Below are 144,179 nucleotides of genomic sequence, written 5' to 3'. Positions count from 1 at the left end.
ACAAAGCACACCTGCTGCATGTGCCTCCAGTCATCATCGGGGACGATGGACGGGATGTTGCTGGTCTTGTCCCTTCTCTGAGCTGCGGAAACAGTGGCCAGGGCAAGGTACTGTTTGACAGCGTGCCTCTGTTCAACCAGACGCTCCAACATCGCCAGGGTGGAGTTCCAGCGAGTCGGAACGTCAAGGATCAGCCGATGGCGTGGCAGATCCAGCTCCTTTTGCACGTCTTCCAGGCTCGCACAGGCTGCAGCCGAGCGCCGGAAGTGACGCACAACATTCCTTGCCGTTTCCAGCAGTTCGCCCATCCCCTGGTAGGTGCGCAGGAACTTCTGCACCACCAGGTTCAGCACGTGGGCAAGACAGGGGATGTGGGTCAGGTTTCCCCTGTCTATTGCGGCAACCAGATTGGCCCCATTGTCGGCCACCACCTCTCCGACTCTGAGGCCTCTGGGGGTCAGCCAAATCCTCTCCTGCTCCTGGAGTTTGGCCAACACATGGGTTGCCGTCAGCTTGGTCTTCCCAAGGCTGACCAAGTGCAGCAGCGCTTGGCAGTGGCGGGCCTTCACGCTGCTGCTGAGGCGGGGGGTTTGGCCAGGTGTGCCGGAGGATGGCAGAGGATCGGAGGAACCTGCTGCAGTTCCCCTGACCCTGCGGGGTGGCACCACCCACTGTGTTGCTGCTGCTGCTGTGCCCGCTGCTGCTCTCCCATCCTCACCCCCTTCCACCAAGCTGACCCAGTGGACAGTGAAGGACAGGTAGCGGCCTGTCCCGAAGCGGCTGCTCCAGGAGTCCATGGTGACGTGGACCCTTTCACCAACCGCGTGCTCCAGCCCTCGCTCCACATTGGCCATCACAAAGCGGTGCAGTGCAGGAATGGCCTTGCGGGCAAAGAAGTGTCTGCTGGGGAGCTGCCAGTCTGGGGCTGCGCAAGCAAGCAGCGCACGAATGTCGCTCCCCTCCTGCACGAGCGTGTACGGCAGGAGTTGGGAGCACATGGCCCGTGCCAGCAAGCCGTTCAGCTGCCGCACGCGACGGCTGCTGGGAGGCAGAGCCCTAACCACCCCCTGGAAGGACTCGCTCAAAAGGCTCTGGCGTGGCCTTTTGCTGACACGGGAATCAGCAGACACAGCAGAGGAGGCCACTGAGGACTGGCTGCCAGAACAGGCCTCAGTGTCGGCGGCAGGAGTTGCAGAGGGGGGAGGAGCAGTGCGTTTCCGCACTCCTGCTGGTGCTGCTGGAGGAGCAGGAGGGCGGGTGGCTGCTGTTGCTGCTGCTGCTGCTGAAGGCTGTGCAGTGATGGGTGTGGTGCCACTGCCAGCACCAGATGCCTTCAGCCTCTGGAACTCCTCATGCTGGTGGAAATGTTTAGCCGCAAGGTGGTTGATGAGCGAGCTGGTGCAGAACTTTAAGGGGTCTGCACCTCTGCTCAACTTCCGCTGACAGTGGTTGCAAGTGGCGTACTTGCTGTACACAGTGGGCATGGTGAAATATCGCCAGATTGGTGACTTAAACATCCCCCTACGGCATGGAAGCGCTGCTGCCTGTCTCCCTGTGGTGGTTGGGGGGGGGGCTTGGGTGCGGCTGGTGGTGGTACTGGCAGATGCTGCTGCTGCTGCTGCTGAGCCTGAGACACCAGCAGGCTGTGACACCTGCCTACTGCTGCTGCCAATGCTTGCAATGATGCGCCTCCTTGCAAGGCCCACAAGAGCATCCTCCTCCTCCTCCTCAGAGCTGCTGAGGACGACATCCCCTGGAGGTGGTGGCACCCAGTCTCTGTCTGTCACCGGGTCATCATCATCCTCCCCCTCCTGAAACATGTCCTGCTGGGATGAGGACCCCCCAAACTCCTCTCCTGATGCATGGATGGGCTGCTTGACTGTCGCCACAGTCTTGCTGTCCAATCCCTCATCCCCCAAAGTGCCCATCAGCATCTCCTCCTCAAAATCGCCAACAACAGCAGACAATTGACTCATGATGCCTGGGGTCAAAAGACTGCTGAATGACAGGTCGCCAACTGACGGTGAACTGGCCTCCTCCCCAGGCCCTGCTGGGCGGCTGCTGCGAACAGGGGTGGTGGTGGTGGTGGTGGTGGTGGTGAGGGTGGAGGCCTCGGATGCAGAGCTGATGGCGGGCTGCTCATCCTCCATCATGAGTTGCACCACAGTGTCTGCATCCTTTTCCTCAATGGGACGTTTCCGACCCGGCTGGAGGAAAATGGGAGCAGGTGCTACACGCTGCTGCTGCTGTGTCTCTGCAGCGTGAGTTGCAGATGCTCCTGCTGGGCGGCGCCCAAGGCGTCCACGGCCAGTGGCTATGGGAGGAATGTTAGCCACTGACGCTGCTGCTGCTGCTGCGGAACTGTGCATGGTGGCGCGCCCGCGGCCGCGGCTTGCCACAATGCTGCTCCCTCTCCTCCTGATTCCCTTGCTGCCCTTGCCCTTGCCCAAACCGCGCTGGCTGCCACTTCCAGACATCTTCAATGTTTTGGGCGTATAGACAAAAGTTTTTTAAAAGGGCGGGTGAAAAGTGGGGTACTTTAATGGAGTGGGTTGGTTGGTGAGGTGACTGAGTGAGTGTCCCCTAGTACAGTAAGTAAGTAGTAACAGTCAGGAAGTACAACTAGCAGTTACAATAATCAGTAGTAATCACAAGTAAATTTAGTGTGTGTACACTCAGACAGTGAGTGCACGCACGCAGGAGCTAGTAGCCTATGAACACAGTGACTGAGTGTCCTAGACTCCTAGTACAGTAAGAGTAAGTAGTAACAGTAAGTAGAACTAACTAATTACAATAATCAATCAGCGATCAGAAGGAAATAGAGTGTGGGTGGTGTGTGTACACTCAGACAGTAAGTGCACGCACGCACGCAGGAGCTAGTAGCCTATGGACAGTGACTGAGTGTCCTAGACTCCTAGTACAGTAAGAGTAAGTAGTAACAGTAAGTACAACTAACTAATTACGATAATCAATCAGCGATCAGAAGGAAATGGAGTGTGGGTGTGTGTACACTCAGACAGTGAGTGCACGCACGCAGGAGCTAGTAGCCTATGAACACAGTGACTGAGTGTCCTAGACTCCTAGTACAGTAAGAGTAAGTAGTAACAGTAAGTAGAACTAACTAATTACAATAATCAATCAGCGATCAGAAGGAAATGGAGTGTGGGTGTGTGTACACTCAGACAGTGAGTGCACGCACGCAGGAGCTAGTAGCCTATGAACACAGTGACTGAGTGTCCTAGACTCCTAGTACAGTAAGAGTAAGTAGTAACAGTAAGTAGAACTAACTAATTACAATAATCAATCAGCGATCAGAAGGAAATAGAGTGTGGGTGGTGTGTGTACACTCAGACAGTGAGTGCACGCACGCAGGAGCTAGTAGCCTATAGACAGTGACTGAGTGTCCTAGACTCCTAGTACAGTAAGAGTAAGTAGTAACAGTAAGTAGAACTAACTAATTACAATAATCAATCAGCGATCAGAAGGAAATGGAGTGTGGGTGTGTGTACACTCAGACAGTGAGTGCACGCACGCAGGAGCTAGTAGCCTATGGACAGTGACTGAGTGTCCTAGACTCCTAGTACAGTAAGAGTAAGTAGTAACAGTAAGTACAACTAACTAATTACGATAATCAATCAGCGATCAGAAGGAAATGGAGTGTGGGTGTGTGTACACTCAGACAGTGAGTGCACGCACGCAGGAGCTAGTAGCCTATGAACACAGTGACTGAGTGTCCTAGACTCCTAGTACAGTAAGAGTAAGTAGTAACAGTAAGTAGAACTAACTAATTACAATAATCAATCAGCGATCAGAAGGAAATGGAGTGTGGGTGTGTGTACACTCAGACAGTGAGTGCACGCACGCAGGAGCTAGTAGCCTATGAACACAGTGACTGAGTGTCCTAGACTCCTAGTACAGTAAGAGTAAGTAGTAACAGTAAGTAGAACTAACTAATTACAATAATCAATCAGCGATCAGAAGGAAATAGAGTGTGGGTGGTGTGTGTACACTCAGACAGTGAGTGCACGCACGCAGGAGCTAGTAGCCTATGAACACAGTGACTGAGTGTCCTAGACTCCTAGTACAGTAAGAGTAAGTAGTAACAGTAAGTAGAACTAACTAATTACAATAATCAATCAGCGATCAGAAGGAAATGGAGTGTGGGTGTGTGTACACTCAGACAGTGAGTGCATGCACGCAGGAGCTAGTAGCCTATGAACACAGTGACTGAGTGTCCTAGACTCCTAGTACAGTAAGAGTAAGTAGTAACAGTAAGTAGAACTAACTAATTACAATAATCAATCAGCGATCAGAAGGAAATAGAGTGTGGGTGGTGTGTGTACACTCAGACAGTGAGTGCACGCACGCAGGAGCTAGTAGCCTATGAACACAGTGACTGAGTGTCCTAGACTCCTAGTACAGTAAGAGTAAGTAATAACAGTAAGTAGAACTAACTAATTACAATAATCAATCAGCGATCAGAAGGAAATAGAGTGTGGGTGGTGTGTGTACACTCAGACAGTGAGTGCACGCACGCAGGAGCTAGTAGCCTATGGACAGTGACTGAGTGTCCTAGACTCCTAGTACAGTAAGAGTAAGTAGTAACAGTAAGTACAACTAACTAATTACGATAATCAATCAGCGATCAGAAGGAAATAGAGTGTGTGTTGTGTGTGTACACTCAGACAGTGAGTGCACGCACGCAGGAGCTAGTAGCCTATGGACAGTGACTGAGTGTCCTAGACTCCTAGTACAGTAAGAGTAAGTAGTAACAGTAAGTACAACTAACTAATTACAATAATCAATCAGCGATCAGAAGGAAATAGAGTGTGTGTTGTGTGTGTACACTCAGACAGTGAGTGCACGCACGCAGGAGCTAGTAGCCTATGAACACAGTGACTGAGTGTCCTAGACTCCTAGTACAGTAAGAGTAAGTAGTAACAGTAAGTAAGTAGAACTAACTATTTACGATAATCAATCAGCGATCAGAAGGAAATAGAGTGTGTGTTGTGTGTGTACACTCAGACAGTGAGTGCACGCACGCAGGAGCTAGTAGCCTATGGACAGTGACTGAGTGTCCTAGACTCCTAGTACAGTAAGAGTAAGTAGTAACAGTAAGTAGAACTAACTAATTACGATAATCAATCAGCGATCAGAAGGAAATAGAGTGTGTGTTGTGTGTGTACACTCAGACAGTGAGTGCAGTGCGCACACGCAGGAGCTAGTAGCCTATATGAACAGTGACAGTGAGTGTCCCTACGGGTACAGTAAGAGTAAGTAGTAAGTAAGTACAACTAACAATAATCTATCAGTAATCAGAAGGAAATAGAGTGTGTGTACACACAGACAGTGAGTGAGTGCACACACGCAGGAGCTAGCTAGTAGCCTATAAACAGTGACAGTCAGTGAGTGTCCTACTCCTAGTACAGTATAACTACAATACTATTAGTAAAGGACAGCAGAAATACTGGTATAGATGAGAGAAATAAACAGAGGACAGCTGCCCACAGAGGCAAGGCCCCCCTGAGGCCTAAACCTGTAAGCTTGCAGCAGCTGCCTGTCTCTAATGTAACACACAAGCTACTAACTAAAATACAATGTCTAACTAACTAACAACAATATAGGTGTGTATAGGAGGTGTATGTGAGCAAAAACGCTAGGTAAATGACCACAATAGAGCTCTTGCTAAGCCAAAGCACAAAGGAGCAACTCTCTCTCTGTACAAGTCTCAGGCAAGCACGGAGAAACGTAACATGGCGGCCGCTATTTATAGGGTAGGGGCTGGCCAGGGTCCCCCTCTGTGATTAGCTGCCGTCAGAGGGCCTGGGAGCCCTCTGATTGGCTCTAAGGACATCAATCTGGGCTATAACGCTATTCGAGCTCGGTACCGAGCTCGAATAGCGCCGGGTTGCTCGAATAGCTCGAATAGTGAATGGGCTATTCGAGTGTACTCGGATAGCCCATTCGAATAGCTCCAGCTATTCGGAGCTCGAATACCGAGCTCGAATAGCTGAAAAAGAGCTCGAATATTCGAGCTACTCGAATATTCGAGCTCTGCTGAGCACCACTACTGCTGACAAGCAGGGAGTACGTGGCTGTGCAGCGGACCAACTTGTGACACCTCCACGGCTTGCAGGCAGGCCTCCTGCCACCTCCTCTCCTCCTGCTGCATCCCCTTCGCTGTTGTCATCCTCCTCCTCCTTGGCTGAGTGGCAGTTTAACTCTACTGCGATCTCCTCTCCAGCTACACAGACTCAGCTCCCCAGGGCCTATGCTTCATGCCAGGTACGACTGTGTCACTCCATCTTAGACATGTCTTGCCTCAAAGCGGAGAGTCACACTGGAGCAGCTCTCCTGGCTGCTCTTAACAGCTGGAGATTGGCAATGTGGTGTGTGATAACGGCAGCAATCTCATTTCTGCTTTGAATTTGGGAAAGCTGGCACATGTACCCTGCATGGCACATGTGCTGAATCTAGTAATTCAAAGATTTGTGTCAAAGTACCCCGTATAAAAAAAACTCAAGGGGAATGAGCTGTACTGGGTGGCCACGCTACTAGACGCTCGGTATAGGTACAAAGTGGCGGAGATGTTTCCAAATCACCAGAAGGCAGAAAGGATGCAGTACTTGCAGAAAAAGATGGCAACTATGCTTTACAAATGCGTTTAGGGGTGATGTCACAGCACAACGCAATAAAGGTACCACTGCCAGTAATCCTTCTCCCATGTCCACGCAGGCAAGGACAGGAAGCTCCAGCAATCTCATGGTGATGTTGGACATTCTTTAGTTCAACGCCTCACCTTAGCCCTTCTGGATACACCCTCCACCAATGCCTGGACCGGCAGGTAGCCGACTACCTGGCCTTAAGTGTGGATGTAGACACTGTGAGCAGCAATGAACCATTGGACTACTGGGTGCGCAGGCTTGTCCTGTGGCCAGAGCTGTCCCAATTTGCCATACAACTTCTGTCTTGCCCTGCCTCAAGTGTCCTGTCAGAAAGGACCTTCAGCGCAGCTGGAGGCATTGTCACTAAGAAGAGAAGTCGCCTAAGTCACAAAAGTGTTCAGTACCTCACCTTTATCAAAATGAATGAGGCATGGATCCCGAAGGGCTACTGCCTGCCCGAAGACTAAGTCCGTCCCCACACACAGCATATCTGCCTGCACGCCGTGTGACTGCCTGCCCCAAGACTAAGTCGCTCCCCACACAGCACCTCTGCCCACAGGCCGCTTGACTGCCTTCTCTGCCACCACCAACAGGGTCCAGGACTCCAGGTGGATTCCTGAATTTTTAAGGCCGCGGCTGCTATACTAATTTTTCTGGTGCGTGTACATGCCTGCCTAATTTTTCTGGCTGCAGTGCAGCTGCAACAACGAAACAAAAGGCATGTACATGTGCCAATTCCCCTTCGTGATCATTACCTTGCCCCGGTGAAGGGGCCTGCGTATTACAATGAAGCAATGACCGACGGCTATATGAGTGTCTCGGGAGGGGGGGGCACACCCAAGATAATAAGGTCATTGCTTCATTGTGGACAGACCAAATTTGATCAGCTGGACAGTCACTGTTGTTCTATCATTGAGCTACCACGGCCCCGCTACCATATGGGCTTGAAAACCGCCACGGCCTGCACTCTCGCCATGGTGCGCACTAGTCCAGCATGGCCGTCACCACACAAACAGCTGTTTGTGGTGCGTTACACACTGAGTTTAGTGTGTCAGTGTGAAGCAGTACTCTAATTACACTCCCTGATTGATGTATACACATGCAAGATGTTTTAAAGCACTTTAGGCCTGCAATTTAGCATTCAATGTGATTTCTGCCCTTAAAACGCTGTTTTGCGTCAAACCCAAATTTTCCCCCGGGACTTTTGGTGTTTATCCCACTCATCCATGCAAAAACTCAGATGTTAGACCCCTTGAAACATCTTTTCCATCACTTTTGTGGCCAGCATAACTGTTTCTAGTTTTCAAAGTTTGCCTCCCCATTGAAGTCTATTGGGGTTGCAGAAGTTTGCGTTCGCGGCTCGCGAAACGAAAATCGAAGGTTCGGTCCATCCCTACATGTGATTGGGACTCGACAGATGATGTCAGTGTACAGCGCTGCTCTGTGGTGGAAGAGGAGACCTGATCCAGTGTCCGGATCAGGTACATATCAATGCTCTCCCTGCACTGCTCTGCATTTGGGGCTTGGCATGCTGCCCCCCGCAGGACAGTACACAGGGCAGGACAGTACACAGGGCAGGACAGTACACAGCGCCACAGCATAGGGTAAATAAAAGTAAAGGGGCGTGAAAAGATTATATGACTAAAGGATGGAAAACGTACAGTAGCAAAAAATGTCCCCTAAGGAGTCAAAGAATACAATGGTTTAATCCACTATGTGGTGACTAAAGGAAGCTCTCCATGGCACTGTGAACCAAACAGCATGCAGTGCCTTTCTCTTTATTTAATGTACATTAGGGTACTTGCCTGTGTTCATATTGATTAGGGATAGTCAGAAATACCCATTTCCGATTCCATGGAAATTCCGATTTCCCTCAATGCCAATTTTCCATTTCCAATTTTCTGATTTCTGAGGAGTATTTTATCTGTCAATTTTTTTTGCATCAGGTTCGTTGTCAGATACTCCGGATGGGAAGGAGGGATTGGTACGGTCGGTCTTTGCTGGTACCCCAAAAAACGGGGGGGACCAGCGTGGACAGACACGGGCTGTGGTCCCTGCCGTTCCCATATCTTATTATCAGAATCCCAAGAAGAAACGCGGGAAATTCAAACACAACAAAAAAGGAGGTGCAGAAGGGCGGGCCGAAAACATAAGAAACTAGGACTTAGCCATGTTCATTCCAATGTTATTAATCTCTCCAGTATACAGCTTTCAGACACCCAACTCTCCCTACTCTCTAGGGGTCTTTCTTTCTCGCCATCATGCCACTTTGATGTGTTTGGCACTATGCTAGACATCAATAAATTTGTAAGGAACCTGATGGTAAGGAAGCATTTTCTGGAGATTGGGGAGGCGGGGGGTGTGGAGGAGGAGGATTTGGGGGCAGGTGCGGGGCCCTGGGTTTCTGCCGCCCCGGCGCCTGGGGAGGTACCTCCCTTCCGGGAGGCCTCTACCGCCCTCGCCCTGGAACTAGCGTCCAGTGCGACGGGCGGCCCAGTCGCCGGGACGGCCGTGGGCCCCGTAGCCGTTTCCAATCCTTTCTTCTACCCTGTCCAGGCCAGAACCACAGCAGTGGACACGTTCCAGGATTTGGTGGAAAGTGAATTGGTTCAATTGCAGAAAACTTCCAGAGCAAGCCCAAACCTTACTAAACGAGAACATGACGCACTCCAGTCCCTCCAGAACAATGACTCAATTGTCATTCGAAATGCCGACAAAGGAGGGGCTGTGGTCGTCTTGGACTCAGAAATGTATAGGGCAGAGGCTTTGCGCCAGCTGGATGATAAGGAGACTTATCAGATCCTACCAGGAGACCCCACGGCTCGATTTCAGGTTGAACTTAAAAAACTTTTTAATCTGGGGGTTTCCTTGGGAGTGTTCTCGGAAAAAGAGAGGGACTATCTTATGGTGGAGACACCAATAGTCCCCATTTTCCATCACCTCCCCAAGGTTCACAAACCGGACGTTCCCCCTAGGGGCCGCCCTATTGTTGCGGGCATCGGCTCCTTGGGGGAGCGTTTAGGCCAGTGGGTTGATAGTTGTCTTCAACTGCTGGTCCGACGGTTACCAGGTTTTCTGCGTGATACCACCCACTTACTAAACAGCCTTGAATCCCTGGAGTGGTCCAATCACTACACATGGGTTACCATGGACGTTACTGCCCTCTACTCTTCCATTCCCCATGGTCTTGCCCTCAAGGCACTGGACTTCCACATCCAGAAATATGGTTCTTATCCTGCGGGTGTTAAGGACCTCCTCATGTTGGCGGTGGATCATCTATTGGCCCACAATTATTTTTTGTTTGATGGGGTTTTTTATCTCCAGAGGTGCGGAGCTTCGATGGGAGCAAAATTCTCCCCATCCCTGGCGAATTTGTTCATGGGATGGTGGGAGGAGCTCTGCATCTTTGGAGAGATGAACTCCTTTTTTGAAAGCATATTTTGGTATGGGAGGTACATAGATGATCTGCTGCTGATATGGGGGGGTCCCCATGACTCCCTGCCCGATTTCCTTGCATACTGTAATGACAATGAATTTAATTTGTCTTTTACGATGTGCAGCGACCCCACCCAGATTGATTACCTGTATTTGACTTTGTGTGGGTCACAGGCTTTGGGCAGGGTGGTCACAAAGACCTACAGAAAGGCTTGTGCTGGCAACTCCCTTTTGTTGGCCTCTAGTTGCCATCCGAACCATACACTGAGGGCAATTCCCTATGGGGAAATAGTAAGAGTGGCTCGTAACTGCTCTGATTCTGATGCTTTGGAGCAGGAACTGGATCTGGTGGAGAGGAGGCTTCAGGAACGGGGATATGACAATAAATTGATTGATAAGGCGAGACAGCAGGTTGTGCGCAGGAACCGCCGGGATCTGCTGGGCGTGGGTGCTGGGAGGAGGACGGGACAAAGACGAAATTTGACCTTTACAACTCCTTATAGTTTGGAGTACAATAAGGTGGTCGGCATTGTGAAGAAATATTTGCCGGTCCTCCATGCAGACCCCAGGCTCCGTAAGATTCTGGAGGGGGGCTGTGCCTTTTCTGCACGCCATGCCCCTACTTTGGGAACCCGTCTTTCCCCGAGCCTTTTCTCCAGCTCTCCCAGGCCGGTCCCAACGTGGCTAACCTGTAAAGGCTCATTTAGGTGCGGGTATAGCACCTGCAGGTATTGCCCGGTTCATAACCAGACACGGGAAGTTGTCTCGGTCTCCAATGGAGAGAGATTCGATATGAAGCTGTATATAAACTGCAATTCTAGCAATACCGTTTATCTCATCACCTGCACTAGTTGTAGGCTACAATATGTGGGATGTACCACCCGCCCTTTAAGACAACGTATTTCCGAACATTATAATGGGGCGGGCAGGTGCATCAGGAATGAGGCTTATGTTACCCAAGTTTCCAGTGTTTCTAAACATTTTTTGAGGGAGCATTAGGGGGACATGACTAATTTTTCATTTCAGGGTGTAGACAGAGTTGTACGCCCACCTAGAGGGGGCGACGTACACAGATGTCTTTTGAAATGTGAGGCCCTATGGATATGGAGATTGGGCACACGCATGCCTTTGGGCTTAAACTCCAGATTGGATATCAATTTGACATATGATGTAAGATGGTAATTCTTCCCTCTTCCCTCCCCCTGTCTTCTTTCCCCTCCCCCCCCCCCCTTTTTCCATTTCTCTTTTTCCATTCCCTTTTTCCCATCTCTTATTTATGCTCCAGTGTATATTATATACCTTATTTACTATACAAAGATAACACCATATATGGAATTGTAGTTTGAGTATATGTCTGTCATTCAACTGTATATCTTGATGCTTAACCATGTCATCATTGGTTTTTTAATGTTTGTACTTTGACCTGGCCATTTTATATGCATTTTTGTATTTGTTGCTTTAAGAGGCTAGCCACACCTGTGGAGGGTGGGTGCCTGAGTATTTAAACCTGTGAAGTATTTGTACATGTTAGCTATGATTAAGGGGCCTTCCTGAGCTCCGATACGCGTTAGCTTTTTGTGTGTCTACTGATGTGCTAATAAAGGAAGAAAACGTTTTTACATCCACCCATGATGTAGCGGGATATCCTTTCCTTTTGAGAGAATGCAAAAAATGACAACAAAAAATGGAAAATGGGAAAAAAGGAGAATTAGTGTTCTGAATGGTCTAAAATTATTGTGGCAATCCAATTTTTGCGTAAAAATTTGGTTTTCTCTGATTGGTCCAATGCTTCTGATTTCTGTGATTGGGCTAAAATTACCGGTTGTGGTATTCCGATATCCAAGTTTCGAGTTGTTGATTTCAGATCGGAAATGTGGAAATTTAAATTTTGCAGAATTGGAATGATCATCACTAATATTGATAACTCCTCTCCTATTCATATATAAACTATTGTATATCTGTACCGAGAAATGAGCTCTCAGATACCTGCACATTCACACAGAATTACAATAAATCTGTAACAAGAAGCTGTGATGAAAAAAAAAATACATATATAACAAAAAATACATATATAACAAATTATTTATAGTTATAGTTATAAGTTTTTATATATATTTTATTTGTTTTATATAATTAATGACGGTATGACTACACATGGGTTACGAGCCAATTATCTCTGTTTACAGCTATTGCTCCGTTGTTATTGCCTGATGAAGCGGGATCAAACCTGCGAAACGCGTTGCATATTTGAAGTTCATAAATAAAATATATTGACTGTCTTTACTACAGTTGTTGTGTGTCTACTTGGAGGAGGTAAGTCCACCACTACCTCCTATATTTACCAAGAATTTGTTTTTTTATGCTCATTTAGCTTCCTTTTATCCTTTTGGCTCCTCTGTTCTCCTGCATTATATAACAAATTCGTGTATCTCATCCTTTCCTCATTGCATAGACGTAACCTAGGAAATTGGCAAGTCTCGTCTTACACGCCACTAATGGGACAACTCCGTGGTGGCTGCGAGAGTTTGACTAGCGTTCCATGCTCAAGGCTAAAATGCCATTAATTAGCATCTGAGAAGTTAACAATTAGCTTTCTTTTACCCAGCTTTATAATTAACAAGATTCAAGAGAATGTTGTTAATTTAAAAGTGTCTCATCACTGCAGTACTTAAACTTTCCTGTTGATAAATGATTGCACTCCAGAAATGCACAGCTTCATCCTGTAGGAATATATTATTTCACGAGTTTGTCAATTTATCAGTTAGAAAATGGGGAAAAAACACACTTATTCATTATAATGATTCCACTTAATAATGAGTTGTTATAATAATGCATAGAAGATGAAAATCACAACCTGAGACCTGAAATTGTCTATTTCTAGTGATTCATTTTTTTTTATGGTAACTGAGGGACAGTTAACAGATATGTCCGAGATAATGTAAAAAACAAGATCTACTTACCTGGGGGTACCTCCAGCCCCTGGCAGCTGATATGTCCCTCGCTGCAGCTCCGGTGTCCCGGGATCCCCTCCGTTGCAGGAGCTGACCTCGCCAATGTTTGCCTGCGCAGAACGCTCCAGACCATGTGAGCATGATCACAAGCAGCGTAGATCTGCACTGGAGGTGACACTGGAGCTGCAGCGAGGGTCAGACAGGCTGCCAGGGGCTGGAGGAAGCCCCAGGTAAGTAAATTTCATTTTTTTATTTTAGCTCGGATGTATCCTTTAAGTGACAAGACATTATACTCTGTACAGCACTGCTCTATATATGGTAAATACTAAACAATAATATAAATTCATTGTAACGTTTGCGGAATCGTTTTCGTGGTCAGCGCACAAGATGCGCGCTGACACAGCGGAAACCCTCCACAAGCGTATAATTCAGTGAACCCAGGCTAGGTGCAATGCACCAGCAGAGGGCAATTCCCACCGGCAGATGGTGCTGTGGAGTGCAGAAGAGCACAGCCTCTGCACGGCCACAGATGCCAGCTGGGAATTGTACAGATCTAAGGCAATGCAGGGCTGAGCAGCCCTTAAAGAGAAAGAGCACAGATACAGGATGAATGTGTGTCCACCAATCTAGTCGCCACCCAGCGACGGTAAACGCACATCAGCAGAAACAAAAGCAAGAACGCAATCGCAGAGAATGGCGATTGCCACGAGACACCAGACAGAAAAGGACAGAGCACGAGAGGAGCAACGGCACAGCAAACAACAATGAGAAAATAACAAAAACAAAAAACGCTAGCTAAACGCGAACACCGCACTCATTCGCAACAGCGAATGCGTTTACGGCGCGGTCTCCGCACGAAAAGCGCAACGGAGACAAGCACACCACCCTGACTAACCAATAACAGACAAACATGAAAAGAGAGAACGTGAACGCTTGCTAAACAGTTACCTCACCGAGCCTACAGCAAGCGTTCGTATCAGACAAGATAGACAAACGGAAAACAGGAATATGAGAGAAACGATCCACCGCTCTTCCGCCAGAGCGAGTGCGATCCGGGTTCAGGGACAGGACAGGAAAAATCCACTGCTCTTTCCGCCAGAGCGAGTACGATCCGGGATCAGGAACAGGATAGGAAAGATCCACTGCTCTTTCCGCCAGAGTGAGTGCGATCCGGGTTCAAGCAGGAAGACAGATCAGAAGGATCCACAGCCACTACCGCTAGTGGCTAGTGCGATCCAAACAAACAGACAGATGAGGTAGCCAGTAGCAACCGCTGCTCCAGCTTACACTCCAGGAACATAGATCAGAAGGATCCACAGCCGCTACCGCTAGAGGCTAGTGCGATCCAAACAAGATAGACAGATGAACAGAAGGGGCTACCAGTAGCAACCGCTGCTCTGGTTAGCACCCCCAGACAGACAGAACGATTTCCTGATGACCACCGCTGGCGACAGGACAATCGCAGCAGAGAGGCAACACAGACAAAACAGATAAGCAACCTAACTGCACTAGAGAAGCTGCCTAGTGCAGTCCCAAGAATTACTCTAAGATAACTTTACCAAAACAACAGGGAAGGCTGACACTCAAGGAGTGTTTCTCAGTAACAAACCATGAAAGGATTACCAGCAAAGGATTCTGGGAAAAACATGGCTTTTATACTGCCAGCCTTCAAATGAGGCAGCTAGGGGATTTGCATAACAAATGTATGCAAATTCCTCAGCAGCAGAACAGGTCAGAAACTTGCAAAGGAAAGACAGGTCTCTCTTCCAGAGACCTGCAGCCCACAGACTAGAGGAATGGTCAAACAGCTGTCTGCCTGTGCAGCCAGCTGAGCGGATCATTACATTCATGTATATGGACAAAATCACACATCCTTTATTGTATTGTCATCCTGAAAAACAGAAAGCAGAGATGCCTTCCAGAAAAGACAAAAAAAAAAAGAACACAGAGACTCCAGAGGCCTCGTATAGTAATATTGTGATATCGGATAAGGCAATAGGGTGTAGAAGAGTGGTACTCTCGGATCATCTATGGATCATTACAGTACCCCCCCAGGGACAGATTCCAGACATCTCTCAAAACTGGCGTTTCCAAAAAACTCTAACTGAAGACTCATGAAGGTTGGGACAGCCCGACAAGGTCCAATTCCAGAGTCAGTCCACCGAAACCGACCTCATCGGAAGCAGAAGCCACCGAAACATGCCCATCAGTACTACAAGTCTCAGTGTAACACCCATCAGGACTGTGAATGCCAGAGAAGAAGCCATCGACACCCTCCAGACAATGCCCACCACCTTCCAGGGAGCGTCCGAAAATACCAAACCTGCCACAATACCTGTTCGAAGTGTCCCTTTCAACACAAAAGCCACTGTTGATCCTATCCAGGGTACCAAGCAAAATTTCTCCCAGAATCTCCCAGAACCCTTTGAAGCTCCGCAGAGATCCCAAGAGGCCAGAACGCTCACTAGGCTCACATGGAGAACTACCAAGAATGGAATCTATGGAACCTATGATTATTCTGGATTCAGAATTACTAGGACACCCATCAAGATCAGGACTTTCAGGGACCACTTCTGGGCATGCAAGTAGGCAGGCAATATCAGAACATGTCTCTACCGAGGAAGCATCTGAGCATGCTGGTAACCGAGGCACACTTGGGCTTTCTGGATCACAGAGCACATCGGAGTACACCAGCACAGGAGAAACCTCAGGACATGTCGGGAACTGCCAACCTCAGAGTCCGACACGACAAGACCAAAACCAGGACCGGGCAGAAAATCATCACAGGTAGAGGTCACAGATACTGGTATTTCAAAAGAAGACTCGGACTTAAATTCAGAAATTTCTGTGACTGTAATATCATCATTGACTACACATGAGTGAAGCTCCACAAGAGCTGCAAAGGCGCTGTGGAGTGCAGACGAGCACAGCCTCTGCACGGCCACAGATGCCAGATGGGAATTGTACAGATATAAGGCAATGCAGGGCTGAACAGCCCTTAAAGAGAAAGAGCACAGAACACACATCAGCAGAAACAAAAGCAAGAACACAATCGCAGAGAATGGCGATTGCCAAGAGACACCAGACAGAAAAGGACAGAGCACGAGAGGAGCAAAGGCACAGCAAACAACAATGAGAAAATAACGAAAACAACAAACGTTAGCTAAACGCGAACACCGCACTCATTCGCAACAGCGAACGCGTTTACGGCGCAGTCAACGCACAAAAAGCACAACAGAGACAAGCACGCCAGCCTGACTAACCAATAACAGACAAACACGAAAAGAGAGAACGCGAACGCTTGCTAAACAGTTACCTTACCGAGCCTACAGTAAGCATTCGTATCAGACAAGACAGACAAACGGAAAACAGGAATATGAGAGAAACGCTCCACCGCTCCACCGCTCTTCTGCCAGAGCGAGTGCGATCCGGGTTCAGGGACAGGACAGGAAAAATCCACTGCTCTTTCCGCCAGAGCGAGTGCGATCCGGGATCAAGAACAGGATAGGAAAGATCCACTGCTTTTTCCGCCAGAGCGAGTGCGATCCGGGTTCAAGCAGGAAGACAGATCAGAAGGATCCACAGCCGCTACCGCTAGAGGCTAGTGCGATCCAAACAAACAGACAGATGAGGTAGCCAGTAGCCAGGGCCAGTTCAAGTAACAATGGGGCCCTAGGGCAAGATTAGCCTGGGGGCCCCCCAACAGACACCACCCTGACCAAAAAGCGTCATTAGAGGCCCTTTCTTGCAGCCAACTTTCCCTCCTGGGCCCCTGAGCTGGCTGCTGACCCTCCCCAATCATCCCCTAACTTAACAGACTCTGCAGTGTCCCTGGGGAGCAACAGCTAAGATGGGGAGGGACAACTTGGGGGCCCCTACAGGCTTTGGGGCCCTGGGGCAACTGCCTATTTTTTCCTATGGTAGCTCCGGCCCTGCCAGTAGCAACCGCTGCTCCAGCTTACACTCCAGGAACATAGATCAGAAGGATCCACAGCCGCTACCGCTAGAGGCTAGTGCGATCCAAACAAGACAGACAGATGAACAGAAGGGGCTACCAGTAGCAACCACTGCTCTGGTTAGCACCCCCAGACAGACAGAACGATTTCCTGACGACCACCGCTGGCGACAGGACAATCGCAGCAGAGAAGCAAGACAGACAAAACAGATAAGCAACCTAACTGCACTAGAGAAGCTGCCTAGTGCAGTCCCAAGAATTACTCTAAGATAACTTTAACAAACCAACAGGGAAGGCTGACACTCAAGGAGTGTTTCTCAGTAATGAACCATGAAAGGATGACCAGCAAAGGATTCTGGGAAAAACATGGCTTTTATACTAACTACACCGCACCATATTGCCCTGTGGGGGTTAGACCATGCAAAACATTTTGCACAAAAAACAGGATGTCACAAGTAGCCCCCCCCCCCCCCGTACCCCAGTGAAAAGGGAGCAGCATGATCAGAGCTGAGAGCACCAAGCCCTCTCATTGCACCTCGGCTTTCAGGGTGGGGGAGGAGTTTTCCTAATATCAACAAAAGAAGCTTGTTCACTATTCACTATTGTCTTCTGTCTGGCATCCAAAACTTCAGCAGGAAGTGGCTCTAGCACAGGGCAACAGTCCAAACCCACTTAAAGCCTAGTATTCCTGCAGGGAGGGGCCTTTGATTTCAACTGAATGTTTTGTGTTGCAAAATGGGCTTGATGAAGGGTTAAAGGGGGAGACCAAATCTGCCATAACTATATTAACCCTACTCCCAGTTGGAAAGCAGCTTCTTACTATGAATATATTTTCTTCTTTTGCTAAAGCCCCTCCAAAACTAAGTAGCACAAACCATGTGATAACTGTTCGCCCCTTCATTCCTGATGACTCGCCACCTGTCCTCTACCAGAGCTGACACATGAGTCACCAGAAGGTAGGAATGGGGCGTGATCATATGGGAGACAGCAGCAGTCAAGTTAGACTGCGCTACATTAGACTGCTGCTATTATCCAGTTGCAGTCGGGGTAGACTGAGTTGTATTAAACTATTGCTGTAGTTAAATCTCTCTGCACTTTTGAAGGGATTGACTGTATGACAGGCGAGTCTATCAGAAACAGCTTCTGTGTTGCTGTTAAACACTTGCATTTCAGTATATAACAGTGGATTCATATGCTCGGTGTCGCTACTGGCTCACTTTAAACTATAGTACAAGAAGTCAGCGTTAGGCAACCATCTGCATATTAGATTCATACTGAAAGGCTTTGCAGAAATAAAGGTTTGAAATGCTACAACCCAAAGCATCTGATGCCAGATCATCTTTCACTGATCTCATGTGTTATTGTGGATTACCGCACCTCACACATTACGCGTTTTGCACAGCTGTCTCAGAGGTGCTTGTATGTCAGTTATGCAAAACCTCAGCAATCCTTGGGGTCTGATTGTTCAAGAGCTCTGGATAGCATTCCGTGCCAGGATGCGGCAGATAATTGATGAACTATATCCACGCCCAGAGCGATCTTAGTATTACATTGTAACCTTAAACCAGACAATGACAGATTCAGCAGAAACTTGTTACTTAAATTATTGAACTGCCCTTTTCCTGGTGACAGATTCCCTTTGCAGGAGGCTAAAGTGCAACTTTAATATAGGTGCTTATGGATCTTTAGGTTGACGAGGAAGTGGCACCTGAACCGCAGTCTGGTAACTTGTTTTTTTCTGCCTTTGCTGCCGTTCATTGTGGCTGGTAACAGTCTGTGCTCTTCTCATCCTCTTTTGAACGTCATGCTCCTATCTCAGCATTAAATGTATTTATAAAAGCACAGTCGGGAGATGCCAGAAATAAAATAATCCCAGATATTAAATCCCTCTCTGCGGTATTGGATGGAACGATGAACACAAGTCACCTGTGTACGCTTCGCTTAGCAGAGATTTAAATCACTGTGTTTTCCTGCGACCGTCCCGCATTGGGAGATGTCATATCAGGTTTGATTAAATGACGAAGAGGAACATGTTACACTTCATTACACAGCAGCTTTTCTTCGGGGGGCTTGTGGGCTGAAATTAAAACGAGCTGCAGCACTCAGAAAAACAACTAATCCCCATCGTAAGATTCAGGCATTCTAGACCACTGGGCCAGCATGGCGTTTCAGTAGGGGGCGGTGTAGAGCGATGCTAGGTGTCCTGCTGTTTGTTTTTGTTCCAGAGTTTTCAAAATGCGTAAAGGTTACGGCAATAAAAATGTTTTATGCTTAGACAGGATCCGTTCATTTCAGCCCCGGGCGGTTGTGGTGTCAGCCTTAGATTATTAAATAGTCAAATACTGCTATTCGGAATAGGAGGTTATTTTTGGCATTGGGGCTGATAGAGTGATATTTATTCTAAGTGGTCAATGAAATGCAAATAATTGCAACTTGCATACATATTTAACCTGTTAACAGCCACAAACAAGTTAACTTACTTTAAAATAATGCACTGCTTATGTCTTCAGCTGTCAAAACTCGTGCTGTAAATTCTTGTTTTGATCTCTTTCTCCAAGCAGAAAACATAGAAACTGAAAGCAGAAGTCCTCTTTTATTGTCTCACACTGCTCCCTAGTGAAAAGTGGCCATAAATACACATTGCAGCAGTACTAACTAGAAGCTAGGAAATCTAATAAAGAAGAATACAAGTGCTAAAATAAATTTTGGCCTGGAGCATTTGCAAGCCTCTAAATAAATTGGCTGCTAAAGGGTTAAAACATATTTCCCTTGGCACAACAAGGGGACGGAGGTGGCCAGGAAGAATAAAATAAAATAATTTAAAAAAAGACATTAAAATCCTTAAAATTAGAAATAGGCGGTGGCTGACTTCAAGGATGATGGATATAGGGTAAGAAAATAAGTTTATTTGCACTAGTGCAATATTTTTCATGAGCACATACTGCTCACTTCATCAGGGCAAATATTAGTGACAGTATGTAAAAAAAGCCTGGCATTTACCTTCCAGAAGAGGGTGGCTTCCTGACAGCTGACAGGTTCCAGCATGTTTTTTCCCTGTGAAAGCGGCCAAAGTACAGAGGTGGTTCCTGTACCCGAGTGAAGACGGTTATTCTCCAAAAGGCTATATTGGTTGGTTGCCTTTCACAGCAACCCTATATTGTGTGAGTACCGTCCTATACTAGTTGATTCTCCCATTGAAAAGAAAATACTTCAACATTGGGGCTCCTGTTCTTTGAGTTTTTCTTCTTAAGGAAGCCATTTCTTATGTGTCAAGTCATATGTAGCTTGGAACAGGGCCAATAAAATGACCTTCCTGTTGAATTTGATAGGCCCAAGTCCAAGCTGCATAAAACTTGCATGCAATGCCAAAATGATTAGCATCTCATTGATAATCCACACTGCTCACATGTATAAGAACTCTGGCAAGGCTCATATTTGCTGTTATTACTTCCTGCTTGATGACCAGCAAATCAGGGAGCTATAAATCTGACGCCCAATGAAACTCTGATGGGTTGTTAGTTAGGGTTAGGTATTAGTTTTAGCTTTGTTACAATAAGAAATTTAGAAGGCATCCAGAAAGAAATAACATGAGGAGGGTAGGGTTAGGCACTAACAATAACCTAAAGGGAAGACTAGAGTTGTGCATTCAGAAGAGATTAACAACATTAGGGGTTGGTGAAGATTAGGCAATCAGTGGGTGGAGAGAGGAAAAGCTTTGCCGTAATAAGTAACAAAAGCAGCTGCATGGATGTTTTAACAGAGCAATATGTATTTTATCAGTACTCTATACATTGTGTCTCGCTCCTAATTTGTTGACCACAAAATCAAATGTACCCCCTTCAACTGATTTAGGATCACTGCAGATTAAAACTATGCCCCGCTTGTGGCTGCCTAGGCCTGATGTGCAGTAGTTTTAATGCCGACAACTTCCACGCACAGGACGCAATTGCGCGCCCCTGCTGGCACAGAACTCAGCTGTCTAAAGAGTTTTGTGCATCGGTCAGGAGCCGATCAGTGTGATCAGGAAGTACTGAATTGAAAAAAAGGCTCTCGCCCTTAAAGGGGCCAGAGCCTGCAAGCCCAAACGAGTTAAATATTCTAACGTGATTCTCCGTTTTTACCAAGAAGGGTAAACTGTGCTGGTGGACGAAAGCCACTAACTGCTGTTCATTTGTCATTTAAATGATTTGTTTTTCTTAGATTCCATTTGTTACCAAGACTTCCACTTCAAAATGATCATAGGTCAGCATTTTGTAGGAGAATTTATCACTGTAAACTTCTTCTTCCTCAATCAATTTCTTGATAAAAATAGTTCTCTTGAATCACTGACGAAGGTTAGAAATTTAAGATTTCAGACAGCAGAAAGGTAAAGGCTTGACTTGCGATGATGTAATCTACCGGATTTTAGCTAAAAGGCACCCGGGTTAGCCAGACCTTGTACCACCTTTGAGAGTGATGGTTAACATATGGTCAAGTGCGACTCTCATGGGTCAAGTTGCCCAATGAAGGAATGATTCAAGATTCTGAATTTTTGGTGAAAATATAATAGAATTTCTGCACACAGTTTTGGAAAAACAGGAACTTTCTTGAAATTGCCCACATCACTCATCACTATTCGGGATAAAGAGGTCTCATACTACCCCCTGCCAAGTCTGGTGTAGTAAGTCTAGAAATATAACTGTTTGTGTTCACCCTGATGGTAGCTATTTCCCCCAACAAGGAGGAGACCAAAGTACTAGTTACCCTGAAATGAAGAACAATTAAAGTCTAAAAGATATGGGGAGGAAGGCTTCCCTCTTCAATGAAAAAGACAGAAATGGTACCAAACAGACTCTATTCACAACACAAACTGGGAGGAGACACCCCGAAGGTTGTATGCAATTAATTTTCAGTGGATAATGAAACAGTCTTACCTTAAACTGAAAGTATAGAAATTAATTTTATTTTTATTGCAACCAGAAAAGATGACACATTTTGCAGGACCTGCTGGCTTTTTCAGGTCCATAGTACAGTGTCTTAATGCAGCTGCATGCACGGGCTTGGAGAAGCTATGAGTGCTATGAGGGCTTTGAACTTCCAGTCTCTCGCCTAGTGGATGGGACATGACCCATTAGGCAGGGGAACTTGAGGATCGGAAAGTGAGAATGCAAATACCAACTAGTTTTGTCCGGTATTATCCAGTCTTCATCAGGACGTGGCATAGAGGAGCAGGCCTTCCTTTTTAAAGGGACTCAGAGCTGAGCAATTAAAAAGATTTTATACATACCTGGGGCTTCCTCCAGCCCATCCATTCCGATCGCTCCCACATCGCCGTCCTACGCTGCCCGCAGCTTCGGGAACCGCGTCCCGTCCCTGACATCAGTCGTGGCCAGCTATGCAGAAGAAGTGCGCCTCTTTACGTATCTCTCCAGCGGCTGCTGGAGAGATACGCAAACAGCAAACTTCTCTTACGTTAGACTGGCTCCGACTGACTTTATCTCGATACAATATCTACAGCCAACAACAGAACTGGTCAACTCTTCCACACAGTGGAATCACTCTGCAACCCTTCCTGCCTAAAAGCCCCAACCACATTCTCCAGGGAAAGGTGTGAAGAATTCTCTGCCTTCTTCACAAACAAGGTGTCTACCATCCGTGCCAGAATTACACCAACAACAACAATTGACCACTTGGCTTTGCAGCTGCCTACTTCCGTACCACCATGGCAAGTCTTTGACACTCTGAGTGAAGAAGATTTTGGAATTCTCATTCAAAGTCTCTGCCCCACTACCTGCGGCCTGGATCCTGGCCCAACTGGATCCTTAATGCAGTGCCCAGAGCTGATCAGGCCAGCACTTCAAAAAATCACTCAGTGCTCCTTGCAAAGTGGACTTTTCCGAGAAGAACTAAAGAAAGCAATCATAAAACCTCTCTTGAAGAAACCATCACTAGATCCTGATTCTGTAACCAACTATAGACCTGTGGCGAACTTACCATTCCTATCAAAAGTTATCAAGAAAGCAGTCGCTGGAAGCCAGGCTTACAGATAACAACATTTTTGATACCTTTCAGTCAGGATTCAGGAAAAGGCACAGCACTGAAACGGCATTAGTCCGAGTAATGAATGATCTACTTACTGCAAGGGACAAGGGTGATTGCTCAATTCTGATTCTTCTTGACTTGTCTGCAGCATTTGATACTGTGGATCATGAAATACTAATCCAGCAACTGATGAATTATTATGGCCTAAGGGGTACTGTTCTTAGCTGGTTTCAGACCTTCCTATCTGGCAGGACACAGCAAGTATGTCTGGGCACACACTACTCAAATCCAGTGCCACTTCCCTATGGAGTTCCACAGGGTTCTGTACTATCATCATTACTCTTTGCAGTCTACATGCTCCCACTGGGCAAAATAATCCAGAACTATGGCCTAGGATACCATTGTTATGCAGATGACACACAGCTGTATCTGTCCTACAAGCCTGGCACCCAAGACCCATCAGCATCCATAAATGCGTGTCTAGTGGATTTACAAAATTGGATGAACTCCAGCTGGCTGAGGCTGAACTCTGACAAAACAGAGGTGTTGGTGGTAGGTGGCCCACACATGATGGATAAAGTTCAAAACACTCACCACCTCAAACTAGCAATTGGGGGAGATACTGTACAGTATAAAGACTCTGTGCGAAACCTTGGGGTGATCCTGGATGGAAATCTAAAACTCAAACAGCAGATATCAGCTGACATCAAGTCTTCCTTCTTCCATCTAAGAAATATAGCGAAAATCAAACACCTTATCCCAGCTGAAGACCTACCTGTCCTGAACCATGCATTTGTATCCTCCCGCCTAGACCTTGCAACGCCCTGTTCAGCGGATCTACAGATAAGGTTCTGCGCCCCTTACAGCTAGTACAGAATGCTGCAGCCAGACTCCTAGCCAATGCCCCCCGCAGCTCACACATCACCCCAGTACTGCAAACTCTTCACTGGTTGCCAGTAAAATAGAGAATCAATTTTAAGATCTGCCTGCTGACATTCAAGGCTCTACACCACATGGGACCCAAATACATTGTGGATCTATTGGAACTTTATGCCCCTCCACGCACCCTCCGCTCTGCCAACAAGATGAAGCTGGTTATTCCCAGGATACACTTAACATTTGGTGCTTGGGCCTTTTCCTATGCAGCCCCTACTCTATGGAACTCACTTCCACAATCAGTACGAGAGGCTCCTTCTCTGGACAGCTTTAAAAAAAGGCTAAAAACTCACCTCTTTTCCCGAGCCTTTGAGACTGCATAATGCAGGGTCACAGCGCTTTGAGTCCCCAGGGAGAAAAGCGCTATATAAATATTATTGTTATTGTTATTGTTGTTACCTTTGTGTTAACTCAGCTCAAATCAGACATCTCACTCAAAAGTGATTATCACACACTCAATCCTGCAGTGGGAACTACTCCTACACTTAATAGTAAAGTTCAGAAGCAACAATTCTAAAGAATTCTAAAAGGTTGGGTCAATTTTATCATTAACCAACCCTTGCAACCCAGCTGTTGAACCATTGTGGAACTATTGGAAGTGTTCAGCTACAGAGGATCTTGGTTCACCACCACAAATTATATTACACACACGTTCCATTTATCTGGTGTTAAAAAGTTATCTTCCACTTACCTGATGTCACAAACTCACCTATCTCTCACACCCGCGATGCTCCTGGCACTTCTGAGTTCCAGCTTCAGTGGGCCGACTCAATCGATCTTGCGCCTGCCTGTGCCAGGGGTCCTGTGGGTGTACACGATCTGGCGGCAGAAATGGGGAGGCACATGTTGCCATGCATCCCTCCTATAGCCTCAGGTGCTGGCAAACGCAATGTCAGCTCACATATTTAGCGTCAGCTGATTTCCAGGCAGCTTAAACACTGTCGATTGTTTAAGCTGTCGATTGTTTAAGCTTAAGCACTGTCGATTGGTGGATTGAGCATGTTACTGGCCACTGATTGGTTTGTGCACTTTTTAAAAACCTTGCTCTGCTCTTTTCCAATTGCCCATGATAGCGTTAGCTTCTGCGAGTTTCTGGGTGTGCCCTTTTGCTCTTGTGTGGTTTATACCTGTTACTAATCCCTTGCTTGGACCTGACTACTCGCTGAATTGCCGCCTGGACTGACCTTCTGCTTGGAAGTTGGAACTTGATTTATCTTTAGATTGCTGCCTGGATTGAACTTTGCCTGTATTTGATTACCCTGTGATTTGCTGCCTGGGCCGACCCTTGCTTAGTTGACTACTGTTATTCTAAACACTATGCTGAAAACACACCAAACACTGTTTATGCTTGTTGTAGAGAGTATACAAAACTTAACTTTTAATAAAAATAGTTAAAAACTACAGGTACATCCTGTATTGTGCCTAAATGATTATTTGGCATGTGAAGTAAGAGGTAAAATTGTGTGCAAACACACTGTTATGGTCAAAGTAACTTCAATATTAGCATGAATTTTACCCCTTTAAGTCACAGAAAATGAAACCACCCTCCACCTAGTTCAGCATGTTTCACCCCATACCTTTTGGGGCCTTCATCAGGGGACAATCGAAGTGCAGTAGTGCACAAGGTACTGGTGCTATGACCGATAAGTATCTCATGTGTATAACCTTGGCTTGTCTTGATTACGCTACCTGTACTTTGTTAGCCAGTATTACCTTTTAGACTTGGCTTTACTCTGGTCTTCCTGGCCTTACATGCTGAAGACCTGCTGGGTATCCGTAGTTGGGTAGCCATTACTTGTCTCCCGTTCATGCGCAGGCTTGTTGTTTAGGTAAAGGCTGTGATATTAGTTCATCACACAAATATCATCCCCCAGATACCCTTTATTCACAACACTTTTCATCAGACTCAGCTAGCTTCCTGGGGGAAAGGCTTCTATAATGTCTGTGCATAAGCCAGGTTCTCACACACAAGTCCTCATTTACACAAAGGCATTATAGACGTAAGACTTTCACCTGCAACTGAAGAACAGCGTTGTGAATGTACCTTTTTCATTAGGAATAGAAGATCTCCTTCCTGTCCTGTGTGTGTGTGTGTGTGTGTGTGTGTGTGTGTGTGCGTGCGTGCGTGCGTGCGTGCGTGCGTGCGTGTGTGTGTGTGTGTGTGTGCGTGTGTGTGCGTGTGTGTTTTATAGTATATTTGTTTGTGTGTGTGTGTGTGTGTGTTATACAGTATATTTGTGTGTGTGTGTGTGTGTGTGTGTGTGTGTGTGTGTGTGTGTGTGTGTGTGTGTGTGTGTGTGTGTGTGTGTGTGTGTGTGTGTGTGTGTGTGTGTGTGTGTGTGTGTGTGTGTGTGGAGAGGTGTGCATAGGCTTACCACATCTCCCGTGGCCCGGCGTCTACCTCCGTTTCCCCGCTATCACTCCCCTCATACTACAGTGCGCATGCGCAGTATGTCAAGTGCCGTTACAAACTGCCTGAGCGGACATACTGGGCATACAGTATAGTATGTACGGGTCAGAGGGCGTCGACCAAGACCCATATAATGGGAGCGATAGTAGGAAAACAGTGGCGAATGCCGGGCAACAGGCGGTGCAGTAAGCCTATGCACACCTCCCTCCACACACACAGGGCGTCAATTTGTGGATTTATTAAGGACTAAGGTATCCTTTAAGATCTTCTCAATTTCATGCAACAATTTATGCAGTTTAATTATGGCCGGGTGCAACTATTTTGTCTCAAGGTGGTATTTTGGCACGTTAACTGACTTTCGATTTAACTTTGACTCTGACTTGAGTTTATAAAAATTGGTTGCACAGCTGGGCAAATCTATCCAATTAAATAATTAGTTCAGTTTGTTTGTCTCGCAGTGCAATGCAGAGCACACTACCCAGGATTATTTATATTCTGCCTTGATTTATTAGCTCAATAAATTCGGAATCGGTTATTTCCACAAACCCATTTGCTGTAAACGGAGCAACGGAGGCCCACAGCAATTACTGACATATCCTGAACCCCGGCCGGGCTTTATCTCATATAAGGTTCCCTTCATGTATCGTAACAGTTACATTAAATGCTTTTATAACTGACAGAGCGGGTGCCCACCTTACCGCCCTGCCCTGAGCAGAAATGTGGATCTTCACCTTCCTATTGTGCCAGACACCAGATCATCCGGCCCCGCTCCTCATTAAATCCTGACAGCCAGCAGTAATAGGCTTTAAAAGCCATAAAGAGGCAATAAATAGGAACAAGTCTCATTATTTAGTAAGGAAGAAGGTTATGAAGAGTTATAGTTATTGATATTCTCATCTCTCATCTCAGGGAATTCGAACGCATCACGCAGCGAGGAATGATAGGAACGCAGTCATTAATGTATTGATATAGAGCTGTCAGGTGCATCTGCTGAATCACTTGAAAGTCTTTGCTGGGACTTCCAGAAATGTGCCATGGGGTCAGCTGTATGGCACAATTACCTACGGCATGCAGGAAATTCTTACCTATTTCTTGTATGGCTTAATGGTGTGTTGTCTGGAAATGTGCCATAGGGTCAGCTGTATGGCACAATTACCTGTGGCATGCAGGGCCGTATTTGTACCCTTTACTGCCCAAGGCTGATGTCGCCAGCTGCCCCCTTCAATATAGGTAGCATGATGACTCCTCCCCCTTTCCTCCAGTATAGGTAGCCTGATAACCCCCCAGTATCAGTAGCCAGATGACCTCTCCCCCCTTTCCCTCCAGTTTAGGTAGCCAGATGACTCCCTTTATTCCCATCCCCACCTTTCAGTATAGGTAGCCAGCTCACCTTCACACCGCAGCAGCCATCAGTGTCATTCATTTCTCCACTCGTCTCCAGTGCAGAAGCTCATTTCCCCTCTGTCTCCAATGCTGCCCAAGTCCATAGCCACCCTCCACAATGCAAATGTGAGAGCAAGGTGGCCACTGCACAGGCCGCTGGCAGCAGAGTATCGTAGTCAGGCGCCTGATCTCCCTGCATTGCATCATTTGCAAGTTTGCAAATGCTGCATAAGGTCAGCCTGCTGCTTTGGTGCCCTTGCTCCTGTGGTGCCCTAGGCCACGGCCTAGGTGGCCTTGGCCTAAATCCGGCCCTGGTGGCATGCAGGAAATCCTTACCTATCGCTTGTATGGCATAATGATGTGTTGTCCGGAAATGTGCCATAAGGTCAGCTGTATGGCACAATTACCTACAGCATGCAGGAAATTCTTACCTATTTCTTGTATGGCATAATGGTGTGTTGTAGTTCAGGGAAAGTCTAGAGCAGTGGTTCCCAACCTTTTATGAGGTATCGCCCCTTAGGGGAAGACGACTCACCCCTGTCGCCCCCCTTCTCTTAGTACGGTATACCCTTACGCCAGGTGGTGGTGCCAGTGGAGGGGGTAGCGCTGTGACCTTGCCAGCTAAAAATGGCCGGTGACTCAACTACTTTGCACCAATTCCCTTACCGGTGTAATGTCAGCTATTGCAGCCACGCACGTTGTGCAGCCCCGCATGCGCAGTAGGAGCCTGCGTCCCATTAAATTGTGCAGCCACGTAAAATGTCCTAAATATCTCCGCTTCCGCAGCACGTACACTCCCGAAATTTTCAGGGGAGGGAGGGGACCCCCAGATCTAGCTCTGTGCCGAATTGCAGCCCCCGAGCCCCGCTGGTTCCCGAGACTGATTGCAGCAAACCTATCTCGGGAACTAGTGGGCTGCAATTTGATACAGAGCTAGATCTGGGGGTCCCCTCCCTCCCCTGAAAATTTCGGGAGTGTACGTGGTGCGGAAGTGGAGATATTTAGGACATTTTACGTGGCTGCACAATTTAGATATTTCAGGTAAATATTATCTAACTTCCCACTGAGCATGCGCGATACTCAGTGAGGAAGGCTGCTTCCGGGCTGCAATATCTGACATTACACCGGCGCGTGACCAACGAGCCCTGAGGAATTACGCAACTCTATCATGCACACTTGCATATTTTATACAGATCATATTTTTGGCCCATAATTTTCTTAAAAACGAGTGACACTGCGACACTTTATTTTTTCTGCCTTTTCATACTGATCGCCACCCTGTCGCCCTCCACAAATTTACCGCCCCCTTTAGAACCCAAATCGCCCACCTGGGGGTGATCGCCCCCCCGGTTGGGAACCACTGGTCTAGAGTGTCCTCTTGCTGAGCAAAAAATGTTGTGTCTGCAATAATGCAATAACTTGTTTTTTCAGTTCAGTTCTTCACTCTAGACCTCTTAATCTATTACTCGTTGTTTGTCCCAGTCCTCCGCAGGGCTGCCTATTTTTTATTTCAGTCATCTATACAATAGAGTTGGGCCGAACGGTTCGCCGGCGAACGTGGTTCGCGCGAACTTAGGTGGTTCGCGTGCGGGTACCGCACGCGAACGTTTTGCGGAAGAAGTTCGGTTCGCCCCATAATGCACCTGAGGGTCAACTTTGACCCTCTACATCACAGTCAGCAGGCCCAGTGTAGCCAATTAGGCTACACTAGCCCCTGGAGCCCCACCCCCCTTATATAAGGCAGGCAGCGGCGGCCATTACGGCCACTCGTGTGCCTGCATTAGTGAGAGTAGGGCGAGCTGCTGCAGTCTCTCATATAGGGAAAGATTAGTTAGGCTTAACTTCTTCCTGGCTGCATACCTGTTCTGTTCAGTGAGCCCTCAGCCCACTGCATACCTGTACTGTGATCCTGCCACTGCATACCTGTTCAGTGATCCTGCCACTGCATACCTGTTCTGTGAACCCACCCACCACCACTGCATACCTGTTCAGTGATCCTGCCACTGCATACCTGTTCTGTGAACCCACCCACCACTGCATACCTGTTCAGTGATCCTGCTGCCACTGCATACCTGTTCTGTGAACCCACCCACCACTGCATACCTGTTCAGTGATCCTGCCACTGCATACTTGTTCTGTGAACCCACCCACCACCACTGCATACCTGTTCAGTGATCCTGCCACTGCATACCTGTTCTGTGAACCCACCACTGCATACCTGTTCTGTGAACCCACCCACCACTGCATACCTGTTCAGTGATCCTGCTGCCACTGCATACCTGTTCTGTGAACCCACCCACCACTGCATACCTGTTCAGTGATCCTGCCACTGCATACTTGTTCTGTGAACCCACCCACCACCACTGCATACCTGTTCAGTGATCCTGCCACTGCATACCTGTTCTGTGAACCCACCACTGCATACCTGTTCTGTGAACCCACCCACCACTGCATACCTGTTCAGTGATCCTGCTGCCACTGCATACCTGTTCTGTGAACCCACCCACCACTGCATACCTGTTCAGTGATCCTGCCACTGCATACTTGTTCTGTGAACCCACCCACCACCACTGCATACCTGTTCAGTGATCCTGCCACTGCATACCTGTTCTGTGAACCCACCACTGCATACCTGTTCTGTGAACCCACCCACCACTGCATACCTGTTCAGTGATCCTGCTGCCACTGCATACCTGTTCTGTGAACCCACCACTGCATACCTGTTCTGTGAACCCACCACTGCATACCTGTTCAGTGATCCTGCCACTGCATACCTGTTCTGTGAACCCACCCACCACTGCATACCTGTTCAGTGATCCTGCTGCCACTGCATACCTGTTCTGTGAACCCACCCACCACTGCATACCTGTTCAGTGATCCTGCCACTGCATACTTGTTCTGTGAACCCACCCACCACCACTGCATACCTGTTCAGTGATCCTGCCACTGCATACCTGTTCTGTGAACCCACCACTGCATACCTGTTCTGTGAACCCACCCACCACTGCATACCTGTTCAGTGATCCTGCTGCCACTGCATACCTGTTCTGTGAACCCACCACTGCATACCTGTTCTGTGAACCCACCACTGCATACCTGTTCAGTGATCCTGCCACTGCATACCTGTTCTGTGAACCCACCCACCACTGCATACCTGTTCAGTGATCCTGCTGCCACTGCATACCTGTTCTGTGAACCCACCCACCACTGCATACCTGTTCAGTGATCCTGCCACTGCATACTTGTTCTGTGAACCCACCCACCACCACTGCATACCTGTTCAGTGATCCTGCCACTGCATACCTGTTCTGTGAACCCACCACTGCATACCTGTTCTGTGAACCCACCACTGCATACCTGTTCTGTGAACCCACCCACCACTGCATACCTGTTCAGTGATCCTGCTGCCACTGCATACCTGTTCTGTGAACCCACCCACCACTGCATACCTGTTCAGTGATCCTGCCACTGCATACTTGTTCTGTGAACCCACCCACCACCACTGCATACCTGTTCAGTGATCCTGCCACTGCATACCTGTTCTGTGAACCCACCACTGCATACCTGTTCTGTGAACCCACCCACCACTGCATACCTGTTCAGTGATCCTGCTGCCACTGCATACCTGTTCTGTGAACCCACCACTGCATACCTGTTCTGTGAACCCACCACTGCATACCTGTTCAGTGATCCTGCCACTGCATACCTGTTCTGTGAACCCACCCACCACTGCATACCTGTTCAGTGATCCTGCTGCCACTGCATACCTGTTCTGTGAACCCACCACTGCATACCTGTTCTGTGAACCCACCACTGCATACCTGTTCAGTGATCCTGCCACTGCATACCTGTTCTGTGAACCCACCCACCACTGCATACCTGTTCAGTGATCCTGCTGCCACTGCATACCTGTTCTGTGAACCCACCCACCACTGCATACCTGTTCAGTGATCCTGCCACTGCATACTTGTTCTGTGAACCCACCCACCACCACTGCATACCTGTTCAGTGATCCTGCCACTGCATACCTGTTCTGTGAACCCACCACTGCATACCTGTTCTGTGAACCCACCCACCACTGCATACCTGTTCAGTGATCCTGCTGCCACTGCATACCTGTTCTGTGAACCCACCCACCACTGCATACCTGTTCAGTGATCCTGCCACTGCATACTTGTTCTGTGAACCCACCCACCACCACTGCATACCTGTTCAGTGATCCTGCCACTGCATACCTGTTCTGTGAACCCACCACTGCATACCTGTTCTGTGAACCCACCCACCACTGCATACCTGTTCAGTGATCCTGCTGCCACTGCATACCTGTTCTGTGAACCCACCCACCACTGCATACCTGTTCAGTGATCCTGCCACTGCATACTTGTTCTGTGAACCCACCCACCACCACTGCATACCTGTTCAGTGATCCTGCCACTGCATACCTGTTCTGTGAACCCACCACTGCATACCTGTTCTGTGAACCCACCCACCACTGCATACCTGTTCAGTGATCCTGCTGCCACTGCATACCTGTTCTGTGAACCCACCACTGCATACCTGTTCTGTGAACCCACCACTGCATACCTGTTCAGTGAACCCGCCACTGCATACCTGTTCTGTTCAGTGGACCCGCCACTGTATACCTGTTTAGTGAACCCGCCACTGCATACCTGTTCTGTTCAGTGGAGTTTGGTGTGTCAGTGTGAAGCAGTACCTTAATTACACTACCTGATTGATGTATACACATGCAAGATGTTTTAAAGCACTTTAGGCCTGTCATTTAGCATTCAATGTGATTTCTGCCCTTAAAACGCTGCTTTTCGTCAAATCCAGATTTTTCCCGGGGACTTTTGGCGTGTATCCCACTCCGCCATGCCCCCCTCCAGGTGTTAGACCCCTTGAAACATCTTTTCCATCACTTTTGTGGCCAGCATAATTTTTTTTTTTTTTCAAAGTTCGCATCCCCATTGAAGTCTATTGCGGTTCGCGAACTTTAACGCGAACCGAACCTTCCGCGGAAGTTCGCGAACCCGGTTCGCGAACCTAAAATCGGAGGTTCGGCCCAACTCTACTATACAATAATACAATACAATAACATTTCTATAGCGCTTTTCTCCCATAGGACTCAAAGCGCTTAGGCTCTGACACTATGAAAACGAACGCTGGGTTTCAAATAGTGTCAGAGAGAGCTTAGGCTCTGACACTATGAAAATTAACGCTGGGTTTCAAATACTGTATTTGACCATAAGACGCGCCCAGGGTTTGAGGACAGAAATCAGGGGGGAAAAATTAACAAAACCTAAGTGCGTCTATGGTGCAGGGGCGTGTTCTGGACTGTTTACCCTCAAAACTGTCTCTAAGCTACACTACACTAAGCCCTGCTGCATCCTACCACTTACACTAAACACTACACTTCACTACCCACTAGACTATGCACTGCACATTATACTACACTTTACTACACTACACTACACACTGGACTATACACTGCACTACACTACACACTATACTACAATGCAGTAAACACTGCACTACACAACACTACACACTAGACCCTACACTACACACTACACTGCACACTAGACTCTACACTAAACTAACCCCCTGCTGCCCTCCCAACTAAGCTACACTACACTAAGGGACCTCACCTAACTTCAGACCTCACCTGATCCTGCAGCCATGCTCCTCCCACATTGCTCCAGTCCAGCTTGGCATCCCTCTTCTCCTCCGGAAACCGTCTTCTCCACGGCATCCATCTTCTGGCTTCTATTTACAGGGACCGCTTGCCATTTTACGTTCCGTGTCCCCTGTTCGCATCCACGTGGCCTCCGCAATGCAGCCTTTGTCCAGCTGATGCTAGTACACAAGCGGCACCCGTGCATCGGGGTCATGCTTGACGTCTAGCATGACCCCGACACACGTGCGCCACTCGTGCACCAGTATCAGCTGGACCAAGGCTGCATTGTGGAAGCCAGAAGACAGCAAGGAGAAGATGGATGCCCAAGATGCAGGAGAAGAGGGACGCAGGGACAAAACGGAGAGGAGCGCGGCGTTGGATGGGTAAATTGCTCCCTGCGCACCTCTGCACTTTTTTTACACTTTTTTTTTACTTTCGAAACCATAAGATGCTCTTTTCCTCAAAAATTTTGGGGGAGAAAAAGTGTACCTTATGGTTCGAAAAATACGGTACCTGAAACACAATTTATGGAACATTACATACAGTATAACACATCCCTGCTAACTATGCAGGCTAAAAATCAACAGTGAACTGGAGCTATAGGGAAATTTGGGCGCACCATAGGTCATAATGTGAATTACGGCTATAGTGAGGCTCAGACAGTTATTTGGACACTGTCAAAAAACAGAGCCTAAATTACTATAAAAAGAGTGTAAATCATCCACCAGCAATAGCTGGCAGCTGAATTACATCTTATCCCTGAGTCCATGGCGATGGAGGGGGAATAGTAATCAACGCCGCAGAGATTTTTACAGGAACAGGGTGGGACATTTTTCGTCTTCAGCCTGGGCCTAAATTTCCTGGCACCATTTTTGTATGTATGCGTAAGGGAATGCTGAAGCTAAGCTTTAATGTTTAAGTGAACATCATGTAAAGGAATGTCTGTCTGAATGAAATGCACTTACCATGTATTGCCATACGCAAGGATAGTTATATGTATAAAACATCCATTATATAGAACTCCTGACGCATGTTTCATAACACAATGGGCCCATTCATCAGAGGTCATGGGTTCAGAAAACCACATATAGGAACAACAAAATTATGTTAAAGTGTACTTGAGCCCCCTCCCCCCAAATTTAAACATTATGGATACCTGGTTAATCTTATATTATCAAACACTTGGTGATCTCTTATTGCGGTCAGCCTCCCCTCTATGCTGCCGCTGCAGCCCCATTCACAGCTCCGACTGGTTCCAGGGTACATGTGTCCACTTCACATGCCCTCATGGATAGCGCTCCTGAATGGCTGTGCAGAGCAGCCGCGTATTTGGCATGCACAGTTTGGAAACATTGGTAACTGCACATGCCCAGTACACTCCTGGCAGTGTCTGCTACACACAGCAGTGCAAATAACACACAAAGCGGTGTACAGAGCAGAGAAAATGGGCAAGGACCGATTTATAATTTTTCTGCCCTTAGATCCAGTATGTTGTGGCTCCCCTTTCATGTACAGCAGCACCCCTCCCATTCCATGTGCAGCCCTCTCTTCCATGTGTATCATCCATATACTGCAGCCCCTCCCATTCCATGTGCAGCCCTCTCTTCTTTGTGTATCATTCATGTGCAGCAGCCTCTCCCATTCCATGTGCAGCCCCTTCTTCCATATGTATCATCCATGTACAGCAGCCCCCTCTTCCATGTGTATAATCCATGTACTGCAGCCCCTCCCATTCCATGTGCAGCCCCTCTTCCATGTGTAACATCCATGCACAGCAGCCCCATCCCATTCCATGTGCAGCCACCTCTTCCATGTGTATCGTCCATGTACAGCAGCCCCCTCCTATTCTATGTGCGGCCCTCTCTTTCATGTGTATAATCCATGTACAGCACCCCTTCCCATTCCATGTGCAGCCCCCTCTTCCATGTGTATCATCCATGTACAGCAGCCCCTCCCATTCCATGTGCAGCCCCTTCTTCCATGTGTATCATCCATGCACAACAGCCTCATCCCATTCCATGTGCGGCCACCTCTTCCATGTGTATTTTCCATGTACAGCAGCCCCCACCCATTCTATGTGTGGCCCTCTCTTCGATGTGTATAATCCATGTACAGCACCCCTTCCCATTCCATGTGCTGCCCCCTCTTCCATGTGTAACATCCATGTACAGCAGCCCCCCTCCCAGTCCATGTGCAGCCCCCTCTTCCATGTGTAACATCCATGTACAGCAGCCCCTCCCATTCCATGTGCAGCCCCTTCTTCCATGTGTATCATCCATGTACAGCAGCCCCTCCCATTTCATGTACAGCTCCCAACCCTCATGTGTAACATCCCTGTACAGCAGCCCCCTCCCATTCCATGTGCGGCCCCCTCTTACATGTGTATAATCCATGTACAGCAACCCCTCTCTTTCATGAACAGCTCCCTTGGACATCTCAGCTTCCCTTTTTCTATTGCTCCCCATTTTCATCCTCCTCTTTCATATGCAGCAACCCCTCTTTCATATATTTAGATGCCTTCCAGGGCTGCAGCCACCCAAGGCCTGGGCCTTTGTGGCCTTGGCAGAAATTGAAAGGCTACAGCGGCAGAATGGAGGGGGGGGGGGTGACCACAATAAGGGCCCACCAAGTGTCTGATGATATCAAGAAGAAGCAGGTGTCTATAACTTTTACATTTTTTTTGCCTCATGTTTATTTGAAAGTAATCCAGCATGTATGGGCACCACAATCCAAAAAGCTAATGACCACAGGCTAATGATCATGGAGGATATGTGGGAGCTGGGGCAGATGGGCATTTCACAGGATGTATTTCACAGATAGTACAGCTGCAAATTATGGGGCCCCTACAAAGGGGCCCATCTCATAAGGGTCACAAAACAAGTGTGGATATAATGACTTAAAGGATGGGCCCCTCTATCAGAGAGACTTAAGTAGTAGTTAGGGCCCCCCACTTACAGCTCTGAGGCCCTCTGCGGTCACAGGGGCTGCTCCCCTGTAGTTACTCCCCCAGAGAGACAGATAGATGTGTGTGCAGTCAGTGTTCTTTAGAAAAAGATAATGTGCACATGGAAAACACTGTCAACCAACTTGCTGGAACACAATAATGGATTTGCTGTTTGCATTTGTGTTTCCTGTGGCTTTTATTATATAGTACCTCTTATAACCTCTTATAACAAGGCCATGTAATAATTGCAGAGCAGCTGAAGTATTATTGCCTTGATTCAGTGAGCTCAGAACATGTTAACTGGCAAGCCAAATCTCTGGGGTCCTTCAGAACGTTCAGCTTGACAATTGCCTACATACAGAAATACTACAGCCAGACATAGTCACAATAGAACACTTTGTAAGTGTATCCTTGCGCTATAGAAACTCATTTAAGACACACAAGTGTATTTTTTTTCATGTTTGAAATGATTACGGCCCAGCATTCATCTTTATTCTGCGATCAGAGCCATAGACTGGACAGATAGGCACTTTGGTTGTTGACAAACTAGTGTCTTTCGCATCATTTCAATCTTAAGTGGCTCTTCCTACTGAGAGTTGCAGAGTTTCTGAAAAGAACAAAGCGGCAAATAAGAAAACCCTAAAATGAAAGAACAAATGGTAATGATCCTCCCCAAAAAGCTTTTAGGATACATTGAGAGCCTGTTTGCTTTGTGTTTTTATTTTAATGTGCTCAACATGGACAGAAAACAAGTATGTATACACATGTCTTAAATAAACGCATTTCCACATACCACCCCTACACGTTATCTTCACTCTACTAACAATATTCTCCTGTCTTCCTCTCTGGTCACCTCTTCTCACTCCTACATGACTTTTCTCCATCCTCTTCCCTTCTCTAGAACTCCCTCCCTCAACACATCCTCCACTTACCCACACTTACCCTTTTTTAGGCAAAACCTAAAAACTCACCTCTTCAGGCACGCATACTATCTCACTTAGGAAATGTTGGCCACTAATCATTACTCTACCATCTCATATACAACTTATGGTCACCTACTGTCCTATTCCTTAACCACTTGAGGACCTAGGGCTTTCTACCCCTTAAGGACCGGCCACTTTTTTTCCATTCAGACCACTGCAGCTTTCACGGTTTATTGCTCGCTCATACAACCTACCACCTAAATGAATTTTGGCTCCTTTTCTTGTCACTAATAAAGCTTTCTTTTGGTGCTATTTGATTGCTCCTGCGATTTTTACTTTTTATTATATTCTTTAAAAAAGACATGAATTTTGGCAAAAAAATGATTTTTTTAACTTTCTGTGCTGACATTTTTCAAATAAAGTAAAATTTCTGTATACATGCAGCGCGAAAAATGTGGACAAACATGTTTTGGATAAAAAAAACCCCATTCAGTGTATATTTATTGGTTTGGGTAAAAGTTATAGCGTTTACAAACTATGGTGCAAAAAGTGAATTTTCCCATTTTCAAGCATCTATGACTTTTCTGACCCCCTGTCATGTTTCATGAGGGGCTAGAATTCCAGGATAGTATAAATACCCCCCAAATGACCCCATTTTGGAAAGAAGACATCCCAAAGTATTCACTGAGAGGCATAATGAGTTCATAGAAGATATTATTTTTTTGTCACAAGTAAGCGGAAAATGACACTTTGTGACAAAAAATAAAATCTTCTATGAACTCACCATACTCCGTACGGAATACCTTTGGGTGTCTTCTTTCTAGAATGGGGTCATTTGTGGGGTTCCTATACTGCCCTGGCATTTTAGGGGCCCTAAACCGTGAGGAGTAGTCTTGAAACCAAATGTCGCAAAATGACCTGTGAAATCCTATAGGTACTCATTGGACTTTGGGCCCCTTAGCGTACTTAGGGTGTAAAAAAGTGCCACACATGTGGTACCGCCGTACTCAGGAGAAGTAGTATAATGCGTTTTGGGGTGTATTTTTACACATACCCATGTTAAGTGGGAGAAATATCTCTGTAAATGACAATTGTTTGATTTTTTTTACACACAATTGTCCATTTACAAAGAAATTTCTCCCACCCAGCATGGGTATGTGTAAAAATACACCCCAAAACACATTATACTACTTTTCCTGAGTACGGCGGTACCACATGTGTGACACTTTTTTGCAGCCTAGGTGCGCTAAGGGGCCCAACGTCCTATTCACAGGTCATTTTGAGGCATTTGTTTTCTAGACTACTCCTCGCGGTTTAGGGCCCCTAAAATGCCAGGGCAGTATAGGAACCCCACAAGTGACCCCATTTTAGAAAGAAGACACCCCAAGGTATTCCGTTAGGTGTATGGCGAGTTCATAGATGATTTTATTTTTTGTCACAAGTTAGTGAAAAATGACACTTTGTAAAAAAAAACAATAAAAATCAATTTCCGCTAACTTTTGACAAAAAATAAAATCTTCTATGAACTCGTCATACACCTAACAGAATACCTTGGGGTGTCTTTTTTTCTAAAATGGGGTCACTTGTGGGGTTCCTATACCGCCCTGGCATTTTACGGGCCTAAAACCGTGAGTAGTCTGGAAACCAAATGTCTCAAAATGACTGTTCAGGGGTATAAGCATCTGCAAATTTTGATGACAGGTGGTCTATGAGGGGGCAAATTTTGTGGAACCGGTCATATGCAGGGTGGCCTTTTAGATGACAGGTTGTATTGGGCCTGATCTGATGGATAGGAGAGCTAGGGGGGTGACAGGAGGTGATTGATGGGTGTCTCAGGGGGTGGTTAGAGGGGAAAATAGATGCAATCAATGCACTGGGAGGTGATCGGAAGGGGGTCTGAGGGGGATCTGAGGGTTTGGCCGAATGATCAGGAGCCCACACGGGGCAAATTAGGGCCTGATCTGATGGGTAGGTGTGCTAGGGGGTGACAGGAGGTGATTGATGGGTGTCTCAAGGTGTGATTAGAGGGGGGAATAGATACAAGCAATGCACTGGCGAGGTGATCAGGGCTGGGGCCTGAGGGCATTCTGAGAGTGTGGGCGGGTGATTGAGTGCCCTAGGGGCAGATAGGGGTCTAATCTGATAGGTAGCAGTGGCAGGGGGTGATTGATGGGTAATTAGTGGGTGTTTAGGGTAGAGAACAGATATAAACACTGCCCTTGGGAGGTGATCTGACGTCGGATCTGCGGGCGAACTATTGGTGTGGGTGGGTGATCAGATTGCCCGCAAGGGGCAGGTTAGGGGCTGATTGATGAGTGGCAGTGACAGGGGGTGATTGATGGGTGGCAGTGCCAGGGGGTGATTGATGGGTGGCAGTGACAGGGGGTGATTGATGGGTGATTGACAGGTGATTGACAGGTGATCAGTGGGTTATTACAGGGAAGAACAGATGTAACTAATGCACTGGCGAATTGATAAGGGGGGGTCTGAGGGAAATCTGAGCGTGTAGGCGGGTGATTGGGTGCCCGCAAGGGGCAGATTAGGGTCTGATCTGATGGGTAACAGTGACAGGTGGTGATAGGGGGTGATTGATGGGTGATTAATGGGTAATTAGTGGGTGTTTAGAGGAGAGAATAGATGGAAACACTGCGCTTGGGTGGTGATCTGATGTCGGATCTGCGGGCGATCTATTGGTGTGGGTGGGTGATCAGTTTGCCCGCAAGGGGCAGGTTAGGGGCTGATTGATGGGTGGCAGTGACAGGGGGTGATTGATGGGTGGCAGTGACAGGGGGTGATTGATGGGTGATTGACAGGTGATTGACAGGTGATCAGTGGGTTATTACAGGGAAGGACAGATGTAAATAATGCCCTGGCGAATTGATAAGGGGGGTCTGAGGGCAATCTGAGCGTGTAGGCGGGTGATTGGGTGCCCGCAAAGGGGCAGATTAGGGTCTGATCTGATGGGTAACAGTGACAGGTGGTGATAGGGGGTGATTGATGGGTGATTGATGGGTAATTAGTGGGTGTTTAGAGGAGAGAATAGATGTAAACGCTGCGCTTGGGTGGTGATCTGATATCGGATCTGCGGGCGATCTATTGGTGTGGGCGGGTGATCAGATTGTCCGCAAGGGGCAGGTTAGGGGCTGATTGTTGGGTGGCAGTGACAGGGGGTGATTGATGGGTGATAGGTGATTGGCAGGTGATTGACAGGTGATCAGTGGGTTATTACAGGGAAGGACAGATGTAATTAATGCACTGGCGAATTGATAAGGGGGGGGGGGGGGGGTTTGAGGGCAATCTGAGCGTGTGGGCGGGTGATTGGGTGCCCGCAGGGGGCAGATTAGGGTCTGATCTGATAGGTAACAGTGACAGGTGGTGATAGGGGGTGATTGATGGGTGATTGATGGGTAATTAGTGGGTGTTTAGAGAAGATAACAGATGTAAACAATACATTTGGGAGGTAATCTGACGGCGGGTTTGCGGGCGATCTAATGGTGTGGGTGGGTGATCAGATTGCCCGCAAGGGGCAGGTTAGGGGCTGATTGATGGGTGGCAGTGACAGGGGGTGACAGGGGGTGATTGATGGGTGATGGGTGATTGGCAGGTGATTGACAGGTGATCAGTGGGTTATTACAGGGTAATAAAGAACAGATGTAATTAATGCACTGGTGAATTGATAAGGGGGGGTCAGAGGGCAATCTGAGCATGTGGGCGGGTGATTGGGTGCCCGCAAGGGGCAGATTAGGGTCTGATCTGATAGGTAAAAGTGACAGGTGGTGATAGGGGGTGATTGATGGGTGATTGATGGGTAATTAGTGGGTGTTTAGAGGAGAGAATAGATGTAAACAATGGATTTGGGAGGTGATCTGATGTCGGATCTGCGGGCGATCTATTGGTGTGGGGGGTGATCAGATTGCCCGCAAGGGGCAGGTTAGGGGCTGATTGATGGGTGGCAGTGACAGGGGGTGATTGATGGGTGATTGACAGGTGATTGACAGGTGATTGACAGGTGATCAGGAGGGATAGATGCATACAGTACATGGGGGGGGGGCGGGTCTGGGGAGAATCTGAGGGGTGGGGGGGTGATCAGGAGGGAGCAGGGGGCAGGGGGGGGGGGGATAAAAAAAAATAGCGTTGACAGATAGTGACAGGGAGTGATTGATGGGTGATTAGGGGGGTGATTGGGTGCAAACAGGGGTCTGGGGGGTGGGCAGGGGGGGGTCTGATGGGTGCTGTGGGCGATCTGGGGCAGGGGGGGGAAATCAGTGTGCTTGGTGCAGACTAGGGTGGCTGCAGCCTGCCCTGGTGGTCCCTCGGACACTGGGACCACCAGGGCAGGAGGCAGCCTGTATAATACACTTTGTAAACATTACAAAGTGTATTATACACTTTGTATGCGGCGATCGTCGGGTTAACATCCCGCCGGCGCTTCCGTATGGCCGGCGGGATGTTGCGGCGGGTGAGCGGCGCCAGGCGGAGGCGGAGGATCGCGTCACGGATGATGCGATCGCTCCGCCCATGCCCCTACAAGGACCGCCGCCATTTGTCTATACGGCGGTCCTTGTGGGGTGCACTTCCCGGCCGCCAATTGTATATACGGCGGTCGGGAAGTGGTTAACACGTTACAGTGAAGCAAGTGGTTTGGGCGCTCAGGAGCCGAAACCAGGTGCCTCATAGCAGCAATGTCATGCTGGGTGGGTGCGTAAGAGTAATTTGGGACTCCGGCGATCACTGGAGCCCGAATCACACCTTCCACCAAGTTGCAACGACTCAGGGGTATAGTATTTAACCCCGCCAGGGAGTTTAGTGGCAGCAGGGAGAGCTGTCTTTCAGCTCTTTCGGCGCCGAACTCGCTTGTGGCATGCTAATAGTACGCCATTAGAATGTTGGGCCGATCTCTTTCTCCTGTGTCTCTTTATGCTGTGTAATGAGTGTACATAGGTATGACCCCTGGGTAAAAATCCTGTTGTATTGTTTATATTGTATTTTCATACTTTGTAGTCTGATGCTGTATACATCAATCATATTAATATGTCTATGCAGGGGTGTCACTTCTAATCATGGGCCCCCCCCCCAGTGGAACTTTGATGGAACCCCCCAATATTCACAGCCTTTCCCTAGCCTACCCCTGGGGCCCCTTGCAGCCTGGTTGCCCATTTTGCAAGGGTCCTAAACCAAGTTTAGACATTGTAATCTCGACATCTATAACAAGTGTAGCCATGAAAATACCCAATCTGAAGGATGCACCCCTTTATCAGAGGAAGTAAAGTAGTCGTTGTTTTCCCAGCACAGAAACTCATCCCCTAACCCCACCCACTTCCTCTTGCACCCCTTTATCAGAGGAAGTAAAGTAGTAGTTGTTTTCCCAGCACAGAAACGCATCCCCTAACCCCTCCCACTTCCTCTTGCACCCCTTTATCAGAGGAAGTAAAGTAGTAGTTGTTTTCCCAGCACAGAAACTCATCCCCTAACCCCTCCCACTTCCTCTTGCACCCCTTTATCAGAGGAAGTAAAGTAGTAGTTGTTTTCCCAGCACAGAAACTCATCCCCTAACCCCACCCACTTCCTCTTGCCTTTCAAGAGATTAACTCTTTGTGGTTTGCACTGCCACTACAGTTTAATAGTGCTCTATCCAACTTAGTGTGTTATAAAACTTTAACTCTTCCCACACTGTCCCCAGTGTGTTCATAAAGGCCTTCTTGCCTGCTGTTCTCATAAAAGCGTTAAAGGGTTTTGTACACCTCCCTACTAAAAGAGCCCACTCACAGGGGTGTTACTACAAATCATGGGGCTCTCAAGCAAAACTTCCCTGGGGACCTCCTAGCATTTATACCTCTTTTCAACTCCCCATAGTACCCCCCATGGCAGGAGAGCCCATCTTCCAGGTGTCTTGTAGAGCATTTGTGGCCCTTCACAGCACAGGAAACAAAGAGGAACAATTGTACAATTGTGCTTTTTGTTGTCCATCAGAAGAGAGAAGAGAGGGAATTTGTTTATGATGTTAGTTGCAAAGATGATGCTTGTAGAAAACAGAACATCAACACCGTATCATTCATAAATGGCAGATCCTGTAGACCATGTGGACGTTTATCAGATAAAACTCCCACCCACGACTGTGTTATTGAACATGCTGAATGTTCTCTTAACGGGGATCTAAACCCATGACTTCCTTCCTCTCTACTCTACTCTAAAAGATAAGCAATAGCATAATAGCCTTTACAGAAAAAAACATTCCCTTGTTACAGCTTATAGAGCTTCTCGGAGATGCTGCAGTGTAGTTACTTTTAGGTTTTATGGAAGCACATGCAGGGTTAACTTCCCATGTTTACATACATCCTGTCTGAATGGCACAAGTCTAGACACAGATCAGACAGAGCTGACAGCTCAAATTACAGTGACTCATTACTAGCAGAGAAGGAAGAATAAGACAGGCTGTTATCTCTACATACAAGCAGGGTTGGTTCTCTGTGTTTTCCTTCTCTCCTGTGGGAGAGTTTAGGTCCTCTTTAACTGGGAGAGAACTTGTGTTAATTAGGGAAGTCTTCTGGTCAACCTGCTTTAAAAACGATTATTGTTAAAAACTCTAAAAAAGAGTAGAATACATACAATTAAGATGTACATTTATCCCAGTGTAAAATGCACTATAATTTACTTATTTTCCCTTGTCGCAGTACCTAGTAATCCGACAGAATCGACTGGTCTATTTCCTCATGGGCTATTCTCAGAAATGTATTTTTTCCCAAAAGTTTTCCATGAACAACAGGGGCACAGTAGACAGGCTGGCATCTTTTCCTAGATCCTTTCCAGGGAATGTATTTGAAAATAATAAAATAAACATTGAGAATCCCCCATAAAAAAGATGAACTCGGAGCCCACCTTCTACCGCAGCACAACATTTGCAGAAGCAGCTTCTAATTTGAGACATGTGATTGCTATTCCCCAGCCTGAAGTTTCTTTCTTCCTATCCAATTTGTTTGTTTCTTTTTCTCCTTAAACTCTTTAAAAAGCAGCACCTTTCTGGCATAGCCAACTGTAATTGGGCCCCGAGGAATAAGCTTGTTGCAAGGAGGCAATGTTATGCTGTTAGCAAGGTTTTTGTGCAACATCGAACACCTGCTGGCTTCAGATTTAAAAGTGAATTAAAATAAGGGAAGCAAAATAGAGTCAGCCCTCAGCTAGAGTGTCTTGTACTTCAAATATACGATCATGTTAGGGTCAGATAAAGGAGGAATCAGCTTCCATGTCTTTGTCAGCAACCCAATGTGTAAACCTTGCCTCTACTAAATGACAGAAGGAGCTAGACAGAAGGAGTTTTTGTTCTCAAGTCTAATTCTTTCTTCTTTCCTTTCTGACTGCTTCAACTATTTGTTCTTTAGCTTTTTTAATGTTCACTTGCTGAATAAATGTTCTTTACACAACTTAATGTATTCTTGGTACCGCTCTATTCTATCTCCTATCATAGCAATTTGTCCTACTGTCTCATGGTATGGGATGCCTTGAAACTCTATTTGTAATGTCAACACACCTATCATAGTTTTTCCATGCAGGTTCTGTGTTCTCATTCTGCGTATCCAATTGACTTGCATATATCTTCCTATCTCCCCTATGGAATTTGAATCAACATGGAAAAAGATAGCACGCCTGGCTGGACTGCTGCATGGACCTTTACGTTGATTGGTCTGTGATGACTGCAATTTATTGGTGCAAAGACAGATTTATAACACAGTGATGTTCTCACTCACAAAATTTGATTGCCATCTGAAGTCCAGAATTTTTTTTCCCTTATAGGGCTAATTGGTTCAAGCTTTCTAGCTTTTTTTTGCCTTCCTCTCTATTGACTTAGATACCTAAGGATGCAGGCTAGTGTTAATGTTATGGTAGTACTGTATGGTTGAACTCAGTGTACATATGTCTTTTTTCGAAGAGGTTCGCACATTCGCGACTGCTGCTCACTTGGCACTTTTTATTGACCTGAGAAAGCAAGCTAGTACCCGTGAAATGTGTTGTCTTTGTTGTGCATCATTAAGATTATTTCTACCTATGTGGTTTGTTCATTGATGGAAGTAAGATATAATTACTTCAATACTATATGATTTAAAGTCAAAAGATATTCTAGTAGGCACCTCCTACACATCTTTTTAGCTATAATCCAAACCTTGTACCTACGTGTCCAAACACCTAAGTAGAACGACCAACCAGCATCTGCCTAGTGGATCTGGGATACCGAATGGGAACTGCTAATTTCCCATAGGCTCTGTTGGTGGTTGTAGGAGTGCAATCCACCCTGGTGAGTATAATTTACTACTCTCCTTATCATCCACGTCTTCTAACGATACTGCACAATTAAGCTCCTGGTCTTTCTCATTCCAGAATCTTGCTGGTTGTATTCACAATGACCCGGAACTATCCCATTCTCCCTTAATGTATGAATGTTTTTTTTAACCCAGCTATGTAACTAAAAATCAAGCCAAGATTGTATCCTCGCTTCAATCAGCCATGCCATACTGAAAGAACTTGATTGGTCTGAGTCAGGATTGAGTCAATTTCAAGGCTGATCCCTCAGCTCACTGATCTACCAGTATTTCACAAAATTCCACCTCGGTGGCTGTTAAAATCTCCAACAACAAGTTCAAGGTGTTCCTCCACAGGTGACTGTTTCAGCAAATGTGAACATGTTTGATGGTTTATAGACAAAGGTAACAGAATCAGTATCAGTGTTCCTGTCAGAATCTGAATATGATCACCGTCCGACAATGTAGTAGTGTTCATTTTTATGTTGTCTAGTACCAAGATTGAGCTCCTATACTGATCGTGTTCTTTTTTTTTCCTATGGCCAGTGTCATATGTTCACAATAGCATGATTGTTATCAACTCTTTTGTGTGTTTCTTGAAATCATAAACCATCAAAATTCTCTTCAACACATCCATGCTGTAGGAAGTCTTCTTTAATGCTGGTGAGTCTCACAATGTTGACATAGATTACAATCAACATCGACCTTGACAAAGACTTGATGTTGTCTTCTCACCATTTATTGACAACTGTTTTGGCTCATCTCATGTTGTCAGTATTGACAGACATGTGTAACAGCGGAAGTAGTAAGCTGAACTCTCCTAGGGGCTGTGACACCTTCAATGGCCACCACTGAGATATTTGGCAAATTTGCTATTATTATTATGTTTTATCCATTATTATTTTTTATGTTTAAATATTTAATTTATTAACACGTATTAATTATGACAAAAGAAGAGAACAACACCAAAAGAGAGCTAATTAGTCATACTTACAGATGAAGAAGATGCCACTGGTCATTCAACCTTGCATTTTAAATCTATGTACACATTATAGATCTCTGTGGTCTTTTGTGATTGCTTCAGGTGGCAGTTTCCTGTCTAGTCAAGTATACTATCCTGTGGGAAAAGGAGGGGAGCAAAATAAAGAATTTAGGCTGTGGAGGAGGCATTCCACTCCCAGAAAAATCACTAGCAATTGACCAAGATCCCCCTCCACCTGTAACAGGTGTCAAAGGACTACAAATGATTATTTCATTTGACAAAAGTCTGTGCATGGCTTAAAAACTAATTAAAAAAGAACTGAACAAGACAAATTACAAAGACAATCAAGAGGATAGTTGAATATTAAAAATATATAGAAGCAAGGTGGTGGACACAATACCTTTTAAATGGACACAATGTGGTTGTCACTGTATGTAATACAATACATACAATTGGATGAGTCTATTAAGGTGAGGGAGGGAGTTTCAGAGAGTGCTAGCAGCTTTGGAAAAGTCTAAGGGCTCATTCACACTATGTGCTGCGCTGTCAGTTTTGATGCAACGCACATAGTGTACGATCCACATGGCCATAGACTTTCATGTTACCATTCACACTACAGGTGTGCGTTCCCATGCATTACGATGTAACACTTCTGGGGACATAAAATCGCACGACGCACACGTTTCCCGACGGGTACGAGTGCCGGCGTCTGCGCTCTAGCGCTCCTGACGTGCATTCCATGCGTTGACCGTGCGATGGCAACGCAAGCACAAAATCGTGTTTGTGCTTGCGTTGTGTAGTGTGAATGAGAGGTTCGTGCATGGGGAAAAAAATCATGAGTGAGGAAGACATTAGTCGGTCAAGAGGAACAGAGAGAGGAACAGAGAGAGTACAAAATATGTAGATATTATCATAATAAACATCCAAGGCATGCAGGAATTTGCCTTTCTCTCATGCATGAGTTTAAGGCAGAACTTTAATTTTATATTGTAATGTGATTTTAACACAAGGGGTTGATAAAACATTCTCCAACAGTAAATGACTTTATATTGTCCCTTTATCAACTGAGGTACCATATTCCAAACCTCGCTGTCTATCCTTTATCTTATCAGCACTGAACACATGGCTATAAAATCCTCCATTCCTCTACCCCACCATATGTGTTTTTCCACCAGTAAATCAGAACATTATGACTCCAGTAAATTTGGAGGTGAAAACCAGAAGGCATCACTTAAAAATTCACGACAGCAAATCAAACTGAATATCCAGAATACAATTTCCCAGGCAATTGTACACGCTCGACAGTTCCCATGCTTGTATCATAATTTAAAATGTGTTTTATTGCTATCCACATGCATATGAGTTTTGTTTTGTGAAGGATGAGCTACCCAGCAGGATAAAACGACTTTAGCCGGAAACTTCAGGAAGAGTTACACTATGGTACTTTAGGGATGCCTAAATATTTTATTAGAGCATTTGTGAATTTGGGTTGGGAAACAAAATTAGAGAGAAAACAACAGAGAGGGCAAATGTTCCCAGTTTCTTACTGTGCATCGGATGCAGGAATCTTCTCTTGAGTTGTTTGCCTTACATGATTTTCTCATTGACCCTTATTCAATTCACATTGGCCAATATGCAAGTCACTTTTTCACCTGAGGTTTTTTTTGTGAGTTTTCTCCGGGGAGATAATTTTTTATCTTCTGTGTAAAATAACTTTTTAGCACTTTAATAACTTGGATACAGGTGGGATACCGTGGCACCCTCCTGGAGAAAAACACAAGCAAAAACGGGAGCCCAAATAGCATAGAAAGTGTTTGACAGGGGTAAGTTGATCAAAAGAAGTATGTGGCTACTCACAAAAGAGGGTTTCAGAGAGGCAACCAACCGCTGGAAGAAGATGGAGACAATAAACCCGACTCCACTCAGGGTGTCCAAATGGACCTGGATACGGTTGCCCTCCTTGTGAAAAATGACTGGCTCTTGGAATGGTGTTGGCCAATCAAGACCAGGGGAAAACCCCCTCCAACCTCAATGGGATTGGGGGTAAAAGCAATATAAAGGGGTAAAGAGCTGCCTAGATGTATATAACATTGGGTTAAAAACTACTAAAATCATAAAGATGAGGTGGCTTACCTCAGTGACAAGCTCGTAACAGAATACATTTATTGCACAGGCCTGTGCGATCAGTGTCTTCTCTTATGAGCTTGCCGTTATTGAGGCAAGCCACCTCATCTTTGCAACTGAAAAAATACCAAAAAGGAAATGAAAAAGTACTATCATTTTGTTTATTTTCTTGTTTGCTGGTGTTTTGGTTTTTGATTTTTTTTTTATAAGATGTGAAAATATTACCTAGAAGAAAGCTCAGGAGAAAAAGTTAATTGTATGTGGGCGATTGTCCCATATGCAATTAACTTTTTTCCTGAGTTTTCTCCTAAGACACAATTTATCCTCTTCTCTTTAAAATAACTTTTCAGCGCTTTGTAATTGAAAAAGTCCCAAAAAGTAGGTAAAAAATACTAGCAAAATCATTCTGAGTATTTTCTTGCTTGCTGGTGCTTTAAATGACATTTTATTGACAAGTTATAAAAATATCACCTAGGAGAAAATGTATCCTCCTGCTAGGTGATACGGTATTTTCACACTTTATCAATAAAATGCTTTTTAAGCCACCAACAAGCAAGAAATTAATAAGAATACGTTTAACAGTACTTTTTCACCTACTTTTTAATAATTTTCCAGTAGCAGAGTGCTGAAAGATTATCTCCTAGGAGAAATTTTAGGAAAAAAGGTGAATTGAAAAGGGCGATTGGGCTTGATCCAAGTTTTTTTTCCTAGGTAATATTTTCACATCTTACAAATAAAATGCCTTTCAAGCAACCAGAAAGTAAGAAAATCATTTTGACAGTATTTTTCACGTTCTTTTTGGTACTTTTTCAACAGCATCATACTGAAAAGTTATTTTATAAAAATCCTCTGGAAGTCTCCTGGGTTTTCTTTACTCTACCAATTCAAGCTTTGTTTTCTTAAACTATGCAAAAGAATTATGGTTCAGCATATGGGAAGCACCGTGGCATAGCGGATACCACTCTCCCCGTACAGCGCTGGGTCCCCGGTTTGATTCCTAGAACTATGTCAAGCATCAAACTGCAAGCAACCACAAGATGCAATGCAATGTCAGGCAGCCCTCGATTCCCCCCTGCTCCTCACTTGTACAAAAAGTTCCCAACATGTCAAATAATAACCCTTGTGACTGATAAACTGCCTGAAATCATCCTCAAGTAAATCAGTTATATATGTTGGGGGAAAATAAATTATCACTAGATGTTATCAAAGTGGTCAAAGAAGTTGAAACGTTGACACGTGTACTTGGTATTAGTTGCATTAAGGAAAAACTTTTGCCCCTAGGATCTTAACACTAGGTATGGGTATTCTAGGGGTTACGTATGTTGGCCTCAGGGGCTACTTGTGTTGGCCTCAGGGACTACTTGTGTTGGCCTCAGGGGCTACATGTGTTGGCCTCAGGGGCCACTTGTGTTGGCCTCAGGGACTACTTATGTTGCCCTCAGGGACTACTTATGTTGGCCTCTGATGTTGCTTGAATTTGTTCCAGTCAATTTATTATAGCAGGTTTTACTTTTATTTTAACAAATGTAAATTCTGTTCAAACGTGCTTTAATATGTATCTTTTAGTTAATTAAAAGCATATGTTAGTGTTTGGAAAGCACTCATCTACATGATCTATGGTGTACTCCTAAGAAATATATGCATGTCAAGAGGTACTTGAGAAGATGTGAACCACGATAACCACAGTACTTGCTAAATGGACTTTCATAAAGGCGTAGAAGTTGTAATAATTGAAAAACACTGCTCTAGATTAACCTGAAGTGCTTAACAACAGAAAGGCATCTTAAAAAGTATTTGAGTCTGATTTATTATTATGTTAAATGGCAATCAGCCCATTACCAGCGACACAGCTCATATTTCAGCTAGCATTCCCAGGATTTGAACCAGTGATAATTCCAGAAAACAAAGAATTTTTGTAAGACAATAGTTTCACAGAACAAAAAGCTGGTGATGCTGCAATATAAACATGCATTTTCCTGGCAAAAACACACCACTTTAACCTTATACAAGTATTACAGTATATTGTTTAAGAAATGAAAGAAAACAACATATCTTTCCCTCCAGAGAGTTATTAACCTCTTTACTGAAACAGGACATTTCTGTGGCTACAAGGGGGATGACACTGAGTGCATAACCTTTCCCCACCAACCAATACCAACCTTACTGAATCCCATTTTCCTAAGCTAAAGTGAAAGTTTGTATGTTTATACAATGCAAAGAATCTACAGCACCACATCAGTAATGTATAGCTCTTTTATTGTTTAAAATAATAAAGAGATAGCCATAGCAGCGACAGACGCTGTTTCAGACAAGGTCCTTCCTCAAGCTGTGTCAGGCTTGACACAGCTTGAGAAAGGACCTTGTCCAAAAGAGCGTCTGTCTCTGCTATGGCTATCTCTCTATTTTAAACAATAAAAGAGCTATACATTACTGACGTGGTGCTATGGATTCTTCACATTGGATTTTGTTTGACTCATTTGGGCTATTGAATCTTTCCACTTAAGCACATGTCTGTCCCCGTTGGGTGCTTGTCTACCTGGTATCTACAGTGGCTTGCAAAACTATTTGGTCCCCTTGAAGTTTTCCACATTTTGTCACATTACTGCCACAAACATGAATCAATTTTATTGGAATTCCACGTGAAAGACCAATACAAAGTGGTGTACATGTGAGAAGTGGAACAAAAATCATACATGATTCCAAACATTTTTTACAACTCAATAAGTGCAAAGCGGGGTGTGCATAATTATTCAGCCCCCTGAGTCAGTCAATACTTAGAGTTGGGCCGAACGGTTCGCCGGCGAACGTGGTTCGCGCGAACTTAGGTGGTTCGCGTGCGGGTGTCGCACGCGAACGTTTTGCGGCAAAAGTTCGCAAAAAATCGGTTCGCCCCATAATGCACCTGAGGGTCAACTTTGACCCTCTACATCACAGTCAGCAGGCCCAGTGTAGCCAATTAGGCTACACTAGCCCCTGGAGCCCCACCCCCCCTTATATAAGGCAGGCAGCGGCGGCCGTTATGGCCACTCGTGTGCCTGCATTAGTGAGAGTAGGGCGAGCTGCTGCAGTCTCTCATAGGGAAAGATTAGTTAGGCTTAACTTCTTCCTGGCTGCATACCTGTTCTGTTCAGTGAGCCCTCAGCCCACTGCATACCTGTACTGTGATCCTGCCACTGCATACCTGTTCAGTGATCCTGCCACTGCATACCTGTTCATTGATCCTGCCACTGCATACCTGTTCAGTGATCCTGCCAGTGCATACCTGTTCATTGATCCTGCCACTGCATACCTGTTCATTGATCCTGCCACTGCATACCTGTTCATTGATCCTGCCACTGCATACCTGTTCATTGATCCTGCCACTGCATACCTGTTCAGTGATCCTGCCAGTGCATACCTGTTCATTGATCCTGCCACTGCATACCTGTTCATTGATCCTGCCACTGCATACCTGTTCATTGATCCTGCCACTGCATACCTGTTCAGTGATCCTGCCACTGCATACCTGTTCAGTGAACCCGCCACTGCATACCTGTTCTGTTCAGTGAACAGTTTGGTGTGTCAGTGTGAAGCAGTACCTTAATTACACTACCTGATTGATGTATACACATGCAAGATGTTTTAAAGCACTTTAGGCCTGTCATTTAGCATTCAATGTGATTTCTGCCCTTAAAACGCTGCTTTGCGTCAAATCCAGATTTTTCCCGGGGACTTTTGGCATCTATCCCACTCCGCCATGCCCCCCTCCAGGTGTTAGACCCCTTGAAACATCTTTTCCATCACTTTTGTGGCCAGCATAATTTTTTTTTTTTTTCAAAGTTCGCATCCCCATTGAAGTCTATTGCGGTTCGCGAACTTTAATGCGAACCGAACCTTCCGCGAAAGTTCGCGAACCCGGTTCGCGAACCTAAAATCGGAGGTTCGGCCCAACTCTACTTTGTAGAACCACCTTTTGCTGCAATTACAGCTGCCAGTCTTTTAGGGTATGTCTCTACCAGCTTTGCACATCTAGAGACTGAAATCCTTGCCCATTCTTCTTTGCAAAACAGCTCGAGCTCAGTCAAATTAGATGGACAGCGTTTGTGAACTGCAGTTTTCAGATCTTGCCACAGATTCTCGATTGGATTTAGATCTGGACTTTGACTGGGCAATTCTAACACATGGATATGTTTTGTTTTAAACCATTCCATTGTTGCCCTCGCTTTATGTTTAGGGTCGTTATCCTGCTGGAAGGTTAACCTCTACCCCAGTCTCAAGTCTTTTGCAGACTCCAAGTGGTTTTCTTCCAAGAATACCCTGTATTTGGCTCCATCCATCTTCCCATCAACTCTGACTAGCTTTCCTGTCCCTGCTGAAGAGAACCACCCCCAGAGCATGATGCTGCCACCACCATATTTGACAGTGGGGATGGTGTGTTCTGAGTGATGTGCAGTGTTAGCTTACCGTCACACATAGCGTTTTGCATTTTGGCCAAAAAGTTCCATTTTGGTCTCATCTGACCACAGCACCTTCTTCCACATGTTTGCTGTGTCCCCCACATGGCTTGTGGATAACTGCAAATGGGATTTCCTGTGCTTTTCTGCTCACAATGGCTTTCTTCTTGCCACTCTTCCATAAAGGCCAACTTTGTGCAGTGCACGACTAATAGTTGTCCTATGGACAGATTCCCCCACCTGAGCTGTAGATCTCTGCAGCTCGTCCAGAGTCACCATGGGCCTCTTGACTGCATTTCTGATCAGCGCTCTTCTTGTCCGGCCTGTGAGTTTAGGTGGACAGCCTTGTCTTGGTAGGTTTACAGTTGTGCCATACTCCTTCTATTTCTGAATGATCGCTTGAACAGTGCTCCGTGGGATGTTCAAGGCTTTGGAAATATTTTTGTAGCCTAAGCCTGCTTTAAATTTCTCAATAACTTTATCCCTGACCTGTCTGGTGTGTTCTTTGGACTTCATGGTTTTGTTGCTCCCAATATTCTCTTAGAAAACCTCTGAGGCCCTCACAGAGCAGCTGTATTTGTACTGACATTAGATTACGCACAGGTGCACTCTATTTAGTCATTAGCACTCATCAGACAATGTCTATGGGCAATTGACTGCACTCAGACCAAAGGGGGCTGAATAATTACGCACACCTCACTTTGCAGTTATTGATTTTTAAATAATGTTTGGAATCATGTATGATTTTCGTTCCACTTCTCACATGTACACTACTTTGTATTGGTCTTTCACGTGGAATTCCAATAAAATTGATTCATGTTTGTGGCAGTAATGTGACAAAATGTGGAAAACTTCAAGGGGGCCGAATACTTTTGCAAGTCACTGTATGTATGTTTATACAGAATTCAACGAATGAACACTGCTGTTGGTTACAGCAGTGTTCATTCATGAATCAGACCCTTTAATTGGCTTTGGGAATACTCGTTCCCATTCACCAACCGTTGCCCATTGATCGCTACCACCAGCGCAAGCACACGTGCGTGCATGCACTGCCCGTTCGCTGTAGAAGACAAATATTTACACCCCTTGGGCTTTAGATGCAATCCTGCAGGGCGTAGATACTGTATACTGCTGCAGGATCAATAAGTAGTTAATACAGAGTTCATGCTTTGTACGTACATAGAGTGGGGTATAGTACTGTATTAGCTAGGCCTATTTTTAACAGTCTCAAGAAACCAGAAAGCACACCTTTCTGGCATCAGCTGATCCTCTTCTGTGTTGGATCTACTGTATTTGGAAGGAGATGAAAGTGAATCTCCAGGCTAAAAATCTACTCAGCAGCACTGAAAAGGCTTGGTGTTTCTTTAACACTTTCACAGCATCAGAACTTTGTTTTTCTTACCTAAGCCTAATTATTAGCTGCACAGAAGCTAAGCTCCGCCCCATCAAAGAAATCTGCCCAGGCATTTTTCCCCTGATGCTGTGCAAAGCCTGATGGGATTCATGATGTTGTTGTTCTCCTTCTGCTGTTTTGGTGCAAACTTGTTTTTTTACATTTTGAATTTGAGATTTGAAGCCTCGCGTGCGCTGCTGGGAGGGGTGATCAGGAAAAAGGACAGATGGAACTGTGTCTCATGCTCCTTATCACCTCCTCTCAACCAAAAAGATGGCTGCCCCATGAAATCACAAACATGTTCCTGTTTTTTTTTTAAACAGGGTGGGTAAGAGATTATATTACCTATCTATTTTAATTAACGTAACGAATGACAGTATCTTTGTTTAGGTTGAAGTTCCCCTTTAAAATTCTCTCTCTTTGGAGAGCACCCTTGTCCCAACATGGAGAAAACATGAAGAAGCTAGGGGGGTTGGGGGCCATATGCAATTCTCTTTTTCTCCTGAGTTTTCTCCTAGGTGATATTTTCACAACTTGTAAATAAAATGTCTTTTACACCGTCAGCAAGCAAACCAATGCTCAAAATAATTTTGGCAGTACTGTTTCACCTTATTTTTGGTACTTTTTCCATCGCAAAGTGCTAAAAGGTTATTTTAAATTGAAGAGGAAAAATGATCTCCTAGTTGAAAACTCAGGAGAAAAAGTGAATTGCATATGGCCCCTTGGCCCCTTGGCCCATATGCAATTAGCTTTTTCTCCCGAGTTTTCGGCTAGGATAATTTTTTTTTATCTTCCATTTAAAAAAACTTGCCATCATTTTGCAATTGAAAAAGGACCAAAAAGTTGGTGAACAAATACTATTAAAATTATTATTTTCTTTCTTGTTGGTAGTTTAAAGGGCATTTTTTTGACAAGTTTAAAAAAATTCACCTTGGAGAAAATATAGGAGAAAAAGTGAATTGCATATGGGCTCAGGGCTATATGCAATTCAATTTTTTTCTTCTAGGTGATATTTTTAGGTAAATTTTTTACACCTTGGCTATCATTCATAAAGCATTACCACATGTGGTAATGCTGAAAACAGCTGACGTTACCGAGCACTTAGCAAAATGTAAATTCATAAAAAGCTGTTACTGCATGAAAAGCTCAAGTTACCGAGCAGTAAGGTAAATTACCACCTTGTGCGGTGATTATCTCAACACATGTCACTAAATGTCAATTCATAAAGATTAGAGCAGGTGGTATTGGGTCGAAGAATACCGCTTGCTTGGAGGAGGCGATAAGCATGTGGATAAGAGCAAAGTAGGCTGTGCAGGGAGCCAAAGGCTCTGTGAGTCTGTGCAGGGAGCTGAAGTCTGTGAGTCCTTCTGTTCGAGTCTGTGCAGGGAGCTGAAGTCTATGTGAGTCAGTCTGTTCGAGTCTGTGCAGGGAGCCGAAGTCTGTGTGAGTCAGTCTGTTCGAGTCTGTGCAGGGAGCTGAAGTCTGTGTGATTCAGTCTGTTCGAGTCTGTGCAGGGAGCCGAAGTCTGTGTGAGTCTGTCCGAGTCTGTGCAGGGAGCCGAAGTCTGTGTGAGTCTGTGCAGGGAGCTGAAGTCTGTGTGAGTCTGTGCAGGGAGCTGAAGTCTATGTGAGTCTGTCTGTTCGAGTCTGTGCAGGGAGCTGAAGTCTGTGTGAGTCAGTCTGTTCGAGTCTGTGCAGGGAGGTGAAGTTTGTGTGAGTCAGTCTGTTCGAGTCTGTGCAGGGAGCCAAAGTCTGTGTGAGTTTGTCTGTTCGTGTCTGCTTGTAACAAAAGAGAGATAACCACCCTTCTGCTGTGCCGCTCAATGGGCTGCGGTAATTTACCGAACTTCAAAGGCAGCTGTGAAAATGTTTATAAATTAGCACACAAAGGTCTAAAATACCGAATGCGGTATTTTCCCGCCCAGATTTTTTTTACTGAACACACTTTTATGAATGATAGCCCTTGGGCCATATGCAATTTACTTTTTCACCTGAGTTTTCTCCTAGGAGATAATTTTTCATCTTCTATTTAAAATACATTTCCAGCACTTTTCAACTGAAAAAGTACCAAAATGTAAATGAAAAAATACTATCAAATTTTCTTAAACATTTTCTTGCTTTCTGGTGGCATAAAAGGCATTTTATTGACAAGTTTAAAAATATCACCTAGGAGAAAACTCAGGAGAAAAAGTGAATTGCTTATGGGCCCTTGTCATAAACTGCCTTTTAAACCAACAGCAGGTGAGAAAATACTCAAAATAATTTTGATAGTACTTTTTCACCAACCTTTAGGTACTTTTTAATAGATTTTCAAAATTATGAACATTATCTCTTAGGAAGAAGAGAAGAACCGAGAGCCCGATATGGTGTAGTATGTCAAGGTAATTGGATAATTAGAAAGAGTATGAATTGTATACTCACAAACCAGGGTTACCTCCAGGCAACCACTGTATAGGCAGGTGAGGAGATTAGCCTGTCCTCACTCAGGAATAAGAAGTCGCTCTCTGTAGGCTTGAAAAACAAGAAGGGGTATCCCCCTCCACCAAAGGTGGATACAATCAGTATTATGGTAGAGAACAGAGGCGCCAAAAGGATAAAAACAATATTTAAAAGTTTTAAAATTATTGCTTAGGAGGCAGTGGTGGACTCACCTCCCACAAGCAGACACAACAACTGTGTATTCACAAAAGGGACATTTATTGGTATACTCCAAATAAGGTCGCAACGCGTTTCGCAGGTCAAACCCGCTTCATCAGGCAATTACAGGAAGGAGCACACAACAGCAGTATGTCCAGATAGCACCTGGCGCCTCAGTGAGGCGCCAGGTGCTATCTGGACATACTGCTGTTGTGTGCTCCTTCCTGTAATTGCCTGATGAAGCGGGTTTGACCTGCGAAACGCGTTGCGACCTTATTTGGAGTATACCAATAAATGTCCCTTTTGTGAATACACAGTTGTTGTGTCTGCTTGTGGGAGGTGAGTCCACCACTGCCTCCTAAGCAATAATTTTAAAACTTTTAAATATTGTTTTTATCCTTTTGGCGCCTCTGTTCTCTACCATAATACTAATTATCTCTTAGGAGATAACTCGGGAGAGAAAGGTAATTGCAATGTGTATGGGATATTTTCACTCCCTCTCAATAAAATGCCCTTTAAGCCACCAACAAACTGAAAAAACGCTTTTGACAGTACTTTTTCACCTACTTTGTGGTATTTTTTAACTACATTTTGGTACTTCATCTACATTTTGGTACAATTGCTGGAAGATGAAAAATTATCTCCTAGGATAAAACTTAGGGGGAATTTGGAATTGGATCAGGCCCTGTGTATGGTACATTCACACAGTTTCAGCCATTATTGGGGTGTGCCACATCTGAGCAATTCTTTCTTACATGGGTGTGCTGCGTACAATGCAGCGCAGTGCATAGAAATGAACAGTCTAACATGTATGTGTGTGCAATTATTTATTTTCCTTTCAATAGGTCCAATCTCAGACAAAATCTCTTCCCTTCAATGAAGTTTTTAGTTTACTGTGCATCACAGCTTCATAGACCAGGCAGACTGCAGTCTCATCCCGTCAGGTGATCATGTTCACTGCCTCATACTTAACTGAAGGATCACTGTATTCAGTATTTTGCCTCATTAATTATTGGCTTGTTGAGCTCTCCTATTTTCTTTTATATTCTGCATAGTATGAGATCTGTGTTGACACGCTACCGAGTGGGCATTCTCATCTACCTTTGTCTCTCTGTCCTCAGACTTCCTCTTGCCAGTTCCCTGGGGGACCATAAACTCACCCTGGCCACCAGAAAGTGCTGTGGTGTATAGGCATGTCATTATAATGAGAGACGTAGCCAGTCCATTGACCACAGTGCCCTGAAATGACCTCAACAACAGGAACAAAGTATTATCCCAGAGAAAGCAGAAGGACACAGGAGAGCACGGGAGAGCAGGATCCCTCCAGGGATGTGCGTGTCCACATAGATTCTTTACTTGCATTAAGTAAAGGGAAGTCAGCAAAAATAAACTGAAAGCAAAAGTTTGTAGAGCTTTTACCATCCCTATGAGACTGCAGTATTCCCCACCTCTGTTTTACTACTTTAGAGTGCAGAGTTCAGTGAGGAGAAGCTTCCCTTTTACTCCTCACAATCTCAGTCACGGAATCCTGAACTCACAGACATGGAGTGGCAATATGTGCTGATGGACGGGACAACACCTAGGGATCAGGCTGATGCAGAAACAACAGGCTGCCAAAAGGTTGGGTAAAGACCGAGTTGGCAATAGGAAGGCAGGATGAAAAGTAGGATCAGTGGCAGGCAGTGGCAGGATCAGTCTTAGGCCTTGGGCACACTAGAAATCGCAAAACACAATCACAGGCACTAGCGCTTTGTGTTTACCAGCAATTAACCTAACTCATATACCATGTATATGAGTACAGTTGCTCACAAAATTCTGCATGTCCTGCAATGGCAATTTCCCAAATTGCCATCGCTCTAGTGGGCTCAACACCATAGCCTTGCATTAGCAAAACTTTTTTTTACAAACACCAGCTATTCTCAAAACTCCAAAATAACTCCAAAAAGTGCTTTAGTGTGTCCCAAGCCTAAGTCAGCAGCAGGCAAGAAGAGGAACAAGTCCAGGAAACAGGTGCAAGTCATCTGGAATCTGAGTCAGCAACACAAATCAGCCAGGTAGAGTCAGGAGGAAATCAGAAATTGGAAAGTTTGGCAACATGGTCGATTCCAAGTCAGGATTTGGCTTTCTGAGCTGTAATTACTCAAGCCCCAATTTGACAACTTTTTGCATTTTTTTTCTGTTTTGGGGACAAAATGTCATGTTGATTGAAAATCCACCAGACACGTTATCATAACCAAATTGCTATATTTCCAAATTTGCTGTGTATCTCAGGGTTATTTGTAGGTACAGGTATATGTCACAAGAAAATTTGAATCAAACTTGTAGTTTAATCTTAGTAGGCAGTGAAAGTCTTTTTTTTTTTTTTTTTTTTTGAAAGTCTGTTCTATGCAGTCTTCATACTCTAACATCGCAGTCCAGGCTGTGTGACCAGATTTGGTTGTATGTATTAAAAAGCAGTAATAAATCCATAATATCCTCTGGAAATCGGTGATCTGCTCTTGTAAAAAGATCATACTCATCTCCACCATAATGAGCTAATAATGATATCTAAATGTAAGTCCTCAGAGTGCAAAGAGAAACGTCACCAAATATTAACCCGAGTGTTTAAGGAAATGGACCTATTAATGCAGAACATCTGCACAAGACATTGTAACTCAACAATTAAATGTGTTCCACTGACTGACGTGTTGCAAAAAGCTGAAGATGAAAGATCTTTAAGTTCTTCGGGTGTTTGGATAGTTTTGCTTCAATAGAGAAATACATTTCTAAAAAAAACATTGTGGTTCATTTCTCAAAAAGATAGAAAATCCTATAGATGATTTGTATTGCTGAAGGTCAAAGTTTATCTTTTTACTAAGCCAACTCAGTCTTGTCTGCTGTCCACATTTTCTTAAAGGACAACTATCGTAAAAATGCTGTAAAATTTAAAATACATGTTCATTAGTTGTACATTTGTCCTGGAGTAAGATGCACTATAATTTGTTTTTTTTTTCCTATGCTCACGTCACTTACAGTAAGCAGTAGAAATGTGATCGATCTGACAGATTTTGGATTAATCCATCTCCTTGTGGGGAAATCTCTGGAATTCCTTTATTTTCAAAAGCACTTCATGGATGGCAGTGGCCCACTCCATCTATCCACCAGAATAGCATGCACAGGAGGATAATGGTTTTTCAAATTCAATTGATTTATATTGGCTGCTTTGGTATCTACAGGAGAAGTAAGCCAACTATACCTCTTTTATTTTTTAGAAAAAACTTGTTTTTATGGCTGTTTACTGAAGAAAAAAAACATTTTATGCTCTTATCAGTAGCTGTAGCTTGAGTGTTGCAGATGTTCCTTCCTTCTCTCTTTCAGAAAGCAGAACTGCACAGTCGTATTGCAATAGTCATCTATTGCATTCTAAAACATAGTCCAAAATGTAGTAAGCAGAAGCATATCAGCAACAGTCAGGATGATAGAGGAAGAAAAAGAAAACAGAAGAATAGATGATGTATGCAGATGAAAATGGCAACACAAGATAAAAGTATACAGATGAAGATGGTAACACAAGATAAAAGTATACAGATGATGAAAGAAATAAACAGAGAAAATAAAGAAGGAAAATATAGCTTTACATACAATTGGGATTGTGTATTACGGTAATCTTATTAAACCATTATCCAGTAGATATAACTGTCCCCTAACTTAGCTGTAAAGAAGGGTATATGAAGCTATGTTTTCTCGCTGAGCCTCAGAGGAAGCGGAATTATGGTTATCCTACCTAATAATAGGCAAGTGTCCCTGCGTCTGTCCGTGTGTCAGTGCTTTGTAGCACTGCGCATGTGCAGAGACAAGACGCAGAGACACTGCCGAGAGCCAGAGAAGGACGGGGCCAGAAGAGGCAGTCGCGTGTGCACACGAGGCGGGCGTGCGCTGGCGGTTTGCACGCTCACGGCAGATTACTGAGAGACCTAGCCTGTTTTAAAATGGGCTAAGGTCACTAGTATATAAATATTACACAATTAGCCAAGTTTTTATGAAGAAAATACCTTGTGCAATTTATTTAAATGAAAGGTGCAATAAACTTGTCTTCTACTTTTCTTATGAGATTCTGGTACATGAATATTGGAGTGGTGTTGTCATAAATATCTATTTTTGTACTGTTAGCAAAGCCTACAATTTTCTTAAAAATTGGATTAATATATTAGCTACATCAGACCTGCCACACTTGAATCTCTGCTTATTTCTGTGCAGAATCTAATGGGACGAGTATCAGCATTGCCACTGATGATCTAAATACTGTTGGAGGTAACTACAAGCAATCAGTGTTGCTTGTAAATTTTCGCCAAAGTCATTTTCACATTGAAAATGCTATTTTCAACTTCGTAAAATATATTCGCAAAAATACATTGTATTTTAGCATTGTGAATTTAAAAAAAAAGCAAAAAACTAAATGATTGCCAGCCCGAATTTTCACAGCCAAAATCACATCTTTTAAAGCAAAAAATCAGCAAAAACGCCCCCCAAAAAAAAAGTTACAAAAAAAAAAATTTGACGGCATTTTTGCTCAAAAAGTCAAATTTTACATTAGTTTTGCGAAAATTAATGCGAAAAGAATATTGGCATACTCACTAATTATTGCAAGTAATATGCATGCCATCACTTCCTCAGGTCCACCCCGAAAAATAATGATGGCATGGATACTTATCCTTTAAATTGACTTTAACTTGAGAGTTTTTATCTCAGGCAGTGCCTTGGCTTTTCCTTTTATAGCCCATGAAAGCTTCCCTCTAGGAATAAAGAGAATCCGAGGCAAAGTGACATGACATGGGGGGCCTACAGTGCATCGCAGGTCAGGTCCACACCAGAGAAGCGTAGCTGTCACATCATGGCAGCAGACAAGAGTTCTCAGAAAGCCCCTTCCACCCTGCAAGTTGTGCAGCTCCCAAAAAACCTCTGTTTATGCGGTAAAAACCCTGTGACACATACTGATGCCTTCAAGAGCCAGATATGACTGCAAGACGGATCTCCTCATTTTCCGCACTGCTTCTCGGCTGAGAAGATGTGCTAAGAACAGTGTTCCCCTCAGACCTCTCCATCACGGCTAGAGATAAGCGGTGCATAGGCAAAGCAGCCATTGATCGGGAGGCTTTAAGTAAAGTTATTTGAAGAGAGATGTAATACTTTCCATAGCACACAGAAAATATCGTTAATAGTCTATCTCAGCCATCGGAGCTCCCATGTGCTTCACGCTAATCTCTCTTCACTTATGTTCTTTTTCAATTAATTATAGTCATTTACAAGATGAACATATCCTTCCTCCTGGGGATAGCCGGGTAGAATAATTTGCAAAAAGGAAAGAGGAGAAAAAAAACCCTCTAAATAAGTCTCTGGTATAGGCAGGCAATTCATCTATCGATTGCCTTTAAACAAGAGAAAGTTCCTATAAGCAACCCAGGCTATTAAATCAATTTACATTAAGAGAGAAGAAACATTTGGATGCAAAGGAGCTTCAATGAGAGAACAGTAATGAAAGGAGAAAAATGTTCTTGTTGTGATACTTCATGTACAAGAGCTAATGGCCAATTAAAGGGGAAGATGTCTAAGGGAGGATAGGCTTACATCCAACCTCAGATGAAACCAATAATTTTTACAAAATCCAAATAGTTTTCATTTTCATTTTATCACTTTTTGATACGTTGGAAGAGTCCTAAGAAAAGAATCCAGCAACCAACACTAGAGAGGAGCAGCAAGATACAAATAATCATGAGACATGTATATGCGCTTTGAGTCCAACGAGAGAAGAGTGCTTTACAAATGCTATTGTTGTTATAGACGATCTATACAGGGTCATAACTAAGAATCATAGGACTCCGCTGCAAAGCTTGGATGGGGCCCCCATTGTTCACACCCTTTCCCTTGTCTACTCCTTTCTGACCCTCACAGCCTAGGGGTCCATCTTGCCAGGGTTATAAAACAAGTGTGGGCATCATGCTTTGTGTTAAATGGGCAGAAAATGTTCATCTTCCTTATGCATGCATTTAGCCCTTTCCGCTCCTGTGTCAGACTGTGTCTAACATTGCCATTTTTCTGGATTGCTCCTATGTCGGATGTAATCAGACACAATAAAACTTGCTGCTGCTAGGTGGCGCTGTTTCCAAATAAAATCTGGCACAGCGCCATCCTGTACAGATCAGGGTGTCGGACTATGTCCGATACTCTGATCCTCGCCGGCCATTACCCCCATGCTCTGCCCACCATCTCTCCTGCCTGTTTTGCATTGTACGGGAGCCACTGCTGGATCAGGTCCGGCATGGGGGTCCTCCTATGTGGATCAAAGTGACGGACAAAGTAGGACATTCTGATTCCCACCAGGAGCACAAAGGGCCACATAGCAATGATATTATGCTGGTGCTACAGCATGCAAGCTGGCTCTGATCCTGCCACTGATGTCGGGCTAAAAAAAAGTCTGGTAGCGATCAATTGAGAACACTAACAGGAAGGGAAAACTTACCCAATCTAATCCGATCAATGGAATTGATCGCAAATATGGATCAATTCCCATGATCAGATTGGATCTTGCATGTTTTCATTCCCCATTTTTGGCAAGTTGAACATTTAGGACATAGGACCAGGGCCGGGCCGAGGCAGAGGTGAGAGAGGCTCCAGCCTCAGGGCACAGTGAGGAAGGAGGCACACAGCTCACTCAGCTATCATTCCCCTACTGTGCTTGAAGCAGAGGGAAATAAGAAAAGGGGATACATTGCAGTGACTGTAAGCCAAATAACTAGAGCTTAAGGTGTTGGGGGCCCTGGGGCGCCTCTTAGTTTAATAGCAATCAGCGTGTGACTGCTGGGGTTGGGGGGAGGTGGAGGGGGCACTTTGGTGTCTCAGCCTTGGGTACTGGAGGACCTTGTCCTGTCTCTGCATAGGACCATTTGTGGACACCTTTTTAGTGACAGTTAACTAGGAAAAAAATAGCTAGAAAAAAATGTAAAATTTTAAATACATATGTATAAAATGTTTATTTGTCCCAGAGCAAAATAATCAATAAATTACCCCTTTCTTATGTTGCTGTTTCTTACCATAAAAAGTAAAAATGTCATAGATCTGACAGGTTTTGGACTAGTCTATCTCTTCATAAGGGATTCTCAGGGTTTTCTGTATTTTCAAATGCACTTACTGACTGACAGTTGCTCAGTCCAGCTGGTAAAATTGTGTGCAAACAAGTAGGACAGCTTCAGCACCCTTGTATAGATCTTTACCAGGGGGTCCTTTTGAAAAAAAATACATGAAAGACTGAGAATCCCTCGTGAGAAGATATGTCAGTTTGTTACTGATCTGTTACAGATCTGTCATTTTGTTACTACTTACTGTAAGTGACAGCAGCAGCATAGGAAAATAGTCATTTATAGTGCATTTTACTCTGGTAGTAATGTACATCTTACATGTTTGTGTTTACATGCATATCAATTCTACAGTTTTATATGGCGGAAGTCCTTTAACTAAGTAGATTTCATGTATTTAAAAAATGGCCAGACATTGCTATACAGAAGTTGACTTTTAAAATAGAAAAAAATGTTTTCAGTTAATGTCCCTTAGTTTTTATTTTTATTTTTTGATGTACACAGTGGGTATACAAGAGCTTTAACAGAATTGTGCTGCTATGTTTAGGTGACATGTCCTCTTTAATTAAAATTCTGTTGATAAGGATCTATGTGCGCTGGGAAATATTAACAGTTGGTTGGCGCAAATTTACTCCCTAACTGCGAAATGTGCCAAGGCTTGAAAATGCCAAGTAAAAGATAATTTAATAAAAAGTAAATAAATGAAGATTTAGCATTGCGAGAGTGCAATGTTTCAGCCAATTAGACTGGCGGGCTCGGCGGGATAACAACTTTAAGTGACCCAATTTAACTGCTCAATATGACATTTTCATAAACCGGCGCGGTGTTAATTACTCGCTGCTATTGTGATGATATTTTGTCTTGTGATTAAAAAGTGATGAGAATTCACCCGAACTCCAGATACATGAATCTCGTCAGGATCAAAAGCACTCCCTACTTAAAGTAAGAGATGTATAATAATGGCGAGATGTGATAATAACAAAAATACATTAAAGTACAACCGTCACATGCTCAAGCCTTGGAAACTAATTTGTAAAGTGCACTGAAGAAATGAACTGTCTGTGATGTTCACAGCTCATACAAGTTCGGCGACAACTTATTTAAGTTACCATCACTGGGAACCTTCAAGGAATTTCTACAATTAAATTCTAAAATTGGTGAAATCATGTTCTTTACAGTGCTGCTTTTTCCTAACTCATTTGTATCTTTCTATAGGTTCGCCATAATAGCTCGGGAAACTAACAAAGTAGGGCATCTGTAAACAAGGAATGCATATAAATAAGGCACATAGTAATTTAGGCTCAGGGTACAGCCTATAGTCAAATTATCAGTAAGTAGTGATTACTTATACTCTACCACTGGTTTTGCAACAGACTGTTTATTGTTTTTTTTCAGAATTTTATGACAAGTAAGTAAGCTATTTCTCCTTTCGACAAATAACCTGAACTTCCTCTCCAAAAGAAGCTTTTTTTTTGCACCTAAACCTAACCCCCCTTCCATCCCCCAGTGTAAGCCCCTTCTTCTTGCCTCCCCTCCAATGTCGGCGTCTTCCTGAAAACTATAGTAACCCTAACCTCCTCTCCAATATTAGCTTCCTTCTGACACCTAACCCTATCCCAATGTAGGCCTCTTACTTGTTGGCCTAAACCTAACCTTCCACTCAAATGTACACATCTTCCTCATGCCTAACCCTGTCCTCTCCTCCAATATAAAACTGTTCTTCACACCTAATCCTAAATCCTAATCATAACTGTTACATCTAATCTTCCTCTAATCTATTCCCTTGCTACTAACCTACCTAAACTTAAACTTACCTCTAAGCTCTAGCTGTAACCGATACTCATTTTCCAAGGTCTTTAGTTAGTGTCAAATCCAATTGGTAAAAAATCCAGTGGCTAATAGCAGAAAGCTAATTATGGGCAAAGTGTACAACTGGGGTAGCATTACTCGACTGTTCAGTATATCTAATAATGCAAAGATCAACATGTCATTATAAGAAAAATGCAAAATAAATAATTACAGAATAAAAAAAAAAGATACATAAGATCTATCCAAAGACATAACAACAACGTTATTTAGGTGATACCTTTAAAACTGTACAAGATTTCTTTGCAAACTTTTGAAACTTTAAGTTTCTTCAAGTTTTGACAGTTATATGAAAGGAACAGAGTCTATAAATCAGATATAAATGGTATTTAAAAATAAATAAGTACATACATCAGTTGGCCAAATACACAAAATGCCATCACAAAAGAACATGGAGATAGTAGCTAAATATTCACTAGTTTGATCACTTGTGTTTAGTGTTTATTTGATGTCACTGTAGACTGTTTTATAATCGGACTATTTTTAGTCCTAGTATATGAATTATACTACAGCAGTCAGTTAGTTGTTTTGACGTTATCCTCTGGTGTAATGCAGCAATATGGGCACTGTCCGTTTTTAATAAGTAACTCTTGCCCATCATTTTTTGTGTTACTATATGGTTGTCTGGGAAACCAATGGAGCAAGACGTTCTTCTGCTATATGTACTTCATCCCCATTCCTCTAGGAATTCTGACCATAAAGTCTGATTGTGTACTGTGACAACTAGTGGAGAATCTATAGGAGTGACAGTGAAGTGGATCCCCTCACTGTGTTATGTCCTGTTAAATCTTTTATTTAAAGCGTAATATAACCCAGCATTTCTTCTTTGCTCTAAAAATTATTTACAGCATATTATATGCAACCAGCATTTTTTTTTTACTAGACCAGCATTGGAAGGGTTACACACAGAGCTTGGAAGTTCAGTGCATTGAAATCTGGACGCATTCGAAGTTGTAGATAATGTTATCTTGTGTTTACTTAAAAGTATCAAGTGAGGAATGTGACACATTCTCTGACTGTGCAGAAACAGCTGGAGACAGAGAGACACTGAAAGCATGTCTGCCTTCAATACATAATGAATAAAACCAGTTATTAATAAAATGCAAAGTAAACTCACAAAGTAAAAAACTGTACTTTTGGGAACCTATAATTTCTAATTGAATAATAATACTTATGCACAAATGCAAATATGATAACCATATGGCATATACAAAGTAGGAAAACATGTTTTTATTGAATATTATGTCAGGGTTTTAAACCGCTTTAAAAAAAAATCTACAGAAACTTTTACTTATTTTCTGTGATAACTAAACTGTGGGTGAATCTAAAGAGCTGTAGCTGCAAGTCAATTGAGGGTAGCTGGGAATGCAAAACATGTATCTGCATGCTTTGCAGAGACTTCTCCGGGAAAACCAAGTAAACAATCACATGGGCAGGGGGATAAAAAAATCTAGGACTGTAATTAGAGATGGCCCAAATGGTTCACCCGGCATGCACAGCAGGGGTAATTAGTGTCTTAGCTAGGTGGATTCCATGTAGCTGAGACACTAATTGCAAAACATGCACCGTTGGGGAGTCACGAGAACAGGTTTGAGAAACACTGGGCTAGGGAAGGTACCCCAACAGAAAATCAGTGTGCCTGAATGCTGTAGGTGGAAGCCCCACCACCAGGATTGGGTGCTGAAGACGAATAATCTACACACCTTACATTAAATTATTACTGAAACTGAAGTGAAGGAACTCCAGACAGATGTTACGTTGACATGGGAGATTACATTTTACTGCTCAAAACTTCTGAAAGACGAAAACATTTATTTTACAGTGGAATTTTCACTATTTCAGTTGTAGGTAAGATGGACAAGCTATCGCCTCACTTCCTGCCAAGGTTTCACCAATCACCTAGACAGGAAATGAGGGGAAATCTCCCCACGGAGGATACCGATGATAATAATAACAAGACAGGAGATCTAAGCCTTCCTTACGCTAGCAGAATAGCTTTTCAGTTTTCAATCACCTGGACAGGAATTGACAGAAAATCTCAACAGGGATACGGACAGTAGCAAAAACATGACAGAGGCTGTAACTCTTGCTCAACCTATCCAGAAAAACTAAAGGAAAGTTTAAGACAACATTTCCTTTCCTAAAGTAGACTTAAACTTATAGTGGCAGGGTTTCAGTTGTTTAAAATCTCATCTTTTTAGATGAAAACATTTGAAAGATTTCCTCAATAAGCATTTTCTCCTGGCAGACTCAAAGCACCAGCCAGAGCTAGCCACTAGGGCACGCTCTATAGGCAGTAGCAGTGTTAGGGAGTCTTCCCCAATGTCTCCTACTGAATAGATGCTGGCTTACTGAATAGGTACAGCCAAGATTTGAGCCCTCATCTCCTGTGTCAGAGGCAGAGCCCTTAACCAGTACACTATCCAGCCACTGCATGTCTTGTACCCTAAAGGTGGCCATGCACTAATAGATTATCAAATTCCACCATCAGCTAGATCTCTAATCTGACAGGGATCTATTCTTGCCACACACTAGGCATGGAGTCTTAATAGATTTCTGCATCAAATCTATTAATAATCTTTCTAAAGGTGCTCATATGAACATCAATTTTCCCATTTGACTCCCTGCAGGTTCAATCACTCTAATTGAGTTGGATGGGAATGAATTCCTTTAAATGTAAAACAATTGAAATTTGATCGCTAGTGACAAAAAAATTCATAGAAAGTATAGAACAGGATGGAAAATCTAGGTTGATTGGGGGTAGGGCAAGAGTGGCAGTAGATTGCTGGCCCATAGTGTTGCATTGCTTTAAATAGTGCAACTCTGCAGCTCAATTGATTTTCAATAGATTGCCTGCCAGGTTCCATTAAAAATTGAATGTGCTGTGTTTGGTAGGAATGTATTCCTTTTAGAAAGGAATTGGTAGTTGTGGAACAACTAATGGAAATCTTTACATGCATGGCCAGCTTAACCGCACTGTTGCACTGTTTGATGCAGTGCAACTTGAATACCTGGGCAAAGAACAATAGACTAATTGCTGCTGCTGTTGGTGAGGCTGGATCTCCTATACCTTCACACAGAGAGGAACCTTGTCATTCAGGACTGATTCTGCCTTGTGCTGATAGCACCCTGCTACCCCTGGACTAAGTAGTTACCTGGTGGATAGATGAAGATCTAGGTCATTCTCCAGACATGAGCCTGTCATTATCTGTGACTTGTTATGCCCACCACTTTCTGTATTTTTGGACTCTTGGGTCATTGTAGCCCATTGGCTGGACCTGTGACTTGCTAGGACTTGTAATTTGCCCATTGTTGTCCTGCTGCCTGTACTCACTGCAACTGTGTGTTGGTCCTTTGTGCACTGCTACTTTGTAAAGAAACAGTGCTGTTTGTGCCAGTAAAGAACCTGCTTATTGGCCATTCACCAAAAGTCTTTTTATGGTGTGTTTTCCAGACTGCCATTACTGTGATGTTTGCACTGTGACGTAATGGGGATCACCTGAGTGTGGCCTGATTGCTCTAGCGCAAAATGCTGTGATCCATGGCTTCTAGCACTGACCTAAATATCAGATTTACCCTCTACATTCACTTCTATTCTTTATATACTATATACAAACATGCTGTTATATTATTTAACTGTGACAGGGTGTCACAGGCTCTTATAGGAAAGGTTATGGATGGTGTGTGTATATAGCACCTCGTTTAAGGTGCTTGGTCAAATAAAGCTCCAGGAAAAAAAAAAAACTGTGTGTGCTAATTTGGCTTTTTCAAAAGCCGGTTAAGGGTCCTGGAGCTGGCCAGGGAAGTGTGGGTGGGTTCCCTGGCCACCTGGCCCAGTCCAGGTATTACACCTGTGCAGGGTGGAGCACAGGTGCTGAATAAAGGTCAGCCAGTCTGACCAGGAAGGAGCTCACTTGGTTCCTGTACTCTGGAGGGAACAGAGCTCTCACATGGGAGAAAGGCTAAACTCTGCATGTACAATGTAAGTTGCCATGTTATTGGTATGTTTTGCTACAATCCTGTCTATGTATTGTCAGTCAGGGACTGGAGCGAGACAGGTAGTTGCTCAGCCGAGCTAGGTTTTGTTTGATGAACTGTTTGGTACTCACTGGCAACTATTTAATTTTCATAAATAAACCAGGCAGGAGCCTGACTTTTACAATATTGGAAGCCGGCTGTCTCTTCTATGAACCGTCTTACCCCTGTTGCTATGGGTAACCGCTACATAACGTTAAGGCCAACTTCACTCAAAATATTTGTATCTTTGTTATTCAATAGGGAAGAATTGGCAGAGCATCCTAAAGCAGTCCGTATCTGAAATGCATACCAACAGAGGTGTGCAGAGCCTCCCAAAGGCAAATACACACCTTGTATTCAAAACAGATGCTAAACTACCACCACGATGAGGCCATCCTCCTGGAAGGGACCCTAACCTCTAACTAACTAACTAACTAACTAACTAACTATTTTTGTTATTCCTTTTGAGTAGATTTTCCTGCCCTTTCTGTTCTTTTAGACACCCATGACCACAATGGGCTGTGTGTAAAACTCCCAATTCCGAACCAAAGATTGCAGAATTTGGGGAATGAGGGTACTGGACCAATAGCAAATCCAAAACTAAGAGTCCATGAAGAAGGGTTCTGCACACAGGAAGTCAGTAAGTGTGCTTTTAATGTCCCTTCACAAAGTATCACACCATGGCCCATATGCAATTAAATTGTCCACCTAAATTTTCTTCTAGGAGATCATTTTTCAACTTCTTTCATAAATAATTTTTCAGCATGTTGTTTTTGAAAAGGTACCAAGAAGTAAGTGAAAAAGTACTATCAAAATTATTTCCAACACATTATTGCTAGCTGGTGACTTAAAATGCATTTTACTGACAAGGGGTTAAAATATCACCTAGGAGAAAAAGTTAATTGCATATGGCCCCGTCTGACCACTTAAAGGGAACCTTAACTGAGAGGGATATGGGTGTTTCCTTTTAAACAATGCCAGTTGCTTGTCAGACCTGCTGATCTCTTTGGCTGCAGTAATGGCTGAATCACACACCTGAAACAAGCATGCAGCCAATCCAGTCTGACTTCAGTCAGAGCACCTGATCTGCATGCTTGTTGAGGGGCTGTAGCTGAAATAATTAGAGACACAGCATCAGCAGGAGAGTCAGGCAACTGGTATTATTTTAAAAGGAAAAATCCATATCCTTCTCAGTATAGGTTCCCTTTAGGGTTTAATGGCCAGATGGTGAGATAGTTTGTGATGGAGCATTAAAAGCACAGTTCATGCAGTTCATGACTACCAGTGTGCAAACCTTATTTATGGACTCTCAGTGTGTAGTGATGAGCACAAATTTCGCATAGAGACAATTTTGCATCTAAATTCACAATTGCAATGAGAAATGTAACTACTTGCCGACTACTCCACGCCAATTGGCATGAGCAGTGCGGCAGCCCCAGGACCGCTCCACGCCGAGTGGCGTGAACGGTTTTCTATGGGGCTAGGAGGAGATCGCGTGCAGGCTGCGCGTGCATCTCCTGCTTGGGGGGCAGAGCTCCACCCCGCCTTCAGTCTCCGAGTGGCGATTGCCGCTTGGGAGAATGTTAGACTGTATTTCAAAAATAAATTATATAAATATTGATAAAAATATAAACAATGTGGGGGGCGATCAGACCCCACCAACAGAGAGCTCTGTTGGTGGGGGGAAAAGGAGGGGGGAATCACTTGTGTGCTGTGTTGTGCGGCCCCGCAGCTTTGCCTTAAAGCTGCAGTGGCCCAATTAAGTAAAAATGGCCTGGTCACTAGGGGGGTTTAACACTGCGGTCCTCAAGTGGTTAAGGAAAAATTGTAATTAATTTTGTCTGTAATTGTAATCATTCATATTTTGCATACATTTTCTCATGATTTTTGCGTAATTTAGTGCCGAATTTAGCGGTTAATAGCAAAGCCCCCACGCCTGCTATTGCTACCAAAATTGCTTTGTATGTTAGAGAGAATAGTGGGTACAAGTAAAAAAAAAATGAGAAAATGAGAAAATCTAATTTAAAATGCACAGAAAAATGTTTTTTTAACTGTCATTTTTCTGAGTTTAAAAACTATTTTTCTTAATGCTAGCATTACAAGATACCTTTTGTGGTGATATATTGAGGTGCTGATGATATTAGGGAATACAGGAACATATTTCTGTCATTTTTCTGTCTGCTATATCTCACATGTGTATTCTGCTTTGAAGCGATGGTCATCTGGCTGTACCACATTTGCATCTAAAGAGGACTTCAGTGAATAGAGCTGGGGTAATCAGACAATGGCAGAAGTGAAGCGTTGAAGTCATTGACACTTAAAACGTTTACACTTCTGTTGAGGAAGGCTGTTAAAGCAGTGTGAAGAACTCTAGACTAGTCAGGAAGAGTCTCTTCACCAAAAGTTGACATGTGTGTTAAACACTATTTCATTGTGAGGAAATTGAATTATTGGTGGAGGTGCAAATTATACCCTGTAAATTACATCTATGGGAAGGGGTTGGAAATCTCTGCAGACTTTAAAAACAGAGACAGGAAAAAGCCTTAATCAAGTTTTCACCTGGAGTTGAAAAGCCTCACTTCACAATCTTTTGATGTATAGACTTTTACCTGGAAATAGAATTATGTCTGAGATTTAATTAAAAACTAGTTCCTCCCCTCCCCAAGGAAGTTGCAGCCTCCAGGCGTATCTCACAGTATAAAACAGCAGCTAGGATAGCCACAACTTGTAGTTCTTGGAGATAGCACACACGGCTAGAACTAACCTAGTTCCTGACCAGAAATTGCGTACTCCCGCAACAACGCCAGATCAATACGCTGGTACCTTTATTTCCCCGTTTATTTTGGTAAGCAAATCGCTTTGTGTGTATTTTTGTAACTTTTATCTTTGTAACCTTTTACTTTGTTTTTGTAATCTTTTGTATATATTCTGTTCTGCATTGTTCCACTTTTTTCCCTGGAATATTAAATTATTATTTAATAAGCTTGACTTCTGCTGTACTAAACTAACACTCATAGCCTAGAAGAGATTGAAGTGTGTATAAGTCCGTGCCCGATTGTATGATTGAGCGACACTACCGTATAAGATTGTAATTGCATTGTGTGTGGGGCGTTTGTCATACGTTGGCCTAAAGCACGCAGCTGACCCAACGTACGAAACGCCAGTGCGAGTAGCTCAACAGCTGATTGACTAACAGTATCGTTCGGAAGGACTGTTAGTGGTTTTGCTTCACTACAGTGTAAGATTGCAACTGTGTGTGTGTGTGTGGGTGCGTGGCGTTCCCGTATTCGGCCTAAGCGCAAAGCTGACCCGAATACGAAAACGCGGATTGCGCGCTGAGGACTCGACAGCAGAGTGGAAGTGTCTAGCGAACCGCTAGTGGTGGCAGTGAGAGGTGTTCTGAGGGGTCCCAGCCTTGTTTTAGCTCGAATAAGGCTGCTCCCCGCTTGATCTGGTCAAACCCGCAGTCGGGAACCGTATATGCAGGCGTGCCGCGGGCCGGTTCCTGACATAATTGGCTGGCAGTGGTGGGAACGTTTGGTACATTAGTATGCAGTTTAGCTCGCTATTCTGAGTACTAAAGGCTGGAAGCTTGCTAGAAGCAACTAGCCTACAGAAGTCTTCTCAGTGCAGAATCTATATACTTTTTTTTTTGTGTTCGAGGATACACACTTGGCATTTTTGCTTTCCCTCCCCCCCTTTTTTTTCCTTTTATTTGGCAATATGATGGCTCAGAAAGCAACCAGCTATAAGAAACAGAATCAAAACGACTTACGCAACCTGTGTGAGCACAGAGGCATCGAGACGGTGAGAGGCCAGACTAAGGAGCAGTTAGTTCGTGCCCTCGAGGAGTATGATGGGGCAGAGCAAGCCCGTGCTCCAACGCCAGAAGATGCAGCTCACAACACAGCAGAGGAGGGAAGAGCTGAACGGCGACACCAGCTGGAGCTGGCTAGACTTCAGCAGCAGAACAGGTCTGCTGCACCTGCAGAACGCAAAGGTGAGCGAGTCCACCAAATCCCCCTGGATAAGTTCCCCACTATGGACAAGCACTCTGACATAGACACTTTCCTACAGGGGTTTGAAAGGACTTGTCATCAGTATGGGGTGCCCCAAGAGCAGTGGGCAAGATATCTCACACCAGGGCTGAGAGGCGAGGCCCTGGAGGCGTTTGTGCGCCTTCCACAGGAGGAAGAAGAGGACTATGAGGCCATTAAAAAGGCTATTGCTAAAAGATATCACCTCATGCCAGAGGTGTATCGCAAACGTTTCAGGACAGTGCAGCGAGGTCCTACTGACAGTTACCTGGATCATGCTTGCAACCTGTGCACTGCCTTCCAGCAGTGGTTAAAAGGACTGTCAGTCAAAACCTTGGATGCCCTGCAGGAGCTGATGATAAAAGACCAGTTCCTACACACCTGTCCTGTTGAGGTCCGGCTGTTTGTGCTGGATCGAGAACCAAAGACGGTGGATGAGGCTGCGGAAATGGCCGATTCCTACACCGTCCATAGAGCACCCAAGTCCCGGAGGACTACTACGCCCAGCTGGAGGGGAGAACAGATTGCTAAACCTGTGTCACCCAGCACCCAGAGGAGGCAAGCACCGCTGTCTCCTGGATTCAGGCAACCAACCACTGACACTCAGAAATGCTTTGTATGTGACAGGGTGGGTCATATCAGCATGACTTTCCCACATTGGAAGAGGGAGGCCCCAAAATCCAGTGAGGCCTCAAACCCCAGTAAAGTCCCAACGGCTTTGTGTGCTACCAGGAATGCCACTGGCAATGCAGAGAATCTGCAGCTTGTCACGGTTGGGGGTACAGTTGCCACTGGGCTGAGAGACACTGGAGCAGAAGTGACTCTCATACATCCCCAGCTTGTGAACCCGGAGCAGTACATACCTGGGAAAATGATTGCTGTCAGAGGAGTTGGGGGTGTTGCCCCAGCCATACCCACCGCCCTGGTCCACCTGGATTGGGGGGCCAGCAGCGGATTGAAAGAAGTTGGGGTAACTCACAAAATCCCCACCAACGTTTTGCTGGGTACTGACCTGGGACGGTTAGTGGCCCGGTATGAGCCTACTCCAAACCCCGTGGAGCCTGCATCCCCAGCAGAAGTGCAGAACTCTTGCAAGGTACTGTTTGATAATGCTGTGCAAGCGGGGAGTGCTGGTGAGGCCCCAGGGGCTATGGACTGTGTACTAGGAGCCAGCCCTAGTGATTCTCCAGTGCCTAGGCCTGGAGTGGGACATGTTGATATGGAGAATGCAGAAACTGATGATGTCATTTATGACACACTGACTCTCGAGGCGATCGATGCAAGAACTGTTGAGGCTGCTTGTGAAGTGCTGAGTAGCACTGTGTATAATGTGACAGATAATGTTGATGTGGAATGTGATGTTCTAAATGTCAATATGTGTAAGACAGATAATACTGATGTCATATGTGTTGCGCTACATAATGCTGTGTGTCAGGTGGACACTCCGTCAGCTGCAGGAGTAACCAGCAGTGTTCGCTGGGCTGCAGCAGATGGATGGCCCACTGAAGGGGCAGACGGCACCAGGCCAGATCTTCCCCCTTCAGATGTTTTCAAGACCAAAGGTGATGTGGTTTATGATCTGTGTAAGGTAGGCGCTCCCTCAGCTGCCATGGTAATCCGCAGCGCTAGCGAGTCTACAGCAGAGGGACTGTCCACTGAAGTGACAAATGTTGCTGGGTCAGCAACATCCACTTCGGAACCTGGCCCTTAGGGCCCAGGAGCCTCTCCATCTACAGGCTTCCTGGAATGTGTGACACGCAGCACTGAGCTCTCTGGGGCTGTTCGAGTTGACAGCAGCCTGGAACAGCTCAGGGGTCTGGCCAGCAGGTCACCAGCTGGGAGGGGCGGGCTGAGAGGGTTCTGGGAAGTTATTGCCTCAGAGCTGTCCGAAGTGGAGGAGGCAGACCGGCAGATAATCGTTCCCCAAAGGGACCGAGAGATAGCTCCTGCCACTATAGAGAAAGTGCGGGTAGTGACGGTCGGAACCCGTCCCCAGCTGCAGCACTGTCTCTATGGTTGCGAATTCACGGTCGTCACTGACCTGCATTCCCCTGGTTGGTTACGTCAGGTTGCCAAGGACAATGACACATTGCAGCAACCTGACCTAGCTTTCCAATCGTGTAGCTTGGAGCTAACTGACAGGTGGGGCACCCTCCTGAGGATGCTAAAGGGTTACCCCACCTGGCCAGGCCATCAATGTAGGCTTTGGCAGGATGATTCATTAGAATCATCTGCCAGCGCCATCTGGAAGGGGAGCAATCATGGGAATGCTGATGGGCTGTCCCATCAAGCAGAACCAACAATGTAGGCGCTGGCAGGATAATCTGGGAAAATCATCTGCTTTGCCCCATTCTAAAGAGGGGAGGTGTGGTGATATATTAAGGTGCTGATGATCTTTTGATGTATAGACTCCTACCTGGAAATAGAATTATGTCTGAGATTTAATTAAAAACTAGTTCCTCCCCTCCCCAAGGAAGTTGCAGCCTCCAGGCGTATCTCACAGTATAAAACAGCAGCTAGGATAGCCACAACTTGTAGTTCTTGGAGATAGCACACACGGCTAGAACTAACCTGGTTCCTGACCAGAAAGTGCGTACTCCCGCAACAACGGCAGATCGATACGCTGGTATCTTTATTTCCCCGTTTATTTTGGTAAGCTAATCGCTTTGTGTGTATTTTTGTAACTTTTATCTTTGTAACTTTTTACTTTGTTTTTGTAATCTTGGAATATTAAATTATTATTTAATAAGCTTGACTTCTGCTGTACTAAACTAACACTCATAGCCTAGAAGAGATTGAAGTGTGTATAAGTCCGTGCCCGATTGTATGATTGAGCAACACTACCGTATAAGATTGTAATTGCACTGTGTGTGGGGCGTTTGTCATACGTTGGCCTAAAGCGCGCAGCTGACCCAACGTATGAAACGCCAGTGCGAGTAGCTCAACAGCTGAATGGCTAACAGTATCGTTCGGAAAGACTGTTAGTGGTTTTGCTTCACTACAGTGTAAGATTGCAACTGTGTGTGTGTGTGTGTGTGTGTGTGTGTGTGTGTGTGTGTGTGTGTGTGTGTGTGTGTGTGTGTGTGTGTGTGTGTGTGTGTGTGTGTGTGTGTGGCGTGGCGTTCCCGTATTCGGCCTAAGCGCAAAGCTGACCCGAATACGAAAACGCGGATTGCACGCTGAGGACTCGACAGCAGAGTGGAAGTGTCTAGTGAACCGCTAGTGGTGGCAGTGAGCGGTGTTCTGAGGGGTCCCAGCCTTGTTTTAGCTCGAATAAGGCTGCTCCCCGCTTGATCTGGTCAAACCCGCAGTTGGGAACCGTATACGCAGGCGTGCCGCGGGCCGGTTCCTGACACCTTTGAATTTGACTGGGACCCCAACAAACTTTGGCATCTTCCTCACTAGCACCTTTGAGTCGCTCTATCAGCACATCTTTCCTACACTTGCAAAAGATTTGACAGATCTACTGGAGTGCTGGAAGAGGTATTCCATTTCCTGGCTGGGCATAATTGCGGCCATAAAAATGACCTTTCTTCCCAAACTATTGTACGCCTTTAGACTACTACCTATACCTCTTCCCTCCTCATTCCTTGAGTCTCTCCAGCAGAAAATTAATAACTTTATCTGGGGGGCTAAAAAACCAAGGTTTAATAATCTCTACCTCTACCGTTTGAGGACAGATGTTGGGATGGGAGTACTTAACATTATGCATTACTATAAAGCGGCCCCCACTAGCCATTCTCACACAATGGTGTCTTGAAAGTGAGTGAAAGACCCGCTTGGGTGGAGATTGAAAATCTTCTTATTGCCCCTATCAAGATAACAAATCTTCTCAGGCTTACCCCAGAATACCGTACCAAGATTACTAATCCCATTAATAAACATTTTCTCCATATTTGGGACAGTTCAAATACTCAGGACGCCTGATGTCCCCCCATGGACCTCTCCTTTCCTTCCTGGGGAACCCCTCATTTCCAGCAGCTTTAAATTCCTCTGGCCAATATCAGTGGTGGATTTTGGCTAAACTCCACAGGATCCAAGACTTTGTCACTAACACTGGTACTAAATCCTTTGCCTATCTATGCAAGAAATCCCCACTCCCACCTTCTAAATTATTTCACTATAAGCAGATATCGCACTTTATAAAGCAACACATTATTAATGAGGGCCCTCCATTGACTAAGACATTTTTTTGAAAACATGTACGCAACAGATCCTCACTCACCAGGTCTGGCCACTTCGGGTTCTGGCCGGTCAAATCTAGAAGTGGCCGGCTCATGCGGCCAATGTTCAAAATAAACTTTCCCTACGGACTTTGGCCGGCCAGAACGCATTCTGGCTAAGTGTGGCCAGCCAAGTCCCGAAGTGCCGCTCACCTCTCCTCCCCCGCTACCCGCTAGCCAGACCTCACATCAGGACGACCCGGATCGGAGAGGCAAAGAGAGGCAGAGCAGCGCCGCACACGCTACCCGCAAGACGCATACACTTCCATGCTGAAGTGACGTCATTGCTCACTTCCGCATGTGAAGTGTATGGGTCAGAGCGGGTAGTGTGCGCGCTGCTCTGCTTCTCTCCGCCGCTCTGATCTGAGGTCTGCAAATAGGAAATAGCGCAGGCTGCCCCCCCCCCTGCTCCAGCCATGCAAAGCTCACTGCAAATCCCCCCTGCCGTGCAAAGCACCCAGGCATGCAAAGCGCTCAGCAAAACTACCCCAGCCATGCAAAGCGCTCAGCATATCTCCCCCCCCAGTCATGCAAAGCACCTAGCAAATCCCCCCCCCAGCCATGCAAAGCGCCCAGCACATTTCCCCCCCCCCCACACCAGCCATGCAAAGCACTCTGCAAATCCCCCCCCCCCTCCCAGCCATGCAAAGCACTCTGCAAATTCCCCCCCTCCCAGCCATGCAAAGCACTCTGCAAATGATTCCCCCCCCCCCCCCCGCGATGCAAAGCGCCCGGCAAATCCCCCCCCCCCCCCACCAGCCATGCAAAGCGTGCAAATTCCCCCCCCAGCCATGCAAAGCACTCTGCAAATGACCCCCCCCCCCCCCGCAATGCAAAGCGCCCAGCAAATTTCCTCCCCCGCGATGCAAATTTTCCTCCCCCCTCCCCCCACGATGCAAAGCTCCCAGCAAATTCCTTCCCCCAGCCATGCAAAACGCCCAGCAAATTCCTTCCCCCAGCCATGCAAAACGCCCAGCAAATTCTACCCCACCCAGCCATGCAAACAAAGCGCCCAGCAAATTCCCCTCCCTAGCCATGCAAAGCGCCCACCAAATCCCCCTAGCCATGCAAAGTGCCCAGCAAATCCCCCCAGCCATGCAAAGCCCCCCTCCATCCATGCATAGTGCCCAACAAAGCATCCCCCCTCATCTTTGACTAATCACCACTGTAATTTGATCTCTCTCATCTCACCTGACTGCCACAGCAGAGCAGCTGCGTTTTGGACTTTGGCCGACTGACTTTGGTTATTTCTAGAACTGGCCGGCCAATGCCAGAAATTCCCAGCATTTTGGACTTTGGCCGACATCAAATCGGCCAGTTCTAGAAACGGCCGGCCAATTCTAGAATTGGCCGATTTCTGGTTTTGGCCGTAACATATATAAGAAACTCACTCTCACTCACAAAATAAGCCTGATTACATACTTAAATGGGAGAAAGAACTAGGCTTACAAATTGAATATACTGATATGTGTGACATTTGGACAAATATTCCTAGGACTTCGATTAATGCTGATCTCGTTGAGGTAAATTATAAATTACTATTCAGATGGGATTTAGTACCCCAGAGGGTAGCCAAGTGCAAAAGAGAGAGCTTGAGTGATTGCTTTAGAGCAGGGGTAGGGAACCTATGGCTCGGGAGCCAGATGTGGCTCTTTTGATGGTTACATCTGGCTCACATACAAATCAGTAGAGGTTGATTTACTAAGCTACACTGCTCAAGCAGCGCAAGTAAGCAAAGTAAGCACACTACTACTGTAGCATGCGCTACTAACTTACTTGCGCTACCCCAAAATGAATGGCTGCTCCAATTGTCCCTCTCTGGGCCCTGTCCGGTCTGGGTATTTTGTAGGATCTCATCCTACAAAGTGAATCAACCCCCAAGTCAGCTAGCTAATTGTACAAGCTGTTAGTCGGCATTTCTCCTCTTTGGCTCTCTGAGAAATTGCTGATGTTGCCGAAAACCAAGGGAAGCTGAAGACACATCTGACACTTCTGCTGCCCGGAGGATAACTGTATACACATCACCATGGCAACGGGGATGTGAGCCGTACTGCCCCGTATTGAAACATATTGTATTGCTCTCACAGAATTACATTTTCAAATATGTGGCGTTTATGGCTCTCTCAGCCAAAAAGGTTCCTGACCCCTGCTTTAGAGGATGTAAAATGACAGGCATTTTCACCCATATCTGGTGGAATTGCACAACAATTTGCAGATTAGGGACTAGGGTATGTACTTGGGCATCGTCAATGATTAATGCTCCAGTCTCTCGAGACCCTCTTTATGTTTTACTAGGTTGCCCATACCCAAACTTGTCTTTAGCGCAGAATAAACTCATCAACTACATTTATACAGCCACCAAAATTAAAATAGCAGCAGCTTGGAACTCCCGATTCTTATATTTTTAAGCAGTTAAAAAATAGACTTGTCAATATTCTCTTTTTTGAAAAACTAAGGGCTCGTATGAATGACAACATGGGAAAATTTCATAAAATATGGGATCCATTAATTGGTTACTTGCGAAATCCAGACCAAAGAGCGATGGTGAGCAATCAGTAAGACCATCATTAGGACTCTACTTGCGTAGATACTCGGTGTGACAATGGCCCGCGTAGACCGTACGTTAAAAAAGGGCGCCGGGAAAAAGGGTGCAGGGTTTTAAACGATAAGCATGAATAACATTTAAAAAAAATTGTGCTATATTTCGTTGAAAAATAATGTTTTATAAAGTTATAAATCATTAAATAATGTGTATGAAATCAGGAATTGTAAAAACGTTAATCTTCCCTGTTTAAAAAGGGAAATGTATAATAACGTTTTATAAAAGATTAATAAGAATGTTGCTAAAACTATACTTAACCCTACTCTCACACAGAACCCTCCCTGTACCTACCCCTAACCCCTAGACCCCCCTGGTGGTGCCTAAACCTAAGACCCCCGTGGTGGTGCCTAAACCTAAGACCCCCCTTGTGGTGCCTAAACCTAAGACCCCCCTGGTGGTGCCTAAACCTAAGACCCCCCCCCCTTTGATAAGCATTAATAACGTTTTTAAAAAATATTGTGCTGTTTTTTGTTTAAAAATAATGTTTTAAAAAAATATTGTACTGTTTTTTGTTTAAAAATAATGTTTAAGAAAATTATAAATCATTAAATAATGTGTAATCATGAGAAGCAGTTATAAAACATTAAAAGTCTCCGGGTGCCGCTTGTAAAACTCTATTTTTCTTTGGAACTCTTTTTTCCTGTTGGTCGCACATTAAACGATATTTATTATAGGAGTGAATGGCGGCGCCCTTTTTGTCCACCTGCCTCATGCGCCCTAATTTCCTGCTTCCCGTGTAGACACCCCTCATCTCTCTCTCTCTCGCTTCTTCACATATGCCAAAGACAGTATACGGGTGCAGCAATACATCCTCAAAGCCTCTTATAGGTCACTAAACTAAAATCATCTCCCCTTCTCAGTTTTACCAATGTAGTACGGTAAGTACCTAGTTAATGTGCAAGTTAATATCATTTTGGATAAGAGTCAGACCTGACTTCGCTGGAGGACAGGTTTCATTTGCAGGTACTGAACAAACTTGTATGGGTTTGTCCCCATCTGCCCAATATTGGGTCAGTGATTGGATGGTAGACCTTCCCTATGCATTGCACACTCCTGATAATCCCCCTATCTATGTCTCTATATCATAAATCTCCAGTAGCTTATAAATGTGTTATAATTGTGATTAATGGCTTGGCTACTGTTCATTTTAAAAGACCTAACTCTGACAGGTGGTTTATTTCGCAATTATATTATGTGACTAACCCATTGTGATGCCTGTTAGTTATCATATTTCATTGTTATAACCGTGTTACTGTACATGTTATGATATGTTATAAGTTGTACATTTCTCCACTTTTCAAATTTTTTTTAAAAATGATTGAAAAGAGAAACTATTTTTCTTTGCATTTTTAAAATTGGTTTTCTAAAAAATACAAGGTCCTTTTTACCTTTTTTTTATTAGTACCCAATGGCATATATTGGGGGCAATGGGCATGTATAGGGGATTTGCTATTCACCGCCAAAGTCGGCAGAAAATTACATTAAAATTATGTAAAAATTCATGTGAAATTACGAATGATTACACACAATTAATTGAAATAACTAATTATAATTACGCGTAGACATAATTGCAAAAATGTACACGGAATTTTGCGTTGTTGTAATTAGCTGATTACAATCATCACTATCAGTGTGTAAAACTCTTCTGCACATTCTGCTCAGTCTATCCCACCCCTACAAAGTTGTTTTTTTTTTTTGGGGGGGGTAGGGGGTTAGGCATTAACAGTAATCACTTTCCCCATTAAAACATTTTTATATAAGTGGGATCAGTTCACACCTTCACAGTTCACTTATTTTATACAGTAACAACCTTTATCCCCTACTGTACATACACTAAGATTTCATGAAAAGTACTCCTACCACCTGGGGCGTAACTAGAAATCACTGGGCCCCCCTGCGACTGCATCCGGGTGAACCATTCGGGCCATCTCTGGTCCTTAATAAAGATTGCTAATTTTGCACATTGTGTGAATGTGGATCTTTCCTCCTTTGTTAAAGTTTATGTTCTTGTACATCCAACGCAAGAGCTTATTTTTGGGAAGATCCTGGACTTCCGTAGGAAAATCAGTCACTGCTAGTGAGTGTATGTGATTGCATTTAGCTCCTGCAGCAACCTCAACTTTACTATTATTTGATCTAAGTCAGGGCTGAAATGAAAACTTTTCACATCTAATTATTATTAACGCAATCTAGGAGTGCTAGTTCACTGAGGTGATTTCCAGCTCTGGTGGAGCTTTGTAAATTAACCACTCTACTGTATATATTCAGTTAGGGCCATAACACAATACCTTTAATTAGGCCTCAATTCACTAAGCTTAACTCCTGTCTTTAATAACTCTTCCTAGCTGTTTTACAGTTATCACGATTATATCACCGTGGTGATAACTGTAAAACAGCTCAGTAGAGTAATTAAAGACAGGAGTTAAGCTTAGTGAATTGAGGCCTTAAGGCTGTTAAAAAAAAATGTGGTCAGTAAAATACTGCATTCGTTATTATAGACTTTTTTTTTCAAATCCTCTAAGATAGTAATAGTTTGATAATATATTGAAAAATGTTGCTTCAATTCACTAAGACCTTCTCGGTAATGTACAACTCTCACCAGCTGTAGAGTAGGTCTCTGCAACCAGCTGTGATTCTTCTCCTACAAGTGTCTGCATGAGCCACTTCAAGCTTGTGACAGCTTACTAAAGTAAAAGGCTTCCTGCATCCCTTCAGATGTGCATGCCTGCCACTAGAGGGCCTGTTTCTGCTTATCAGTCTATAGATCTGCACATCTAAAGGGATACAGTAAAGCCTCTTTGAATGTCCCCTTCTCCTGCTCGGGTGGTGTTTTTTTTTTCTCTTTTTGATCTCCCGCCCAGCAATGCATCGGATCAGATTTGGTGAGTAGCAGGACTGGGCAGCTTTTCCTGTCGGCTGTCTCCTTTAGGCCTGGAACCCACTAGAGTGCTTTTTTGAGCATTTAGGGAGTGCTTTCAATCGCTAGCGATTGCCTTAAACGCTCTGCCAATGTAAATGGATAGGACAGAAACCAGCAATTTTGATTAAGGAAATCACTATCGCAGGACATTTTTGGAGCATTTCTGTTCTAATTAATTGTATAGGAGCAGGGAAATTGCTCCCAAAATCGCTTGCAAAGCGCTATCACAAATCACTAGCGCTTGAGATAGCGCTTTGCACTTTTTATTGGGTTCCAGGCCTTAGTGCGTCAATTTTACTGAATGCAGATTTCTAGTTACTGACAGGTCCAGAGGCAGATCCTAAAATACAAACTTTTTTTTGTATTACCGCATGTTCTAATCTTTGTGAATTGCCATTTATCGTGTTATTTACCGCTCAAGTCAGTAATTTACCTCTCTAGTCGGTAAATTTACTTTGCAATGCGCTAATGGCCTTAGTGATTTGCCATTTGGCAAGATGCTCCTATGAGCTGCTGTTTTCTGCAGTACTGAATGGTGTAATGCTTAATTAATTGAGGCCATTGTACCTAGTATGCTTTTCCTGTAGGATAGGCTGCTTTCTTCACTGTACTTTCTAAATTTTATGTGTTTATATGTATTTTAAATTTTAATTTTTTTGCAATAGTGGTCCTTTAAGTTCTACTTTAGCATTTGGCTTTTCATAGATAATTGCATTATAAATAATGTAGCAATCATTAGTAATTGGGTCTTGCTCTTTAGATTTTAAAACTTTTATCTTGAAACAATTGTATATTTCTGAAGGATTTTGGTCCTTCCATGCTAGAGATATGCCTTTAATAAGCTCACAGCTTATATCCCGTTTGTCAGGGGAATGCAGATATATCAGCTATTGTGCACATTTCATTCTCTTTTCAATCTCAAATGTTTTCATTACAACCTCATTATTTCATTCCAGACAGGGTGTAATTATAATTAGATCTATTTTGTTTTTTTGAAAGACAATCAGAGGTATATCAATGTAAGAAAACCTACTTAGAGCTGAATTGCTGCTTGACAGCGCTCATTAGAATAGCTTTGTCGATTTTATTGCAGCTACACGTTAGATTGTAAAGATCACTTAAATATATACCTGTCAACCAATGACTTCAGAACCCGCATGCTTCCTCCTCAGAAGGCCCAAGCTGCGGCCCCGCATTCCCATACCTTCCAATGATCAAAGAAAAAACATCTGGACATTTACGCATGATTCGTCTAATGCTAAATAGCTCTCTTTTGTATTTTTAGGCTCTAAAGCAGAAGCACTTATGCCACATACACACTGACATGATGAAATTCAAACAATCCTTAAAGAGACATTGAAGTGAAAAAAAATGGGATATAGTGAATTGGTTGTGTACTATGAATAATTACTAGAAGATTAGCAGCAAAGAAAATATTCTCATATTTTTAATTTCAGGTATATAGTGTTTTTTCTAACATTGCATCATTCTATAATATGTGCAGATTACACAACACTCAGCATTCAAAATGATTCTTTCAGAGCAGTCTGTGAACTAATGACCTCTCCTCTGCCAGAGGAAAAAAAAATAGTCCAGGAACAGTTGAGATAATAAAAGTCAGATAACAGCCCTCTCCACGACTTTGAAAGTCGTAGAGCTTAATGGCTTTTTTTGCATAGAGATAACAACTGGAGTTTCTTAAAGAGAACCCGAGGTGTGTTTAAAAAATGTTATCTGCATACAGAGGCTGGATCTGCCTATACAGCCCAGCCTCTGTTGCTATCCCAAACCCCCCTAAGGTCCCCCTGCACTCTGCAATCCCTCATAAATCACAGCCTCGCTGTGAGGCTGTGTTTACATCTGTAGTGTCAGTCTCAGCTGCTCCCCCGCCTCCTGCAGAGCTCTGGTCCCTGCCCCCGTCCCTTCCCTCCAATCAGCAGGGAGGGAAGGGATGCAGGCGGGGACGGAGTTCTGCAGGAGGCGGGGAGAGCAGCAGACTGACACTATAGAGATAAACACAGCCAGCTCTGACAAGCTGTTTGTCAGCAGCATGGCTGTGATTTATGAGGGATTGCAGAGTGCAGGGGGACCTTAGCGGGGTTTGGGATAGCAACAGAGGCTGGGCTGTATAGGCAGATCCAGCCTCTGTATGCAGATAATATTCTTCAAACCCACCTCGGGTTCACTTTAACTCTTCCTGTACTGGAAACAATTAGACTGATATATCTGATCTTAATGTTTTATTTATTAGCTGTACACATACAAATCATAATATCATAATTTTTTTTTCGCTTCAGTGTCTCTTTAAGCTGCGTACACACACCCAATTTTGATTGACAATGATTGATTGATGATTGCCAATGATTACCCAATTTTACCACTTCCATGTGGTATAAGGGCCATCAAATGTTCAATACTATAAACAGATTGTGTATGTAAACCTTTATACTACGTGTAGGTAGTAAAATTAGTCAGTGATTAGCCAATCATAATTGGAAGTGTGTAGCAGGCTTTAGGGTGCATATACACATCCCATGTAGAATTGCCAATTTGCTTCAGTTGTATTTGTTTGTACTACATTGAGCAGTACATTAAGATGTGGGGAAGCAATTTTGATCTGATTATCATGTAACTTTGTTCAAAATTGCATTGTGGTTTGCAGTGGCATGTGACTTCAAAATAATCATTCAAACAATTGAAGAGTCATGAATAAAACTAACCTATGTATGGCCAATTTAGGCAGCTCACCTGCTCTTTCTGCACCGTCCAATGTCAGAATATCCTTCTAAGACTTTAATAGTATAAAGTAGTTATACAGACATTGGTTATGCAGTCATGATTTAGACTGTGGTTATTGTACGGGTGGTGGTTGTGCAATCATAATTTATTTGATTCTCATGAAAGATTCTTCTGTAGCATAACATAGATAGCCCAAGTGTTTCATGTTCATTCTGAGGCAGAAAAGAGATAAAGAGATAGGACCAACCCGCAATTATTTTAGGGGAAATTAAAATAAATCAGCTGGAAAAATCCAATATGGCTGATATCATTTTCCTCATTTCATCAAGAGATGCCAAAGAACCTGAACAGATAAGCACAATGTTCAGATCGGTGACAAGATAATGTCAATCTCATACAATAATTAAAGGTGGACCTGAACTCTTGCACATGACTGAAGGAAAGCATAGAGAAATGCACCCTGTATGTATTTAGAGAGTTTAGCCTGTTTGATTCCCCCTCATTTGTGTATAAACACAAGTTGTAATTTGATCTCTCCCCTGTGTCACATGACTGCCACAGCAGAGATGGCAGATAAGCTCATTTGAAAGCACAGGATGTTAACAATATGTCTGCTCCCATGAATCAGGAAGTAGAAACACTGGAGATTTATTTTAGGATTTGTATCAGCTGTAAAAAAGAAATGTTTTTTTCTGTAAAGGTTATTACGCTGATGCTTATCTTTTAGAACAGAGAGGACATTCTGAGTTCAGATTCCCTAGCTGCTTCCAAAAAGCTTCAAACATCAATCTTTGAGCATCAGTGGACAACATTGGAACCCGTGCTTCGGGGAAGTGGACATATGGGCAGAAATTCTCTTTAATGTCATCCTTCAGCTTTTGCACCAAGTCACAGGTCAAAAGATCAGCACGTGGTGGAAGGGCCATGACCAACATCGCCAAAAATTCTCGATTCTCTGCGCCTAAAGGGGACTGATTATTTTCTTAAACAGAACATATCATGAGGAAAGCAATGGCAACTTGTGATTATTGCACAAACACTGGTGCACATGACAGGCGGAGGCCCTGGGTTCTGCCACCCCATGGGACCCCCATGCGACACCAAAGGGGAGCGCAGGTGATCCCCAGTGCTCAGGGTTACTGGTAACGTAATCTATGCTTATTTGCAACCAAACTCTCTCTCTCCTGTGTATGGCTGAATCTGTGCAGCTCTGCTAGATTTAGTATTGCAGATAGAGGTGTAATTTGTGTGTGTCTGCAGACCAATTTAAGTGGCAAATTGCTGTCTGGGAGTGAGTATGAACTTATGATTATTGAGCATCAATTAGTGCACACAATTGGCCGTACAAACAGCTAAGAACTGTCTGACTTTCTGTCGACTATCTCCTTGTTGAATCCCCTCCAGTCTGTCTTCTGGTCTCATCATTCCACTGAAACAATCCTCTCCAAAGTTGCAAATGACCTCCTTATTGCAGCATCCAAAGGCCAATATTCTGTACTTATACTACTCAATGTAATGCCTGGCAGATCTCCTGCTTTCTTTCAGCCACTATACCTCAATCTATCCCCACCTTCTTCACCCTATGTGGTGTGTCCCCGCGTGAATGGGAGGTGAGGAAATAACGCGTACATCAAAAAAGGGCGTCGGGAAAAAAGGGCGCGTGGTGTAAACGATAAACAGTATTATTGTTTATAGAAATATTGTGTAGAATTTCGTTTACAAATAGCGTTTTAAGAATTTATAAATCACTAAATAATGTGTATGAGATCGGGAATTCGTAAAACGTTAATCTTCCCTGTTTGTAAAGTGAAACTTATATTTACGTTTATTAAAAACCCTCCCTGTACCTATCCCTAGACCCCCTGTTGGTGCCTAAACCTAAGACCCCCCAGTTGGTGCCTAAAGCTAAGACCCCCCTGTTGGTGCCTAAACCTAAGACCCCCCTGTTGGTGCCTAAACCTAAGACCCCCCTGGTGGTGCCTAAACCTAAGACCCCCCAGTTGGTGCCTAAACCTAAGACCCCCCTGTTGGTGCCTAAACCTAAGACCCCCCTGTTGGTGCCTAAACCTAAGACCCCCCAGTTGGTGCCTAAACCTAAGACCCCCCTGTTGGTGCCTAAACCTAAGACCCCCCTGTTGGTGCCTAAACCTAAGACCCCCTATGGATAATAATTAATAAATAAATAACATTAAATAACATAAATAACATTAATAAATAAAAAATGTAAATCATTTTTTGGGGTGGATAATAATGTTTTAGAAATGTTTTAGAAATAGTGATTTAGTATCTTTATAAACGTTATTCGTCACGGGCTCATTTTGTAAATTTAAATCATCACAAACATAGTTATAAAACCTTAAAAATCTCCGGGCGCCGTTTGTAAAACGTTAATAATCTCCGGAGCCCTTTTTTCCCTGTTCGGCGCCCATTAAACGATATTTATAATAGGAGTGAATGGGGCGCCCTTTTTGTCCACTTGTCTCGTGCGCCCAAATCTACTGCTTCCGAAATAACACCTTCCTGACTTCAGTTACACCCAGGCCTTGTAGGTGCAAGATATAGCGGCTGAGGCCGAGAAAGCCAGAGTACCATAAGAGCAAACAAAACTATGCAGCTGGATGATATTAGGTAGTAGAGCGGAATGCTCTTGTAGAGGAAGTTACACAGATCACACTAGGAGCTATGAATGAAGGAGCAAGATTGCTCAGAACAACCGCAGCTCTGAGCTTCCGATAACCTCCCAAAAATAAACAAGAAAATGGTTGCTCAGGGCGACCGCAGCCCTGAGCCTCTGATGTCCAACACACTGAGTAACAAAGACAGACAACTGAGAGACAGACAGAGCGTAACTAATAGCAACCGCAGCCTATAGTTACGTCCACAGGAACATGACTAGCAGGAACAGACAGACAGAAGGATTGTTTGCCCAGCAATAGCAAACTTCCACACTGGCACGGACAAGACAAACAGGTAGGAGCGTAACTAATAGCAACTGCTGCTACAGTCACATCCACAGGAACAGAGCAAGCAGGAATACTACCAGTCACCATCGTGATGAAGGCAGTCTCCAACTAACAGGAAGGTAAAGACTTCACTATACCCCCGCGGGTGCAGTGAACATCCAGGCAGGCAAGGCAAGATAATGCAATACAATAATACAACTTTCACACCATGAACTCATCAAACAACTATGGCTAAGCTGTATGCTATGTCGGGTGAGGTCTGAGAGGAGAGGCAGGCTTTTCTATGGACATAAGCCAATGAGAGCTGACATGCAAATTCCCACACAGCTGAATGATAATCATGCAATCCTGTGTTAGCCTGATTGAAGACTGCAAGCCATAGATGGATTCATGACAACATCCTGAGCTCCTCTGAACTGCAAAGTGATTGCAGATAGCAATGAGACTCATTGCAAATGCAATCACAACCAAGCAACCAAATGTAGGCAGAGAAATCAAAACTGCTCGGCTGCAGCTCCACTACAACTGACAGGAGGGATCCTTATACTCAAACTTTCCTCCACCTTCAACACCCTTGATCATTCTCTTCTTCTACAGACCCTCTCCTCACTGGGTGTCAAGGGCCTAGCACATTCTTGGATTTGCTCCTACCTCTGTGCGGGGAAGATCACGCTGAAATGACCTGCTTTGTACTCTTCTCCATCTATACTGAAGGCCAGAGACAATGGCGTCAATTCACCAGAGAGGATTTACTAAGAGAAAAAAGGTAGGTAGTTTATCTCATGAGGTATTTTAACACTCTGGAGTCAATTCACCAGTGTGAGAGGACAGAGAGAAAAGTGTTCGATAGCAGGGGATAATGGAGAGATATGCATGAGGAAAGTGTGAGAAAGCAGAGAGTTAGGTAATCGGTATTAATGATTTACATGGGATACTTTTCCTCTCTGTAAGCTTGAAAATGAAGCATTGTGGGTAGGAGGGGGAGTTTTACCACTACCTGACCAGAGAATTCCCGCTTTCACTGCCGGATCATATCATAAATCATATCACGAGTGAGTCTGAACTTCTTCACCACCTCTGTCTCAGTAAAATTATCAAGAAATGTTCTCTCACGAAAAATACGAGGGGCGATTAAACAGACCCTCCTCCTGCGCCTTCGTCTCCTCATAATAGAAGCAAGCTCTAAGGCCTAGTGCACACCAGAGCGGTTTGGCTGCGTTTTGCGATCCGCTTGTGGCTGCGGATACGCTTGGGTAATGTATTTCAATGGGCTGGTGCACACCAGAGCGGGAGGCGTTTTGCAGAAACGCATACTCCTGGGCTGCTGCAGATTTTGGATTGCGGAGGCGTTTCTGCCTCAATGTTAAGTATAGGAAAAACGCAAACCGCTCTTAAAAACGGCACTTCACAACGGTTTGCCAGGCGGTTTTTGTTACAGTAGCTGTTCAGTAACAGCTTTACTGTAACAATACATGAAATCTACTACACCAAAAACGCTTCACAAAACCGCAAAATGCTCGCTGAAACGCTACAGAAAAATAAGAAAAAGCGTTTCAAAATCTGCTAGCATTTTGCGGATCTGCTAGCGGTTTTTGGTGTGCACCAGGCCTAACAGAGTAAGCTCAAAAGGCTCCATCTTTAACAGCAGCAGCTGCTGTGTGAAAACCACGATATCTCCAGGTTCATTCAGGGGATAAAAAGATGAAAAAATAACGAATGGCCACACCCCCTTTCTTCCCTGGTGAATTGGGATTTGGAGAAAAACTAACTACTAACTATCACTTATTTATCTCATACTTATCTCACATTTATCTCTTGCATTTCTCTCTGTCGATATTTTCCCCTATACTTCTGGAGAATTGCTATTTGGAGATATCACAGGAGGTAAATTACCTCCCAAGAGATAAATAGGTTGGTAACCTCTGGTGAATTGACGCCTATATATGCTCTTTTGGTTTTCGGTATCGCCCAAATATTTCTCTTAGCTCCTGACCTTTTCTACGCTATTAAGTCAAGTTACTGACAATCTGCCATTTCTGCATTCAAGTCTCCTGTTTCCTCAAACTTAGCATAATTAAAACAGGGATTGTGATATTTCATTTTTCTCTCTGCTAATGCTATAACCTATAGTTACCATTAATGTAGAAAACACTCCAATAACCTCAACTCCTAAAGCTTGCTGTCTGAGAGTAACTCTGGACTTTGAGCTCTGATTTAAACCACATATTAACAAATTAAAAATCCCCTGCTACTTCTATCCCAAAAATGTACCCAGAATGAATTCCTTCCTTACACAAAAGGCTACTAAAATGCTTTTATATGCTCTGGTCATTTCCTTGACTACAGTAACATCCTACTCTGCAGCCTACCAAAACACAGACTGGCAATGGTCTCATCCACCTCTCATCCCATTCCTCTGATGCTGCTCCCTTCTCTGCCAATTCCTCAATTAGCTGCCACATCGCCAAAATGATCCAGTTCAAACTCCTTAACACTCTCATACAAAGTGACATTTCTAAGTAATAACATAAGTTATCCCCCCATACATTTCTTTATTAATCTCCAGATACTATTGCTCCCTCAACCTTTTGCTCCTCCCACAAGACCCTCTTGCTGTTAGCTTGGTCATTTCCTTTCACACTCGCATTCAGAACTTCTCACGAGTGTCACTTCTCCTTTCTAATTCTCTCTCACAGCCAGTTTATCGTGCTCCAAGACTGGACATTTTCAAACACATCCTTGAGACACACCTCTTTAGACAAGCTTATAATTAGGAGAGCTAACACTAATTCTATATTTACACTGTAAATAGCATCATAACTAACCTGGTTTTGGATACTATTTCAAAGTCAAAGCATTTGGATTCACACTACATCCATTCAGAACTGTCGTAGATAAGCAGTGACCAGTTTTAGGCAGAGTTGACAATTTTCAAATTCCCATGCCTTTTCTCACATGCAAATAATCAACAGAACTTACAACTTATGGAAATGAATAGGCTTGTTCACATTTAAATACAAAATTCACATGTGGGACAAAACTTACAAACCCAAAACACAATTTTTCAAACTGTATACGTTTTCTCAATAACAATCATTTCGCTACTGTGGCAAAATATGCGAGTTGTTACACAAACAAATACATATAGTATTTAAAAATTGAGGTGAAAAATGTTTGCATTTTTTGCACAGGCCACTGTAGACCACACCTTTTAAATAGGAAGTAAACAAACTCATTGGCCTCAATTCACTAAGCTTATCTCCTGTCTTTAATAACTTTTCTAGTGTTATCACCATGGCGATATGACAGGTAGTAAACTTAACTCTTCTGTCTTTAAATTAAGGAGAGAGCTATAAAGTTAACATTTCAATCCTTAAAATAACTACAGAATTCTAAAGTTAAAGACAGACTGTTAATTAACTGCATGGGAAAATAACTACAGATGAAGTAACTTAAAGAGACTCTGTAACATTAAAAAGATCCCTTGGGGGGTACTCACCTCGGGTGGGGGAAGCCTTCGGATCCTAATGAGGCTTCCCACGCCGTCCTCTGTCCCACGGGGGTCTCGCCGCAGCCCTCCGAACAGCCGGCGACTGTGCCGACTGTCAGTTCAATATTTACCTTTGCTGGCTCCAGCGGGGGCGCTGTGGCGACTTTCGGCACGGAAATAGACGGAAATACCCGATCTCCGTCGGGTCCGCTCTACTGCGCAGGCGCCGGAAACTTGCGCCTGCGCAGTAGAGCAGACCCGACGGCGATCGGGTATTTCCACCTACTTCGGCGCCGACAGCCGTCAGAGCGCCTGCGCTGGAGCCAGGAAGGTAAATATTACGTCACCGCTGCACAGAGGGCTGCAGTGAGACCCCTGACGGATGGAGGACGGCGTGGGAAGCCTCATTAGGATCCGGAGGCTTCCCCCACCCGAGGTGAGTACCCCCCAGGGGCCGTTTTGTCATTACAGTTTCTCTTTAAAGACTGAAGAGATAATATAACTCTCTCACTGTGAAAACTTATCTCTACACCTTAATAAGGCAAGATTGATGTGTGGTGGTTAGTTTACTCTTGCCTTATTATCTCCAGCATGATCTTAGTGAATTGAGACCATTGTGCTAACTGCATTAGAGTATGCACTTATTTATGCATTTTTCTTCTAAACTAGGCTGAAGCAGATTTTTTTTTTAATGAATCTGAAGCGATTCTAAAAAAAAAAATCACTCAAGGAGAGGGGAGGCTCTGGGTCCTGTAGAGCCATCCCGTTCCTCTCCTGGTCCCCTCCTTACCCCGCAGGCCCCTCCATTCAAATCTCGTGCTGCAGGAGGCTTCTGAAGTTTTGGGGGGCCTGAGTGCTACTGAAGTCGGGTGGCTCAATACGGCGCATGCACGAATGTGCGATAGAGGATGCTCACGCATGTGCGGTATGGAGGGGATCATATTCTGGAGCACTCAGGTTCCCGAAGACCTCTGAAGCCTCGGGCAGACCCATCAGTCGAAGACTGCTAACAGTGGAGCCAGCGGTGGAACCCGGGAACCAGGAGAGGAACAAGAAGGCTCTATAGGACCCAGAGTATCTGTTTGTTTGTCCAGACTCACTTCAGACTCCATCTAGGGATAAATAATTTCACAAAACCAGTTGAATTTCAGTTTAAATACATGCAGCATAATTGCTGTTCCACAACTACAAAACTTTTGCGAGTCATTTAGAAAACGCTTTGAATGCTCTGAGTTCACCCAGACATTCTCTTCGCCCGCAAACAGGTGGAACGAAAAGTCTCTGCATATTTCTGCATATAAAGAAGTCTTTTTGACTACTAACATCTCTAAGTAAAACAATGTTGTCATATAACCTTATAATGTTAACAATAAGAGTCCTATATGGATGATTTTTATAAAAAAAAATCCTGTGCAGAACTGAAAACTCAACAATATTACTGCAATCTATTTTCACATGAAAAATTATTCAATATACACTTCCAGGTTCTTGGGTACAATTCTGCAAATTGCAGGTATGAGGAAGAGAAAACTGACAGCACAAGTAGAAACTTATGGCTGACAGATGCTTCTCAGCTCCGACTGAGCTGTCTATAAACTTGTAACAAGCTGCACAGAGAAGTTTTTTTGAAGAATGTTATCAGAACTTTAGCAGAGGAAAAGTTCAGGAGGCTAGGCCTTTTCTGGCTACGCCGGCATCTGCAGAAAGCCATGTTTCACCCGACACTGCAGCTGGGCTAGATTCATTCACATTCAGAATAAACTGCTGCTCCTCTTCACAAGTTTGAAATGTCTAGGTGGAAAAACGGGTAATTATCAAATGGCTCCGATAGTGAAGCAGCTTAAAGACATCCAATAGGGAGCCCATGCCTATGAATCCACTGTATAGTAATATCCTTGAATTTCCAGAGCTAGTCAGTACTCTCCAAGTCAGGGGTTGTTTTATAAAGCTGGGAACATATCATTCTACAACTTTTTGGTGATTAGAAAAAAAAGTTCTCAAAAGAAGTAACCACTACCATATTTAATTTGTTGGCCACTGATTCTATTCATCTTTATCCGGTTCAGCACCGCAGTGCCGAAAATCTCATGCATCCGAGCAACGTTCACCTTCCATTCATTCGCCTATAACTTTATTGCTACTTATCACAATGAATTGATCTATATCTTGTTTTTTCTGCCACTAATTAGGCTTTCTTTGGGTAGTACATTTTGCTAAGAATTATTTTTTTCTAAATCCATTTTAACAGGAAGATTAAGAAAGAAATGAAAAAAAATCATTATTTCTCAGTTTTTGGCCATTTTAGTTTGAAATTAATATACGCTACCGTAATTAAAACTCATGTATTTTATTTGCCCACCTGTCCCGGTTATTACACCATTTAAACGATGTCCCTATCACAATTTATGGTGCCGATATTTCATTTAGAAATAAAGGTGCATTTTTTCAGTTTGCGTCCATCACTATTTATAAGCTTATAATTTTAAATAATATAATAACATACTTTCTTGACATGCATATTTAAAAAGTTCAGACCCTTGGGTATCTATTTATGATGTTTTTGTTTTGTTTTTTAATTGTATTTTTTTTTAAATAAAAAGTGTATGTGGGTAAGTTTTGGCGTGGGAGGGAAATTGCTAATTTTAAATGTAAGATAATGTAATTCTTTAATTAAAACTGTGTGTGGGTGCAGTTTACTATTTGGCCACAAGATGGCCACAGTGAGAAAAGTCCTGGATGAGAACGATGTCGCATCCAGGAACTTGAATGCAGGGGAGTTGTTTCCTGGGGGGCAGAAATATCACGCTCTCTGGATAGAAAGCATCGGTATTTCTTCGGGGAAGTTAGATCGGTGAATGGGAATTATATTCCCATTCACTGATCGGGGGGCTAGCGGCGGGTGGCGGGTGCGCGCGCACCACGCAGGGAAAATAGCAGTGCCTTTCTGGACGAGAAAGTTCATCCAGAAAGGCCGAACTGGTTAAATAAAGATGAATAGACCTGTTTACCAAAACCTGTGAAGGTCACACTCCCTTCTACATCATTTTGATAAGGGAATTTCATAGTAAAGAACAGCATTTTCCTCCACTTTCTGGTGACTTTAGTGTAAATCAAAGGGTCTTCTCTTCTCCACTTTAAGGGCTGGGACCCATTAGGAATCGCTGCAGTGCTTTAAAATTGCAGCAGCACTGTGTGCAGCAATTCCTGGTGCTTAGAAGCACTGTAGAGTAAACTGTACAGAGCTTCTGATTACCGATTTGCATTTTTTTTGTTAAATAAACTTTATAATACTTACCGGGTGTCAGCTGTACGGCGTCCATCTGTAGCCCCGCCCCCTAAAGGAAGAGGTCATAGGTGATTCTCTAGGACCAGAGAAGCACCTGAGACCCCTTCTGCTAGGGATGGGGCTACTGACAGAAGCTGGACATCGGGACACCTAAAAAGTATAAATATCTTAATTTTAATTTTCAATCGATCACCCCCCGACCCCAAATTGCTGCAAAATCACTTTTCAAAGCGATTTTGCAGTGCTACTATACACATCATCGAGCACAAACACGCTTAAAATGCTGCATGCACTGCGATTGCGATTACACCTAATCGCAATCACATTGATGGGTTCCTTACCACTAACTTTCATTGGCAAATCGTTTATGGGAATCGCTGGCTATTGACGGCAATGCCAAAAACCTGCCAAAAAATGCCCTAGTGCAGTGTTTCTCAAACCAATCGGCTCTCCACGCCGATTAGTATTTGTCTTTTGGCACTTGTATTGGCCTGAGGAAGCGGGCTCAGACCCGCGAAACGCGTTGCCTGTGCTAAATAAAAATGTTTTGTAAGTTTACAAGGATTTCGTCATTTGAGGTAAGATACCTCATTACTTTTTCGCTTTTAAACTATTTTTAGAAGTTTTTATCCAACCTGGGCGCCTCTTTCCCCCTATGTTCTTTTTGGGCTCCCATTGTCTCTGTGTTTTCTTCTTCCACACAGTACTTTAAAGGACCACTGTTGCAAAAATCTTGAAATTTAAAATATATGTAAACATATACAATTAAGAAGTACGTTTCTTCCAGAGTAAAAAAAAACATAAATAACTTTTCTCCTATATTGCTGTGACTTGCAGTAAGAAGTAGAAATCTGACAGAACCGATAGGTTTTGGACTAGCCCAGTTCCTTATGGGGGATTCTCAGGCTTTTCTTTAGTTTCTAAAGCACTCAGTGAATGACACTTGTTCTGTCCAACTGCCAAAAAAGTTTGCAGCATGGAGGCTGGCCAGCATCTTTATATACATATTTTTCATGAAGTTCCTTTATAAAGAATAAAGGCCATGCTGAGAATCCCCTATGGAGAGATGGACTAGCCCAAAACCTGTCAGTGATGTCAGATTTCTACTACCTACTGTAAGTGACAGCGACATAGGATAAAAGTAATGTATGGATCATTTTACTCTGGAAGAAACATGCTTCTTATTTGTATCTGTTTACATGTATTTTACATTTCTAAAATTTTCACGACAGTGGTCCTTTAAAATAAAGCAGACCTTTACAAATAATAAAAACAAATTCGTTTCTAAGTTGCAAACTTTTAAAAGTGCAAAAAACCTGACCACGAACCATTGTAATTTCTCTTGTACTACGTAGTAATATACTTGGGTCTGTTGTATTCTTAGAAAACCTCATGAAATAAACGTCAATTCCTCTTTTGCGCAGCGCTGCACATTTATAGCAAGGAAGATTTAGCATGGCTTCTGATACACCACACGAGAAGGGCTGAAGGATTATTACTAATGAATTTTACAGTTGAGGTGTCTGGAGATTTGCAAGAGGAGGGCTACTGAACACGGGGTGAAAAAGTGTTGGGTTTCTTTTAAATCAAAGCTCCCATCATTCATCTTTATTGGAAAAACGATTGTTTTAAACATTCTGAAATTGGCCGGAAAGAAAAAGCACAGCTTTGGGGAAATGAGAATCTAGTCAATGGATCAGCAGTTGGGTAATATCCTAAGCCAGGAAGATCTGGGAATGGCTCAGTGGGTTCTTTGAACATAAAGCCCCTCTCAGCATCTCCTTATTACCCTGAAGATTTCAGCATAACTGAGAAAAAATATTATTTATCGCCGCTCAAAATGTAAACACTGCCACCGAAAAACAGGGCCGGGCGGGCTGAAGACTCTACGAAATAAAATCACCGACAAGTACCACTGTGGGAACTCTAAAACGGAGCCTGGGCAGGTCATTGTGTTGTGCTATAAAACACCATGCAAGCGCTGTGCTGGGAGGTTTAAATTACAGCGACTTGTAATTCCAGAAAGCTGATTTCTTACATTGGTGAAAAGAGAATGATTCCACCGCAGGGTGAGGCCTACAGTGAGCACTAGAACTTTAACAGGGGTCAATTATTGAGGTCAGTCTCTTCTACGACTCAGCGTGGCTTCTGTGGATGCCGGGATTCCGGTCCTGCTACAGAGGAGGAAAAAAAACGCAGAGTTATTCCCGTGTGTTCTATAAATATAGATAACCCCAAACCCAAAGATGGAGCTAAAAGCAGCGCTTCAGGCAAATAGGAAAATCACCATGTGATCCAGTTATGTATTTACTTCTAGTGATAACACACTTATATTTAAAGTGTAATGGTCAGGCATAAAATCAAAAATCAATTCTTTATTTTTATCTCGTAAACAAGTAATAAGGATGCTAATCAGGCAATCCAAAAGTTAAAATCACTATTACTTTTCTTGCTGATAAATGATCATTCCCAGTTTACCTGACTCTTATTTGGTATGTCGCCGCACAAAGGAAGTTGCAGGGCATGCTGGGTTGTCCTTTTGTGCTTCTGTACATTAGTTTAGTCTGAGGGGAAATGAAAAAGCAAAGACAACCCAGCATGCCCCGCAACTTCCTTTTTGCGGCAACGTACCAAATAAGAGTCAGGTAAACTGGGGAATGATCATTTATAAACAAGAAAAGTAATAGAGATTTTAACTTTTGGATTGCCTGGTTAGCATGCTTATTACTTGTTTACCAGATAAAAATAAAGAATTGATTTTTGATTTTATACCCGACAGTTACACTTTAAAGTGTACCTGAATTCTGAATGTCTTTTGTTTAATAAATGGTATTTCTGTGTACTCCCCTGAAGCCTGTTTATCTACGTACCATTACTTTGTCTTTGTGATGCTCCCTTCCCCAGATCTTTCAGCGTGTACAACACTCTGGAACCAAAACTACAGGTAGAATGTGGGAATATGAAAGGAATGGGATTTGTAAAGGCATGTAGTTGATCATGCTTTAGCAGTGTTCCCCAACCCTGTCCTCAAGGCCCACCGACAATGCATGTTTTGTAGAAATTCACAGAGGTAGTTATAATCAGCTTTGCTGAAACACTATTTACCCCACCTGTGATTGTGTGTGGTTTCCTGCAAAACATATACTGTTGGTGGGCCTTGAGGACAGGGTTGGGAAACTCTACTTTAGTTTAGAGAAAAAAATAGAGATACATTAACTATGCCTTCCTGATGTCTAATGCATCTGGTATTCATACTTCCTGTTTGTAGACCAGAAAGAAAACAGCGGGGATTGTTTATAATTTCCCAGCTAGTGATGAACCAACATTGCGAACAAATGTTAGCGGGTCTATTTTCAAACTTTTCTACGAAAGGTTTGAAAACTGAACATTCAGAGCAGTCGCTCACTCACTTTATTTTAGTACAGTGACGGGCTGTAACAGTCAAGGGTTGTGCAATACTCCTGAGGGATCTGTAGACCTTCAGGTGGAAACCAAGTAAAAGCAAAGACACAGGGAGCCACTTATGGTGTAGTATGCTGAAGTAATGTTTAGCGTCAAACCAAGATCTGGTTACTTACAAACATGGGTTGCAAGACCAGCAACCACAGTGTAATCACAAGTGAGGAAATGCCGTCCTCTCTCGGGGTCTCTGGGTTGAGTCGGTTGTGCACCAGAAAACAAAATTATTTTAAGTTAAAAGAACTAAAATGAACGATGCGATAGGGAACTGGCTAATGGACAGAAAACAAAGAGTTGTGGTCAATGGATCATACTCAAAATGGGAGACTGTTAGCAGTGGGGTCCCACAGGGGTCTGTTCTGGGTCCAGTGCTCTTCAATTTATTTATTAATGACCTAGTAGATGCAGTAGTGAGCAATGTTGCTATTTTTGCAGATGATACAAAATTGTGCAGAATCATTAACTCTCAGGAAGATAGTGTCATATTGCAACAGGATCTGGATAGGATGGCTATATGGGCACATACATGGCAGATGAAATTCAATGTTGACAAATGTAAGGTCATGCATTTTGGACGTACTAATGGTCTAGCACCATACAAAATAAATGGGATACAGTTGGGGACATCAAACTTGGAGAAGGACTTAGGAGTACTCATTGACAACAAGTTAAATAATCGTACTCAATGCCAAGCAGCTGCAGCTAAAGCTAACAAAATTTTGGGATGCATTAAAAGGGAAATAAAAACTCGAGATGCTAGCATAATATTGCCCCTGTTTAACTCTCTAGTAAGGCCACATCTGGAATATGGAATTCAGTTCTGGGCACCACATTACAAAAAAGATATTGCAGTTTTAGAGCAGGTGCAGAGACGAGCAACAAAATTGATGCGTGGGATGGAAGGTCTCACTTATCGAGAAAGGTTAGATAAACTGGGTTTATTTAGTCTAGAGAAAAGACGCCTTAGAGGGGATCTAATTAACATGTATAAATACATCAGAGGGCAATATAATACCTTGGCGGATGAGCTTTTTGTCCCTAGGCCTTCTCAAAGGACTAGAGGACATGATCTGCGCATGGAGGAAAAATGTTTTAGCCATTTATTTAGGAAAGGGTTCTTTACAGTAAGAGTGATTAAGATGTGGAATGCATTGCCACAGGAAGTCGTTATGGCAAACTCTATACCTGCATTTAAAGGGGGCTTAGATGCTTTCCTTGCGTTGAAAGACATCCATGGCTACAATTACTAGGTAATGCCTAATGATGTTGATCCAGGGATTTTATCTGATTGCCATCTGGAGTCGGGAAGGAATTTTTCCCTTTAGGGGCTAATTGGACCATGCCTTGTAAGGGTTTTTTCGCCTTCCTCTGGATCAACAGGGATATGTGAGGGAGCAGGCTGGTGTTGTACTTTATACTGGTTGAACTCGATGGACGTATGTCTTTTTTCAACCAAAATAACTATGTAACTATGTAACTATGTAACTATGATGCTCCCCACTCAATACTGTGGGGCTATCTAAATTGAAACTGGAGAGGAAGAGGTGCCCGAAAATAATATTGTGGTGGCAATGAATAATATGAAAGTAATAAAATAGCTTGCCTGTAGAAAAGACAACGTTTAAGTGAGGTAATAAAATGTATTGCAATTCAGACACTATTGAGCTTACACATTTCGTGGATTACAATCTGCTTCATCAGATCAGTAACAACAGAATCTGTGAAAATACACTATATAAAAGCTCCATCGGATTTCTGCGGCAACCGAATGCATGCAAGTCAATGGGCGATGCAGAAACTTTAAATACATTGGCGGCGGCGGTGCAGTGTGCACGCGCAGAACGCAAATACGACAGGGAGTCGGGGAATCACAGTCATGTACTTCCTGTTAAGAAAGAAGTACGTCACTGGGGATGAGGGGCAGCCATAGCTGGTGAAGGGCATGTGGAGGGCATGGGAAGAGCGTGGGGGGAAGGGGAAAGACTATGCTATGGATATGACCCTGTCAGCGCACTCTCCTGTGGGGTCATATGAATCTTTGGGGGGGGGCAGAGCACTACACCGCAACGCTCTGTCCAGGTGTAAAACCGTCCTCAAGGATGGTGAAGGGTTAGTGTTAGGCTTTAGGTTAGTGTCAGGATTCTGGTATATGTACTCTTCTCCATAGGTACAGATCCTACCAGAATCCCTTCAGATGAACCAGTGCAAACCAATCATGTCCTGATATTATATAAGTAAAATTGTCCACAGCGCTTATAAAGAATTATGATCTTTATTAATATAAAAATGATGCCTTGACCCTAGGCTAATAAAATAGCACCTTCCCCTTTAAATACAAATAGCATGCAACTCTCCACTCACACAGTTCACACAAGTTCACTGCAGTGAGCATTCATGCAAAAAATATATAAAAATTGGGATCCCAGTAAAAGGTCAAAAGTCAGGTTATTACCTCCAGTTCATGCACATTTGGCTTTTAAATGTATAAAACCTCACAATGTGAGTATATTCCGTATCTCTTATGCAAAACTTTTCCTCTATGGTAGATTAGTTATACTATATCCGTATTAACCCATACTCAATCACTGCTTAAATGTGCTTGAACCAATATTAACAGTGACAAGAAGGAGGTATCCATTACCAATGTGCAACTAATCTACCATAGAGGAAAAGTTTTGCATAAGAGATACGGAATATACTCACATTGTGAGGTTTTATACATTTAAAAGCCAAATGTGCATGAACTGGAGGTAATAACCTGACTTTTGACCTTTTACTGGGATCCCAATTTTTATATATTTTTTGCATGAATGCTCACTGCAGTGAACTTGTGTGAACTGTGTGAGTGGAGAGTTGCATGCTATTTGTATTTAAAGGGGAAGGTGCTATTTTATTAGCCTAGGGTCAAGGCATCATTTTTATATTAATAAAGATCATAATTCTTTATAAGCGCTGTGGACAATTTTACTTAAATTTTATACGAAGGTTTGGAGGATTACCAAGTCCACACAGCTGCTGACACTTCCTAAGGCGCGGATATCCCTACTTTTGCACAAACATGTCCTGATATTATTTATTTTTTGCACTATCACTACCAAAACAGGGTTAAGTCGGTGTTGCGCAACGCTTTTAGCTGACCTATTTTGCCAACCTGAACCATGTTGCATCTGTAAATGAAGCCAGTTACATTTCAGTCAGCTGTTTCCTGTGTCAGCCACACATCAATTTTGTATGGCGGATCCAAAGAGGATAGATTGCCTCCTTCTAGGCATATTTGAATAGCCAGTGCTCTCCGGGGGAAAGCTTGGGCATTCATTTAAAACACTTCTCCTGCTACTTGCAAAACACCTGAGGCAAAGTGTAATGTGCCCGTCCTCCTGGCAGGGCTGAGCAGTTCCTGTGCGTGTACAATCTCTGTACCGCCGCTTGTTTCTTCCCATATCGGGGCCTGTTTTCTGCAGGCTTCGCATTAACAGAGCTTAGTACAGATCGAGATAACTGAAACCCATCCAAGCGAGTTAATCGCTCAACGAAATCCCAGCTCAGTGCGCAGCAATGTTCTCAAGTTTGCTATCAACCAAACAAAAACAGCAAAAAAAAGGAAAAAACAAGACAGCAGGTAGTTTTACTTTGCGGCATTGTGTTATGGGATGTTAGAGCTGCACAGAGACAAGACACTGAGGAATTGTCCCATCTGTGGCTCGGAATACGGCATAAAGCCAGCCAGAAATGGGAGCCCACTACTGCTCAAGACTTGCCCAATGGCCCCATGAATGTGGTTAGGTAAAAGAAGATTTAAAGAGGCCCTGTAGTGACATAAGGCAGAATATAGCATATTATTCAAGATACACACTTTAATGGGAATTATCCTGGTTTCACCATCAGAAACACTTCCTATATCTATATATTGCTGTATATTAGGCTGTAACCCCACCCCTAATGATGCTTAGCCTAGGCTGTTTATTATGCAGAATTCTCCTCTAAGAGCACTCTGGCAGTCCAGAGGCCAGATGCAATTCACTTTTTCACCTGTGATTTATCCTAGGAGATAATTTTTCGTCTTCAATATATAAATAATTTTCCAGCACTTTTCAACTAAAACAGTACCAAAAAGTAGGTGCAGGGGTACTATCAAAGTTATTTTGAGTATTTTCTTTTTCTGGTGGCTTACAAGGCATTGTACTGAAGGTGAACAGTTAGGAGCAAAAGTGAATTGCATATGGGCCCATATGCAATTCATTTTTCTCCTTAGTTTTCTCCTAGGAGATCATTTTTCAACTTCTTTTTAAAATAACCTTTCAGCACTTTGCAATTGAAAAAGTACAAAACAGTAAGTGAAAAAGTACTGTCAAAATTATGTTGAGTATTTTCTTTCTTACTGGTGGGTTAAAAGGCATTTTATGGACTGGTTTGAAAATATCACCTAGGAGAGAACTCAGGAGAAAAAGTGAATTGCATATGGCCCCAGGTGTTGTTTCTACTGACTTCAGAATAAGTAGTTAGCAAACTTTCCGTGATGCCCCTATCAGCATTAAGGTGTTGCTACCTGTGCTAAATTTAAATCAGGGATAGGAATGATTTTACAATTGGTAAACATTCACACAAATAATTAATAAAGCAATATTGTGAAAAATAAGAACTTTTATTAATTTAAGCAGACCTTTTGCATAGCACACAATGAAAAGAATCCACATATAATAGTCACTGAAGAAATTCACCTCTCTGTGGCCTGAGTCTTGTTTAGCCACATCAAAGTGTCTAATTAGTTTTTATCAACAACTGTGAATAGACTGCAGAAGAGCTCTGCCCAGGCAGCTCTCCCGATACAGTAAACACTGAGGACCCTTTTACACTGTGGCGGTGCTGTGCAGCAAATTGCTGCCCTGTTACCGCAGCCTAATGAAAGTCTATGGGGGAGTTCCCACTCCCCACGTTACGGTGCGCTGCGTCGGAAGTGCCCTATCTAATACGCTTTCAAACTTAAATTACATTACATTGCAGCGGCTTGCGGCGATCTGCGTTGGGCCAGAAGTCTATGGCGATGCATGTATTTTAAAAAATGATGATGGAGGTATTGCGGTGTGCATGGGTTGAAGCGTATTTTTACAATACACTTTCGTACCTCCAAAACAGGCAGTGACCACAAGAACACGTCACTTCCTGTTTGCCAAAAGGGGAATACCGTGTAATGTGGTATTCCCTGAGAGGCCTATTTTTGGCAGGGGCAGCGCCGCACTGCTGACACCAGTCTGTAGTGTGAATCCAGCCTGAAGCTTAACTCTTTTAGCGCTTCTTGTAAAAGTGCAACCAAGATAAATGTTCATTTTCTTAGGATTTCCATAATTTGTAATTAACAAATAAAAAAAACATCTCCATAAAGGTTATTATGATGTTGCTGGTCTTTTAGAGCAGAGAGGAAGACCTGAGTTCAGGTCCACTTTAACCTCCTGAGCGTTACGCCGCTCAGGAGGTTTCGTCAGTTTGTGTCCCCCATTCCCCCCCAGAGATCCAATGGCTGAAAACCCTTTAGCTAGCACTAGGCTAGCTAGTACAAATGCCCGCCACCTCCCGATCCCCGACACTCACCCGTTAATACATTGCCCAGCCTGGATCCAGCGATCGGTGCAGCCTCCCCGCACAGCTCCGGTCTTCACTATGTGGAGAATCGCACATGATGTCATGATGTCGCCGCCATCATGACATCATGCGCAAACCCGATCCTCCCCATAGAGAGACCGAAGCTGTGCAGGAAGGCTGCGCGATCGCTGGATCCAGGGGTAATGTGTAAACGCGGGATAGGGGGGATCGGCGCTAATCGGGGATGCTGGGTACTTGTACTAGCTAGCCTAGTGCTAGCTAAAGAGTTTTCAGCCATTGGATCTCATTTATACTGCATGGGGGATTCCTGGGGCCAGGAAGCGGTATGCCCGACACAGTTTTGGGCATAATGCTAAGGAGGTTAAAGGGGCACTATGGTGAAAATTTTTTAAATTTTAAATATGTGCAAACATAAACAAATAAGAAGTACATTTTTTTCCAGAGTAAAATAAGCCATACATTACTTTTTTCCTATGTTGCTGACACTTACAGTAGCTAGTAGAAATCTGACAGGAGCGACAGGTTTTGGACTAGTCCATCTCTTCATGGAGGATTCTCATGGATTAATTTATTTTCAAAAGCACTTAGTGAATGGCAGTTGCTCTGTCCAACTGCCAAAAAACTGTGTAGCGAGCAGGGAAGCTGGCCAGCATCATTGTTTAAATCCTTTTTAGGGAATATCTTTATAATGAAAAAAAGCTTTGCTGAGAATCCCCTATGAAGAAAACCTGTCACTTCTGTCAAAATTTCTACTACCTACTGTAAGTGACAGCAACATAGGAGAAAAGTAATTTATGGCTCATTTTACTCTGGAAAAAAAGTACTTCTTATTTGTCTTTTTTTTGTACATATTTTAAATTTTACAATCTTTCGCCATAGTGCCCCTTTAAGCTATTTTCAGTAAAGTTTCTCTTTAAGAACATTGTTTATAAATCTGTATTATATAATACATTTTTGAAGTGGTAAGTGTTTTATTTACACAGAACTGTAATCAAAACATTACACCTGAACTGAGAGATATATGGAGGCTGCCATATTTATTTCCTTTTAAACAATACCAGTTGCCTCCTGTCCTGCTGGTCTATTAGGATGCAGTAGTGTCTAAATAATGTCAGAAACAAGCATGAAACTAATCTTTCAGATCTGACAATAATGTCAGAAACGCTTGATCTGCTGCATGCTTGTTCAGGGTCTATGGCTAAAAGTATTAGAGGCAGAGGATCAGCAGAGTAGCCAGGCAACTAGTATTACTTAAAAGGAAATAAATATGGCAGCCTCCATATCTCTCTGACTTCAGTTGCCCTTTAAAGTTTTCCATCAAACAGAAGTGTTTCTTTTATTGAGTAACATTTAAAGGACACCTGAAGTGAGAGGGATATGGAGGCTGCTATATTTATTTGCTTTTAAGCAATACCAGTTGCCTTGCTACCCTGTTGATCTCTTTGGCTGCAGTAGTGCCTGAATCACGTAAACAAGCATGCAGCTAATCCTGTCACACTTCAGCACCTGATCTGCTGCATGCTTGTTCAGGGGCTGTGGCTAAAATTATTAGTGACAGAGGATCAGCAGGACTGGTGTGGTTTAAAAGGAAATAAATATGGTAGCCTCCATATACCTCTCACTTTAGTTGTCCTTTAATCCAAATACAGCTTATCCCTCTTAGTTCGGGAGTCCTTTAATTAATAAAACAGTTTATGGTGGTTTTAGTGAAACTACTATGGTAATTGCTGGTCCATGACTCACTAATTATTCTAATCTACATAAACTTTTATATTATAACCAATCAGCTCTTCCTCCTAACAAAGGTATATAATGCATTAGGACATGAGATTAACAATAGCTATCTATTGCATTTTATAATGAGATTTGTAAGTGGCTAGGGGGAGATACTATATTGTATTATACACTGGAAGCACATAGTTTATTATCATTGTTATGAATTATGAAATTGTGTCATAGTGATATTAGACCAACATATGAAGATGTAATTTTGAATTGTATAATAACACTCATTTATATGAGTTTAATAAGCTTGTTAGTTGGTTTTATATATAGATTTCCACTTTAAATTATTTTTAAGAATTGCCTAGTTGTATAATTAATAGAGGTGCACATGAGTGACATTGTTGTAAATAGACGTTAAGTGTTTCTTATTTAATTATGACTGTATATCTTAAGATACATTTTTAATGATCCAGTAGTTAGTTAATATATATTTATGAATTGATTTGTTATTATGCACAAACACATTATTATGGTTAGAAGAATGTGTGAAACTGAGAATATTGTTCTTTGTAGGAATTGATCCAGAAGAAGTGGACCTGCCTCCGAAATGCATTGATGGTGCTTTAAAGAGAATCTGTCCTCTAAAATTCTTACAATAAAAAGTATACCATTCTCTTTATTATATTCTCCTGGGCCCCTCTGTGCTGTTTCTGCCACTCCCTGCTGCAATCCTGGCTTGTAATTAACAGTTTTAGGCAGTGTTTATAGTAGCAAAAAAGTTTCTGTACCGTGTTAGCCAAACAAATTATATAGGTAGAAAAAAAATGTTTTGTAAAAAATAATACCTTTTAATGGCTAACTAATAGAGTTAAATGATGCAAGCTTTCTGGGATCTAGTCCCCTTCTTCAGGCATATTTCCAGATGTAAGCTGAAGTAAAACACTGATGCAGATAAATGGTAAACACAAAGATGACAGTTGTGCTAGTTACTGTTTATCCGTTAGGTGTCAGGTGATCAGCAGGCTGGAGCCAGTGAGTTAGTGCAACCATACATAAAATCCAGCAGGTTTCTGAAGATCATGAAGCCAAATCAATACTTGTTCTTAAGGATAACTTCAAAAATGATCAATCAAGAAAAAATTCTGAGTACAAATTTATGAAAATGTTCAAGACATTAACAGAAGGTTTAAATTGTGGAACAGGATTCATGACACCTTATGTAACATGATTGATTTGGCTTCATGATCTTCAGAAACATAGAGATGGACAATGGGCTACAAATAAGTGCAAATAATAGAGTTGATACAAATTTTAAGCCCATTAGCAAAGCAGCTTTGCATTTGCTTTGCCCACTGCAAAGCTGCAAAAAATTACACACACTTAGCATAAGATTTGCATTAAAGAGACACTGTAACAAGAAAAACGTCCCCTGGGGAGTACTCACCTCGGGACGGGGAAGCTTCAGGATCCTAATGAGACTTCCCCCGTCCTCCTCTGTCCCACGGGGGTCTCACTGCAGCCCTTCAAACTCGCGCGATAAATCCGACAGCCTGTTCAATATTTACCTTTCCAGGCTCCAGCAGGGGCGCTGTTTCGGCTCTTCTGATGGAGATAGGCGGAAATAGCCGATCTCCGTCGGGTCCGCTCTTCTGTGCAGGCGCAGGAGAGTTGCGCCTGCGCAGTAGAGCGGCCCGACGGAGATCGGCTATTTCCGCCTATCTCTGTGGGAAGAGTGGATACTGCTCCTCCGCTGAAGCCATGGAGGTAAATATTTACATCGCCGCCACCGTGGGACCGAGGAGGACGGGAGAAGCCTCAATAGGATCTGGAGGCTTCTCCCACCCCGAGGTGAATACCCCCAGGGGACTTTTTTCATTACAGATTTTCTTTAACTTGCAATTATTAGTTAATTACCTACTATTTACCACCTAATATAACATTTTACTATGGTGTCTACAGTGTAAAAGTATACTTTACTTTTGTGTAAAAGAAAAAAAAAGTCTGTCAGGCCTGGTGCACACGGTTTTTGAAGCGTTCCACAAACCGCTTCCGCCTGTGAAAACGCTTGGCTAATGTATCTCAATGTGATGGTGCACACCAGTGGTTTGAGGTTTTTAGCAAACCGCAAACGTGGGTCCTGCAGCACTTTTGCGGTTTGCAGAAGCGTTTCTGCCTCAATGTAAAGTATAGGAGAAGCGCAAACCGCTCTGAAAACGCTAGATCAGAGCGGATTTCCATGGCATTTTTGTTACAGTAGCTGTTCAGTAACAGCTTTACTGTAACAATATATGAAATCTGCTACACAAAAATGCTCCAGAAAACAATAGGCATGTTTAGAAAACCTCTCTAAACATGCCTAGAATCGCTCTGAAAATCTGCTTCAAAAACCTCTAGTGTTTTGAGGATCTGCTAGCGGTTTTGGTGTGCACTGGGCCTCAGTGTAGATAAGTGGGACAAGTTGAGGAGAAGCTTTTAGCTACTTAGCCCCACAGAAAGATTCTGTATTAATTACATATGGGTGGGGAAAACAAAGCATATGGCACTGCCATGGCTAACACATTTTCAACTGCAGTAATTAAATCACTGATTATCTGTTCATTATGTTCAGAGATGATAAAATAAGAGATGATTAACAAAATGCAAATGTTCCCAGCTTGCATACACACTTAATGTAAATGGTATGCAGCCTTTTATCGCAATAGACAGGAAGTGCATTAGATTGGCCCAGTTCCTAGCTGCATACAGTGTGTATGAAATTTGCATGCAAGCTGGAATTATTTGTATCTCATCGCCACTCTCTACTCATAATGGACTTACCTTTATTACACAGCAGTAAAGCAACAACAACCCCTATTCAATTCATCACCTTTTCTCCAAGGAAATAATTTTCATCTTCTTTTTAAGTACTTTAGCATTTTTGACGCAGATGCTATTTCCAAAAGGCTGCTGTCGTGTTGCTGCGCGCTCCAGTGGATTATCGTGCAGGCACCTGTGCGCTCTCGTGCTGCTAACCGTTAGCCCAGAGATCAATGAATGGGAACGCAGTTCCCTTTCATTGATCTAAGTTCCCGTTACGAAGACCGACGGCTTCTATGAGAAGCCGAAATCTTTCTAAAGTAAGAAAAAGTTGCACGTCCTCCCTTCACTTACTGTAAGCGAGAGTGCTCCCTTACAGGACGAAAACAATAAAAATGACTGAGGCCATCTTGTGGTCAAATAGTAAAACTACATCCACATACATTTTTTTTAAATATACATATTCAATTACATTTAAAATTAACTGTTTACCTCCCACACCTTAAAAGGAAAAAAAAAACTCAACTAATTTTTTTTTTTAAAGTATACCGTAATTAAAAAAAAAACATAAATAGTTACCTAAGGGTATGAACTTTTTTATTATGCATATCAAGAGGGTATATTACTATTATTTTTTTAATTATAAGCTTGTAAATAGTGATGGACGCAAAACTGAAAAAATGCATCTTTATTTCCAAATAAAATAGTGGCGCCATACATTGTGATAGGGAAATAATTTAAATGGTGTAATAACTGGGACAAATGGACAAATACAATACGGGGGTTTTAATTATGGTAGCATGTATTATTTTAAAGTTATAATGGCCAAAAACAGAAATAATATTTTTTTTCCATTTTTTTCTTAATATTCCTGTAAAAATGCATTAAGAAAAATTTTTTTTTTAGCAAAATGTACCACCCAAAGAAAGCCTAATTGGTGGCGGAAAAAAACAAGATATAGATCAATTGATTGTAATAGGTAGTGATAAAGTCATTGGCGAATGAATGGGAGGTGAAAATTGCTCGGATGCATAAGGTGAAAAACGTCTGAAGGCTGAACTGGTTAAAAAGCTTTTCAGCACTTTGCAATATTAACACAAAATTATTCTGAGTATTTTCTTGCTTGCTGGTGGCTTAAAAGGTATTTTATTGATAAGATGTAAAAATATCACCCAAGAGAAATCTTAGGAGAAAAAAGTAAATTGGATAGGGCCCAATAACCCATATGCAATTCATTTTCGCTCCTGAGTTATTTCAGCTCTTTAAAATAACTTTTCTGCATTTTGCAATTGACAGAGTACCAAAGTTTGGTGAAAAAGAAAAAAATATTTTGAGTATTTTCTTGCTTGCTGGGAATTTTTTGACAGACATTTTATTGACAAGGTGGGAAAATATCAACTTGGAGAAAACTAAGGAGAAAAAAGTTAACTGCCTATGGGTGAATGTGTTTTTAATTAAATAAATAAATAAATAAAGAAGTGACACTCCAAAATAAACAGTAATATTTAAAATGTAGTACCAAACACAAACTTTTTGTAAACGAATTAAATGAAAAGAACCAAAACAACTATATACATGCACTTTAATATGGATGTTCTAAAGTTTTTACTCTTGGGTTGCCACTTTTGAAATTATAGCCAGTTGTGGGGCTAGTTCCATGACAAGCCCAGGACGCTGTTTACCAATAAAGCGTGGGGCCCCAGGCAGCTGTGAAAGGAAGCGCGCAGCGTACAGCCACCGGTTGAAGGCATTGATGTACTCGCCTAATAGTCTTCTCATTGAAGCAAGCATTAAAGCTGGCCCCCTACGTCCCAAAACCAGCCGCCTTCTCCAATAATGCCATTCAACGCCACCATCATACATCTTACTTTTAAGCGGACAGGCGCGACCGCCTTGTACAATGTAAAGCGTGAAGCTTCCAGCCTGGGTAAACACATTCCGCTCCCTCTGACAACTGAATTTAAAGTTTTAATGAAAAACAATCTCAGTTGAGTAATTACACAATATTACCTTTCTTTAGTTTGCAAACCTTGCAAGCCACTAGAGCACTAAATTAAATGCAGCTTCTGCGGATCGCTCCCAGATGACTTACCCCACAAAATTAAAAATAACACATTATTGCTCCCTGCTAGTTCCAGAAATGCAGCCCTTTTTTTCACTTGTTCATTACATTGTGTTTCTCGGAGGAAAATTAGTTGTGTGATAAGATTTGATGAATGCATAGCTAATTCAATCTGCATGCCCCCTTGCCTCTCTCATTATGACAGCAGGTAAAAACTGATCTTTTTAAAGCATTTTTTGCTGATACCGACTAAAAACTTTTTTGAACTACTCGTTTGAACAATTATTTGCATACGACTGATATGTCTGAAGCTCTGTTGCAGGCTTTTTGGAATAATAAATGTTTGGAAACCATAGGAAGAGCTCAAGAAATATCATAACTGGAATTTTTTTTAGAGTGGTGTGAAAAATTATTTTGCTTTTGTGTTACTTTTTTCAATTTTTTTATTTGTAATACTTAAAGGACCACTATTGCAAGAAAAATGTAAAGTTTAAAATACATATTGATAAGAAGTGCTGTACTTTTCTCCAAGAGTAAAATACACCATGAATAACTTTATTATTAATTAGTATTTATTTAGCGTCGTCATCTTCCGCAGCACTGTACACACATTGTCTTGTCACTTAAAGTGAACCTAAAGCCTGGAAAAAAAATGAGATTAACTCACCTGGTGCTTCCCTCAGCCTCCTGCAGCCGATCGGTGCCCTCGCAGCCCCGCTCTCACGCTCCAGGACCCGCCGGCGAACACTTCCGGCTTGACCGTCACCGGCCGACAGGCATGGGAACGCGAGTGATTGTTTGCGTTCCCAGCCTGTATATCGCCCCCTATGCTGCTATTGCGGCCTCCCTCCTTCTAGGCCTTCTGGCCGCAATAGCAGCATAGGGGGCGATATACAGGCTGGGAACGCGAACAATCACTCGCGTTCCCATGCCTGTCGGCAGGTGACGGCCAAACCGGAAGTGTTCGCCGGCGGGTTCTGGAGCGTGAGAGCGAGGCTGCAAGGGCACCGATCGGCTGCAGGGGGCTGAGGGAAGCCCCAGGTGAGTTAATCTCATTTTTTTTCCAGGCTTTAGGTTCACTTTAACTGTCCCTCAGAGGGGCTCACAATCTAATCCCTGGCTGCCATACTCATATGTCTGTATCTATCATAGTTTAGGGCCAATTTAGGGGAAGCCAATGAACTTCTCTGTATGTTTTTGGGCTGTGGGAGGAGATCAGAGTGCCTAGAGGAAACCCACACAGAGAACATACAAACTCCATGCACCTAGTGCCCTGGCTGGTATTCAAACCAGGGTCCCAGCACTGCAAGGTGAGAGTGCTAACCACTACGCCACCATGCTGCTGTCACTTACAGTAGCCAGTAAAAATTCAACTGCAACAGATCTGACGGGATTTGTTTTGGATTAGTCTCCTCATGGGGGATTCTCAGTATTTCCTGAAATCTTTGCTGAAGCACCTCCTGGAAAGGATCTATACCCCTACTTTGCCAGATATTTGGCAATTGAACCAAGCATCTGCCATTCACTAAGTGCTTTTGAATATAAAGAAAACCCTGAGAATTCCCCATGAGGAGATGGACTAGTCCAAAACTTGTCAGATCTGTCAGAATTTTAATGCCTACGGTAAGTGACAGCAATGTATGAGAAATTTAATTTATGGTGCTTTTTACTTGGGAACAAATCTACATTTTCTACATATCATACAAATGCATTTTAAATTTTACACATTTTTTGCAATAGTGGATCCCTAATAAATTTTGTAAAGTATAAAAGATAAGCGGCATAAAGGCGATCCCCAGCTTATAAATCCTCTTTTTACTTACTGAAGGAAACCACCCGTGAAGAATGCATTGTAGTAATTGCCCTCCTAAACTTGGGCCAGCTATAGCAGCGAAAGGAAGATGACATGCTTTCTCTAACACAAGATCAGTCTTTGGCATTACTTTGGAGAACTTATCTTTGATGTCCCTGATAGCTAAACACAACTCTAGAACCACTGGAATGCAATGATGTGTCAGCTTGTTAATATTACAGACCCACGCTTATCCAACATGCATACAGCCTGTTTTGGATTGGTTGATCCTCATCAGTGCATGGCATAGATTAATATGGCTCTATGGGGTAGGACTTGCAGCACCCAGCAACTCATGGTGAACCAGAACTTCTAGGAATGTGTAAAGAGCTGAAACAGAAGGTATTATGGGAACATTCAGAGCTCACTCCAACCTGAATTTTAATACATTCGGGTTCAAGAAGGCAAATAATAGATAAACAGTGCTGTGGCTTGGTAATTGATGTTAAACAAGCAGTGCTGTGGCTCAGTGAGTAATGTTAGACAAGCAGTGCTGTGGCTTGTTGAGTAATGTTGGACAAGCAGTGCTGGGGCTTGGTAATTAATGTTAGACAAGCTGTGCTGTGGCTCAGTGAGTAATGTTAGATAAACAGCCTTGTGGCTCAATGAGTAATGTTAGATAAGCAGTGATGTGGCTTGGTAATAAATGTTAGACAAGCAGTGCTGTGGCTCAGTTAGTAATGTTAGATAAACAGCGTTGTGGCTCAGTGAGTAATGCTAGACAAGCAGTGCTGTAGCTCAGTGAATAATGTTAGACAAGCAGTGCTGTGGCTCAGTGAATAATGTTAGACAAGCAGTGCTGTAGCTCAGTGAATAATGTTAGACAAGCAGTGCTGTGGCTCAGTGAGTAATGTTAGACAAGCAGTGCTGTGGCTTGGTGAGTAATGTTGGACAAGCAGTGCTGGGGCTTGGTAATTAATGTTAGACAAGCTGTGCTGTGGCTCAGTGAGTAATGTTAGATAAACAGCCTTGTGGCTCAACGAGTAATGTTAGATAAGCAGTGATGTGGCTTGGTAATAAATGTTAGACAAGCAATGCTGTGGCTCATTGATTAATATTAGACAAGCTGTGCTGTGGCTCAGTGAGTAATGTTATATAAACAGCCTTGTGGCTCAATGAGTAATGTTAGATAAGCAGTGATGTGGCTTGCTAATAAGTGTTAGACAAGCAGTGCTGTGGCTCAGTGATTAATGTTAGACAAGCTGTGCTGTGGCTCAGTGAGTAATGTTATATAAACAGCGCTGTGGCTCAGTGAGTAATGTAAGACAAGCAGTGCTGTTGGTCAGTGAGTAATGTTAGAAAAGCAGGACTGTGGCTTTGTAAGTATTTGTAAATAAGCAGCGCCGTGGCTTGGTAATGTTAGACAAGCTGTGCTGTGGCTCAGTGAGTAATGTTAGACAAGCAGTGCTGTAGCTCAGTGAGTAATGTTAGACAAGCAGTGCTGTGGCTCAGTGAGCAATGTTAGACAAGCAGTGCTGTAGCTCAGTGAATAATGTTAGACAAGCAGTGCTATGGCTTAGTAAGTAATGTTAGAGAAGCAGTGCTGTAGCTCAGTGAGTAATGTTAGACAAGCAGTGCTGTGGCTCAGTGAGTAATGCTAGACAAGCAGTGCTATGGCTCAGTGAGTAATGTTAGAGAAGCAGTGCTGTAGCTTAGTGAGTAATGTTAGATGAGCTGTGTTGTGGCTCAGTGAGTAATGTTAGACAAGCAGTGCTGTGGCTCAGTGAATACTGTTAGACAAGCAGTGCTATGGCTCAGTGAGTAATGTTAGACAAGCAGTGCTGTAGCTCAGTAAGTAATGTTAGACAAGCTGTGTTGTGGCTCAGTGAATAATGTTAGACAAGCAGTGCTGTGGCTCAGTGTGTTATGCTGTTTGTAGGCACCCTTACCCTGTCTTCGATCCTCCTATATTTAATTTAGGTCCCTTTAAAAACCTGCACAAGGCATAAAATTCTCTAGCGCTGGGAAGGGGAGGAGGATTTTCTTGTGCTGTAAACACACATTTTACCAAACAAGATCTGCTGTCTGGGCTGCAATTTTTTTCTAGGTGATACAAACTGCAAGGTTTGATTATTCGACTGACCAACAATCTGCTGGAAATGTCAGGGTCTTTCTTTCTATGCGCATAGTTTCCAGGAGACAGCACTCTGCGATGAGAAACAAAACCTTTTCAGCATGCGTCTGTTCTCTTTTGACGTTTAATCCGTGGAATGGTTTAACTGTTTGACTGCGGCCGTTCATCGCTTTCCTTTTCATCTAATACCCATTTAGCCATTTAAAGTCATTGTTTATAGAGAGGATTTGCAAAGAGCCTGTGAGGGTGGAAATATGGTGGGCACCACAGCTTAGGTGTCTATTGAAGGTGCAGGACAGGGGAGTAACAATAGGGGAGCAACCCCTGCAACTGTAGGGGGGCCCCGAGCTATGAGGGGCCCTAACTACTACCCTTTTCTTCCTCCAGTAAAGGGGTTCAACCTTCAGATCAGGTGTTTTTGTAGCTACACTGCAAGGCAAAGGAAAGGGTGTGAACATTGGGGGGCCCCATGACTTGTAGCTATGCCCCGGTGCAGGATCCCAAGCCATTAACCCATCCCTGCTTATTTGTGTATCACTAAGCCAGAATAAAAAAGGCTAAATGCAATCTTGCCTTCTTAAAGCTGAAGACATTTACAAATATTCAGCTTCACATGAGCAAACTGTTTCTCCCATAATCCATCATCTAAGTTAGTGAATATGTAAATCATTCCTTTATGTCCCTGAGAAGCCAGTCAGTCATTGGGAGTCATAAGGTACAGCGTGCCTATAGCCTGTTAATTTTAATCTAACTTACAGACAGCTGTTTCAGGCTATATTGGTCTTCAACAGTGCAAGGTATGAATAGATGTAGCATTATGGGTGGGACTTGGAAAGAAGAGATGTCACAGAGTAGCCAGAGCAGCCATCATGAAGTGATGCATTATGGGAATTACTTCTAGCTCATGTGAAGCTGAATATCTTATGTTTTAAGATGGCAGGGTAGTGTTTTACATAGTTTGTGTGGAAGGGGGACAGCATGCGATTTGGTGTCTTTTAACTTTCTACATATGGTTAGAGTTCTTCATGAATTAACTGGCTGCTCTATAACCTAAGGCTCTCAACACATGGTATGTGTACCCCAGGGTCCACAGTATTTGTGCTCAGGGGGTACTTAAAGTACTGTAGTCATGTTCAATACATAGTAGTATATTTTTAGATTAAAGGAAATCTGTAATAAAAAAAAATAAAATCTGCCCCTGGGGGGTACTTACCTCGGGAAGGGGAAGCCTCTGGATCCCAATGAGGCTTCCCCCATTCTCTTTAGCAGAGGAGACCCAAGGCTGGCTCTCTCGAACACCACCTGCAGCAATATTGATAAGGCTCAGGCGGAAATAGCTAAGCCCGATAGGGTCCGCTTAGCTCGCATTTGCGCAGTAGAGTGGACCTGATTGGGCTCAGCAATTTCTACCTGAGCTGATTGGAAAGCTGATGCTGCACCTGCGCAGGAGCTCAGATTGTAAATATTGCCATGCGCTACTGCGCCTGTGCACAGCTTGGTGCTTGTCGGTGATATTAGAGGGTGCCAACGTTAGATCCCTGAGGCTCAAGAGAACAGGGGGAGGCCTCATTAGGATCCTGAGGCTTCCTCCTCCAGAAAAATATAAAACTTGGCCCTAGACTACCAAACCTGAATAAGAATTTTTATATTTCACTTAAAGGGAAGGTCCAAGCAAAAAAAAAAAAATGAGTTTCACTTACCTGGGGCTTCTACCAGCCCCATGTAGCCATCCTGTGCCCTCATAGTCACTCACTGCTGCTCCAGTCCCCCGCTGGCAGCTTTCTGACCTCGGAGGTCAGGGCCGCATTGCGTACATTTTTATGCATTCCTGCTAGTGCAGGAACATTAACATATACATTTTTACGCGTTAGTGGTGCAACGCATACATTTTTGTTCCTGCACTAGCTGGAATGCGTAAAAATGTATGCAATGCAGCCCTGACCTCCGAGGTCAGAAAGCTGCCAGCGGGGGACTGGAGCAGCAGTGAGTGACTACGAGGGCACAGGATGGCTACATGGGGCTGGTAGAAGCCCCAGGTAAGTGAAACTCATTTTTTTTTTTTGCTTGGACCTTCCCTTTAAAGCATCAAGGGATGTTTAAAAGGTGTGCACACTTAATTCATTAATCACATCAATTCAGCAAATGCTATTATCTTTATTTAGCACTGCCTCAGTTTTGCACAGTGCTTTAATTCAATAGGAATTCAACTGCGCTCCACAGACCCAACCACAAATATAGGGGATCGCAACTTCCCACGAGTACCTCACTCTAAGTACAATCCAATTAAAGTTGCATGTCTGAGTCGTCCTTACTGCAAACAGTATGGAGAATAGTGCCAAGTCCTGCTTTTAAAACCAATTGCTGACACCTCGTTCTGCACTCCTGGGGGATGTGCCACCACCTAGGTAATGCAATGGGTAGACACCGCCCCCCCCCCCCACCCCCTCCGTGAGTTCACTCACCGACATCACACTTGCATCAAGCGTATCACAGATACATCTGTACTCTCCAGGCGGTATCTTCCAATTAAAAGTCCAGCTTTATTAAAACGAGCATCTACAGACAATGTGTGACAGACCTTGTTCTTGCCTTGGCCGCAGCACAGTGCTTTCATTAGTGCATTGATCAAGACATGCCCCATTCTAATGTCCCTTCCGCAATCTACAGTGGCTTTGGAAGGGGCATTAGTTACCCTATAGTAGGTTTTATCTGCTGTTCCACTCAAACGGATTAAGCAGAGAGCAGTGTTGCTTGTGAATTTTTCGCCAAAGTAGTTTTCGCATTGAAAATGCTATTTTTTATTTTGAGAAAATGTTTGCGAAAATAGATTGTATTTTCACAATATGGACAAAGAAAACAAATGTTTCTTTCTCATACGTAAATTTGTGAAAATTGCAAAACAATCATTCTTTTTACTGCAGACATTTGTGAAACACTTGAAAGCTGAATTCCAATTTGAATTTTACAAGATTTTCGCAAAAATAAATGCGAAAAGATTATCAGTATTTTCACTCATCACTGGCAGAGAGGTTTACATGAGCACAGAAAGGACATATAAACTCCATGCAGATAATGTCATGATCAGGATTTAGGTACTTCCCACCTACTGTACATATTGCCCCACCCACCAATGTCAGCTTCCACATTACTTTACTCACAATGAAGTGAAATTTCACTCTTTCTAAAATGTTATTTGGGGCTGCACAAGTTTTTTTTTTGTTTTTTTTATGTTTTTTTTTTTTTTTTCAATTTATTGTTATTAAATATTACTGTACCATTTCAACTTGCATCCAGCTACAAATTCCCAGCACTGACATTAAACCTCAGGTACACTACTTTTCTAAACTGGAAACTGTAATTGGTGTTTTGCTAGTTTGCAGTACAGACAGTCCAGTAATTGTCCCTTACGGGCCTGAGCCCGCTGATGCAGTTGTTTCCACTTTTCAGTTACACATCAATGTTAGAGATGCTAAAGGCCTCGATTCACTAACCGGCACTAAAACCTAAAAACACTAACCTACCACTAACTAAGACTAACAATAACCTTGCTTACCTACTCCTAATGCTAGCTGAAACAATTACAATAACTTACCCTGTCGCTGCTGTCTCCATACTCCCGACACATTGGCCTCAATTCACTAAACTTATCTCCTGTCTTTAATAACTCTTCTAGAGTTGTTACCATGGTGATAAGGCATGTAGTATTCAGGAAACATTTTACCTCAGGCAAGCCTAAAGTTAACTCTTCTGTCTTTAAATTAACTCTCCAATCCTTAAAATAACTCCAGAGTTAAAGACAGGCTGTTAATTAGCTGCATGTGAAAATAATTACAGAGGAGGTAAATTAACTACAGAGGAGGTAAATTAACTACAGAGGAGGTAAATTAACTACAGGAGAGATAACTTAAGGAATGAAGAGGTAAGATAACTCTCTCACGTGTGGAGGTAAGTTTTCTCTTGCCTTATTATCTCTAGCATGATCTTAGTGAATTGAGGCCATTGTCTACCACGGGCGCCTCCGGCGCCAAAAATTGTCCTCTAGGTGCTGCTAAAGCCTAAACTTGTATTGCAGTCTATGGGGTGGCCACGTTTCTGATCCAGCGTATGCACCCAAATCTCTGAGTCCCATCCCTGGGATCATGGTTGTAACTTGTACAGAGTTCTGATGGTGCGTGTTCTTTTATTTTGCAAAACAGATGTACTTTAAAACAAAACAGACATCGTAGATAAAGTGCAGGGAGTATGGAGATAGCGCTAACAGGGTAAGTTACTTGTACTTGACTGTTTAGGTTAGTATTAGGAGTAGTGGCTGGATAGTGTACTGGTTAAGGGCTCTGCCTTTGACATGGGAGGGTTCAAATCCTGGCTAGGGTCAGTACCGATTCAGTAAGAAGTCCTTGGGCAAGACTCCCTAACACTGCAGGAAGGCTCTTTGAGCGCACCCTTAGTAGCTGCAGATCTTGAGCACTTTGAGTTCAACTGGAGAAAATGCTATATAAATGTTAGGGCTATTATTATTATTATTATTATTATATAAGGGAGAAATGCTTTACAGCTTTACAGAATTAGACGTATGACGTGTAAAGACTTGTTTTGAAAGCTAGGGGAATGTGGTGGAGTTTTCATCTCCTATCAGATACACAATCTCTCTATGTATGCCTGTTCTAGATGCCAGGATCCCTAACCAGTTACTCTTCTGGCCCTGTGTGCGGAGAGGTTTCAGTTCACTTTGTTAGCAGTAAATTGGGATGCTTTTGTTTACCGCTGATAGAATAGATTTGCCTGTTCTTTATAATTTGCCGCCTGACACAACTGCCTTTATATAGCGCTGCTCTCAGCAACGTAATAATAGGACAGCGAACATGAAAGGTAATTACAAAGATAAAAACAGCAGCAATTACGCCGGTGGTAAACATGTTACATGGGAGCGCGAAAAGAAGAAAACAAAAAAAAAGTTGGTGCTAATTTAAACAGCCGGAATAATAATGAGAATTACTCCACTGAAAGCCGGGATATTGGATTTGGATACAATTAAATAACCAAATGCCATCCTGTTTATCTCTAGGAATTCAGTGTAGACAATAGGTGGACAGTGGCTACACTGCTTTGGTGCATTACGGTCAGGGCCGGATTTCTAGAAAGGCCCCAAAGGCCCGGGCCTTGGGTGACTGCAACATAAAGGGGCATCTGAACATGAAAGAGGGATTTCTACATATGAAAGAGGAGGCTGAAAATGGGGAGCAACCCATAAAAAAAGAAAACTGATGCTCTAGGGAGCTTCATGACACAAAGAGGCTGCTGTAAATGGTTGTTACGCATAGAAGAGGGGGCTGCACATGGAATGGGAGGCTGCTGTACATGGATGATACACATGGAAAAGGGGGCTGCACATGGAATGGGAGGAGCTGCTTTACATGGATGATACACATGGAAGAGGGGTGCACATGGAATGGGAGGGGCTGCTGTACATGGATGTTACACATGGAAGAGGGGCTGCACATGAAAAAGAGGGGCTGCTGTACATGGATGTTACACATGGAAGAGGGGGCTGCATATGGAATGGGAGGGGCTGCTGTACATGGATGTTACACATGGAAGAGGAGCTGCACATGAAAAAGAGGGGCTGCTGTACATGGATGTTACACATGGAAGAGGGGGCTGCACATGAAATGAGAGGGGCTGCTTTACATGGATGATACACATGGAAGAAGGGGCTGCACATGGAATGGGAGGGGCTGCTGTACATGGATGTTACACATGGAAGAGGGGGCTGCACATGAAAAAGAGGGGCTGCTGTACATGGATGTTACACATGGAAGAGGGGCTGCACATGGAATGAGAGGGGCTGCTTTACATGGATGATACGCATGGAAGAGGGTGCCGTACATGGAATGGGAGGGGGGCTGCACGTGGATGTTACACATGGAAGAAGGGGCTGCATATGGAATGGGAGGGGCTGCTGTACATGGATGATACACATGGAAGAGGGGGCTGCATATGGAATGGGAGGGGCTGCTGTACATGGATGATACACATGGAAGAGGGGGCTGCACATGGAATGAGAGGGGCTTCTTTACATGGATGTTACACATGGAAGAGAGGCTGAACATGGAATGAGAGGGGCTTCTTTACATGGATGATATGCATGGAAGAGGGTGCTGTACATGGAATGGGAGGGGGGCTGCTGTACATGGATGTTACACATGGAAAAGTGGCAGCACATGGAATGGGATGGGGCTGCTGTACATGGATTTTACACATGGAAGAGGGGGCTGCACAGGAAATGGGAGGGGCTGCTGTACATGGATGTTACACATGGAAGAGGGGGCTGCACATGGAATGGGAGGGGGCTGCAGTACATGGATGAGACACCTGGAAGAGGGGGCTGCACATGGAATGGGAGGAGCGCCACTGAACAAGAAAGCAGACCCACAACATAATTGGCCTAGGGGCACAAAAAAGTGTAAATACGGCCTTGATTGCATTGCGGTGACTCCTTCCGCTATAGGGAATGGCAAAGGAATGAATTTTTGCCAAACACATTCCATAGAATGAGCCCTTCCACTCCATGCACTGTTTTCTGTTGTAGGCACTTTACAGATCACTTGCGATCCGCAAAATATGAGGACACACTGCCAACATAATGTAAATGGTGGTACCAAGTTTCATTTAGTGCGATCCGATTTAGATCCAAGTGCAAACATTTGTCTTGCTGCAGCTTTTGCAGTTAGGATAGTAGCCTAGGAAAATTGTGGACAACGCATTGACTTCAATTCGCGAAGACAGTTGGTAATTTTATTGGTAACAGCCATTGTGATTTGACATTTCACAAACTGACTGGTAAAATCAGCTGTTTTCTGCTTTAGGACTGGTTCAGACGGACGCTTGCGGAGCGTTTACTGCCAGCGTTCGAGGCTTGGCGGTAAACGATCCCATTCAAGTGAATGGGAGCGTTTGTACCAAGCTTTTACGTGCGTTTACACGAACGCGGCGTTCGGGTCCCGATTTTCACTAGCGTTCAAGGAGCCCCTGGAAGCTACATGTTGCTTCCAGGGGCGGTTAACCGCGCCGGGTAATGTTCCCCTAGGGGAAGAAAAAGCGCGATCGCATCTGAACGCAATGCGAATGCTGCTGAAAGCCTGAACACATTGCCGCCGCAACGCCAACGAACGCGACGCCTCCAAACGCCCGTCTGAACCAGCCCTTACCGAATGCGGTAAGGCTTTGTGAATTAAGCCCATTGTGTTATGCAATGTCCTGTGCACTTTTCCCATAAAGCCTTGCTCTTTCCTGTTGCTCTGTCACGGCTGATAGGAGCATAAAGCTACACAATTTTCAGCAGCACTGAAAGATCACAGGAATATCACACCAAAAGGTACAGAAAAAAAATGCTAGGTGTAAACAGAGAAGGTTGCTATCGCGATACGTTTGCAATCACAATTTTCACTGGAAAGTAGGGGGTTACTTGTACTGCTTTTTCCCCTATATTACTGTTTTTATTCCCATCAGCTGTGGGGTCTTTTTGTATCATTTTATAATGTAACAATGGAAACAGACTGACGCTGGGTATAAAGAACCACTTGCATGATTATATTTGCATAATTACCACTAGGCACATATAATTATGCAAGCACTATGCATTTTTTGCAACAGATATAGTACCCTGGAACATCACAGATGTCTGGCCCTAGCTTTTCAGAACTGAATCGGCAATGTTCAGTATGATCTTTGTACTTTTTAAAACTTGTACAGTAACTTTAGTGTTGACTCTGTGCGCAGAGTTTCTCCACAGTTCACTGATGCAGCACGGCGTTCGGCACAGATGGCAGAGAACGGAGGTGGCCGCCCTCCTTGCGCTCCTTTGCTGCCGCTTTGCTCTGGATTATTCCTCGACCCGGGTCACTAATTACAGACAATTAGCAGAACAAAATGTTCAATTTGTTAATAATTATTCATATTACTATAGAAACGGCATCCAAAATAAACACATTACCTGCAATTTCTCCTATCAAAAAATCCTCAAGCCAATAATCTAATGTTGCCAGAGAAAAATACATAGCAATTATTGGACAAGTTGTGATTGTTATTCTGCTATAATTGCCTATAAACTATGCATTTGCAATCAAGTAACTGTATTTACTTTGTAACTGAGCAAAACATTGGTGTGAACAATGGCCAGTGCTGCCCTGTAATTGCCGTTATTTCAGATCACAAAACTGTGTTTTGTATGTATTAGTGCCACATCCACAAAGAAACCTCTTCTATCCTGGCAAATGGTAGAGTGGGAAAACCGCAGGCACGTGTCATGTGGTCTTCTTTACAGAACACAAGACTGTGTTTTTTAACATGAAGCAGATTCCTGTAGGCCTACATTACAACCTTAGACGGGAGCCTCCAGGTTGTAGGGATGGTCAGAAATTGGAAATCGCCTTTAGGAAAAGTGAAATCTGTCGGAAATGCTGCATTAACGCAACCTGGAAATTTTAGGCTCATCACTGAACTCGGAAGCACTGGACCAATCAGAGGATGCAGTCATTTTATGTCCCATACATGGTACTAATGTTTCATTTTTTTCGATTAGATAATTTGTTCAATTATTCTGTTAGATCGAATATAAAGATTTTCCCAACATGTCCAATTTGATTTTTATTGAAAAAAACAGGATAATCTTGCGGTTTTTAATTTTTTTTAAAAAAAAGGTTATTTTCAACTTTATTTCAATTCGATCATTTTGGTTGAATAAACAGGACAATTTAACGTTATTACTGTACAGTGTATGGGCACAATTAGACCAATCAACAGATTCGGATACTACCAAGTTTTTTATAGTCTGTGTAATTGGCTTAGAATTTCCAAGTTATTCTTATTTCTGCTCTGATTGGTCCAATACTACCAAATATTTCCAAATTTCAAGTCCTGTGATTGGACTAAAATTTCAGATATTAGGACAATCACAGGACTTGGAATCTGGAAATACTCGGTAGTATTAGACCCAATTAGAGAATGCAGGGAATTACCTGAAGAAATCAGTAATAACTCAAAAATGTTAAGCCAATCAGAAGACAAGATAAAATACTACTCGATGGAAAACTTGGGTAGTATCCGAGCCTTATGATTGTTCTTAAGTTATCGCGGTAATCCGATTTCTGAGGAAACAATTCTGCATTCTCTGATTGGTCCAATACTTCCAACTCAGAAGTATATAGCCAATTAGAGTATTCAGAAGTATACTGTACCATAAAGTGGTGTTTTTTTACGGAATCCATAATATTTTTCAGATGTCTGTAAATATACGCACATCAGGAAAATATTGCAGATTCTTTAAAAAAAAACACTACTGCTCATACTGCTACTACTGTGGAAAGTTGGAAATCTGATTACCGCCAGTATGCCACAGTATTGGTAATTGGCATTTGTAAGGGGCTCCACCACAACCAAAATCAACAGGGCTTAACCTTACAAGACTGTCTCATTGATGGGCAGAACTTCCAGAGGATGTTCTGCTAATAAATGGGATAGCAGGTTCTCAAGGTTGAGTTCTGGTAACTTCTTATTTCTTACACAAAGAATTGGATGTGTGCATTAAACACCAAGTGAACACCTGACTTATCTGGCTTTGCAAATTTTGTCTTATTGGCTATTCATGAGGCAATGCTCATGCAAAAATGCATTTACTTTCGCATGCCAAACTATTCAGGGTCAAAAACCAACACCGCAAAGCGGTTGCCCTATGGGAATTAGTTCATGCTTCATTAGCACTATCCAGGAGCGCCACGGGGAGGCTTCTCAATGCCCCCATACAACCGGGGGGCCGCGGGGCCCCAAGCTCTCTCACTGCCTGGAGACCACAGCGGCACCCCAGAGGAGGAGGCTGGGGGGGCACAAGCGCCCCCCCCCAACTGTGGCCAACGCCGGGGAGGGCCGTCCGCACCCACCTCCTAAACTAAAAACAGGCACTTACCTTAACATTCTGCTGCTGAGCATGACTTGGGTGCAGCACATAAGAAAGGAGTGAAGCATGGGTCACCCCAAGCTTGTAGAGCTCGGGGTTGGCTCACATGCAGCACTCCAGGGGGGGGGGGGGGCGCAGACAGCTCACTCCAGGGCTCACCCCACCTAGAACAAGCCATCCACCGCCCACCTCCAAAGGGGGGATAGAAATGAAAATTCTTATTTCCCACAATTCATTTATAAAAGTCATAGATCCGTGTATCTCAAAGGAAGGACACCCAGAGTGAGAAGATCGGGAACCTCTAAGTGTAGTGGGTAAGAATAAGCTAAAATCAATGTAATATATTGCTATGGTCACAAAGTAGGGCCCCCTAAAGGGCAACCATTGTCTGGGCACGTGTAGAAATTAACCCATCTCCATGCGTGTATCTAGAAAATCTGAGGTGTTGATGCCGTCATGCTCTAAAATTACTGGTTATCTCAGGTGCACCGCTTCTAATGAACTAAATATGAATAAAAAATTGTACTGTAAAAAAAAATTATAATATGGGCAGAGTACCACCTCAGAAGCGGGCGGCGTCCCGTGAGGTGCTCTAAGGTCCAGTCTGGGGATTTGGTTCTTCTCTCCTGCCTCTGTCATTCAGTAAGTCCAGCGTCTCTGCCTGCATACACATAAGTACTATATTGTAGAATTGCTGACCTTTCCAATTGCTTCATCCTTATCCAGCCAGCTCTCTGACTATCGCTCTTGTCCACACTATTGCACTTTAATTATTTACTCATTTTTTTGGCCCATTTTAGGTGTTTCAGTTACCAATTCATCCATGTTGCTTAGTGTGGTGTTTATAGGGTATTTTTTTTTTATATTTTTTTTTATTTACTTTTTTTTTATTATTTCTCTGTATCTGGTTATCTATTGAACTGTCTCTCTTTCTAAGTAAGGTGAGATATTCATGAGATATGGTAAGTAGTGTGAATCAGGCCAGCCCCCTAGTCACATAGGAATAAGGGGTCATTGTCAATGATTATGAATATACAAGTGCATCAGTATTTGCATAGGTGACTGGGTGGGTTTCTGGGAATGGATAGTGGCAATGGTGAAACTAAATACATGCGTGCACCTAGCAGCCCCTATGTGCAGGCCTCACTTTTGCTTTACATTTATGTTTTCTATTTCAGATATACAGTTTGCAGCCAGGACATCATCTAACCTGATAATTGTGACAACCAGGATGTGGAGGATTTCATGGATAGAACATAAGTGATTTCATGGATGTAACATCTCTCTACCATCTTTCAAATTTCAAGGTAACTCCAAAATTACAGCTCCAGTAACAGTAGTGGATCTACTTTTAGGTGTCAAACTGATCATAGAGACAGAACTAGAGCTAAACTGGTACCATGCCAATTCAGATTCTGCGGGATTAAAATTTCTGCATTTCCAATTGGAAATAGTTTTACCATAGTAGTTAGCAGAAATCGGTCTCTGAAATCGGATTTCCGAGAAAATGCCACATTACCACAACTAGGTAATTTTAGCCCAACTACAGAATTCGAAAGCACTGAACCAATCCGAGAATGCAGAATTTTTTCAGAAATGACTGTGGTAATTTTTGGCCAATCACAAGACTTTGTTACTAACGAGTATTTCTTGGTCTTGTGATTGTCCTTAAATTTCTGTGGTATTCCGATTACCGTGGTAAAATTCTGCATACTCTGATTGGCCCAATATTTAGAAGTATTATAATCAACTAACTTTATTAACAAAATGACATACAAAGTCTTCCCTTCACAACCGTCCTCAGGAACATCGACTCTACAATGGCATCGGAATTTATAAATGCGAGGATAGCGGATAAGGTTGATGCTTTCACCAAAACTTGGGATGCTTGGATCTCATTTAGAGGTCCCACAGCATCTGGAATTAGATATTGAGCCTAGCTCCTAAGCGTCCTCTATGTTTCATGTTTCCTGTTTTGTACTTTGATCAACTGTTGCATCTCTATTATTGAGTTGACCTACTGATCTGTATTGATGTTGGCTAATAACCTCTATATGCATATACTTTTCCTTGCTATGTACGAATATTGACTATTGTCCTTACTCCATGTTAGGATGACTTTATTTGCTATATTGTTCCTTTTATTATATTTTTTGCTAACTGCATTTGCACAAGTTTACTTTGTGCAAAATAAAGAGATTTTGAAACCTTAAAAAGATTTTCCTCAGAAATCAGATTTCTGTAATCAGAATTTCAGCGGAATCATAAATCGGCATTTCTGAACATTCCTATTCCTTAACCAATCCCTCTGCTATGTATGCCTAACACTAACCCCTTCACACCTACTCATAACACTATCCCCCCCACCTATTTGTAATGCTAACCCCTTTGCCTACGCCTAACACTAAACTAGTGCTAATGTGGGGTTAAGCTCATCATCATTGGCCACCACATCTTTTTCAGATGACTGTTGCTATGTCTGTGGGTATCATTTGTTAGTGTTGCCAAATCTCCGCTTGTGGCTAAATAAGCCGATAGCAGCACGGCATTTCTTGTCACATTTGTCACAGATAAAATGTGAATCGGTCGGTGTGGCGGAAGTGATACAACGTCTTTTCTGCTTTAGATTTTCAAGCCAGACTTCATTGTGTCTTTTAGCACCGGTACTTAGGTCTTGATGCCATAAGGGTCTGATTTCAGCACATTTCTTTTTTTTTTTTTTTAAATCCGTTTTATTAGTGATAAGACAGAAAAAATAGTAATACGACAGAGGTGGGCGTAGGCAACATACCCACATCCCACCTAATATTCGAACTACAATGTCACGTATACAGAAAATGGAAAATTGCATATTATACATATGTCTGGCTGTTGAATATATTCTGTTCGTTCTTAAATGCAAAAGGTACATAATACAAAGGCATGTTGATGAAGAGTTATTATGTTCCAGTCTATATGTAAGTAACCATTCTGTACGGATCAACCTAGCTATAAGCTTTATAGCTCAACTAAACCTGAGAGAAGAGAAAAAGGAACAGAAAAAAGGAAGAGCAAGGGGAGTATGAGTAGAAGAGAGGGGAAAAAAAAGATAGAGGAGAAAGATAAGAGAGAGAGAGAGAAAGATAGGTAAAATAAAAGATAGAGGTATTATAGGTGGTGGGGGGGGGGGGGGGCAAAATCACATCAGATAGGTAAGTGTGACAAACTTTGACTAAGCATCTCTGGATTTAGACAGTGCTCTGGGAGTCAAACCAATTTTGCCATATTTTCCCAAATTTTTGTGGGCACTTTCTGTGAGAATACAGTACTTTTTTAAATTGGATCACTTCATTAACTAGGGGTTGCCATAAGGATACTGTGGGAAACTCCGGGGAGAGCCATTTTAGTATAATTGCTTTCCTGGCTAGGAATAAAGTTTCACGAATGAATATACGGTAGTGGTTGGCCATCTATCTCATCCATCAGGCCGAACAGGCATAATTTAGGTTCTGGTGTAAGTGTACCCTCTGTAATAGTTGATAGCTGCAGCAGAACTTGCCGCCAGTGTTTTGCTATAACTGGACATTGCCATATGAGCTGAAGAAAATCTGCACCTCCATTACCACATTTGGGACATGTGTCATTCTGCTTCAAACCTTTGGCAAGCATGGTTGCAGGAGACCAATAGGCCTGATGGATGATGTATAATTGTATAAGCCTATTATGAGCAGCTGTGGATGATTGTTTGACTGAAAGGAAAAAATCTTCCTATTCGTCTGGTTGGATACTAATACCATTATTTTCCCATTTAGTTACCCCTGCCATGGATTGATGTTCTATTTTCCCATTCAGCAAATGAGTGTATAAGTATGAGGTAAGTATGAGGTTAGGCCCTGAGCTCCCTGGGTTCTAAGTATTCCTATCAATGGGTAATCAGAAATTGGTAAGCACTGTATTCCAAATTGTTTTTTAAGGGCATGCCTGAGTTGAAAAGCTCGGAATTCTGCTGAGTCGGGTACCTGGAAGGTGAGATTAAGTTCAGGTAAGGTGAGTATACAGTTGTCGGAACCTTTGATTTGGCGTATTGTGTGCAGGCCTCTGGTTTTCCAGAAGATAGGATCTGGAAGGGACAGCAGATGCGGAAGAACTGGGTTAGCCCATAAAGGTGTTTCTGATGGCAGATCTGTGTATTTATAATTTTTTTTGCAGCTTCTCCAGACTTTTATAGCCAGTTTATGCAGAGGAACAAGAGGGAGTGAGGCAACCCTAGCGCCAGATTCCAACAGGACAAAAGCGTTTTGGCCAATGGCATATTGTATTAAAAGGGACTCTGAAGGGTCAGGTGTTTGGTTGGGCATCCAAGTTTGTAGGTACCTTAGCTGTCCAGCTAAATAATACAGGTAGAAATCAGGAAGGGATAAAACTCCGTCAGTAATGGGCCTCATTAAGGTTTGTAGCTTGACACGAGCTCTCTTGTTTCCCCATATAAAGGAAGACACTATGCTATTTATTTGGGTGAAAAAAGCCTTTTTGATGGGAATGGCTGAATGTTGGGTAATGTATAGAATTTTAGGTAGGGAGATCATTTTGAGGAGGTTAACCCTTCCTATTACTGCGAGTGGTAGCTTCCCCCATGCTTTACATTTAAATGTCTGTTCTGTTATTAACGGTAATAGATTAGCAGAGTAGAAGTCTTTAGGTGATTTAGTAATAATAATTCCCAAATATTTAAACTGTTGTACTATCTGTAATGGGCATTCAATTTGAGGTAGACTTATTGAATTTTTATCCAATGGTAATATGCATGATTTGTCCCAATTAACACGTAATCCTGAGTGCTGGCCGTATGTAGTTATAATTGTCATTGCTTCTCGTAGGGAAATATATGTGTCTTCTAAATATAGGATAACATCGTCCGCATACAGACCTATAATGTCCGTATGCGGTCCCATGGATAAACCTCGTAATAGCGGGGAGAGTCTAATTTTTATAGCTAAGGCTTCGATTGCCAAGGCAAATAGGAATGGTGACAGTGGGCACCCTTGGCGTGTGCCTCGCCTCAAACTAAAGAAGTCTGAGACTTGACCATTAATCCCTATTCTAGCCTGCGGTGCGTTATGTAGTTGTTTTACCCAGTTTATATAGTTAGGACCAAACCCGAATTTCTCCATGCAGATAAATAGGAATTCCCATTCTATGGAGTCAAAGGCTTTCATGGTATCTAAAGATACCAAAGCTCTGTCTCCTGTAATATTATGCTCTATTTGAGAGTGGATAAGAGTGCGTCGTATGTTAATGGATGTACTTTTGCCTGGCACAAAGCCTGTCTGATCTGCATGGATAATGTCTAAGATATGCTTATGGAGCCTGTTGGTCAGGAGTTTAGCAAAGACTTTATAATCTGCATTGAGCAGGGAGATGGGTCTATATGACCCACAGCAGAGGGGATCTTTACCTGGTTTCAACAGAACAATAATAGTGGCTTGGTTCGAACTTTTAGGGGCTTCTGTTTCTTTATTAATATTTTAAAAGGATCTAAGCAGCTCAGGAGCTACTTGTCCTTATATCTCGTGTAGAAGTCTGCTGGGATTCCGTCAGGACCTGGAGCTTTATTAGCTTGTAGGGATGAAACGGCTATTTCCACTTCATCTAAGCTAAAGGGGGCCTCCAAATCTTTCACCTGTTCCTCTATTAATGTTGGAAATTGACAGTCTGCCATATATTCTCTGATATCCTCTGACGTTTTAGTTGTTTGGGAAGTATACAAGTCTTGATAGAACTTTACAAAAGATTGTAATACCTCCTGTGTAGAATGAACTACTGTGCCATGCTGATTTGTGATACTCGTAATTATTGATGAACCTCTGTGACCATGTGCCATTTGAGCGAGTAACCTCCCTGTGAAGTTGCCATTCTCGAAGAAGGACTGCTTATTGAAGAAAAGCTTCTGCTTAGATTTGTGATTGAGAAATATATTTAACTCTCTTTGTGCCAGTAGCCAGGTTCTTCTGGAACTGTCTGATGGTTGGCGGATATACTCTTGTTCTAGATTGGAGCACGTGTGCATGAGTGTATTCTCTTTTTCTTGACTTTGTCTCGTAATAAATGAAACTGTGGAATGTAGTGCGCCTCACATGTAACATTTAAAAGTATCCCAAACTGTTAATATGGATGCGGAGTCTATATTATCAATAAACAATTGAGTTATTTGTTGGATTGTGCGATCAGGAAGTGAAAATTAAGAGAACCAAAAGGGATTAAATTTCCAAACTGGTCTAACAATGTCCTCACTTACTCTCATTATTGACAACAAAGGCAAATGATCCGAGATACCTCTTGTTAAATACTCAGCTGATTCAATACGTTGCATAGCTATATTATTGCCTAGTAGGTGATGAATTCTAGAAAATGCTTTTTGAGCCGGGGTGTAGCAAGAGTACTCGTGTTTATCGGGGTGTAGTATCCGCCAACCATCCAACCAATTAAGTGAGGATGTCCATTCAGCCAATAAGGATCTTTTCTTATTTCGCTTATTGTCTGAATACATAAATTATTCGCTGCATGACAGTATTGAGGCCCAGGCTGTCAGCAATAAAAAATTGAACACTGGCAAACATGGTGGTCTAATGAACTATTTTCGTAATAGGCATTAGAGGAGAGAGTTAGTACACTTGCCACAATCGATCAGTTCTATTGATCTGGATCTTGACGTCTAGGAGAGTCTAGGAGAGTTGCGACGATATAGATTATTGTCCATAAAGTCAGTTGCCATTCTTGGATTTTCAAAGAAATGAGTCTTCCCTTCATGTATTACTCTGAGTCTAGCAGGGTAGATCATAGAATATGGAATCCCCTTTTCACGGAGCTTGCGCTTAACATCCATAAACGTGGCTCGCCGTTTCAGCAAGGCCAAGGAGAAGTCAGGAAAAAGTTGGATTTTGGCATTTTCATATGTCAGGTCTCCCTTATTTCTGGCAAGACATAGCACTGCATCTCTGTCCTTAAAGTTAAGGAATCGGGCAATAAATGGTCTTGCTGGAGCTCCTGGAGCCGGAGCACGGCCCGGTATTCTATGAGCGCGCTCAACAGCAAAAAGGTTGGAGAGTCCATCTGTGCCCAGGGTGTCTCTTACCCATTTTTCTAGGAAACCTTCTGGATCGGATCCTTCGGCACGTTCAGGTAAGCCAATCATGCGTATATTGTTGCGACGCAGGCGATTCTCCATGTCATCTATTTTCTCCCATGTTGCTGTGTCTGAGGCCTGTAGGTCTTGTATTTTCCGTGGCATACGGCGGGTAGTGTCCTCCAGATCAGATATCCTCTGCTCGGCTTCTGTTGTCCGCTGGCGCAGTTTGGATAAGTCGTGGCGCAGTAGGCCGACTTCAGCTTTCATCTCCTCCATTTTGTTTCGTGAGGCAGGCTTTGGACTTGGATATGGCCGATAGCAAATTAGTGTATATGATGGCTAATGTAAGTTCCTCGGCCTCCCCTGTGTCTGGAGCTGCTATCGGAACTAATGTTGGAGGTTCCGAGTCGCTGCTGAAACTTTCATTGCCGCGGTCGGCCTCTGCTGTAGTACTGTTGCCAGCCTCGGCGCCATCTTGTGACTCCGTCCATTGGAATCGGGCTAGTTTGTCCGCGGTGGTTTGCTGCCCTTCCATCTTGCTTTGCTTAGGGAGAGTAGCCAGTGTGATCACCAGGGTGCTGGGTCTCTGCTGGTGGCAAAAATATTAGTGTGTCCTCGAATGGAAGCCTCGGATTCAGCGGTAAAGCGGGAGCTCTTCTAGGCTACGTCTTGCTGCACTGAGCGCTGGCACCGCCCCTCAATTTCAGCACATTTCTCCCAGCACATTGCTCCGGTATTAATGCCAAAGCAATCCGTGTCACACTAGCAATAGTCTTTGAATCGAAGCATAAGTCATCCCACTGGTCTTTTTGCATGTGCAATTTGACTCAACAGAACCTGTCGAGGTAATCTTTCTGGGTCCAGTCTATATACGTAAACCGTCCAGCGGAGTAGTCTCTCTTTCAGGGTTGCCATGATACTGGTGCAGTGTGTCTTCGAGAGAACAGCCTCATTGCTCATTTTGTCCTTCCACGTGACTCCCAAAGTAGATCTTAGACAGTGCATGTGGCCATAATAGCCTATTCTCAGATGGCCCATTACTCATTCCCACACTGCCTCTGCCAAACTGCATGCACCAGAACTGTACTCCTCTGACGATATCTGGGGTTGGGGCCACTATTTACAATTTGGCTACATAGTACCACCACCACTATCTGTGCTGACAGTACATCCCTTCTGACGATAGTCGGACTTCAGCTATTTTGCAGTGGAATTCCGGGTACCTCTGGTGCCCACGCTGTCCATCCTGTGTCACCATACACACAGTTCACATTGCGGTGTGGGGTGGCGCCCAAGTTTCCAGATGCGCTATGTGACCAATTTGCTTGCTTACTCACCAGTCACGCTCAGAGAGGTAAGTAGAGCGACCTCCATAATTCTGGCTCTTCTAATTCAGTGAACAGAACTCAGTTGCCACAACTCACTGCTTCTTTTCTTATATAAGCGAGAGAAAAAAACAATCCTACAGCCTGCCGTTGCCATGGAAACCTTCAGAGCAGAGTATTGATAAGCCTGGGCTTTGACGGAAACAGGAATGATGTCACAATGCCAGTTTTGTGTCTGTGAAATGGGAAGGTGCCCGAGGCAAGGCCTGCACAGAACACGCAGCCTTAGGCACATACGGATGATAATGTCCATCTTATGAGTCTCCAGCCCTTCTCACACCAAAGACGTTATATGAGATTCATCGTGAAAAATAAAGAGTGGAATGCAAATCACTGATTCAGCCAGGCATCTGCAGAGCCACCCTCATCTACATCCTGTGTAATGAAATGCCATTGATGTGCCTTACCTTGATTCACGTACCTGTGATAATATTGCCGTGCACAGACAGCACATTGCTATGGTAACGTGCATTACTAATGACCGCTACCATTATACTGTGCATTACAGTAGTAACAGATGCACTACTCGAGTTCCGCAAGTCAAGCTAACAGCAATAACTGGCGGGACTGCGGGCGGAAAAAATACTAATATTGATGTAAACAATATTACCGCAGGTACGTGAATCAACCCCATAGTATTGGAACCTTAGGCTGCTGAGTCCAGAACTTCTGTTCTCTTTTATGTGCAAGCATGGTTCCCAACCACAACGGTGGATTGTTCAATCATAGCTTATCACTGAGCAGATCTGACTGGCAGTCACTTAAAGCAGCAGGGACAGCCATACTATACCTGGACAAAACACATATATAAGTAGATGAATACTTGTTCTACTTACATAACATATGTATTGTACTGTCCACACTTTTATTTCAGTACATTTTATATAGTAAATAAAGAGAAAATGGGTCCAGGCATTTTCCATGTCTACTGCCTCTGACTGAAGCCAATCCTGATGTCATTTCCTCCCGTACTCTTTTTTTTTTTCACCTAGAAACTGGGAAAACCAGTTAGGAAGGAATAAATGAACAGTGAATGGTGCACGCCAATAATACAAAAAACTGTATTTTTGAACTGTATAAAATTTTATTGTATCAAAAAACATTAAAATACTATAGCCTCCATGCCTGGCTAACATCCCCGCTACCAACATCCCCAGCTATCTCTAAAACTAACGAGACATACACTCATTCATACCAGGACCAAACACACCATACATCACACGATGAAGTATGATTGTTCAATTGCCCAGGCCTGGATACAGGAAAAAGCAAGTCGTTAATTTTGTTACAGGTTGCAACCCGTTGTTAGATGGTAAATACCAATTTCAGTCTGTAAGAAAATCTATGCACTGCCAGAGGTCCTTTTCTTCGATGTCCACTGTCACATGTCATTGCTCTCTGGGGCACACTGCTTTTCCAGACTATGTTACAAAAGGCAGCGTAAGGGACTGCCACACATTTTAATACATTTTTTTATTGTTGTTTTAATGCATACATGTCAAACTCGGGCCTACAGGCCAAATCTGGCCCACAGAGCCATCAAATTTGTCCCACAAGGGGTTTCTCACTTTATATTATGTTTGGCCCACTCTAGACCACTGGGAAAGCTATATTAGGATAAAGCCCTACATCAACAGGGAAGCCCTATGGGAAAGGGACAGGCACTGCACACCAGGAAACTGTATCGTGCAGGAGAGGAGCCCACAAGACACCAGAAAACTGTACAGGAGAGGGAGGGAGGATAACTAAATACCAGGGAACTGTATATGGGAAGGAGGATAACTAAACACCAGGGAACTGTATATGGGAGGGAGGATAACTAAACACCAGGGAACTGTATATGGGAGGGAGGATAACTAAACACCAGGGAACTGTATATGGGAGTACAGAACAAATGGAGACAGCACACAAAAGGCTTCAGCAAATTATCTGTATTGACAGCATACAGAGGCACATGACAGGTTTCGGGCGGAGCCCTTCCTCAGGTATGTGGGAGAGAGGATAACTAAACTCCTGGGAACTGTATATGGGAGGGAGGATAACTAAACTCCAGGGAACTGTATATGGGACTGAGGATAACTAAACACCAGGGAACTGTATATGGGAGGGAGGATAACTAAACTCCAGGGAACTGTATATGGGACTGAGGATAACTAAACACCAGGGAACTGTATATGGGAGGGAGGATAACTAAACACCAGAGGACTGTATATGGGAGGGAGGATAACTAAACACCAGGGAACTGTATATGGGAGGGAGGATAACTAAACACCAGAGGACTGTATATGGGAGGGAGGATAACTAAACACCAGGGAACTGTATATGGGAGGGAGGATAACTAAACACCAGAGGACTGTATATGGGAGGGAGGATAACTAAACACCAGGGGACTGTATATGGAAGGGAGGATAACTAAACACCAGGGAACTGTATATGGGAGGGAAGATAACTAAACATCAGGGGACTGTATATGGGAGGGAGGATAACTAAACACCAGGGAACTGTATATGTGAGGGAGGATAACTAAACACCAGGGAACTGTATATGGGAGGAAAGATAACTAAACATCAGGGGACTGTATATGGGAGGGAGGATAACTAAACACCAGGGAACTGTATATGGGAGGGAGGATAACTAAACACCAGGGAACTGTATATGGGAGGGAGGATAACTAAAAACCAGAGGACTGTATATGGGAGGGAGGATAACTAAACACCAGGGGACTGTATATGGGAGGGAAGATAACTAAACACCAGGGAACTGTATATGGGAAGGAGGATAACTAAACACCAGGGAACTGTATATAGGAGGGAGGATAACTAAACATCAGGGAACTGTATATGGGAGGGAGGATAACTAAACACCAGGGAACTGTATATGGGAGGGAGGATAACTAAACACCAGGGAACTGTATATAGGAGGGAGAATAACTAAACATCAGGGGACTGTATATGGGACTGAGGATAACTAAACACCAGGAAACTGTATATGGGAGGGAGGATAACTAAACACCAGGGAACTGTATATGGGAAGGAGGATAACTAAACACCAGGGAACTGTATATAGGAGGGAGAATAACTAAACATCAGGGGACTGTATATGGGAGGGAGGATAACTAAACACCATAGGACTGTATATAGGAGGGAGGATAACTAAACACTAGGGAACTGTATATGGGAGGGAGGATAACTAAACATCAGAGGACAGTATATGGGAGGGAGGATAACTAAACACCAGGGAATTGTATATGGGACTGAGGATAACTAAACACCAGAGGACTGTATATGGGAGGGAGGATAACTAAACACCAGGGAACTGTATATGGGAGGGAGGATAACTAAACACCAGAGGACTGTATATGGGAGGGAGGATAACTAAACACCAGGGAACTGTATATGGGAGGGAGGATAACTAAACACCAGGGAACTGTATATGGGAGGGAGGATAACTAAACACCAGGGAACTGTATATGGGAGGGAGGTTAACTAAACACCAGAGGACTGTATATGGGAAGGAGGATAACTAAACACCAGGGAACTGTATATGGGAGGGATAATAACTAAACCCCAGGGAACTGTATATTGGAGGGAGGATAACTAAACACCAGAGGACTGTATATGGAAGGGGGGTATAACTAAACACCGGGGAACTGTATATGAGAGTGAGGATAACTAAACACCAGGGAACTGTATATGGGAGGAGGGTATAACTAAACACCAGGGAACTGTATATGGGAGGGAGGATAACTAAACACCAGGGAACTGTATATGGGAGGGAGGATAACTAAACACCAGGGAACTGTATATGGGAGGGAGGATAACTAAACACCAGGGAACTGTATATGGGAGGGAGGATAACTAAACACCAGAGGACTGTATATGACAAGACAAGACAAGACAAATAACATTTATATTGCGCTTTTCTCCTTGCGGACTGAAAGCGCCAGAGCAGAGCAGCAGCCACTAGGGCGCGCTCTATTGGCAGTAGCAGTGTAAGGGAGACTTGCCAAAGGTCTCCTACTGAATTAGTGCTGGCTTACTGAACAGGCAGAGCCGAGATTCGAACCCTGGTCTCCTGTGTCAGAGGCAGAGCCCTTAACCATTACACCATCAGCCAACTGTATATGGGAAGGAGGATAACTAAACACCAGGGAACTGTATATGGGAGGGAGAATAACTAAACCCCAGAGGACTGTATATGGGAGGGAGGATAACTAAACACGGGGGAACTGTATATGAGAGTGAGGATAACTAAACACCAGGGAACTGTATATGGGAGGGAGGATAACTAAACACCAGCGGACTGTATATGGGAGGGAGGATAACTAAACACCAGAGGACTGTATATGGGAGGGAGGATAACTAAACACCAGGGGACTGTATATGGGAGGGAGGTTAACTAAACACCAGGGAACTGTATATGGAAGGGAGGATAACTAAACACCAGAGAACTGTATATGGGAGGGAGGATAACTAAACACCAGGGAACTGTATATGGGAGGGAGGATAACTAAACACCAGGGAACTGTCTAGAGAAGGGAGATCCACTAAACACCAGGGAACTGTCTAGAGAAGGTAGGTCCAGTAAACACCAGGGAACTGTATAGGGGAGGAAGGACCACTGAACACCAGGGAACTGTATAGGGGAGGGAGGACCACTAGACACAAGGGAACTGTATAGGAGAGGGAGGAGGCATTAGACACCAGGGACCTGTATGGGGAGGGAGGACCACTAAACACCAGGGAACTGTATAGGGGAGGGAGGACCACTATATACAAGGGTACTGTACAGGGGAGGAAAGACCACTAGATACAAGGGGACTGTGTAGGGGAGGGAGGAGGCATTAGACACCAGGAGACTGTATAGGAGGTGGAGTGGGGGCCATTGGACAACCAGGGAACATTATAAGGGAGAGAGGTGGCCACTAGACATTGAGTTTGGCCTGCAACTTGGTCCCAATGTTCAATTTTGGCTCACTTTGTATTTGAGTTTGACCTCTGTTTTAATGTCATTGCTGCATATGACTTAGTTTATAGACTATATCAGAACAAGTAAAGTTTTTCTACTTTACTTTCACCATGTTGCTGCTGTATGCTTTGGAGCAGGGGTGTAACAATAAACTGTGCAAGGGATGCAGCCACAGGGGAGACCAGAAGCTACAGGGGGCCCCTTGGGGGGGAGGAGTTTCTTTTCCCTGTCCTGACAGACTGACAACTAAGGGCACGGAGAGAAAAAACGTTCTGCTCTCTTCACAATTGATCTCATGACTGCAGTTGCTCAACCACTGATAAGGAATCATCATACAAAGTTTTGCAGACAAATATTTGTAGACAGTCCCTATTCAGTGTGCAGTAGGATCTTGTGTACAATGCCCAGCCCCCAACCTCTCTACCCCTCTCCAAGTGCTGTGTACTGTAGTGATGCTGGAGGAGTCTGCAGAGCCATTTCTGCCCCATTAGTGATGGACAGAGTGAGTGTAATAAGCTGAGGCTGGGAGCACACCCGTCTGTCGGTTTTCTGTATGTGTATTCTGCACACCATGTCTGTATGTGTGAAAACATGCTCGTTTTATCACAGAAGCTAATGTAGTTGATAGAGAAAATGTCTGCAGTGCCTTACTGCTGTCTGTTTTTATCTGGCAACAAAAATTGAATAAGGAGCGCTAGAAGGTAATATTTATGATCCGTAACCCTGATAGGGGGAGCCACCTCCTATTACAACCTGGTACCTACAAAAATTCTATAGGAGGCGTCTACATACAGATATCAAAAAGCTTATTGATAGACCTTGTAATATCCACCTTTTGCTCCGGCACCAGCAAACTCATCAGCAGGAGTTTGCAAACATGACTCCTCACACAGCAAGCAGGAGATAGACTTTTCTCAGGCTTCTTCAATGTTTACAGAGTTTATTCAGAAAACAGATATACAGATAGATACAGTTCATCTTATCCTAGCAAGCAAAGCAGATCTTCATGTTTCTTGGCGTTACCGCTCTTGCCTAACCCCCTGTGGTGGTTAGTCAGGTATTCTTATATCTACTCTATGTTACACTAGACTACCTATGTACAGCATACATCATATCAGATTACAGAAAGGAATGAACATACTTAGAGAAATAATTGGGTTCCAGTCAGTAGAAGTCAGAGATGGAGTGGAGGGCATGAAAGTATGAAGCAGAGTGAGCTCCCATAGCTCCCTCCGCCTTTAATACTGACTAGGAAAGAGTTAAATATGACATAATCTTCGCCACCCCCTAGATCAGACTATTGGTGGACCTACTCGTGGTGTCATCATACACACCTACTTGATTAATAATCAATGAGGCATTTGACCTATATGCAGGAATGTGGATGTTTACAAAACATGGCTGATGTTTACTGTTCCTGTGGTGTACGTGTTGAGGTCAGAGTAGGCCGATGGCTTTCTTTTAGGAACATGTTCTCAGTATCTGCTTGAGACAAAATGAATAACAAGCAGACACTGAGATGCTTAGGCCTGCATCACAAGAAATTCTATTTTAAAGACATACACTGCGGACAAGCCTTTTACATAAACCTCAGGCCAAGTAACTGAGGCCTACTTCAATTCTAACAATCCCCCCTAAAATGGCTTGATCCGCAGATCCCCACTTCTGAACCCCACAGTACCTGGTTTTGTTTCTTTATGTTTCACTTTTCGATGTTCGAGCTCACACAACTTCTCTGCTCTAGGCGGTTATCCCTGGAAGAGAGAGAGCAAGACCTCTTGGTCTTCCTGTAACCAGGCTCTCTGGGGAGGCCCTACTTCTAAGTCCCTCTATACCACATGCTCAGCATTTGCGTCACTTGCGTATCACTCACAAACTTGCATGACCACAGAAAAGTGAAACTCGTTTGTTTGTTACTCAATGGAGCAGTGCCAAGTGCCTTCTAAAAGAGCGCCTTTATACAATCAGCTCCATCACCGGTACTACTAAACCTATACCCGTAACCCTGTATATCCCTTAATTTGAAAATATGGGTTCATGAGATTGTTTATGAGGCACCAATCTCTGGACCAGGTTAATTTGTTTTACGTAATTTTAACAACCCCCTAAATCACAACAACCTCACCTGGATAATGATGCCTAAAGTTGTCATCCCCATCCAGACGACCAGTGGGTGTAGGAAGAACTTGTGAACTGCAGAGGTCCAGTCCGAGTGTCCCTGGAACATCACCGGAAACCTTTTCCACCAGGTCAGACTGGAACTCACCTGCTTATTTTTGTGTTCTACCTCGTTAAGATCACCTGGATCATGGTGAAATCTTACCTCTAACTTAGTGTACTGTTTGTTTAACCTTTGTAACACAATGTGGTCGTCTTGGGTCAAAACCTGTTCCCCTTTGTCCCATGTCTTGTTATCTTTCATGCTGGGAACTTCACGTGAAACTTTGAACTTTAGAGTTCTCTTAACAATTTGAGAAACAACGTCATCAAACCTGGATGACTGGATCCATATGGGATCTCCGCTCACCCAATATGTTCCCCTTGGAAACTCCCCCTTATCGGAACAATTATGAGAATATACCTTGAATGTATCATTAGACCTTATGTTAAAAAACCAAACCTTTCCTTCAGCCACCGGAACTATCGGTTGGGCTTCAGGGTGGATCTTTTGAATGGTAGCCTCGCATTCTGCGTTATTGAGCCCGCAGGCTTCTTCACTAAATTTGACTTGCCCCGGACAACGCAGGTACTTCTGCAAGAATTGCCCGCATGAGGACAACTCTACTTGTTTCACCTCCCCGTCTAGCACCAAAAAAGGTTGACCTCTCAGGTCCTGGTGTAATACACGGGTTGAGGTGGGAACTAAGGAAGTGGCGGTGCCTAACAGAATGTTGCACCGTTTCCATTTGTTCACCCAAACATCTCGAAGCTGCCATGCAAAAGATCCTTCTCCAGAAAAATCGATATACCTCCCCTTGTCCAATCTCAGTTGCACAGGATCTTTAAGCATCTCCCTGACAAAATATGCCCCCAACTGTCCTGATTGGACCTCTTCCCCCCTTATGTCCTGAGGCACAATATGTACCTGAGGTCGGGAAAACAGTACTCTCTGCAATCTTTCAATTAAGAGTACCTCTTCACTTACCCAACTATCATGAGGATAAGCTGCTGCATATGGACTGTGTAATATCGTCCCCTGTGGTAACCCGTGTGGTGTGAATGGGGTTCCCTGTGTTGGCTTTCCCTCCCCCGGGACCGCTCTCCCCACCCTCTTTGTCACCTGGAAATGTGGCTTGATCTCGATTTTTACTTTGTGTTTCGAGAACCACCAACCCTCGGCTTTCCAGCCTTTACGTGTGTATAGTTGTTTCAGAGGCACTCTCTGTTGGTAGCTCCAGAGTGTGATGTTGTCCCCTGCGTCTCTCTGGTAGGAGATTTGATGCCTCCTGCTCGTTCCTCTCCAATCTGGAACCATCTCACTCTGCATAACCAAGACAAGGTACCCCTAAATCACACACTCCACCTTTTGCATGTACCCATTGTAATGCAATGTACCTTTTAACCTCCTTGGCGGTAACCCCGTGTGTGACACGGGGTAAGCCGCCGGAGGGTGCCGCTCAGGCCCTGCTGGGCCGATTTTCATAATTTTTGTTTTGCTGGACGCAGCTAGCACTTTGCTAGCTGCGCCAGCACTCTGATCGCCGCCGGCCCCTGCCCGATCGCCGCTATCTGCTGCGGCGCGGCCCCCCCCCCCCCTCCAGACCCCAGCGCTGCCTGGCCAATCAGTGCCAGGCAGCGCCGAGGGGTGGCCCGGGACTCCCAATGACGTCCCGACGTCAGTGACGTCGGTGACGTCATCCCGCCCCGTCGCCATGGCGACGGGGGAAGCCCTCCGGCTCGCTACATGATTAAAATTTTTTTTTTTTTTTAAAAAACTGCTGCGCTCCCTCCTGGCGGTATTTTTCATACCGCCAAGGAGGTTAACAAACCTTTGGATCGGTGCATCGATTCTGGGAGTGTGGCATTCCATAGCATATTTACACTGCCATTCAATTCCCACTGCCCGCACACCTGACCCTAAGACCTTTCACCCACATTGTGCCATGAAATTTGATTTCTCCTGGCACAAGTGCTCTTTTCCTCCGTCCCTGCCTGGTCCATCTGTGCCAAGCGGAGGGAGGTGTGAAAGGATTAGTACCTTTGTCACCAAACATTAACATGCTTGGGCCTTGCATTCTCATTAACCCCTTATTATACATGAGAATGTCCTCTCTTCGTTCTCCCAGGACGAAATGGCAACCTAGGATCACCATCAGCACGGTACTCTTCATTATAAAAGCACCACCTTGGGAAAGAAAAACATTAGCAATTTGCACTATGCTTTGCTCAGTCCGGTTTTTTTTGACGTTTTTCAATCTCAGGAATCTCGTGTTTTAGTCTCTTTCCCATTTCAGGAATCTCGTGTTTTAGTCTCTTTCCAATTTCAGGAATCTTGTGTTTCTCCAAACTTAGATTGGCATCTGGAACCTTTCGCTTATCCAACTGACATCTCCATCTTTGCTGCCAGCACTGCAGCTGTCTCGAGCCCATATTGCCAAACTCCTGAAATCGAAATACAAACAAATCAATTCTTATTAATGATTTGGGATTCGCCCTGCGGCTTGTACTCTGTACACTTGAAATTGATCAATATATACCGTAATTGATCTCGTTGCTTTATGGTTCTCATGAACTCTGTTTACTCTTTTTGGTAGATTGGAGTTAAACCTCTCTCCCCTACCTAAGTACTCTC

General features: G+C 43.7%; 1 long non-coding RNA gene across 5 annotated transcripts; it reads right to left on the bottom strand.

The window, feature by feature from the left end:
- Positions 1-36,579: 36,579 nt before the first annotated feature.
- On the bottom strand, positions 36,580-108,171 carry LOC137541801 (uncharacterized). Of its 5 annotated transcripts, XR_011025270.1 has the most exons (6): positions 108,039-108,171; positions 98,450-98,585; positions 85,064-85,137; positions 66,083-66,232; positions 46,586-46,708; positions 36,580-36,984 (listed from the first exon to the last, which is right to left on the bottom strand). It is a non-coding gene; the product is annotated as an uncharacterized lncRNA (long non-coding RNA). The 5 variants fall into 5 exon arrangements; XR_011025274.1 differs by lacking the exon at positions 85,064-85,137; XR_011025271.1 differs by lacking the exon at positions 98,450-98,585.
- Between the last annotated feature and the right edge of the window lie 36,008 nt (positions 108,172-144,179).

The sequence above is a fragment of the Hyperolius riggenbachi genome, chromosome 12, assembly GCF_040937935.1.
Source record: "Hyperolius riggenbachi isolate aHypRig1 chromosome 12, aHypRig1.pri, whole genome shotgun sequence".
Taxonomy (NCBI): domain Eukaryota; kingdom Metazoa; phylum Chordata; class Amphibia; order Anura; family Hyperoliidae; genus Hyperolius; species Hyperolius riggenbachi.
This window is presented reverse-complemented; position numbering and strand designations above follow the sequence as displayed.